Source organism: Takifugu rubripes, chromosome 11, assembly GCF_901000725.2.
Source record: "Takifugu rubripes chromosome 11, fTakRub1.2, whole genome shotgun sequence".
Classification (NCBI taxonomy): domain Eukaryota; kingdom Metazoa; phylum Chordata; class Actinopteri; order Tetraodontiformes; family Tetraodontidae; genus Takifugu; species Takifugu rubripes.
This window is the reverse complement of record NC_042295.1, coordinates 3,416,179-3,524,026: the sequence shown is the minus strand read 5'-3', so window position 1 is coordinate 3,524,026 and position 107,848 is coordinate 3,416,179. Positions and strand designations below refer to the sequence as shown.

At 42.5% G+C, this 107,848-nt stretch overlaps 10 protein-coding genes and 2 long non-coding RNA genes across 15 annotated transcripts; 5 read left to right on the top strand and 7 right to left on the bottom strand.

The window, feature by feature from the left end:
* Nucleotides 1–4,323: 4,323 nt before the first annotated feature.
* Nucleotides 4,324–5,938, bottom strand: LOC115251533 (eukaryotic translation initiation factor 4 gamma 3-like). The gene is made up of 5 exons (XM_029844130.1): nucleotides 5,645–5,938; nucleotides 5,431–5,559; nucleotides 4,975–5,211; nucleotides 4,737–4,841; nucleotides 4,324–4,653 (listed from the first exon to the last, which is right to left on the bottom strand). Exons 1-5 carry the CDS (start codon nucleotides 5,936–5,938, stop codon nucleotides 4,324–4,326), a joined length of 1,095 nt encoding a protein of 364 aa, XP_029699990.1.
* A 2,280-nt stretch (nucleotides 5,939–8,218) lies between these two features.
* On the bottom strand, nucleotides 8,219–10,884 carry LOC115251532 (eukaryotic translation initiation factor 4 gamma 3-like). The gene is made up of 9 exons (XM_029844129.1): nucleotides 10,591–10,884; nucleotides 10,377–10,505; nucleotides 9,921–10,157; nucleotides 9,683–9,787; nucleotides 9,278–9,599; nucleotides 9,024–9,190; nucleotides 8,843–8,927; nucleotides 8,500–8,637; nucleotides 8,219–8,358 (listed from the first exon to the last, which is right to left on the bottom strand). Exons 1-9 carry the CDS (start codon nucleotides 10,882–10,884, stop codon nucleotides 8,219–8,221), a joined length of 1,617 nt encoding a protein of 538 aa, XP_029699989.1.
* A 22,584-nt stretch (nucleotides 10,885–33,468) lies between these two features.
* On the bottom strand, nucleotides 33,469–39,738 carry tbrg1 (transforming growth factor beta regulator 1). The gene is made up of 15 exons (XM_003968263.3): nucleotides 39,542–39,738; nucleotides 39,272–39,396; nucleotides 39,112–39,157; nucleotides 38,936–39,018; nucleotides 38,771–38,807; nucleotides 38,390–38,452; nucleotides 36,507–36,740; nucleotides 36,355–36,425; nucleotides 35,998–36,239; nucleotides 35,596–35,732; nucleotides 35,366–35,512; nucleotides 35,185–35,282; nucleotides 34,996–35,106; nucleotides 34,727–34,872; nucleotides 33,469–33,947 (listed from the first exon to the last, which is right to left on the bottom strand). The coding sequence occupies exons 2-15, from the start codon at nucleotides 39,388–39,390 to the stop codon at nucleotides 33,907–33,909; spliced, it is 1,575 nt and encodes a 524-aa protein (XP_003968312.1). The 5' UTR covers nucleotides 39,391–39,396; nucleotides 39,542–39,738; the 3' UTR covers nucleotides 33,469–33,906.
* A 538-nt stretch (nucleotides 39,739–40,276) lies between these two features.
* Nucleotides 40,277–47,026, bottom strand: mmp30 (matrix metallopeptidase 30). Its single transcript, XM_029843840.1, has 11 exons — nucleotides 46,825–47,026; nucleotides 46,607–46,723; nucleotides 46,404–46,531; nucleotides 44,477–44,625; nucleotides 44,014–44,139; nucleotides 42,703–42,864; nucleotides 42,412–42,595; nucleotides 42,198–42,328; nucleotides 41,463–41,628; nucleotides 41,284–41,387; nucleotides 40,277–40,857 (listed from the first exon to the last, which is right to left on the bottom strand). Exons 1-11 carry the CDS (start codon nucleotides 46,930–46,932, stop codon nucleotides 40,754–40,756), a joined length of 1,479 nt encoding a protein of 492 aa, XP_029699700.1. The 5' UTR covers nucleotides 46,933–47,026; the 3' UTR covers nucleotides 40,277–40,753.
* Nucleotides 47,027–47,701: 675 nt separating this feature from the next.
* Nucleotides 47,702–51,079, bottom strand: mmp20a (matrix metallopeptidase 20a (enamelysin)). Of its 2 annotated transcripts, XM_029843842.1 has the most exons (11): nucleotides 50,861–51,079; nucleotides 50,231–50,484; nucleotides 49,996–50,144; nucleotides 49,475–49,600; nucleotides 48,904–49,065; nucleotides 48,712–48,823; nucleotides 48,511–48,629; nucleotides 48,285–48,441; nucleotides 48,107–48,210; nucleotides 47,944–48,005; nucleotides 47,702–47,868 (listed from the first exon to the last, which is right to left on the bottom strand). In XM_029843842.1, exons 1-11 carry the CDS (start codon nucleotides 50,978–50,980, stop codon nucleotides 47,851–47,853), a joined length of 1,383 nt encoding a protein of 460 aa, XP_029699702.1. In that variant the 5' UTR covers nucleotides 50,981–51,079; the 3' UTR covers nucleotides 47,702–47,850. The 2 variants fall into 2 exon arrangements, with proteins under 2 accessions (XP_029699702.1, XP_029699701.1); XM_029843841.1 differs by having other exon boundaries at nucleotides 47,702–48,005.
* Nucleotides 51,080–55,513: 4,434 nt separating this feature from the next.
* On the top strand, nucleotides 55,514–58,637 carry mmp13 (matrix metallopeptidase 13). Its single transcript, NM_001280035.1, is given in 11 exon segments — nucleotides 55,514–55,603; nucleotides 55,937–56,047; nucleotides 56,365–56,492; nucleotides 56,591–56,739; nucleotides 56,826–56,951; nucleotides 57,037–57,192; nucleotides 57,272–57,392; nucleotides 57,516–57,649; nucleotides 57,730–57,889; nucleotides 58,007–58,110; nucleotides 58,197–58,637. Coding segments are annotated over 11 exon segments (1,380 nt in total). The 3' UTR covers nucleotides 58,298–58,637.
* A 1,585-nt stretch (nucleotides 58,638–60,222) lies between these two features.
* Nucleotides 60,223–61,847, top strand: LOC115251468 (uncharacterized). The gene is made up of 3 exons (XR_003890022.1): nucleotides 60,223–60,399; nucleotides 60,962–61,064; nucleotides 61,514–61,847. It is a non-coding gene; the product is annotated as an uncharacterized lncRNA (long non-coding RNA).
* A 3,978-nt stretch (nucleotides 61,848–65,825) lies between these two features.
* LOC115246417 (collagenase 3-like) lies at nucleotides 65,826–68,986 on the top strand. The gene is made up of 11 exons (XM_029844382.1): nucleotides 65,826–65,936; nucleotides 66,267–66,377; nucleotides 66,695–66,822; nucleotides 66,921–67,069; nucleotides 67,156–67,281; nucleotides 67,367–67,522; nucleotides 67,602–67,722; nucleotides 67,846–67,979; nucleotides 68,059–68,218; nucleotides 68,336–68,439; nucleotides 68,526–68,986. Exons 1-11 carry the CDS (start codon nucleotides 65,847–65,849, stop codon nucleotides 68,624–68,626), a joined length of 1,380 nt encoding a protein of 459 aa, XP_029700242.1. The 5' UTR covers nucleotides 65,826–65,846; the 3' UTR covers nucleotides 68,627–68,986.
* Nucleotides 68,987–73,045: 4,059 nt separating this feature from the next.
* tsku (tsukushi small leucine rich proteoglycan homolog (Xenopus laevis)) lies at nucleotides 73,046–81,247 on the bottom strand. 2 transcript variants are annotated; one of them, XM_003968261.3, is made up of 3 exons: nucleotides 81,108–81,247; nucleotides 76,209–76,520; nucleotides 73,046–75,921 (listed from the first exon to the last, which is right to left on the bottom strand). In XM_003968261.3, exons 2-3 carry the CDS (start codon nucleotides 76,512–76,514, stop codon nucleotides 75,181–75,183), a joined length of 1,047 nt encoding a protein of 348 aa, XP_003968310.1. In that variant the 5' UTR covers nucleotides 76,515–76,520; nucleotides 81,108–81,247; the 3' UTR covers nucleotides 73,046–75,180. The 2 variants fall into 2 exon arrangements, with proteins under 2 accessions (XP_003968310.1, XP_011606542.1); XM_011608240.2 differs by lacking the exon at nucleotides 81,108–81,247 and adding an exon at nucleotides 77,110–77,213.
* Nucleotides 80,802–81,390, top strand: LOC115251422 (uncharacterized). Its single transcript, XR_003889984.1, has 2 exons — nucleotides 80,802–80,970; nucleotides 81,133–81,390. It is a non-coding gene; the product is annotated as an uncharacterized lncRNA (long non-coding RNA).
* Nucleotides 81,391–85,106: 3,716 nt separating this feature from the next.
* On the top strand, nucleotides 85,107–94,651 carry gucy2f (guanylate cyclase 2F, retinal). Of its 2 annotated transcripts, XM_029844424.1 has the most exons (20): nucleotides 85,107–85,402; nucleotides 85,485–86,258; nucleotides 87,267–87,568; nucleotides 87,666–88,020; nucleotides 88,093–88,177; nucleotides 88,510–88,606; nucleotides 88,706–88,831; nucleotides 89,802–89,882; nucleotides 90,046–90,222; nucleotides 90,321–90,477; nucleotides 90,593–90,742; nucleotides 90,826–90,974; nucleotides 91,131–91,294; nucleotides 91,374–91,566; nucleotides 92,108–92,282; nucleotides 92,969–93,067; nucleotides 93,143–93,237; nucleotides 93,322–93,407; nucleotides 93,512–93,593; nucleotides 93,915–94,651. In XM_029844424.1, the coding sequence occupies exons 2-20, from the start codon at nucleotides 85,517–85,519 to the stop codon at nucleotides 93,918–93,920; spliced, it is 3,321 nt and encodes a 1,106-aa protein (XP_029700284.1). In that variant the 5' UTR covers nucleotides 85,107–85,402; nucleotides 85,485–85,516; the 3' UTR covers nucleotides 93,921–94,651. The 2 variants fall into 2 exon arrangements, with proteins under 2 accessions (XP_029700284.1, XP_029700283.1); XM_029844423.1 differs by having other exon boundaries at nucleotides 85,398–86,258; nucleotides 93,512–94,651.
* A 1,322-nt stretch (nucleotides 94,652–95,973) lies between these two features.
* On the bottom strand, nucleotides 95,974–99,497 carry serpinh1b (serpin peptidase inhibitor, clade H (heat shock protein 47), member 1b). Its single transcript, XM_003968252.3, has 7 exons — nucleotides 99,372–99,497; nucleotides 98,296–98,445; nucleotides 97,925–98,117; nucleotides 97,566–97,836; nucleotides 97,380–97,478; nucleotides 96,975–97,207; nucleotides 95,974–96,894 (listed from the first exon to the last, which is right to left on the bottom strand). Exons 2-7 carry the CDS (start codon nucleotides 98,412–98,414, stop codon nucleotides 96,592–96,594), a joined length of 1,218 nt encoding a protein of 405 aa, XP_003968301.2. The 5' UTR covers nucleotides 98,415–98,445; nucleotides 99,372–99,497; the 3' UTR covers nucleotides 95,974–96,591.
* Between the last annotated feature and the right edge of the window lie 8,351 nt (nucleotides 99,498–107,848).

Sequence of the window (107,848 nt, the reverse complement as noted above, 5' to 3'; positions counted from 1 at the left end):
GGAAAAGGCTTGAATCATTCTTAAATGGAAGAGACGGACAGCTGTTCGGGCCGGGGGCTTACTGGCTGCATTTACTTTTAATTAGGCCACCAGTTGGACCAGCTTCTCAGCTTACAAGTGCCTCAGATCAGCCAACAGCCATCCGACGTGATTAGACAGCTACAAATCTCACAACAACTTCCTGAAAGCCTTCACTCTTATACCAGGTTTCTGGTTGGCGTATGGTTCGGGCTGGTCACGTCCTTCACATCAACAGCGAACAGCAGATGTAAGTGACTCGGTGCAACACGGTGCAACTTTTTTTTTGGTTCTGTGAATAAATTACAGCCCTGTTCGCTGTCTTCGTCTTTGTGTTACCTTTGATTTGATTTGGACATTCAGGAAAAAGTAGAACATTTTTCCCAGAGAGATCCATCATTTGGATGTCAGTCTCTTCGGTGTATCAACATGTTTGCTGCCAGAGGTCAGATCAGAGGTGCAACACACACATACACACACACATGTATGTAGATGAGGAAAGATTTAAACCGGTATGGTATACAATGTTTTGTTTTATGTCGTATTTGAAGCAGGAGAATGTACTTTTTTTAAAATTGTTTTCAGTTGTTTGTTTAAGAGCGATGTTCATATGTTACAGTTGAATAAGGTTTGTAATGGAGCCACATGATTTGTGGCTTTTAAATGAGCAAATTGACTGTGCCTGTTTTTGTTCAGTTGATAAAAGAGAATCAGGTGCATCAAATGCAGCCTGTTTTTTTTTGGTTTTCATCAAGACAACAACGCTAATCTAATTTCAGAATTTTAATAAGCGTTGCAAAAGCACAGTGGGCATAGGAGGAATTATGTGAGCCTTTCCAGGCCTGATTACAGCCTGAACATCTCCACATCTCATCCAAAATCTCAACTCTAATCTGCTTCCGTCCCAAAACACTTTGGGATTTATGCTGTAATATTTCATAATGAAAGGCAGACCTACTTCCAGAGCAGCTCAGAGTCCGTCTGTGGGGTATTCAGTGTGAACTCCAGCCGTCTTTCTGCAACTCTGCTGCTAATCACCAGCAGAACCTTCAGCTGGGTGGAATCTGACACGCCACAAGTGCTGTGGTTATCGAAATTCTAACTCCATCATGGAGTTTCCTTGCATCATAAAGGGGTGCTGTGATCGGTGGAAGCGCGATTGAAGCTCCGTCTTTGTGTTTGCGTCTGAGGGTTCCGATGAAACGTTTTACTGGAACACGCTCCGACCATTAACTCCTCCGCTGTGTTTTCTAATGTTGTGCTTTTGGCACGAACAGGTGCACATTTGCATTTCAATTAAAGAAGTTTTCTTTTCTTTTCTTTTTTAGTCACTGAACTCTTTTTTTCAAAAGGAAAGCTCCGAAATCGAATTCCGCAAAAAGGCAACGTTCATTTCAACATACAGAAACATCAATATAATCACATTTTCCCAATTTCACATTTGTCTAAAAAGATTTATTCCCGAACTTTGTTTGATTCCATATCAGCAGATTAGAGGGCTTATCAGCACTTTAAATCAGAGGACGTCAGGATTAGCTATCAGCACATATGATTAAATGTCTAACCTATGACATTTCTGAGGGTAATTTGTACATGAACATTTCTGCTGTATGGATCAAACACTAGAATATTTCATATCACATCCATGGCAGCCATGAAATATCCATTTCTTTTTAAAATCCCCCTTTTCCATTTTACCAAAGTCACATATCGGGTGTTGGTCCTGCTTCACCATCTCGGTGTTACATGTATTCAACGCACCGCCTGTGAGGCCTTCACTTAATCCAGAGGGTAGTATTTTCAAATCCTCTGGGTGTTCCTAAATAAGGAAAATAAAGCTGACAACAGAGACAAACACATACAGTGGGCATATATGTATTCACTATATATTGTAGCATATACGTTAATGTTTCACCGCTCAGGTGCTTCAGGCAGGAGCAGGTGGTCCTTTGATGGCATCATATCACTAATTTAAAATGATATTGCTGTGCATCCTCTGTTCAGGTTTAGGATCAAGTACTGCTTGCGAGGTTAATTTCAGCCTCACAAATAAATCAATATCGTCTTTGAGGTGAATTGTAATGATTCCTATGTGTCAGTTTCAAAGGTATCTTGGTTTCTGTCCTGTTTTTCAAACAGTTACTGGGTGTTGTTCTAGTAAGCTTCCCACTCCAGATCATTTCAACAATTTTTCGTCTGAAACTTTGAGAGCCCATTTGGGGTTTTAGTAAATAGACTCAATATACTGAAAAGTGATCTTTCCCTTGGGTCTGTGTTTATTGTCCAGTTATCTCTGCATTCTGGGGAAGAATGTTGAATCTGTGGTTATGGACACTGTGCAGCCAGTTTTAAGACAATAATTCCTTGGTATTAAGACAGTTTTATCACACCAACCTGTTATTGCGGAGGAACAAGCGGTACAAAGTGAGTGAGTGAGTGAGTGAAAGTTATTGCGCATTAATTGTGCTTTTAAATGATTTTTCATCATCTCATCTTTGCATTCCTGTGTTCTCATCCAAAGGGGGCAGCTGTACGAGGTGAAAGCACACAGGAAACTGTAGAAGCAGAATCAGACCAAAATATCAGCTCCTTCAGTCAAATCTGGGTTGAAGGACAGCTTACTGAACCAGAACCCACCATCAGAGCACAGAAAAGGAAAAGTCCCGCCAATTATAGTTTCACTGTTTGCTGTTTAATGCACGTCAGCTCATCCTGTCCTCTCTCTGTCACAGACACACACACTCACGCACACAGACTTGCACACACACTTGTAATTGTATGGATTACTATACACAAACACAATTTTTACATTTATAATATTATGTATGATCAAAGTGAAGAAATTGAATTCCCCCACTTCCATCCCATTACATCAAGCTTGAGTGTAATGTTTTAGTATCACTAGAAGAACAAATATATGCTCAAAATATCAGAATCTATTTTACTTTATTTAGCACTTTATTTTATCATTAACCATTATAAATGATTAATACTTGTTAGAGACTGTGCTCTTTAGGCAGTTTTAGTGTAAATGTTTATAACTCTCTTGAACATTTAACCAAAACTCCTTTAGAAAGTAAAACATGATTATCAAATCAGGATAAATGGTGCCAGTTGGGACTATATTACCCAACTTCACTAAAACATAAATGATATTCAAGGACTTGTATTTGGACATAGATTGAATTTTATTCAGACAGATGATATTAATGACAATGAAATAATGCAGATTTTCTTTTAAAAGATTTTTTTTCCTCCCCAACGTCAGTTGTTCGCCTCTTGGAGCATGGTGAAAAAGTTGCTTACGGATATCAAATTAACTGTTGATGACTTGAATTTAAAGAAGGCCTCATCCTCGATGACTTCTTCATCCCACAATACATCAAAAAACATCCGAAGCAGACCTACACAGACACACACCAGCAAAAATCACAGGAATAAGTAAATAGAAAAACACCACTGGCTTCCGAATTTATAGTTCAAATTTAAAATGAACAAATCCATGACCGTCAAGGTGGATAGATGGGACACTCACCATCAGGTTGGTCTATGCGGACCACCAGCTGCTTCAGAACATTGAGGGCCACCAGCTGCTTCTGGTCATCAGTGATGTACCTCTTGAGGAGGCTCACTCTCTCGAGCAGCTCATAGGTATTGAGCGTATAAACCCCACCTGACAACACAAACACTCTCTTCACACCACTGTAAAGAAACTGAACACAGCTAATCATGGGCCATAAAGGTGTCACAGGCTGGTTTTGTGTATGTGCTCACATAATGTAAAACAAACATCTTTGTGGATTAAAACTAATTAATCATGTTTTTGGACAGAAACAGGCTGAGATTTCTGCCTCTATATGACATTATAGAACACTTACAGTCAACAATGACTGACTGGCACACTGCTCTCATCAATGCCCTCACAAAAGCATCTGACGACCTCTGCCTGTCATTGAGAGTGTTCTGGGAGGGGGGAGAGGAACCTTTGTTAGTTTCATGCCTACAGTCACAATCTCTATTGAAAAATCCAGTTTAAAGGTAACTCTCATCGGGAGTTACCTGGATCCACTCTTCTATTTTATCATTTACAGAGTTCTGCAGGAGTCTTTTTAGCGCTTGGTGTACTTCTTCTTCATTGCATTCCTGCGCTTGTGCCTCCTCCTTTGTGATCAACGCTGATAATGGCTTTGATAATGATCCACCTTTTGGGGTGGTCTTGTGTTCAACTGCAAAGAGCAACAAGTAGTGAAAAACCCCATCCAGATGTCTGCTTTAAAAATGCACCAAATCTTTTGGCTTTTTCAGTTATTTACCAGGAATTTTGCTGACAGATTTAATCTGTGTTCCTCTGTTTTGCTCATTCGGGAACGTGACAGGTTCTCTCTCTTCCGGCTGCCCGTTCATCTCAAAAGTTGAGCTGCTGCCCAAATGGTTGTTCTGCTTCCTGTCTCCATCACAGACCTTCGCATTAAAGGATTGGCCGCGATCTGCCGACCTGCCACCACCTCTTTGTTGGATGGTGTTTTGCCCTTTCTTGAACTGGGACTGCTCCCTCTCTTCAGCCTGCTTCACCTCTTGGTGAAGCTGCTGAAGGGTTTTTGGTCCGTCATCTTTCTTGCGGGGCACCCAATTGTTCTGAAGGCCACACATGAGATGTGATGAGAATTCAACCCTGACTTGCAGACTATATTCATGATTTAACCATCAAAGAGTCTCACCTTTCTTAGGGCCACAACATCCTGCAACATGAATTTTATTCTTGTGGACATCTTCCACTCCTTCAGCAGGTAGCAAATGTAGTCATAGTAGCTATTGAGTTTTGGCTAAAAGGAAGAAAATAAAAGGAAGAAAATAAGAGTCCCACTCATTCAGTTTATGCGTGGACAGTGTGTTAGTGTGTTTATCTGTGTATGTGTGAGTGTTTTGTGTGTGTGTGTTGCACACAGTTCTCCTTACCCTCTCCGCCTCAGTGTCCATGTCTTTCCCCACTATGGACAGGAGCTTGCACAAACACTCCATAGACTCCTCGCACACGTCCTGGAGGAGTTTAACTGCGCACGTGTGTAGTATTGCCTCCGTGATCATTCTCAGCTTAAAAAGCTCACCGATAAACCTCATGTTTGCCACTGAACGCACGCGCGTCTTGAGTTTGGTCTGCTCCAGGTCCACCTTTAACTGTTGCTCCTCACCTTCCTTTGAGGGCAGATTTACATGTATTTAATTTAGGTGAAACACTGTAAAGCTTACATTTAAGTTTGAGTTCAAAATCTAACTATTCCACTGTTCGTCGAGCAAACACAATTTTGTAGGAAAAATAAAAAGTTCTCATGAAAGGTGCATTTATAAGGCTGAGCTTCAGTCCTATAATTGCACTTGTATATTTCCTTCCGCTGTAGGTGTGCCGGTACTCACCTCTTGAGCAACAGACACATTGTTTTCCTTTTCCTTCAGAAGTCCGTTCTCGAACTCCATCTGGCATCTTTGGAGCAGAAGTTTATGAAAGTAAATGAATCCATCGCTGCTCCGGGACGACACCATCAGCTGATGTGGGAAAGGTTTGGCATATAATTAGCAATAATCTGGTCCAAATTCAACCAATCTTACAGACAAAGAATGCAGAGTTTACCCCCTTCAGGTGGTGACACATTTTCGCATAGGTTGCACTGTAGCTCTGCTCAGTCAAAGCTTTGTTAACGATGAGCTCAATGACTGCGTTCAGTGTCTCCTCATTGTTGATGTTGAGCTCATCCACCTGTTTCATGAGGCTTTCAAACCTCTCAGGGGTGAGCTTGTTAAGGATGCCCCGAAAAGTTCTGATCAGATTTTCAGTCATCCCTTCTGTCCGTCCATCTCCCTCGCCACCACACTGGGAGCTTCTGATGGAGGGAACCTGTCCTGCGCGGTAACTGTTAGTGCTCATTGTTGGAGTCTAAAACCACAAGAAAAATCAAAAAACAAACATTTGCTATAATTTAGAATGACAAGTAAATTCATAGTGTCACATACAAATACGCCATTTTCTTTGAAGTGTTAAATGTTTTCGACTGAGGGAAAATTTCACCCTAAAGTTTCCATAATGTCCATAATGGCCTGTTTTTTGTTTGGTGCTTTGAATTAATTGAAGAATAGGTGGGTGGCGGTAGCTGTTGGGGACTGGGCTGAGGAGCGGAGGGTTCTTAGCTCAGGCTTCAGTGCAGACAAAGCAAGGAAGGTAGTAGGGGAAGGTGGAAGAAGCACCGCCTAGTCAGAACACTGCCTTGAGCAAGATACCAAATCCACAACAGCTCACATAGGGCCCTGTGATGAACTCAACCAGGGGTATACCCTGCCTTTGTCTATATGTGTGCCCTCCCCATGACCCCGAAAAGGATAAAGGGGTCATGAAGATATGAGAATATGAATACATTTAGTAAAAATGTTTAAGAAAAGAAAAATGTTCATAGTTTCAAGATGACTAAGAGTGCAGCCTTGTAAAAGCTGAGTGGTAGTTATCTTAAAACTATCAGAAAGGGGAGAGTTCACTCACTTGCAGTAGAAAGTTAGTATTCGGACTGGAGTTTTGCTGGTTGTTCCTTTTTAAATGTTACAATTAGCATTAACTGTTAATATTTAAGCAGGTGCTTTGGTTAGGATCAAGCTTTACTAACCTTCAGCCGGATTTAACTGTCGAATTTAGGTCTTTTATGTGAGGTCTTTCATGTTTACTTCAATGAAAAAAACCCTGTCTTTCATTTTGAGTCCTTGATCCTTTGACCTTTGATGCGCTCTGTGACTCCGCCTCTCCAAGTAGATCCCCACCATCTGCAGGTTATAATTATTATTGGTCGTTTTCGTTTTGGTTTGAGAAATAAAGGGTTAAACTGGTCAGCGTGTCTTCCTCTTTCATTGTGGACCTCATGAGTGGGCCATAACAGCGACAAAAACTACGGCTTGGATAGCTGCATTTTCACTATTTCTGGTATCTTTAATTAAAATGGAATGAGTTTTATCTGTTTTTATTTAATTTTCTAGTATTTTTTATGAAATAATGCTAGTTTTCACTGATTTATCTAAAAAAATTTAATCTTTTTTTTCAAAGGGGAAACATGTGTATGTACAGTATATACATATGTGTCAGGGTGTTAACCTATTTAAAAATCACCCATATCTGCCCAACACTGACTCAGGTTGCTGCAAATGTATTATATTTATTTTAGTCATCTGGGAATAACTCATGTTATATTCCAGCACCTATAACCATTCCTAAGCACAATCTTGGGCTGAAAGGTGAACAAGAGGTGTGCAGGCCAGAGCAGAAAGGATCTTCTTTCTGTGGATTCCACTCTCACCCAGACAGACTTGTACTGTAAATGCTAATTGCGATGAATTGCCAAACCGTGTGCAGAGCACCAGGCGTGTCTGAAACTTTGAGAGCCCATTTGGGGTTTTAGTAAATAGACTCAATATACTGAAAAGTGATCTTTCCCTTGGGTCTGTGTTTATTGTCCAGTTATCTCTGTATTCTGGGGAAAACGTTGAATCTGTGGTTACGGACACTGTGCAGCCGGTTTAAAGACAATAATTCCTTGGTATCTAGACAATTTTAATGCACGTCAACTTATCCTGTCCTCTCTCTCCGTCACACACACACACACACACACACACACACACACACACACCCACGCACACGCACACACTTGTAATTGTATGGATTACTTTACATAAATGCTATTTTTTCATGTTTTGAGTTTACATTTCTAATATTATGTATGATCAATGTGACAAAATTGAATCTCCACCACTTCCATTCCATTACATCAAGTTTGATTGTAATGTTTTAGTATCACTAGAAAAACAAATATAAGAAATACGCTCAAAATATCACAATCTATTTTACTTTATTTATCACTTTATTTTATCATTAACTATTATAAATGATTAATACTTGTTAGAGACTGTGCACTTCAGGTAGTTTTAGTGTAAATGTTTATAACTGTCTTGAACATTTAACCAAAACTCCTTTAGAAATTAAAACATGATGATCACTTCAGGATAAATGGTGCCAGTCGGGACCATATTACCCAACTTCACTAAAACATAAATGATATTCAAGGACTTGTATTTGGACATAGATTGAATTTTATTCAGACAGATGATATTAATGACAATGAAATAATGCAGATTTAAAAAATATATATATTTTTTTTTTTCCTCCCCAACGTCAGTTGTTCGCCTCTTGGAGCATGGTGAAAAAGTTGCTTACGGATATCAAATTAACTGTGGATGACTTGAATTTAAAGAAGGTCTCATCCTCGATGACTTCTTCATCCCACAATACATCAAAAAACATCCGCAGCAGACCTACACAGACACACACCAGCAAAAATCACAGGAATAAGTAAATAGAGAAACACCACTGGCTTCCGAATTTGTAGTTCAGTTAAAGTTAAAGTTAAAATGAACAAAGCCATGACCGTCAAGGTGGATAGATGGGACACTCACCATCAGGTTGGTCTATGTGGACCACCAGCTGCTTCAGAACATTGAGGGCCACCAGCTGCTTCTGGTCATCAGTGATGTACCTCTTGAGGAGGCTCACTCTCTCGAGCAGCTCATAGGTATTGAGCGTATAAACCCCACCTGACAACACAAACACTCTCTTCACACCACTGTAAAGAAACTGAACACAGCTAATCATGGGCCATAAAGGTGTCACAGGCTGGTTTTGTGTATGTGCTCACATAATGTAAAACAAACATATTTGTGGGTTAAAACTAATGAATCATGTTTTTGGACAGAAACAGGCTGAGTTTTCTGCCTCTATATGACATTATAGAACACTTACAGTCAACAATGACTGACTGGCACACTGCTCTCATCAATGCCCTCACAAAAGCATCTGACGACCTCTGCCTGTCATTGAGAGTGTTCTGGGAGGGGGGAGAGGAACCTTTGTTAGTTTCATGCCTACAGTCACAATCTCTATTGAAAAATCCAGTTTAAAGGTCATTCTCATCGGGAGTTACCTGGATCCACTCTTCTATTTTATCATTTACAGAGTTCTGCAGGAGTCTTTTTAGCGCTTGGTGTATTTCTTCTTCATTGCATTCCTGCGCTTGTGCCTCCTCCTTTGTGATCAACGCTGATAATGGCTTTGATAATGATCCACCTTTTGGGGTGGTCTTGTGTTCAACTGCAAAGAGCAACAAGTAGTGAAAATCCCCATCCAGATGTCTGCTTTAAAAATGCACCAAATCTTTAGGCTTTTTCAGTTATTTACCAGGAATTTTGCTGACAGATTTAATCTGTGTTCCCCTGTTTTGCTCATTCGGGAACGTGACAGGTTCTCTCTCTTCCGGCTGCCCGTTCATCTCAAAAGTTGAGCTGCTGCCCAAATGGTTGTTCTGCTTCCTGTCTCCATCACAGACCTTCACATTAAAGGATTGGCCGCGATCTGCCAACCTGCCACCACCTCTTTGTTGGATGGTGTTTTGCCCTTTCTTGAACTGGGACTGCTCCCTCTCTTCAGCCTGCTTCACCTCTTGGTGAAGCTGCTGAAGGGTTTTTGGTCCGTCATCTTTCTTGCGGGGCACCCAATTGTTCTGAAGTCCACACATGAGATGTGATGAGAATTCAACCGTGACTTGCAGACTATATTCATGATTTAACCATCAAAGAGTCTCACCTTTCTTAGGGCCACAACATCCTGCAACATGAATTTTATCCTTGTGGACATCTTCCACTCCTTCAGCAGGTAGCAAATGTAGTCATAGTAGCTATTGAGTTTTGGCTAAAAGGAAGGAAATAAAAGGAAGAAAATAAGAGTCCCACTCATTCAGTTTATGCGTGGACAGTGTGTTAGTGTGTCTATCTGTGTATGTGTGTGTGTTTTGTGTGTGTGTGTTGCAAACAGCTCTCCTTACCCTCTCAGCCTCAGTGTCCATGTCTTTCCCCACTATGGACAGGAGCTTGCACAAACACTCCATAGACTCCTCGCACACGTCCTGGAGGAGTTTAACTGCGCACGTGTGTAGTATTGCCTCCGTGATCATTCTCAGCTTAAAAAGCTCACCGATAAACCTCATGTTTGCCACTGAACGCACACGCGTCTTGAGTTTGGTCTGCTCCAGGTCCACCTTTAACTGTTGCTCCTCACCTTCCTTTGAGGGCAGATTTACATGTATTTAATTTAGGTGAAACACTGTAAAGCTTACATTTAAGTTTGAGTTCAAAATCTAACTATTCCACTGTTCGTCGAGCAAACACAATTTTGTAGGAAAAATAAAAAGTTCTCATGAAAGGTGCATTTATAAGGCTGAGCTTCAGTCCTATAATTGCACTTGTATATTTCCTTCCGCTGTAGGTGTGCCGGTACTCACCTCTTGAGCAACAGACACATTGTTTTCCTTTTCCTTCAGAAGTCCGTTCTCGAACTCCATCTGGCATCTTTGGAGCAGAAGTTTATGAAAGTAAATGAATCCATCGCTGCTCCGGGACGGGACCGTCACCTGATGTGGGAAAGGTTTGGGATATCATTAGCAATAATCTGGTCCAAATTCAACCAATCGTACAGTCAAAGAATGCAGAGTTTACCCCCTTCAGGTGGTGACACATTTTCGCATAGGTTGCACTGTAGCTCTGCTCAGTCAAAGCTTTGTTAACGATGAGCTCAATGACTGCGTTCAGTGTCTCCTCATTGTTGATGTTGAGCTCATCCACCTGTTTCATGAGGCTTTCAAACCTCTCAGGGGTGAGCTTGTTAAGGATGCCCCGAAAAGTTCTGATCAGATTTTCAGTCATCCCTTCTGTCCGTGCATCTCCCTCGCCACCACACTGGGAGCTTCTGATGGAGGGAACCTGTCCTGCGCGGTAACTGTTAGTGCTCATTGTTGGAGTCTAAAACCACAAGAAAAAACAAAAAACAAACATTTGCTATAATTTAGAATGACAAGTAAATTCATAGTGTCACATACAAATACGCCATTTTCTTTGAAGTGTTAAATGTTTTCGACTGAGGGAAAATTTCACCCTAAAGTTTCCATAATGTCCATAATGGCCTGTTTTTTGTTTGGTGCTTTGAATTAATTGAAGAATAGGTGGGTGGCGGTAGCTGTTGGGGACTGGGCTGAGGAGCGGAGGGTTCTTAGCTCAGGCTTCAGTGCAGACAAAGCAAGGAAGGTAGCAGGGGAGGGTGGAAGAAGCACCGCCTAGTCAGAACACTGCCTTGAGCAAGGTACCAAACCCACAATAGCTAACATAGGGCCCTGTGATGAACTCAACCAGGGGTATACCCTGCCTTCGTCTATATGTGTGCTCTCCCCATGACCCCCAAAAGGATAAAGGGGTCATTAAGATATGAGAATATGAATATATTTAGTAAAAATGCTTAAGAAAAGAAAAACATTCATAGTTTCAAGATGACAAAACGTGCTCCCTTGTAAAATCTCAGTGGCAGTTATCTTAAAACTATCAGAAAGGGGAGAGTTCACTCACTTGCAGTAGAAACTTAGTATTCGGACTGGAGTTTTGCTGGTTGTTCCTTTTTAAATGTTACAATTAGCATTAACTGTTAATATTTAAGCAGGTGCTTTGGTTTGGATCAAGCTTTACTAACCTTCAGCCGGATTTAACTGTCGAATTTAGGTCTTTTATGTGAGGTCTTTCATGTTTACTTCAATGAAAAAACCCCTGTCTTTCATGTTGAGTCCTTGATCCTTTGACCTTTGATGCGCTCTGTGACTCCGCCTCTCCAAGTAGATCCCCACCATCTGCAGGTTATAATTATTATTGGTCGTTTTCGTTTTGGTTTAAGAAATAAAGGGTTAAACTGGTCAGTGTGTCTTCCTCTTTCATTGTGGACCTCACGAGTGGGCCATAACAGCGACAAAAACTACGGCTTGGATAGCTGCATTTTCACTATTTCCGGTATCTTTAATTAAAATGGAATGAGTTTTATCTGTTTTTATTTAATTTTCTAGTATTTTTTATGAAATAATGCTAGTTTTCACTGATTTATTTAAAAAATTGTAATCTTTTTTTTCAAAGGGGAAACATGTGTATGTACAGTATATACATATGTGTCAGGGTATTAACCTATTTAAAAATCACCCATATCTGCCCAACACTGACTCAGGTTGCTGCAAATGTATTATATTTATTTTAGTCATTTGGGAAAAATGTTATATTCCAGCACCTATAACCATTCCTAAGCACAATCTTGAGCTGAAAGGTGACCAAGAGGCGTGCAGGCAGAGTAGAAAGAATCCTCTTTCTGTGCATTTCACTCTGACCCAGACAGCTTAAACGTACTGTAAATGCTAATTGCGATTAATTGCCAAACCATGTACAGAGCACCAGGAGTGTGCATCCCTCACAGGTCACATGTTAAGGTCAAAATTTCCCTTTTCTCAGCTTCTGTGCTATGCAGCCTCCCCGTTTTCATATATGTTGTTAAAGACCCCTTTACAAGATAAAATGAGTTGCAATTCACTACACATTTTGGAAAGCCAGTTAGCTTTGCCCCCGATTGGAGGCTAAATCGGGCCTCTGTGTCGCCCTTTAAAAAGTTGCCTGATTCAAATACAGAAAACAGTGTAAAAATACATATATTTTAATTTGCAGCACAAACTACAGCCTGGATAGGTACATTTTCACTATCTATTTTCAGTATCTGACTTCATTGAGACCTCCTCAAATAGCATCCTGACATTTCTTAACTGTAAATATACAGTTAAGGGAGTAGTCAAGCACAAAGAGGGCTGTGCAGCCATAGGTCAGTCTACAAAATATCCTGTTTTGCTTCATTTGTCCCCAGATACTTTTAAGATGAAACTTCAAATTCTATAACTTGTTAGTGCCTGAGAGATGTGCTGAGCCCCAGCTGTACACAGTTAGACATTGACATAACACATTCCCCAAATCCTTATTCCTGAACCAATCAACCTCTAACAAGACTGTAACCTGACCTAAACTTTAAAAACAAGTCTTAAGCCTTAAGCAGTTTTAAGGACCAGTCTCAGTCTCTCTCTCTCTCTCTCTCCCTCTCTCTCTCTCTCTCTCACACACACACACACACATACACAGACTCGCTCATCAATCTAATGACTTTAATTACCCTCACAGCATCAATGTCAGCTGACAGGCATACTTCAGCTCTGCAGCCACTCCCCTCTATGTGATCGGAATCTCTGAATCTTCAATTTCAGGGTGAAAAACACAGATAAAAAGCATCCTCTTGTGAGAGAATTCAATAAAAAGAAGCTAATTACCATGCCAGTTTCGCTGTGCTACTAAATGCCCTTTGAATCTATGACTTCTTCTGGTGGTGTGATTAGCCAAAGCTAATTTTACACTTTAATTTTTTGCTTCTGCACTTTCAAGGACATTGGAGGGCACCAGGGTTGGATCAGTTGACAATTGCTTGTTTCAATCAAATTCCATATTATGTCTGGGTTACGGTTCACTAATTAGATGGAATTAAAAAGCTTGTGACACACAAATCAGTATCAATAAGACTGTGACTGTAAATCCCTGAAATCACAGTTTAGAATGCTGCATCATCTACTCATCAACTATCACTAATTTCCAGCAGAAAGCGTGTTTATACACTTGGTATTTACTAATAGAGGGTGTTTATCAGATTATGTGAGCCTGTGCAGTTTAATTTGCATGTTTCTGAAGGGCTGGTGTGATGACTCCAAAGCAAGCAAAGATTCTTCCTGGTGGTTTGTTTCAACATCCCATCAGATATGCACTCCTGCAAATTTGATTAATAGAGCACAACACTTGTATTATTTATACAATTCCCCAGCTCATCTGCTGCCTGTACAGCAAAATGGGGGGAAAAAAACAACCAAGTAGTAAAAAAAGACAAGAAAAATCAAGTTGGCTATGTCAGCCTGAAAGATGGAAAGTGGAATATATTGTTTGGATGTGTGTCATTCAAGAAAAAGGAGCGGATTTAAAAAAAGATTTGCTGACTTTTGTACAGTCTCCTAAAAGCCAACGGAGATAAAAGCATAAGCGCTCCCTTTATTATTCTTTGAATCAGTTATGCTTAGCGGATTACGCATCCACATCTCCAGTATGTGTGAATAATCCCCCCACATACTCGCCCACAGTGTGCAACTTCTGACCCTTAAAGCAAAGTCACTGTCAACTCTGTTGTCTATTCATTTTGCCTCAAAAACAGAAATGTCCTCCGTTGCTCTGCGGACAGATGGCGGGTTCGCTTCTGTGGATCATAATCTCGCTGCAAAGCTGAGATAAAGCAGCTTTAATACTGTAAAATCCTGAGATCTTATCCCCCCTCTGATGATAATACACATATGGCTCAACATCTGGGGGAGGGGGGTAAACAGGGACTGCTCACTAATTCTGATACCCTCCCCCAAACTAATGCCACATAAGTCATTTGAGCAACACTCATTTTGCTCAAGTGCAGCGGATCCACCACAAATGGGCCCTGCAAAAAATAAAAAAAAAGAAACCCTGCATATTTGAAAATGCTCTCATTCATGTGAGAGCGTTGACTCTCTCACACTCATACTGTAGTGTCCTGGGGGGCAGCGTTGGCGCTGGGCCCTCTAATCATAACAACTGTCAACAAATGGGTCTTCAGGAGCGACTTCAAAGTGTTGGGGGTCTGAACAGCCCTGAGAAGGGGGACTGCTGCTCAATGTAGCAACAGCAACTCCTGCATGGAGGAATTAGTAAGAGAGGTCTGTTTTTTCATGAGTTTGACATGTCCTCTGATATTTACATTTTTAAATATAAATGTCTACCTGTTAGATCCATTATATTAAAGTTATCTCTTATTTGCTTTTACCTTGTTATATTCTTTATTCTTGTTATATTGTATCTCATTACTTAATGTTTCTTATTATTTGCTAATGCTTCATCCAAGGTAGTTTTCTCTGTCAACTGGACTGGGTTTCTTCTCTTGAAGACGTTTCGCCTTCTATCCAGAAGGCTTCTTCAGTTCTGAAATCGCTGGGGAGAGAGCTTGAAAATATATAGCCCCTGTGGACCATTTGCATGCTAATGATGCTAATGCTTAATGTTCATGATGCTTGATATGTCAACTCAAACTTCTCTGGTCAAGGGCGACAGAAATGCAGCTGCTGTGGGGAAGTGACATTGACTGGAGATAGAGCTACAGAGCATGACACAGGAGATGTGCTTTTAATCTGTCTGATATGGAAGAATGTGCTGTGTGCGAGCTAAGCTAATCAAATCAGTGAAGACCTACGTATAATCTCACCATTATGATTTACAGTCTTTTGCTTTGTTTGGGACCTGCTATCTTGTGTTTCCCCCTCCCTTGGACACATTTGAATTCTGTGTAACTAGGGACCTCCTAATTTCAATAAAAGAAGGATGGCGGGGGGTGTGCGACAGAACGTGTTGGAGATCTGTAACTGAGCACATCTCTCCGTTCTCCTTGCAAGTAAAATTCAAAACTGTTGTCTTTGCCTCATTTGTTTCTCTCATGTTTCAGGTCGTTTGAACCTAACACTACCTGAAGTCAATTTGCAGCCATGTCCCCACGTGAATGAATCTTGTTCACTGGAGTTGTAGATAAAAATCCTGGGATTGATGAGAACTGTTATTATCAAGAGCTCCAAAGCATTTTCATCCAAAATGTCCTCGTCTGCGTGTCCAACACGTAAGGAGCCACGCCACATCTTCAGGATGGAGCCTTCAGAGGTCGACCGAGGGCGCAGGGAGACACTGAGCAGGATGCAAACAGTAGAAACAGGTGCTCAAAATAATCCAATATTAACAACATTAACAATATTTCGGAACTGTGCTGTCATGCCTTCAAGTGTCTGAAGAGATAAAATAATGGGATGTCTATTGACGTTTCTCTCACCTTCTACCTACATTTTGCTGCAGGAAAACTGGCGAGGACAACAGCGCTGAGGATAGTGGAAGACGTGCTCTGCAGTGCAATAAAACCATAAAATACATTACTCAGACAAGGTGAAAACAGACCTAATGAAAGTCAACCACTTCTGATGGACACACTGGCTGTTGAAAAGCAGAAAGCAAACTCTGTGTGTCACTGATAGGATGGACAATCACTAATGTATCACTGCACCTTATGGGAGGAAGGTTATGGATCCGGTACAGGTGCAGCTGGGACTAAAGACTCCCGTACTCCTGCAACCACAATTAGGAGTGGACAATAGTTGTGAGAATATGATTGAATGTATGAATTCAGGATTCACAAGTTATTTTGATGGAAAGAGGTGAAAAAGTTGACGACAATGTAGCGGAGGATTGGCCACGCTAAAGACAGAACCAAGTGCGCATTTCAGGCGAAGGTCATTTTTGACTTATTTAAAATAGTATTTGCATTCTAGTTAGTGCTTCTTCAAAGCTATGGGGACTTCAGTGTTTGAGTGAATCATTCTACGGTTTTTGAATGTTAAAAAGTGTTATAAGCTGGAAAAAACTGGAATGAAAGTATCGGGGGATGGGTGAGGATTCGGGTTCATTAGCCAATACAAGCTAACTCTGGAGCCTTAATAAATTATTTAACATTGCTCTGGAATGGCTGCGCCTTATTCTGCTTTGACAAGACTTTATTTCATTTGGTAAGACACAAGAGTGGACAAGACAGTGGAAGTAAAAGCACTTACCTGCTACCTAACAATTTATGAAGACTTAAATCTATCAAAGTAGACATTTTCTACAATGGAAAAAATGAAGATGTTCCTATGTTGATACATATTTAATATGCTGCACTTCTGAAAGGTAGATTTACAAGCAGTGTAGTCGGTCCACTGAACTTCTCATTCCTGAAGACGAGTTTCAATGTGGCCCAATGAACATCACTACAAGGAACATTTTTCCTTCATTTGGAGCTGGATGGGAAAGTAGATGGTGTGCTCAATTTTCAGAAATGGACCAATATGTTAGAACAGAGTCAGCTGGTGACTAAGTCACACACAATGAAGAAATGCTAATAATATATAGAGAAAACAAAGATGACTGGATGAGACGATACAGCCAAATATAATCCAGCTCTGCTCCCTCTGCCGGATAATCTGACCTCCTTATAAAATTAACCACAACTGGTGACCTAGGTAACATCTGGGAGGCCCTCAAAATTAAAACTGGGCCAATGCAAAAAGCAACAGAACGGACCAAGAATGGAAAGAACACCAGAACATCATCCTCCAGATGATAGCATAATTGCACCACAGCAAGATGTTCTTTCCCAAGTGTTTGTAGAAGCAGACAGCTTGCATCTGTGTTTAATTTTATACACCTGTGGACAGGGATGTGATGGGAACACCTGAGTTCAATTATTTAGAGGGACATCCCAATATTTGTGGCAGTATAGTGTGTAAATTCAATCCAGCTGACAGCAAAACACCTATGAGCTGTTAATGTTCTGCAAAATAACTTTTAAAAATATTATTATTATTATAAATATATATATATAAAAATAATAAAAATAATAATCTTAATGTTAAAACACCAATACTGGATTTTCAAACTTCCAAAATCAAATATAGCACTTGTTATGTTAATAATATATCATCACATCATTTATTTTGCTTCAATACATTTGAAACAGAATATTTTACGCAGATAATTATGTGTTGCTTGTGAGTCTGTCAAGCATGAAAAAGCAATATGTTAAACCATTTAATCTTCATGTCATCACTGATCAGTTCAGCAGGAAATGCTCCTGGGAAATAAAGTTGTATTAGTTTTTAATTCCACCAAAATGAGAGCAATAAGCTGCATTAACTCTTCTTAAAGCATTCAACGCACAGCTCTTATAAAAGTATCAACTCAATGTTCCTAAATGGAATCTCGATTTAAAAGGGGGAAGCGTGGCCGGTATTGTATATATGTGGTATATATATATATGGTATATGTACTCCACCACTGCGGTTATATTTTCAGTTAAATGTGCTGCTTCTCGAGGAATCACAACATTTCTGCAGTAAAAAAAATTGTGCTTAGTGGAAACACTTCTCAATGATGTAAGGTGCCAGGTGATTCCCATCGACAGACTGATGATGTCCACTCTGGGACGCAGCTGGTGTCTTCTGAATGTGGTGAGTTGCTTTTGACTAAAGTTTGCTTTCTTTATTAACCCCAAAAAATAGACCAATTCAACTCAGGTCCACGGCATCTGTTAGCTCTGCTAATGTCCACCCTATGGATGGTACTGGCATGTCAAACACTAGGATCCTTGTAAAAGCACCATATTGTAAATTAAAGGGATTTGCCAGCCAGTCAGCAGTTTACAAATATGCTATCAGTGCACATTAAATTGATCCAAACAAGCACTTAATACATTACTTTCAGGACGGAGGCACACTGAGGGATGCAGATGATGTGGAGACGAAGAGCTCAATCGATCGGAGACCAGAGTGGGGATGGAGAGGGCCAATCTAATCAGAGCAGATGATGATGGTGGCCAGCGCAGTAATCAGGTTTTGTTGTGAGTTTTCGTTCACATGTGAAGAATAAAATAAATCTGGTCAGTTTAACAATGCACAAATTAATCCATAGAGTAGAGAGATGACAGAGAAGCGACAACCCTATGTTCTACTCATGTTTAACTGGCAATGGCAGTAAACTTTAAGCATTGCCATGGTTTATTATGGTTCTGTAGTCACTATCTAGAAAGTCAATATGACAGATGGATCAGTAAAAAAACAGTTTCTCTAATTAGCTGATGCTACAGGACATCAACATTTAATTTGTTACTCTTGTTATTCCCCTGCTGTATAAAATTGCATTAAGGAGACATTTCATTATTATATGTGATGAAAAACCACCAGTACAATTAAATGGTTGCATTCCACTGGCCTTTATAGAGCTCTTTTTTATTCACATGCAGCAAAGACCAGCCTCTAAATCTTAAAAAGACTTAAAGAGGATTATTTTTGTAATGTTAGAACCTAATAAAACCAGCACAGAATTCAATTTTGTGATTGTTGTACAGTAAAATTGAGCATAATTTGAAAACGCTTTGGACGTCTTTTCAGTCTTGACTTTCTGTTGAAACCATAAACATGATAGAACTCTTCTCAATCTTAAGGTACAGTTCTGCGACCCAAACTAGATATTCTCATCAAAGTATTTTCCTTGGGAAAACATGGATGAATTCCTTACAAGATCTCATTCAATTGATTCATTTATAGGAAAACAAATAAACGGGAAAAAAAACATCATATAAATAATAATGTTTGCAATTTCTCTGCATGTTTGCTGGTTTCCCAGTGTTCAGTTGAGTTAGAGGGAGGGAATATACCATCAATTAGACTGACCAGCCGACTGTAAAATCACCCATCTGGAGAAACACATCTAGCTGTACATCTTTGTCAGTATTAATTCATTCTCCTTTGTCTTTTGCCCCACAATATACCAAAGTTAAGCTTTTCAAAGAAATGCAATATCCGCTTATAATAAACTTTATTCACTTTTTATTAAAAAATTGTGGCATTAGAATTGAGGCATTAAAAGACACACTTCAAGAGCATCCATACTATTTAAAGGCATGCAGCATAAAATAAGGAATTATTTTAAAGTCTTTTGAAATGCAAATAAAAGACGACAATCTAACTGGAGTTAATCAATCAATCAATCAATCAATCAATCAATCAATCAATCCTCGTTTATATAGCGTCTGTTACAATCAAAGTTGTTTCTAGGTGCATACAGAATCCCAGGGCCTGACCCCCAACAAGCAACAGTGGCAAGGAAAAACTCCCCTTTAACAGGAAGAAACCTTGAGCAGGACCAGGCTCATGTAGGGGGACCCTCCTGCTGATGGCCGGCTGGGTAGAGAGAGGAGAAGGGGGAGGACAGGTAGAGGAGAGAATAGGCTCAACATTGAAATACATTATATTCATTAAAATAAACTGCTGGTAGAGTTGAGTTGAGTCGGTCAGCGAGGTCGGAGGTCAGTAGGTCAGCATACAACCATGACTGATCTACTTGGTAGGGAGGAGAGGAGAGGAGAGGAGAGGAGAGGAGAGGAGAGGAGAGGAGAGGAGAGGAGAGGAGAGGAGACAATGACCCAGTGGGGTGACAGAGGCCTGTCAGGTGATCATGTTTCTGGACCCCGGCAGCCTCGGCCTATAGCAGCATAACTAAGATGTTAACCTAATAATTAGACGGCCCTAATTTGTGTGTCTAGGATAATAACTAGAACTAGTCTAATCTTAAAAGTAGAGATGGACTCAGCTTCCTGTACCTGATCTTTGTTCTGGTTCAAACTGGAGCTATAGTTGCTTACAATAAGATGCAGCTGAGCTTTTTGCTCTTTGGGGGGGACTTAAGATGTTTAGCATCATTCAAGAGGGCAGTGCTGAGGTTTCACTCCCAGAGCTGCTTGAAGGAACATTGAAGGTCACGATCAGGTCTGGAAGACCAAGGAAAATACCAGAGATGACTGCTGATAGGACTGCTAGAATAATGGCCCTGAAAGTCTCCTGACCTTGACAAAATTGGAAATATACTATATGTTTAGGGCTGCAAAGACCATGTGCACACAAGACGGCTCAAGAATCGAATGGGCGGCTATCACTCAGCAGCAAAGAAATGTTTCATTGAAAATGAAAGGGATGGCAATATAGAGTGATGATGAACCAGTTGTCCTAGAGATGCTGTTGTATAGCATCTTTCCAATTCCGTCGTGCACATTCACGAACACATCAGTTCTCTCGTGGGGCTCTCGTCTGCCCAACATCTCTGCTTCCCTTACAGAGAAACCAGATTGTGACATCCCCTCTTGAACCTTTATCGATGCGTGGATATCAATTCTGCCTTGAACAGTACTTCATGCCTCCAAGATGAATCCTGCCCTGCATCGTATGCAGTGGGACATCAAGATGTAAATCAATTCTTTTACGACATGGCCAAGCTTCCCTTTAAAGAGCACCTACCATAATGTCTCACAACTGACACATACCTCACTTAAATCACATTGGAACCCATGGCAATATAGAGTGTGTACAGTATGTGAGGAAGTACTGGTTAATATAACATCACCTATATTCCTCTAGGATACTTTTCACATTTTAGAGGGGCACTTTCAGCCTGCCATAAAGTTATAAATAGCAAATTGCTTCTAAAAATAGAGTAGCAAAAGAAAAACAATACTATTTCTAAGATTTCAAAACAAGTATTTTGAATCTACCAATCAAATAAAACTAATATACAACTATGGCTAAAATATCTACTAAATACTCACTTTCATAACAAACATGCCACAGTTGTTTGAACACCGTTACTTGTTCTAGCTCCTGGGGTGTGAACTGGGGGTTTTAAGAAAACAAGAGCCAGCAAATAGTAAATGTTAAAAGACGCAAAGTAGAATCGAAGCAGAACATCATTACTGCCAAGCGTCCTCCAGAGTCCAGTAAGGAGGATGTGTGCAATGCGTTTGAACGAGAGAGAAGAAGTGAAATAAAAGAATAAAGACTTTGCATCCCATTGTGTTGAACCATCCTTGCAACTATAACAGCTTTCATTCATCTGGGAAGGCTTTCAAAAAGGGTTAGAAGTGTCTTTCTGGGAATTCTTGACCTCTCTTTCAGAAACAACGATGTTGGACGAGATCTTGTTTGCAGTCTCCTCCCAAAGGTGTTCTATCAGGTTGATGTCCAGATTCTGTGACGGTCACTCAAGTTTTTCTACATCAAACTCCCTCACCCATGTCTTCATGGACCTTGATTCGTGCAATGTTGCACAGTCCTGGTAGAACAGGAAGGGGTCATCAGCAAACACTGCCCTCAAATTGGGACCATGACATTGTCCAAATCGGTGTGCTGAAGCATTGAGAGTTCCTTTCACTGGGAGTAAGGGGTCGAACCCAACCCAGATGCCAACAGATTGCCAGAAAGTGTGATTCATAATGTCTAGCAGTGGCGTGCTTTACACCACTGCATCCCTCGTTTTGCAACGAACTTGGATGCAGCTGCTTGGCCATGGAAATCCATTCCCTGAAGCTCTCTACACACTGCTCTTGAGCTAATCTTGAGTTGCCATCGTTCCCAATCGCTTCCACTAACAGTCGACTGTAGAATATTTAGTAGCCAGGAAATTTCATGACTGGAAAGGTAGCATCCTACCATGGTACCAATTCACTGAGCTCCTGAGAGCAGAAAGTGAAACTATTCAATGTGAACTAACACCTGTAAAAATCAATCTGTTTATAGCTTTTGTTGCGGTAAAGTGTTCCATAAATAGGCAGATTTTAAGGGCAATTTATGGAATGCATGTAATAAACAATCTTTAAAAACACACATTTCTTATATGATAATAAGGCCAGCCCTCTTAACACAGCCAATAAGTTGGTTTCTGAAGCCTCAAGCCAGAATTTCTTGAGGAAATTAAGAAATTTTAAAGGTTTAAATACTGATCTGCATTAAAGTATAATCACCTGCATGAATATGCTGTGCTCCAAGAAATCTGTAAACAGAAAAGCAATAAACAAAACAGGAATCGTTGTACTGTACTCTGATCCCACTAGAACACTGTGAGGGACATGGATCTGCTGAATAGGTAACCTTAGCTCTGCTGTGGAAGAGACAGATCACATCACAAATCCAAATGTCTCTGCTGCCTGTCTTCCAATCAAACATCTTCTACTCCATTATTCAGCACCTTAACTGTTCCTTTGTCTATTATTTGTCATTCCTTACATAACACATATGCATATACAGTATATATTTCTTGTGTGCATTTATATCCTTTTAATGACTCCAGTGCATACATTAGAAGTGTAGTCAGATCTGATCTCTGTTAATGAGGGGGGAAGGGCTCATGATCATAAACAAAATGTGTGTTGCAAAGGGCCGTTCATTACATGCATTCTATAAAATGCCCATAAAATCTGCCACTATTGTGCCCATTTGTCACGGCAAAAACTGCAAACTGCCCGGGTTTTAGGGGCGCTGTTAAGATAATTTAAAAAGTTGCAAATTGCAAACTTTTGGCATTCTATTGCAGAAGGAGTGTGCATGCTTTATATATAACTATAGGATGTTACATGTTACTTAAGTGTAAAGGGCACTCTGTAAAGGGCACATATATTATGAAAGACAGTGTTGTGGTCAAAAAAGTAACAACAGTAACATTGTGGTAAGTCAATTAAGGATGGGCGAGTGGTTTCTGGGAAATATCAGCCTTATTTTAAATACTTGTACTTGTAATGACTGTCAAATGTCAAATGTAATGACTGATACTCAAGCAAAATAAACATATGTATACGTGACACTATGTGACACGTATACATATGACATTATGTATATGTATATGTGACACTATGGACATTCAACGTGCTGCAAAACCTTCGCAAGCATTCTGGACATATCCTACCTAGATATGGAGAAAGAACTCCAAAAACCTTTAACAGTCTGGAGTATTTTTCTACCAGAGCAGACTTGTTGACAGCTAATTATAAGGACATCGTGGGAGTGACAGTGCCCTGGATACACCCCTCCACCTTGAAGTGGGAGAAAGCTGCAATCACATGTAGGCGGGTGAGAGAACGACAAACATATGACATGATTACCGGGTAGACCGGACAAATATATGTGTCATATGGGAAAGTGGGAAAGTGACAACCAGCGCCACTGACTATGGTTGTAATTTTCCAGGTATTTCATAAAACAGCCTCAGACTCAGAAGCAGAGGAGGAGGAAGATTTGAGTGAAAGTGTGTCTTTTCAGGATGTAAACAATGTGCTGCCTAGCTGTGATGGGGGTGATCTTTCTCATTCACCACAGATGCACATTACACATGCTGAACCTCATGTCCACCACAGACATAGACAAATGGTTCCAGATTTCACTAGTACAGGAACACCATCCCTAAACCATCCGCACTCTGGACCAAAGCAAGCAGATCAGAAACTGTGGCAAAAATCAGCAAGAGGAAGCTGCTGGTTCCCATGACGACAGGATGGAACTCTTTTTAGGATTAATGGAATGTATTTTTTTCCTACAGATATGAGCCTATTTTTCCAAAACAGCAGATACAGCATCCACACAGTTTCCAGCCTCCCTCCCCTGCTTCTTTCTCTACACCTCGTGTCCAGTGTGTGCAAGTTTATGTCCTTTTTGCAATAGGGGACTTCAGGTATGGAAAGGGAGGGCAAAGGAAAGGACAAGCTAACGATAGAGAAGGGAGGAGATGGATGGTGGAGAAGAGACACCCTGTCTGCTGTACAGATTAAGATCATCAGGAAAAAGGTCCCTCTCAGCATTTGAGATAGGGGCAGAATGCAACCCAGAGGTCTTTCAGATGTCCTGGGATGAACGTCACATGATTTAACAGCATGGCACCATCCTGTGGCCAATATTGTGGATAAAGCACATTAAAATCCTCAATTAACCTGTTCTATTTTTGGTATTTTCTCCATAAAAAAAACATGCATATATCCAGGTTTCTTGCCAGGCTCCCAAAAATCGAGCATCCTGATCTGTCAACATACAACATTATGATATTGCTTTTGGATCTCAAAAGACAGCTTTGAAAAGTATTAACTGGTTTTAAGTCGAGTTGCTCCCTTTCTCTTTAGACGATGAGTGTTTTGGAGAGGACGATCTCGTCTGAGTTGACACCCAGCAGATTTCAGACAATGTTCCACGGGATCAAAGAATATGTCCTTGGGCGATTCCTTCCCTGAATGAGCACTTTTTATTTAAGCCGGTGGCCTCATCCAGCATGAGAGTGGTGACAAGTCTCTGTGGGGTTTTTTTATGTCAGTTGCAATGCTGTTGTGTATGAGACCTGTGATGTTGGCCTGTGACGTTTTTATTCCCGCTCACGTGACCCAAAAAGCACAACTCCTCAAAGGTTTAGATCCATAACTGGTTTTAATAAGCCGACCGGTTGGAACACGGAAGGTCAGCAGGTAATGACAGGTCAAATTGACGGGCAGAAATGTGGAAACAATCAGGGGGGAGACTAATGGAGACAAAGGAGGGAATCCAGGACAAGAAGGGACTGACAAGACATGAACATGAACAGACCGAACTAGGATCACATGGAAACAACATTGGCTTGACACGTTTTACCCGGTGGGTTTACATATTTATTACTGCAATCTTTGCTTTTTCTTTAAATCAGGTGCCGATGATGTCACTGCAGTTTTTTTTCCAAACCAAGTGATCCCATTTGTTTTACAAATAGCACGTCCCAGTCCAGCCATGTCCTTTGTTAGTCAGGAACAACCTTCTTTTTGGGTCTGTATAAACCAGGGTTGGCACTTTCGACCATAATCCCAAAGAGGATGTTAGGTATAAAACCAAAGCGTGCATCACTCAAAGAAGACCACCCCCACAGAGAAGCATGGTGGGGCAGCATTGTTCTTTGGTGGGGGGGGGGGGGGGGGGGGGGGCTTTCCAAAGCTCAAAATATATACTTAGAACAAACAACATCAGTTTTGGCAGAAAACCTTCAGGATTCCATTAGAAAGCTGGAGATGAAAAGGAATGACCTAGCGTGTCCATCCAAATCAACAACAACAGCAGGAGAAGATTAAAGTTTTAGAATGGCCCGGCCAGAGCGCAGACCTGAATCCATTTATATGTCTGCGGGATGATGAGGAGGGATGTGTGCAGGAGATCCGCCACTCTTTTGCAAAGAACAGGGGCAAATGTTCCAGACATCATGCCTAACAACTGCGCAGTGATGAAATCCAACAAAGAAATCCACCAAAGAAAGAAAACTGACCATGCTGCCTTGTCTTTCTATCTTCACTGGCACTGTCCTCTAGCGACCCACCCTGGACGGGTCACCAGTCTGTCACAGACAGCATACATGTGGATTATTTCAATATTTGATGGTTGTGCTACAGAGAGAAAACCACAGGAAGGATTATTATCAGGTCCATCCCGGGGTCATGTTGACAGCCATTATAGCTATTGGGCTGGGTACCCTTCATCCTTTACACACATTACTTCTATTAGACCCATCTGTGTAAGCCATTTAAAAGGATTTAACTCGATTAGTTTCATCCTTTGGAAGAGAGTTGGTGATGGCGAGGGGAGGGAGAAGTGGGTTTTTACATGTAGATGGGGGCAAAAAATCTATTTTTTCTCTCCAACCTGGAGGCTTATCTGCAGAGATGTGAGAGCGAGGCTGCCTTTTGAGATTACATTCAACTGGTCTCCTCTTTACAGCACATTAGTTCTCTTTTTTACACTTAAGCAGAAGCTGTCAATGCCACAGAAATAAAAGAATCCTTTTTATAAGTACGGTAGGTGGGCTGACTCACTGATGCATATACAGATTTATCTACTAATCCTGTGCGTGAGATAATCACCTTGATGATGGTTAGTTTGTCGATTAGACATTCAGCAACACATTTGCTTGAGTGGTTGTCTGGCTTTCCAGCCCTGTCTGTGCTTTTATTTGGTCTGTGAGAGGGATTTTAATAAAACACTGATACCCAAAACTTCCATCAGGCCATTACATGAAATAATATGTATCATAGACCATCATCAGAACCTAAAGAAAACCAATTATGACAATTTAGCTACAGCAGTAATATAGGATCTTAAACATTGCTTCCCACAATTGGATAAATTTAATTTCAAAGACAGAAAAAAAAAATGTTGCTGGATTAATTTCAGGGTAATTATCATACTTGTAAACTAATCAGTGTTGGATGAATCAAGTTCTAAAAGAAAGTGTCTAAAGAGAGTAATAAATTTCATTTAGCAGGACAGCTGTAATACAGGAAGGATTTCATATTATCGCCTTCATGTTTGGATAACATATTACAAGACAAGAGGCTTTCATTCACTATCAATCATCTGTCTGGACTATATGGATGAATTAAAGCTTTCTTCTAATGGAGTACAGAAAAGTTGGAAAAGATAAGGAGTTCAAACTTAAAATGAAGGCAGCCATTACAAGAATTGATCAGTACTGCAGGGATGGTGATGGGGGGGCTGTTCCTGACAAATGGGCCTGTCTTGGTCACACAATAGAAACAAATACTTGCGGCTTCAGGCGCTGCAAATGTGGAAAAAATGACATTCTGCACAGTGAGTGAAGACGCGACAAACGCACTAACATAGATGTGCTGCTGCATGGAAGAGAGAACCTAAAGATTCTGACAGAAGTCGTGCTAAAAATTGGCTGTTTGTTGGTACGAGCCCGTTTTCACTGGTCAGGGAGATAAACTAAGTCGGTTCTCAGACAGCCTAAAAAGGTAATAATGTAAAGACAGTTCTAAAGCTGCTTAGATTATCCAGATGAACATGACCGGACTCATCTTTGTAATTATCGTTGTACATTTCTGGTTACAAAACATGTAAACCTCTGTTTTCTATTCAACTTCCAATAGAGCAGCAAACGCACTTGGATAACTGACCCATGTCAGTAATTAAGCTGACTAAACGTAATGAGTCACCTTTCGTTCTGGAGTTAGCTACAGTAGCTACAGGTTAAAATTAGCACATGGACATTCGGCGTTGTTGCCCTCAGAGGTCTTACCAGCCTAATGATCTACCAACCCTGACATTTACGAACAGGCTTTATTGCTTTTTTTTTTCTGTCTCTGTGCAGATTGTAATGATGTAGTTGGAACTTTGATCCTGTTTCCAGTTGCTACTGCTTAAAAATGAGTTCCTTTGTAATTATGTTTGGATTGTTAGTTATGAAAGCCAACCACAGCCACATTACTGGTCAAACTAATCCCCATGGCCTTCTTAGACATCAATACATAATCAATGACATGTTAAAACATTTAATGCCTCTATTTTTGTCTCTTAAGCATCTATGACTTAGACCCAGAAGGCCTTCAAACACCTCCAATGGTCTTACAGCTTTCTCTCATAATGGACTTTTAATGGCGCTATAATAGCTTGTACAGAGTAATGAATTTACTCTAATTGCTGTCTTGAGTAGGAAAAACACAGCAACACATGACAAAAAACCACTGTGGTTTGTTTCTAATCACACCTCCGTGTATATTTCATCATTTATGTGGTTCAGGTAGAACTTTGGATGTACAGAGTCTCCACTACACCATTTCATTGGACGATTGTCCCAAAAATAGCGGCGCGGGAAAGGTGCCTCCCACATTGATGTGATCACTGGTCAAAGGCCTCCTTTCAGCTCGTTAGTGGAGGAGCTGGAAACAGCTCAGTGGATGGTAAAGCTCTCGTTCCTCAGTCGAAACCGCACAGGTCAAAGTTACAGCGTTCACTGTCTTGCTTGCTCGACTTCTGTATGACTGGAAGTGTTTCCTTTCTCGTGGCAACAAATCTGGACCTGGTGGAATATTGGCGTTTGGATTTGAACTTGGTCATCAGGAGACGGCGCATCAGAACAGCTGCACACGGCCGCCATCTGCTCCAGCGTTGATTTTAAGGCTCTCGTATTGGTTTTTAAATATCTTAACAGTCTTGGCCCTTCCTACTTATCTGTCCTTCTTTTACCCACAACCTTTTATTTTGGTTTTCTATACACATGATCTACTTCAAGTCTGCATGTCACTCACTTCCAGTACATGTTATGCTGGACTAAGAAAAGTCTTAAATGAACCTAAATGCCACATTAGGGCTGAGAAGGTCCCAGATGTTCAGGTGTTACACAGGTCTTGGATTCGGTCCCTTACTTAAAGGTACCTCGGAAGTGCTCTGAAGGTGTTCTGGCAGTATCCCCTAATTCCAAAACACCTTCCATGTTTTGTCTGCACCTGGGTTTGTACCCTCCGCTTGTCAGCCCAATCCCCCACATTCTGAGCTACCGCCACCCAATATGACCTCATATATGACCTCACTTGAAGACCGCAAGTCCCGTTCCCTCATCTCTATCAACTCGTTCCCTGACTCTACTACCGTTAGTTAGCTAACGTACCGACTATTTGAAAGGTTTCTCTCAAAGGCCTTGATTGTAGCTTCACAGCACAAGCCAGCGGATGTTGCACCAGGCTGACTGGTTATTGTAATGAAATGCGCAACATTACCTCCAACCACTAGGTGGCCACACTCACAGTTGTGTGCCTTGTTAATCGGCAATACAAGAAGGTGTTTTCATATTTCTATATTTGGTTCTTTGTCTGCTCAACGCCCACCGACTTTTGCAGATGCCCAGTAGAGGCGGCAGGAGGTCGGCACCTGCATTTTAATGTGTCTGATCTCTGCGTGTTTCAAAAGCTGATGCCGGGGTTGGATTACACAGTAGTTTCACCTCTTGTCTTTTCACAGCTCTCTCCAAAAAATTCTCCAATTTGGTCAGGAACCTTTTCGACAGCGGCTATTATTCCTTCTAAGCCTCGAAGGTTGACAGTGCAAAGGGATGTTGGCAAATTTTCTCAATAAGTATCCGCAGCCAACATCTCCAAAACTGCTTCCGCTATAATCTTCTTATCGGCCGCTGATAGCGTGGACTTAAATGAACACCATTAAAGGCAGCTACTCAAATCATGGTCTTTTCACAATAATAGGCATTGAAGTGCTTTGCTAAATGGAGCAGCCGAACGTACCTTAATCCTTACACTCGATGAAATGATGCTTACAAATGAATCCCATCCCTCTCATTTAATTTCCTTTGTTGTCGCAGTGTTATTATGGTGTCATCGATGTATGTGTCATAAATTGGACTTTTATGATGGCTGAATCACATGACTAGAACATCACTTATAAAGATAATCAAATCTCACAGTGATCAGTCTGCCTGGAGGCTGGTCATTAATGATTTCTGGAGTTTTATTCAAGAGATCGTCATAGCACGATGCTCTTTATCAGTTTACAGCAGTTAGCTGATTATGACACGCCTGGATTTCTCCCTAAAACGCCAATCTCATGACACATTCTACTTTCACATCAGCTCGTGTGTAAAAACTGCAGAAGTGACGCCATTATGAAGACTCAATCGCACCCAGACCAAAGGCGGATGTTTGCTGAATAAAGCCGACCACTATTTACTCCTCATGGAGTATACAAGTAGCAGCTTTTAGCCTGTTTTGCAGATCCATTAAGGAAGAAACACATCGGATCCCATTAATGACTCGATTACGCCCACCTATCGTATTTTTACCGGTAATGAATGAGGGGCATTTCATTCAAATGTGTCGCTGGCATTTCTGTTCAGGCTTGTCAGGAACAGATTAAGTCCAGCTCAGTGCTAGCTTTTTTGCTAACATGAGCATCTTGTCATTACACCCCCATCTTCTCACTTTCCATAAAAGACCTGCAGGTCTTACATCATATCATGTGTGACCATTTCAGAGTTGAGCTGTAGAACAATATTCTTGAAGTTATTTTGACTGCAGGTGAGCTTTTTAGAACTGGGTTGACGTTTTAGCTGCTCTTGGTGAGCGATATAAAGACTGTGATTAGATCAGTCAAGGTTTTTCTTTTGTGTTTCAGACCCTGATGAGGCTGCAGACCTTTAAAGGAGCACAGGCTGCAGCTTCCCCTACTGGAACTAACAAAAAGCACTCACAATGTTAAGCAGAGGTAATCTAAAAACTGATACATGGGAGAGATTTAGAGCCGTGCAGCGCTAATTTTGCTGATTTTTTTCCCCCATTTCAGCAGAGAAAGAAAGTGGATGTCGTGTGAATCAGAGCGCTACATCGTCATGTTTACTTTCTTTATTAAACTGCAGTCATGCTGCAAAGATCCACGACAGTGTGATTTTAATATAAGCGGCACAAAGGTCCCCGCAAATACGTTAAAGTCTGATTGAATAATAAATCCCTCTGGTCAACATCTTGTCACTTCACTAGAAATTAACTCGGGCTTAGATGTGTCGCTCTGGGGTCGATGAATCCGGTGCCTTCCTCAGGGAATTCTTGGGATTAAAGTTCCTGAAAATCTATCTTGCCCATTTTTCTGTAAAGTGATCCATCCAGTTCTGTCCACATCTGTGCTGCATCCAGGTTCCATCCAACCCGCCCCACTGGCCCCGTGAATCTTTCTGATTGATTGTATGGGGGGAGTAAGGCTCTGGGGGTTACTCCCACTTAAGAATATTAGGACGGAGTGTGTTTTTCATATAAATCAGCAGACTCATGCTGAATCCTGCTCTATTTTTTTGTATATTTAGCTAATTAAATCCTTAAGCACATAAATACCACCAGCGATTTGTGCATTCAAGCAAGTGGATCATTAGTTACATTTGAAAACCAAATGTTATGTTGTACAAATGCGATCACTGTTGGTCACTGTGATATATCTATGAACGTATGTCAGTGCTATGAGATCATGTATTGACATTTATAGATAGTTGCTCTTCATTGTTATTCCAAATTAGGGGAGGAAGGAAAGAAACTGACATTTTAAGTCCTTTTTTGTCCCTCGACCTTGTGGGGAACAATTCATATAGGTAAAATATATATTTACCTACGTAAGTGGTAATCTGTTTAGTCTTGTCTCTGCAGCATGTGTCCTCTTAATCATTATGAAGCCCTCTTTCCCCTCCTGTCCTGCTCTTCTTGCAGTTCTCAGAGAAGGGGTACACACGTTTGTGGGTGGAAATGTGTGTGTGTGTGCGTGCATGTGGGGCGGCCTTTCACTTTGTAAATGAAAGGAGACAGGCTTTCAGTGGACTTGTAAACGTGCACATTGCTCCATCCAGCATGGTATTAAATTTGAATTTGTATTCCTTCACATGCCTCTTTCACGTTGTCCACTTAATAGAACATTAGCTAGTGTGTGTGTGTGTGTGTGTGTGTGTGTGTGTGTGTGTGTGTACGTGTACTGATCATAACTCACCTCTTTCTACATTTTTACGGCTCAGCACCAATAAATGGATAGAAAATATTGCATCGCTGGGACAGAAGCGTCAAAATCATCATTTTAAAAATGTTACATCAACATGTCGGCTGGATTCTGGGCTCTTATTTATTTATTTATTTATTTATCAAGTCTTCCTCGTGTAAACCAAAATCAGCTAAATGAACTGATTGTTGCAAGAATATGGAAACACCAAAAGAGTGACTGAGAAGTGCCTAAAGTCAGAGATTTCACTGCCACAATAACAACCGTTCTTTTCAACCTGCCCGGGTCACCATGGCAACGTGAACTCATAATCTGGTTGGGAGGTTGTATTCTGCTGCACGGCTTCAAGGTGAGCGAGGGCTCGACCAGCAGCAAGTACGTGGAACTGATCTGTGCGCAGGCTGCAGCCAGAGAAGATTAAAGCTGTTCTTTCTTTAGGCAGAATCCCTGTTTTCAACACCGCTGCTCATTCAAAGTTCAATGTTTGTACACTTCAACACATGTCAACAGCTCTGTTTATCTAAAAAGAAATAAAATTACATAAGGTGACAGTTTCATATGAGATAATTTTGAATATTAATTCAACGGAGCTGAGTTTTTGGGGAAATCAACGTGACCCTAAATTCACTAGTTTGTGTAGAGGTGCGATATAAGAGCGACACCTGCTGGTGGGAAGACTGTCCAGCATCTATCTGACGCCCAAAAAACGTCCGAAAATGTGCAAAAAGTGGGGTTGAAAATGCGGCTATAATGTATAAAAAACACGTCATAGTAATACTGGTTATAGTGGGATGGAGAGGATATATATGCTGGTTATAGTGGGATGGAGAGGATATATATGCTGGTTATAGTGGGGTGGAGAGGATGCATAGACTGGTTATAGTGGGATGGAGAGGATATATATGCTGGTTATAGTGGGGTGGAGAGGATGCATAGACTGGTTATAGTGGGATGGAGAGGATATATATGCTGGTTATAGTGGGGTGGAGAGGATGCATAGACTGGTAATAGTGGGATGGAGAGGATATATATGCTGGTTATAGTGGGGTGGAGAGGATATATATGCTGGTTATAGTGGGATGGAGAGGATATATATGCTGGTTATAGTGGGGTGGAGAGGATGCATAGACTGGTTATAGTGGGATGGAGAGGATACATAAACTGGTTATAGTGGGATGGGGAGGATGCATAGACTGGTTATAGTGGGATGGAGAGGATACATAGACTGGTTCTCGAGGGACAGAGGAGGAATAGATTGACTCTTGTCCATCATGTGAGCTGGGTTTTCTGGGATGTATCAATTCCATTCATTCAAGCTTTGAAGAAACGTGCACATTTCTGTTATGTTTGATTAACAGGATCATTTTTACACATGCTTGTATTTCTTTACCTGCTAAAAAACCTAAATGGTGCTGCTTATTTCAGAGATTCTACACCTGATAAAGGAAGCTGGCATCTCCCGAGACACAGCATCAGTCGTGACGATCCGATCATGACTCACATCACACGTATCACACGTATTTGCATATAACAAGCTGTCGATGATGGGACAGAGCAGAGACAGCCGCATTAAATGGACTTCTTTATTTTGGCAGATGTCCCTATCATTAAGCTTTCATCCACTTGGGTCCCAGAGTGCAGAGACAGCAGACAGAACCAGTTTTGAGTTTGACCTTCATGTTGCAGAGGTCACCTCACAGGTTCCCTCATCCTAAGGAATCAAATAAAGACCCGAGACAAAAGCAGCAGTCAGGGAGACAAGTTAATCTTCCTTTCAGTTTGTATTGAAAAAGAAAAGGAGCAATTTCTTAACACAAATATAAACTGGACCTTTGTCATTTTCAGGACATAAAACAGTTTTGTAAGAGCAATAACAAAGATACTACTTTAATCATAAATAACGGTGATTGAATATATGTAGGTGTTACAGACAATGAGGCCAATTTTTGATCAAAATCTATTTCAGCTGAATAAAAAGTACCAAATACAAACATGTATAGATGAAATCATAATAGTTCTGATGTGGTTTGTGGCTACTTCCCTGCACATCTGCAGTGAGGCAGTGACCATGAAAAGCATATTATATCAAGCTAGAAATTCATGATGCTTGGCTTTGATTTGACCGTTACGAGCGAGTATCACGGTGGGAGAGGTCGTCCGCTGCCGTCTGTGCTAAAAACAGTCACTGACAGTGCAGCGTCATCATCACGTCAGCATCACAGCCTGCAAAGAAAAATCAGATGTCAAGTCCTCAGCGGGGTTACACTGTTCATATGTGTGGATGAACAGATTTGCATGTTCAATTCGTGACATTATTTAACTGAATACATTAACTGGAGGAGCAACAAGGAGCGCATCAGTTGTATTAGTCTGCTCATCATAGACAAATCAATTCTTTCCTATGAATTTGCTACTTGTGGTCTACTATTTACATTTGTTATTTGCACTATTTACATCTGTTATTTGCACTATTTACATCTGTTATTTGCACTACCCACATCCGGTTATTTGCACTGCTTTCCATACTTTGCACATTCTTACCATATTTTATCATTATTGTATAGTTAAAACATTGATCCTGTAGGAAATTCAGCACCATAGTTACAGCCTGTATATATATTTATCTTGGTTGCAATGACTTTTATATACCCTTTACATATCTGTGAACTCTGTAAATACAAACATATAGATTGATATCATAAACATATTCATTGTGTGTATATATTGTATATACCCATCACAGTTTTATTCGCTACTTAAGCACTTCTGGTTAGATGCTAACTGCATTTCGTTGCCTTGTACTTGTGACATGTGTAATGACAATAAAGTTGAATCTAATCTAATCTAATCTAATATGAAAGAGAAAAAGGCCAAAAACTGAATGGATGCAACTAAAGACATTAGAAATGTTGGATGTATCTGTGCTGAGGTAGCACCACTAACATGCTTGCATGATAATAATACTAGAAACAGAAATCCCAGCTGTAGATAAATGAAGTAACCTGTCACGTGTTCCATCTTAACGGTCTCATTAAAGACCTGGTGCCTTTGGTAGGCCTCAAAGCTGACACTGCTGTCGTCCTCAGGTAGGCTGTGAGGGAGCTGAACGTCACCAGGTCGACACACCTCGAATCGAATCCACCTGTAGCTAAAAAAATGGCAAAGGTGATCAGTAAACACTTAAAACTTAACCAAAGTAACTTTATCAACATATGTTTGAAAAGTTAAGTTGCAAAACTATGTAATGACTTATATTTGGGGGGGTATTTACTTGCTGCATTTGCGCGCTCCAGGACAACTCTGGATCAGGTTCTGGATCGTCGGGTGTGAAAAGCCAAAGAAGTCCGCTCCGGATGGTACAATGGGTGTAGCAGACTTGGAGCTAAAGCATGAAGATACAGATGAATGAACTTCCTGTTAAATGCCTTCAAGGCTGAGAAAAGTGGTGGTGGTTCGGTACCTGGAGGAAGCGGTGACCTTCAGGAGGCTGGCGTAGCACGTTAGAGCAGAGGAGGCCACGAGGGCATTCTGAGGATCATCTTCAGGAACAATCTCAAACTGGACATGGCAGTCAAGGGTTAAGTCCACCAAAGAGCAAATACGGTGTCATTGTACAGCAGATTGTGTGATTGTGTGTGTACCTGAGGACCTGCTCCACCATCCTTGATCTGGCAGGTGTAGAGACACTGTTGATCAGGGTTCTTCATGCTGGTAAACACCCGTGTGCTACAGAAGCCCACTGGATAGATGGCGCTCTCATCATGGAACGACATTCTATCCGTGATGATCTGAACAAAGTGCACAATTTAAAGCACGTTGCTTTGTTCTGGATTCATTAAAACAGGTGATTGAAGTGCAACCAGACACGCACCTCTCCCAGGCTGTAGACCGTTAAACCTCCCAGTACAATGGGGAAGACTGGACGTCCCGATGAGTCCAGAGGGATGGGTTGCACCATCTTCCGAGAACAGTCGCTGGGCTTCCTCTTCTTAGATAGCTTCTTTGGGACTAGACCAGTCATAAACAAAGCCATCATCAGGTTCCATTAATTGGAAAAGAATGTGTTCCACACCCTCATCGGGTCCAGTAAAAATATCAACCAATTAGAGACAAAAACACTGACAAATCAGTACTAATAAAGGTGCAATAATATGTAGCTAACGGCTTCTGAATAAGTTATATGAGGATTTTTAGAGCAGAAGCTTGAACCTTAAGGCTCTGAGTGACTTTCTTCCATTGGTTCCTGACCTCTTTCACAAATGTTAGTACTCACAGTCCTCCTTTCCATTTTCCCTGCCTCGCTCTTTTCTTTCCTTCTTGGGCTTTTTAAGAGCTCCATCTTCCCCAGACGTAACTACAGATAGGAGGTTGGATCCTCCAGAGAGGCCCGAAGGCCCTGCAGGACCTGGAGTTAATGCCAGAGGAGGCACGGATGGATGAGCGCTTGAGTTCGGCGTGGGTGGTATCTCCCCCTCTGTCAGGGTCTGGTACTGCAAAAGTGACTTCAACAAAAACCTGAAAATTCAAATGACCCCAGAGAGCGAGATGAACAAGATGGTATAGGCTGAACGCAGGAAGATGACAAAAGCTGTTGACACAACATTCCATGTTCCTATTCCAGTCTCCTTACCTCCGCTCCTCCTTTGCTTTCAAGAACTTTTCCTCCAAATGGGCGACTTCATCGCAGAGCGCTGCGTTCTCCTGTGCACACAAACACTGAGACGTGAAACGCCGAAGGTGATGTGAGCAGACTGGCTCTCCAAGAATTAAGGGCTCACTCACGAATACGAATGCTCGGGCAGCTTTACGGAGCCTCAGGTATTTAAGTCGGTACTTCTCGTTCTGGGTTTTTCGTGGAACTCTCTTCATTTTGCTCTTGTGCTCCAAAGCACCGATGGGCGAGGAGAAGACGTGCACGGAAGAGCCAGAGCCTGAACTGGAAGCGGTGTGCTGCGCCGCACCGAGAAAAGACTGTGCTGCGAAGGCCTGCAGTGCTTGTTGCCGCTCCTCGTCAGTCTGAGAGGACACGGATGCGAGTCGTTTGAACGAAATCTGGTCATTTGAAGGCAGCAGGCGTGCCCGAGGACACGCCTGCTGGCTTCAGGAGGACGGTTGAAGATAAGATGAAGACGATACATGGATGCTGATGAGTTTACCCAGACAGTGCAAATGACTGTAAACAAACACGGAATATCACACAATCTGAAATAACCCTTATTAGTACGAATGAAATTATCACAATTTTGGCCTTTTTACGCCGCCTCACACGTTAAGTCTAGAAAAAGTGGCGTCACGCCTTTTCTCAAAGAAAAACTGTGTCCACACTGAAACATACAGCAACACAGGTGATATTTTTACATTTTTATGCACTGAGAAAATTAAAATTTATTCTAGATTTGTCTTCACTGACTCAAACAATCAATCAATCTTTTTTTTATATAGCGTCTGTTACAATTAAAATTGTTTCTAGGCGCTTTACAGAATCCCAGGGCCTGACCTCAACAAGCAATAGTGGCAAGGAAAAACTCCCCTTTAACAGGAAGAAACCTTGAGCAGGACCAGACTCATGTAGGAGGACTGTAGAGTAAAGAGTAGAGTGCTGATGAGTCATCATAATACACCGCCCAACTAAAATAAAGGGAACAGAAATCCCAGATCCCCTTGAATGAAATATTCCAGATGACAATCTGTATCAATGAAATTGGGTAGAGAACAAAATAACCAACCAGCTCTGGGAACCCAAATCAATAACCTGCCAACGACCGTACCCCACAATATCATAATTTCTGGTGACCCTAAAGCCCCTTTCACACTGCATGAAAATCCCGCGCTGTTCCGGATTGATGATCTTTTCGTCAATGTGAACAGGTTTTCCCAGGTGAAATGACTGCAAGTGACCTGGGGGGAAATTAGTGGCTCACGGGGTTCCGGCACATTTATACGTGTCTTGATGACATCATCATCATCGCAACAACGTTAAAAACAGACATACAGCCCGATTCATCTATACTCAATGTTCTTGTTGCAGTACTGGAGGACCCACAGTCTATCTGACCAGGGAGACTGTCTCACTGTAGGAGCTGCCCTTCGTGCTCCCACTGATGGTAAAAGGTCCGAAACTAATGTGAAACAGCTGAGGCCCAAAGGGAAGTACGGTGAGCACAGAGCAGGGGGAACAGCGATAAAGTGACTGCAATTTAGATTGTCAACGAGTCCAAACCTCCTGATATGACGCGAGTCCAGACCTCCTGATATGACGCCTGTGTATTTTGGGCCGATTTTTTCAGAAGAAACAGGAAGTGCCCAAAGTCTTTTCCACTTAAATCCCAGTATGTCTCCTGTCTTGTGTCCCCCAACTCACCAAATTGCGACAGTAAACACTCCATTTTCTTTTTTCTGTAGATCTTGGCTTCTCTCCTATTGCATGTGCACATGTAACGTAACAGCGCACGCAAGAATGCTCACAAGGGGCATGAAATCAACCTCCGCGGTGCACTCCGCTCAGCAAAACCACATATACAATAAATGGGCTTCTGTTGGCACAACTGCCCTTTGCACGCTGGGTGTGAAAACAGGTTCACAATAATTGTGTGGTCCTTTTATTTTTATGGAGCGGTATATCCTCAGGTTTGGGTGATTTTGCCGTTCGATTCCTTATAACTCACCAGTAGTGCAAAGACTCCATTTCTGTTCTCAATCCTCTTGAATCTCCTGCTGCCTTTTTGTGTCTGAAACATAATGTGAAACTGAGGCCAGTGGACTGGAATGGGGGCTGGAAAAGACAAATTTGTTCACCAAAATCTGGGAGAGGGTCAATTTAGCTTCATCTGCCCATGACAGTAGATTCAAGACCTCCCTCGTTCATTTAGATCACAGTCGAGAAGAAATATTGCCTTCTTTTATAGCAGTGAAATACAGTCAAGGAAGCATGATTTTACATGTAGAATGGATAAATATTAACATAAATACAGACAGTCACAACTGAGGACATACATGTGTTTCATGAAGTTGAAGGTTAATGTACTGGAGGCTGATTCTGTCCTTACCTCTCGATACATGACAGCTTCCAGACTTGATTTTGCACTGCCAGAGAGACAATTGACTGAGGTTAAATAACTGAAGAACCAACCTGCAAATACCTTCACTGTTTTGTAATTATGTTTGGTCAGACGGTAGATGTTACGTGTGGTAAAGAAAGAAGTTAAGTGTACTTTGACTGAACAAGTCCTCTGTCAATGATTCTTTGCTTGATCTCCTTGATGTGCATAGGCCGTCCGGCTTCTTCCAGCACAATCTATGTAAGGAATAATAAAACCACATGTTAAAAACACTACATTACAAATCACCATCATCATCATTTTTTTTTTTTTTACTTAAGGAGAAATACCTGTGCAGCATCTAGCCATGTGAGGTTTGGCTTCTCTGTAATTTCACTGGGCAAGTCATGGGAAAAGCAAATGTTAGATGTCATCGTGCTCAACAAGATTACACAGACAAATATTCACGTTGCAATCGTGTGTGTTTATTACGGTATAAAATCCTTCAACCTGTCAAGAGTTTCAGGTGTTCCGGACAGATTTGCGATGCTGTCCAGAGCAGGAAATAGAGAGTAGTTTCCCTGTCCATCAGCCTCCATCTCAGATTCAAACGCATCAAGAGACTCCATAGGAGCCTGTAAAGATAAACATTAACTCCTTAACATCAAACATTAACATTGACAAAGATCCCTTACTTGAATGATGTGTATACGTATACATTTCTTGTTGGCTAGCACTTGCAGACAAAACGTACGAATTGTAGCCAAATCATATTCATACCTCTATAAATCTCCTATAGTTCTTCTTCTTTCGTTGTTTTCGAGTATTAACCTAAATCCCTAATTCATCTAATGTTTTTGCTTGTAAAAGAGCTAAATGCTAATGTTAGCGGGATACTAGCCAAGATGTAAATAAGTATTTAACGTTGACGGATCGCACAGGCGACTTCTTTTGTGGTGGAATAGAAACGTTAAAAACAACTCGTCGGTGCTCTTCTGCCCCCATGTGGAATAAAACGGTAATACAAAGACTTGTCAACTAAATAAAGAAAAGAAGCTGTCTTTTCAGCACTGGTATTTCCGTGGTGCCTCAGAATTTAATAAGTCAGCTATTTATGAGCCAAAACATAACAAAGTCTGCCCAATTTAAATCCAAATCAACTTAGTTTTAAATGTCCTTACGTTATCTCTGCCCTACCTTACATTAATTTAAAGCCTGTGCATATTTTTTGTTTCCCCTTTTAGTCATATTAAGGTGGTTTCTGAAAGATGTTACATCGCAGCGTTCTCACAACGCCCCCATTGTGCATCAATGTGGCCAAAAACACCCCATGGTTCAAATGATCATTTTTATAATGTTATAGTCTAGAAATCAGCAACATAGGCAGTTGGGAAGAGATGATGAAATTGCAGAGAGGCTTGATCAATATTTATTTGTACTCTGGTTATGTTCAGAGGACAACGTCTAACATATATTGAACTGTTTACAGTGTTCAATGACAAATGACAATTTATCTTTCTTGGAAATTCCTCTTTATTAAGAATTATTCCAGACAAAATTGCTGATGCAGAATTATTTACCAGTTACTATTAAGAGAAATGGCAAATTATGACATAGATAATGTCATATTTCAAGCATTAATCTTTATCGTAAACATCATTAACAGCTCAAAACACGTAAAAGCTTGTTCTCTTTAATTATATTAAGGTGGTTTCTGGAAGATGACAGATCAACCTTCAGCATCTTCATTGTGGGTTAATGTGAGCAAAAACATTCCATGGTTGTAATTATAATTTCATAATGGTGTAGTCTAGACAACAACAGCAGAAATATGCAGCCGGGAAAAGAAGCATAAATTGTAAAGGCTTGATAAATATTTATTTGTACTCTGGGTTGTGTTCAGACTACAAACAGTTGTTCCCCTTTATTAGCAGTGCAGGATCAAAGGTTAGCTATGATTGATTTCTCTTTGATTTATTTGTAGTCACGCTTTCAGTAACAGTTGAGCCAGCCGTAGTTAAGCAGCACCCGCCTCACATGCTTGTAAGGGAGGTTGTATTCAGTCTGCCGGGGCCCAGATGAGAAATACAGATAACCTGTTGGAGCAAAGATTCAGTTCATGTGCATGAAGTCAGGAGGTGAAATCAGAAGGAAATATTTAAACTGAACATATATATATATATAATGTCCCTCTGAAGTGTTAACCCTCTTGACTGCCAATGCATTCCAATGAGGAAAAATTCTTTAAGAAGGTCCATTAGGAATATCTGACTCAGTCTACAAACATTTGTAGGGGAATTTTTTTTTCCATTAAGACAACAACCTAATGCAGGTGTCAAAGCTGCTAGACAGGACAGTTCCTAAATATATATATGAACAGCAATGATTTATTACCTATGCTCTATTTTCTGTTAAGATGGAGCCCGAGCAAAGCTGCTGTAACCCAGCCATGAACCTCAGCGGTCGTGATAATTTACAAAGCAGCATTTATGAGTTTCATGACTCAAAGAACTGGGTCTCACCGTAATTCTCAAAGGCTGCGTCTACTTTGGAGCCAATGCCAGGAAAATCCCAATTAATATTTCGTGGATATCCAGAGTCCATCCGGTTTCTTCTCTCATCATAACTGCAACGCAGAACAAGTGGCCAATAAATGCATAGTCAGTTTTTGGCCCCTCATGAAGAATCACCAGCTACTCACCTCCAGTATTTCCTGTTCACAAAAAATAGTGTTTTTCCAGTAGATTGCACATAGACAGCTGCATCCACCTTATTGACATAAGTGGGAAGTCCAAGGTTGGTGAGTGGCTTAGGATAGCCAGAAAGAATGGTTCTTGACGTTGCCCTTAGGCCCCAGTATTGGTTGCCTGTGTTGGAACAACAGAACCACAAACCAGGATAACCAGTGTAATTGTTATGAGTTTAAAGTATTACTCAATGTGAGTATGAGAAATATGCATACGCAAACACACAGAAATTAATGACTAATGTTATTGTTGTGAGGTATTGTAAGTATACAATATATTATATACTGGTGATTAATGTAATCATGGATGGTTACTGGGAAGACTGCAGTCTTGATAGTCATTGGCAGGGACTGAGGGCAGGTAGTGAGGAGAGCACTCTAAGGAGCTCTGAGGAGTCTGAATATTCTTGCACATGAATGGCTGAAAGCATCCACCGTGGGGGGCATTCACTTTTGCAGTGTTGTGGAGACGTGACAGACACAGCGCAATAAGCAGCAGATTCTGGCAATTTGCTGCTATTTACTAAAAATTTAGTGCTTTGGAAAACACATGAGTCTTGAATGAGGCCACAAATCAGAACTGTGCTTGCAAGCTCAGTGGCCGGGGATTAAAGACATCCAGAAAGCTTTACAGTACTGATTTTAATTATATTTTTACAGTGCTGAACATAAGAAATTGCTCAACTTTACCTTGAAGAAGATACACTTTGTTGTCCTGTGGCACCTCAAAGGCAGCATCAACACTCCGGATTGGTGGCCACTTTGTGCTCACTTTGGTGAATGGGATGGTGGCTAACTTCACAGATTTCCTCCAGTAATATCTGGTGAGGATTTAACTTGAAAATTGAAAGAATATCCTGAAGTATTATCTACATAAAGCAAGCATCACTTGCAGAAATTGTACCCGTTTTTGAAAAAGTAGAGGTCTCCCCTGATGGATGTCGCTGCATCAAAGACAAGATCCCTGCTGCACTGCTCTCCTCTGGGGTTCGGTAGATTTGAGTCCTCTGTTGGTTCCTCTGGTTCTGGTTCTGGTTCAGGTGGAGGTGTAGGCCTTGGCGCTGGTGTGGGCCTTGCTGTACGGCTGCCTAGAAGATTTGAACATTGACTGTATTTAATCATTTGATGTGGTTTGAGTTTATGGCTGGAGTTTAAATGCATGGTTAATAAATAAAAAGGTTAATATTTAGTTTACCATAAAGGGCTTGAACTCCTTGTCTGTCATCATCTGGCAGTTTGTATCCATTGGTGTTGACATACTGATAAGTGGGGAACATGAGTGCTCGTCTGTCTCTGGAGTGATCCAGGCCAAGAGCGTGACCAAACTCATGGGCAGCCACCAGCAGCAGATTCACACCTTAAAGCCATAATGTGAAATCAGAAGCATCATAATTAGATAACTTTTTTGGCAAAAACCAGCCAACCGTTACTTCTGCATTGGAGGATATGGTTTGTGTTAAAGCTTTTGAGGGTTCCTGCTGATCGCCATCTCCAGCAGGTCTCAAAAACAGAAACCAGCTGTCTGAAATTCCGTTGTTTTCTTCTGAGATTGTATGGCTGAGCTCAATATATGAGCTTGTTATTCTGAGGTCAACAGAAATAAGATTGAGTTCCTCTTTATGCCGAAGACCCATTTCTCTATTTGAATCTTAATTATTATACACATTATCATTATTTAGCAGGTAGGCTTAGTATTAGTAGAAACAAGAGCCTTCTATCTTTTCTTCCACATAGCTGACATAATATAAAACTAATAGTTTACTCTTAATCTGCCTTAAAAACATGTTGATGTTGTTAAATAAGTGATCTCTGCTTTTTGTTTTGCAAGTAAATGATGAAAAGCTAAGTCATTGTTGTACGTTTGGTTTGTTGTTTGGTGTCACGCCTGAAACATTTTTATTTCTAGTTATTTTCAGACTTATTTAATCTGTGGGGAAATGTATTGCATCATTATTAGCCTGTCTTTATTTAGAAAATAATGAAATAATCCAGCTATGAAATTGGACATGTAGGAACACAACAGTTTTTCTATTTGATTCAGAGCACAAACGTCCAAGGTGCAGGGTAAATGCCTTAATGTTCTGTCAAATATTCAGGTTCCGCTTTAGTTTAATTTTGACAAAAAATTCTTTTTGATACTGCAAATTAGATTTTTCAAGGACTAGCCCAATCAAAAAAATTGCAATAGCCATGATTTCAGAGAGCATCCGCAAATCCTTGGTACTTTTGTGTCATTTTCCAGAAACCCAGGGCCTGACCTCCAAACTCACAAAAGTGGCAGGAAAACACTTTCTTTTAACAGGAAGAAACCCTGAGCGGAACCAGCCCTTAAATCTATTTGTTGTCCTGAGTTTATCATCAAAAACATATTTAAAATGTAAAATATTTGTTCTTCCAATTTTGTCAGTTTTTGACTAACCAGGAATTATTCTACCACCGACCAGTGTATAGAATCTTAATGGTTATAGTGATGTTTAACTGGATTTGGCACCTATACAGTATTTACCTCTCTGGCTAAGAGTCCAGGTTTCATCGTCATCAAAGTGTGTGTCCCCTCCCTGTTGTTGTCCAGGAGAGTTCGCATGAGCCAAAACTCCACCTCTCCCATCAAATGGATAAAAATCCCCATGATCTGCAATTCAACACAATATACTTGTAATAAAAATTACAAAGAAGCTGGCATTATTATTGGGCCAGAAAAGTGTTTCAAAATGGATTTGGTGTCAACCCAATACAATTCCAGGGATTAAAAGCTTTGTTGCTAAATCCAGTTTTTAAAAATAGTGATTACTCTCATCCTTAAAAAACAGCAACCATTTTTGAGGTCGTGTAATGAAAAAATATAATTTCTGGTAGTTTAATTCCACCAGGCAGGGCAGCACTGGGCCCTACTGCATGGCTGTGCTCATGTCTTTACTGTAGAGGTTTGTGAGGTTTTTAAAGTTCTCATGTGGTAAAATCAGACTCACAGCCACCCTGGAAAAGAATCTCGATGTCAGAGACAGTTCCGTAGATCTGCTTAAAATCAAGCGGGATGACATCACTGTAGAGCTGGAAGGCCTTGGCAATGGTTTGATCCACCTGTTTCTGGGGCAGATCTGGAGTGTACCGGGTAATCCTGAACAAATCATAGAATACATCATCATCACTTGGTATGTTTCAACATTTTACCCACAGAAAGTAAGCTACCAAAGGAACATGACCTCTAAAAACAACATCATGCTAGTCTTGGCAACTCTGTAAGCACTTGATCTTAAACATGTGCCCCTATGTACTGGTGACCTAAGCAAAGTTTATTCCTTACTGACCAATTTTTGGTCAAGATGTCCATGCAGCCCATTTTCTTGACAGCGATCTCCTCCAGCTCCTCTGGGATTAAATTTGGGTGATCGATGCTCGATAGGAAACATGGTTCCTCATGTCATTGGACATGCACCAGAGGCATCCTAAAGTAACCAACCCCCCCTCACGGAGATTGATTGCCATCACTATTGTGTAAGAGCGCACTCCCATTAGTGCCTATTGTTCCACATCATGCTGAAGAACATATGCCCCCCCTACCCTGCTCCTTGGTGACTCGCACTCCCAGTACCCTAAGCCCAAATGTACTCAGTGGGTCACACACTAGCAATCATGCTATCTCGGCCACTATTGAGGAACTCAGAGGAACGACCAACCCAGTGTGGCTCTCTAGAGACACTAGCCCAGATGTCCACACAGTCTTACAGGAAGTGTCAGTAAGGTCAGTTCTGCATACCCTACCTACAATAAGGTCAACTCCGCATACCCTGCCTACAATAAGGTCAACTCTGCATACCTTACCTACAATAAGGTCAATTCTGCATACCCTACCTACAATAAGGTCAACTCTGCATACCCTACCTACAATAAGGTCAACTCTGCATACCCTACCAACAATAAGGTCAACTTGCATACCCTACCTACAATAAGGTCAACTCTGCATACCGTACCTACAATAAGGTCAACTCTGCATACCCTACCTACAATAAGGTCAACTCTGCATACCCTACCAACAATAAGGTCAACTTGCATACCCTACCTACAAAGCCTCTCATCCACCCATGGTTCCCTACTACTGTGCAGTTACTTTAGCAATATTACTTCTATTGGAACACAGATTTTCACCCCTGGCCTATTGGGACTTGTTGTAGTGTACTGGGACTTCTCGATGGTCAGAACGATTAGTGATCTCGGCGTATGTAGTGGCGAGATGATTTGTGCTTCTTTGACACCTGTAATCAACAGAATCATTGAGGTAACTGACAAGAGAAGTCCAGCCAGAATATTCTCATTCCAAAAGAGAGGTGCCAGTCAATAAATAATGTTTACCTTTTGTCTTTTGGATCTCCCAATCCTGAAGTCAGCAACATTTCAGGAGGTTGCAAGTTGCCAGTTACCACTGAGTTGCAATGTTTCAGATGTCTGAATGATCCCTTTTAGGGTCATGGGGAGGTTAATGGAATTTGATTGCGGTACAAGTTCTGGCCACAAAGGTACATATATCCCTTTTATATTTCTTTGTGGTTTAAACTGGTAATTCATTCCAGTTGAAAATACTGTAGTGCATGGTATCCCCACCCCCACAACGGGTCACTGCAAGTTGATTGTCTGTTGATGATGTTTATGCCTACATTAAGTAGAATAAAGTTAGCAAAATGGAGCTGAATCTCACCAAAGACAACGTCAACATTATTTACACTTTGCTTTGAGATGAGATTATTCCGGCTCAACTTCTGTTGTCAGCAATACAACTATTTCAAATTAACATGATTCCTTAATGTCTGTTGCGATTTTATCATCTCTTTAAATACATTTTTTACACATAGTTTCTTTAAATATAGCTAATGACTGCTGGATTATATTTTTTTTCAGTACCTGTATGTGATAAGCCCTTTTCTCCATCTGGGTTTTCCCTGGAAATGTCCGTAACGGCTCACATCAGACACGCCACACCTTGGTTTCTTCATCATTTCAATAGTTTCATTATTTAAGGTGCCAGTCACCTGATGGTCAGTGATGGGTTTAGAACATGTTTCATAGGGTTAGGGTTACGTTGTTGTATTCATTATCGTTCGTACCTCCAGTCCAAAGTACGCCTGCATCGCCTCCAGGGTGTCATTAAAGGAGTTTATTGTGATTCTTCGCATTGTGGAATTTGTAACCCCAACATGATTGAAGAAGCGTGCAAGGTACTCCTGGAATCATTAGATGAATGGTAACTAGACTGAAGTGACACGCAGTTGCTAATCAAATTCTAATGTTCTTATATTTATATATACGAGTTTTCAAGTGTTACCTCAGCGAAGTCTTGCTCCTCAGTCTCGACTGAAGGAGCAATAGTGGGAGCTGCATCAGTTAAGAAGACACAGCTTAGCAGCACCAGCCATAAGCTAACCAGGAGCATCTTGGTTCTTCCAAATTCTCTCTTCTCGCTTAAAGACAATGTCGAATGAGGATATACAGAAGATCCATTACACAGTCCAACCCTTGACTATTGACTAGCCCTTCTGACCCTGGGGGAATAAACAGGGGCCGCTCCGATAACACTTGGACAAATAATCACAGCCATCCATCAATCATTTCACCTCACTGATAAACCCACTGTGGACTATTTTCATTTTTATTGTTTCTACTTACTGATTTCATGACAGTTTACTCACAAATTATTGTTGTTATGTGGAAGAATTTAAGCTTGAATAGATTACATCAACTATACATTTTTAGACTTTATGTTTGGGGTTTTCCAGCTAAAAGAAACAACTATCCAAATGCATTATTAAAGCATTTCATGTGAGGTGACGTTGCGCACATGAGCTGGTTATAGTTTTCCACTCCAGGAGGTTGCTCCTTCAGAGTTACTGTAGTTGAACATATTATTACATCAACCTGGCTGAGTGATGAAGCTCAGGTTTTATACAAGTGACACCTCTCTTGTGTCAATAGTGCTTATGGGCATCAAAAATACTAATCCTGGCTATGAAAAGGCCCCAGTGTATATGGACTTTATAGAATTCATTTTTGTGCCATCAAACAAGCAGAACTGGGTTTGATGTTCCTGTACGAAAATGACCTTTGATCATTGTTTAGCACTTTTGATAAGCCTCAGATGCAGTAACCACAGTCCAGTTGGGTAACACAAGTCTGACAATGGTTATTAAACAGCAGAGACTGAAAAGGAAAACAAATGTGATTTTATTGGGACATATTTCCATGTACATTATTAAACTGACGTTTTGACTTCAAAGATTTCATTTTTCTGCAAAGATTTCATTTTTCTGCAATGTGAACTTGTGTGACCTCAAATCATCTTTGTCATCCCTTTTCATTTTTTAGAGGTTTCCTAAGGATAGATCCCACAGCAATTCATTTAACCGCACTAACATCTTTGCCAAGCTTTTGCTGGAATCATGCTCACCACACGATTCTGTCTGATGTTGTACTGGTAGGTTTTGGCCCCACTGAAGATATAAATGTTCCCTGTGAGAAGAGGAGTGTGCGAAAATTGTTACAACTTCTCTTGAGAACATTGCTCTTCTAAAGATAAAAGATGAAGTGATCATTTCTTGCTTCCACTTTACCTTGTAGCTTGAAGGCAGCATTGACCTTTCTGGGGATTCCAGGCCAGTCTGCCTGGATGAGTCTGGGAAAACCTGGATCCATCCTTCTCCTGCGTTCATCATACCTGAGAGTGTAGCACTCAAATTAAATAAAAAGCTAAACATCCCCATATACTTTACCTGTGAAAGTACACAGTACCTGTAATAAGAGGCACCAACGAAGAAGACTGTTTTCCCATATTCGCTGATATGAACAGCAGCATCTACTTGTTTGAGGCTTGAGGGGAAACCATAATCACGGATGGAGCCAGCATAAGTGTGCATCTTAATCTGCTGGACCACAAAGTATCTGTCCCCTGGTAAAAGAGAGAAGTTGAACCCCAGTGAAGCCATACAAGGCTGTAACGAACTCAGCTGTCCTTTACCTGAGAATATGTACAGCGTGCCTGCATAAGCATAAGCAGCATCAACATGAGAATTAATGTTCTGCAAGTGTGCGCCCACGCTTTGACCAAGAGTTGCTCCTGTTGTCCTCCACACCTGCCTTTGGGTTGACACACCGAAGGGGTTCAACTGCAGCCCAGATGGAATAGTTCTGTGACCGTGGCATCGTAAAAAGGCTTTACCTGTTCGCAAAGAATACGATGTCGCCTCCAATCATGACGGCTGCATTTAAACCAACCCTTGGGTCACACTTATCAGGGACTGGTTGTATTTCTACTTCTCTTCTGGGGATTCCTGGCAAAAGGGAAATTAATTCCACCTTCATTTGGGCATTTTTTTAATTTACTTCCACAGATGTGTAACTTGTTCCTCACCATAGAGCTTTTGGATACCAAGTGTGTCATCTCTAGATAAAGAGGACTGTGTTCGACTGTGGGACCTGTAACTGGGGTACATGACAGCAGAAGGATCTTTGGAGTGTGACAATCCCAGCGAGTGTCCCAGTTCATGAGCTGCCACAGCAAACAGACTATAACCTGAAACCCAATAACAGAAGCATTGATCCATCAAACGAGCAGGACACCAGCTATTCTCTTGATTCTTTGAGCATCAAACATCTCACAAAACAATGTTGGCGAATGCATGTTCAAGAATCACCTGAGTGACTTTACCCCTGGAAACTAATTAGCCTCTATCCCTTCCAGATTTAGGATGTTTGAAGCCCATTAATTATTGAATATAGGTTAGGGCTTAGGATGGGGTGCTCGTTAGCTTTCTTACTATTTATAGCCTACTGGGCTGTAGTAGCTTTAACTAAATTACAATTGGGAGTCATCCTGTATGTATGTAGCTTGGATGCAAATGGGAACAAACTCAGGCGATGAGGAACTACTGGTAAATGATCAACAATCGACCAGCGCATGTCAAAGGTCAGCATGGACCAACCTCGGCTCCCTGCAGTCCATGTTTCATCCTCATCAAAGTGCACGTCTCCTCCGATCCCTTTTCCTGGGTGAAAGGCATGAGCCAGCACGCCCCGAGGGCCATCAAAGGGAAAGAAATCCCCATGAGCTGCAGGAAATTTGAATGTTGTCATTGAAATTCAAATGCAAACATCGACACATAAATGTTTCAAGTGAACGTCTGATGCTGATTTCTTTCTCACTTCCCACTTCAAATCTTCAAATTGAAAGACTTGTACATACATTTGCAAATCTGTGTTCAGATTCCAAGCGTGTGCACAGCTGGTAATGTGCGGGGAGCCCTTGAAAACCTCACAAGTACACGTAATTATTGGACTACATCGCCCTCCAGTGGCTGGAATTTGTACCGCATTCGTACATCGATGTACGTGGTTTTAACACTTCTGTGCATCACCTTGGATTCTAAATACATGTTGGCAAGTTTGTGGCCCACTGTCTTACTCCAAGATTTTGATACAAATTTACAGTTGTGTTCAGATTTACTTCTCCTGGCAAAGGACAGAACAATATCAGCTGGGTTGTGGTAGACTCTAATGAAGTTCAGCGGTGCTGCGTCACTCCACATCTTCATAGCCGATGTAAACGACTTGTCCACATCCTCTCTCCTCATATCAGTGGTGTATCTGTCAATCCTGCATGACATTTCCGAACATTAGACTCCTGTGTGTTCCAGCATTTAGACAATCCTTAAATTCTTCTTAAATCTTAAAGTCCTTACATGAACGTGATGGTGTGGTTCTCCCATTTTGGATTTTTAGCATAGAAACTATAGTTTTCTACATCTGGAACACCACACCTGGGCTTCCTCATCACTTCTAGGGTTTGATGGTCCAGCTGACCTGTCTCCTTCAGACCAAAGAAGTTCTGCATCTCCCTGATCTTCTCCTCCATGGCCGGTGTGGACCGTGCCTTTCTGCCTGACACTTCTTTGCCTCTGCTTGGCTGCAGGTTGTAAAACCTCCGGAGGTATTCCTGTGACATGAATTCATTATTTTCTAGGTCAGATAAGTGGAGTTGACATCAAAGAGGTTGAGTGGGGTGAGAAGGATTGATGGCCGTGTGTCATGAAGACACTGGATTCATTTGTTTCTAATAATAGAATTTCATAAAACTCGATTCTTCTTCTTGATTCTAACATCCCTAAAAATATGCAAACATAACACTGCAGAGGACATTTAACATCTTCATAGCTAGACTATAGATTGAAACTCTGAAAAACTAGATTTTATACTTTAAAAACACCCCAAATGACTTGTTCAGTTCTTTGTTACAGAGTCTCCCATAAAAAAAGGGATTTTATTAAGGTAAAGAGTACAGACTATATAAGAGGAGGAGTGTGAAGGCAAACCTCGGCCAGTTTCTCATCCTCAGGGTTCAGCATCACATCCTGACGGATGGGTCGAGCCCTCACGAGTTCTGCCATCGCCAGAGAGCCCAAGAGAGGAATCCAGATCCAGAGCAAGTCCATGGTTCAAGCACACATCTGCAGAACTCTTCTCACATTTATAAGGGAGTATTGTGTGTGGGGCAATAAGCAAAACACACCATCTATCTGGGGTAACCTCACCTCTCCCATCTTACCCCACAAAGACATAATAATTGGTGAAAAACACCGTCTGGATTCCCTGTGTGTGTGTGTGTGTATGTGTGTGTGTGTGTGCGCGTGTGTGTGTGTGTGGGTGGGTGTGGGTGTGTGTGTGTCTACGCCACAACAGGGAGTTCCTGCAAAGCTGATCATCGTCCTGTAAACGACATGTGCCAAATGCTTTAAATGTGTGTTAATCCGAACAAGAACAGACACAATGGACTTTTCATTTTGGGTTTCTGTGATTTGTCTGCTTTGTTTTGGTTTTTCTGTTAGTTTTTAGGTCATTTTCTCTTCATGTTGCACGCTGATGGATTTAGATGACGTCATATTTACATCCGAGCTTTTGCTACGTCCACTCTGACATTGTTTTTTTGGACCGGCGTGGTCTGAGAAAGGTGCAGATGAAAGCTGAGATAAAGAAAAATGCATTGCTAGAATGACTGGTGGTTGTGTGAATTAAAATGTTGGATTTGATCTGGTGTCCATAATTTTTATAACAATGTTAATAATACTAATACTAATGCTAATACTATACTATTACTACTACTACTACTACTACTACTACTACTACTACTACTAATAATAATAATAATAATAATAATAATAATAATAATCATCATCATCATCATCATAATCATAATAATACCAATATTAATGCTACTACTACTTCAACTAAAAATAATAATCATCATCCTACATATTTGTCCCAATGCATTCATCTCCCAGTAACATGGAGGTCAAAATGGGGCTCATGTTCCTTTTAGGAAGTAACTAAAGTAACTTTTATCAAGATTCACTAGGTTTTAAGTTGAACTTTTTAGAAAAACAATTGAACCAACAAAGCCACAAGCTAATAGCCATTTCTTTAAATTGCAGCTTTACGAATGAAATAAAAGCATCTTTTTTGCCATGAGGTTCTGGATTCCACGTAAATGACTCAAATTTTGCAATTTGATAAATATTGCAAGTTAAAATTGAACTCAAATGGAGTCATTCCTCCACAGCAAAGGCTCAACTTGGAATCCAACCCACAACCTTACTGCTATGATGTAATTGTGAAAAGAAGGGCAGGTTTCACAGCAGGATGTTGAATCATAATGAATTCATGCTTCCAAATTAGCTCAAATGTTAACTCTAAGCCAGTTAACATGGGGGTGGCGCCCAACATATGTGCTGCTGTTATTGGCCCCTGGACCAAGGCCAGGACCCCACGCTGTCATTGTGGGACAGTCTTAATCCACACTCTGCTGGGGTGCAAACCGCCTGGTTCTGGATGCAGAGAGAGGTCATGTTTCATGTTGTATCATTGTTTACCACGTTGGGTTTTTATTTTTGATGCACAATGTTCTCATATGAACCTGAACGCAGCACACAAACAGCAGAGGTTCGATAAAAGAAGGGTCTTTATTTAAGACAAAACAATTCCTCTCAAGATGGATTGACAGACCAACTCAGAAGAAAGTAAATCCACAGGAATATTCCCACGGGAAAATAAGCCTCAGGTCAGTCAGAAAACAAGATAATTACCAGGACAAAGCCCAGAGAGACCAGGAACAGGCAGGGTTGATCACAGGAAGGTCAGGCATGGAGCACTAAACACTCTGAACTGGCCTGTGTGTCCCTCTGGGTCCTAAATACCACAGAAAACAGGTGTGCAGAGTTGGACTGATGACTGGGACAATGCTTTGGCTGTTCCTGATTGTAATGGAGGAGCCCGACAGTCAGAATCCCATCTGAATGAAACTGCTGAGACAGCTAAAATTCTCTTTCACCTTGTGTTGAACCCGTGGTGACTTAACCACGCTCTGGAGTAGCCACAGGGCAAACACACATATCCAGCACACCCCTGGTGTTACGCAATTACCCAGTGTTGACATGTTAGCTAAATGCTAAAGGATCAGATGTTTGGATTATATCGTTATTAACAACTGAATTGTGTTTCATTTGTTGAACGTTATAGAAACTAAAAAGCAGCAAATGCAAGTCGTTCACGTTAGAGAGTGAAATGTGTCAACGTAGGCTGTAGTTGCAGTTACATGCACACTATGGTAAAGGAAATACAATGTTCCAGACCGAGGCCACTTGGTTCCACTTTGGACGGGCTGGAGGACGGGCTCGGGGACAGGCTGGGGGACAGGCCTCTTTTTCTTGTTCTCTCCATATTACTCTCTTTTCTTGTTGATGTCCAAACACTGACATTTGTGCTCCCTGGTTCTATACACACCAGTGTGTTCATTGAAGGTTAATTATTAAGTATTGCTGAGCACTTAAGAGTAAGTTTATAATCAACCTTACCTCTACAGCAATGTAAACACACACACACACATATGGATTTTTACATATATCTAATATATCCTCTGTCAGTGTATTGAGTTACAAATGGAACTATAGTGAGGCGATTGTTCTTTAAGCATGGTGTTTATGTTAAGGGAATAAATCCAAACAGCAGTTTCTAAAGATCTCTTTGTGTGCGTGCGTGTGTGTGTCTGTGTGTATGTGTGTGTGTGTGCAAAAATACCAGCAGAAATCCCCTGCAAGCTACAAACTTCCTCTATATGACTCAGGACTTTGTTGAGCAACGCTGGTGCTGCTCCGACCAGCCCGTATTTGTCCCTACGTGAGGTGTTTGGAGTCTGACACCAACGTTACCAACAGCATGCAGATGAACATTAGCCTATTAGTCAGTGATGTCACAATGATGTCATGATTTTGCTTTAATGCACAATAAATAAAAGATTATTGGTGAATTAATATGAGCTAACTAATGAGAAACAGGTGGTAAAGCCACCATGGTTAAACCTGCAGCTGTTTCTGTTGCAATTTTTGTCCCCCTGATCGCTCCACTTGAGATTCCAACTTACCAAAGCATCATCATTACGGCAATAGTCTAATAATGACTGTGACTGACACACTTTTTGAATCCTTGAATGAAACAGTTCATATCAGATAGAACTTTTAACGCTCTACTGCATCGAAATCAACCAGTAAATTCACTGGAGAACATGAACAATTGAACCAGTTACATGGGGAAGTGGTGACTCGCTAATGACTCATGTTAGATAGGTGCTAAAAAAACAAGTTTGACATTCATCTTCCTTTTAAGTGCAAGCCAAGGAATCCCGTTGTTGTTGTGGGAGCAGTTAATTATACTCTTGATGTCTCCCCCAGACGTTAAGACAGCGGTAATAACCAGCATGTTTCTGCCTGCCTTGTCTCCAGCAAACTACATACAGCAGCACATTTAGACGCTGCCAAATATTTGATGCTCCTCCGGGATCAACGTCCAGCGGTTGCATCGCAGAGTGGCCTCGTGCAAATCAGCCAACGGCGAATGACCATCATTTATCTGGAGCAATGCGCTCTCCCACCAGGGCCACCATAACTACAACTCTCAGCCTAATATGTCAAAAAATAGTTTAACATAACTATAAATAAATCAGGTTTGCTGGGACCAAGTCCACAAGGCCTGTAATCCAGGTCCACGTTTTCTGACCTACCACGTAGAGAGGCTTTCATCTGGTCTCCCGCTCACCTTGGTGAAAGCCATTTTCTGCCCAGAAGGGTTAGACAACACATTAAACAATCTGTGGATGGAACGCGCTATCACATGTTAGCAATAACCTGTGCTGTAGCGGGCTGTGCTGGGTCCCGGCTGACATGGCTGGGATGCACATTCGAGGCCTTGAGTCAAACTGGGACTAACAAGGAACCTGATCAGGATTAAAGGGAAACATGATTTTATGATGTGCTTGTTTGGTTTGGTCTTAATCAGCTCAATGTTGTTGTGGCGTCACGACTGATTCATGTTGCTGCTTGACTCACCCACATGGGCGTGATGCAACTGTGCATATTTCTGATTACGTTCCCACCAAACACCCCCCCCCGACTGCTATTTTGAAATGTATATTTCAGGGTGTAACTAAAGATCATGATTCCTTTTTTGTCCTTTCCTTTGAAGCGACAGGTAAAACAAAGGGAGAGCGTCTTTTACTAATTTTTACAAACTCTTCTGTTATGTGAATAACTTATTAATATCTGCCGACATCGCGTGGACGTCAGTGTCATCACTGTGGCATAAGTCAAGTCAAAGTGTCTTTAACTGAATGGTTTATAATTTATTCATGTCGGGAAGTGGAAGAGCACTGCGTTCATCCCTTTTCCATCAAAAATAAAAATGCATTTCATCATGAAGTGCATCATTTTTGCTTCCAATGCAGGATTGGGAAATGTTTACGAAGGGCAAGTACAATCACCCACAGTCACTGGGGGAAGTGGCTGGGTGCTTTTACATGAATCACCTTAGATCCTGAAAAAAGGAGGGGAAAAAATGCAGCTGTCAAACCCCAAAGCAGTATAAATACAAGGTAGGGCTTGTTGTGACCAATAAGTGGTTCGGACAACAAAGGTGCAACAATGAGAGCGTTCCTCCTGCTGCTGCTGGCGGCTCACGCCGCCGCCCTGCCGCTGCCGGCCGATGACACAGACACCTGGCTTTTAGCAGAGGTAAGATTTCACCCAGAATGGGTGAAAACAATCAAACAATGTTTTTTTTTCCATGATGGTGCAGTTTAATCTATGATTATTGTCAACTTTAAACTTTTTTTAACTTTATTTCATTTAGTATATTTACAATTTTCATTCAATTTCACCAAGTTGCTGTAAAAGCCGATATTTTCTCTGGAGAACCAGACTGGAAAAAAAACAGATAATCTCTTATCCTCAAGTCAAAGTCTGAACCTCGCCTAAGAGCCACTGTCGGGCGTCACGCACCGAATAACTCGGTCAAGTTGTCAAGCAACTTGCACGTCGTCATACCGTTGTGCCTCTGTTCCACAGAAGTACCTCCGTCGGTTCTATGGGCTTCCCGTCGGTCTCCAAGGGTCACAGAAGGCGGCTGGAGATTTCCAGAAAACGATCAAGCAAATGCAGCGATTCTTCAAACTCAAGGTAATCAGATCTGCGAGTATTCATTGCTCAGGTGGCAAATGGAAACAGGCTGTTTGGGTGTTGACCAGAGCTCTGACCCAGGATCAGGGTATGGCAACAGAGGTGTGTTCAGGGTACTTCACATTTCAATGTACAGCTGTACAAGTGATGCGATCCAGTGAATAAATTATCGGTAGTCTTATTTTCTCTTATTTTTAAACTCACAAACTATCTCCAAGAAAAGGGGGAAAAATCCTCATAACAGGAAGTTATGATTCTGAGTTTCCACCCTTTGGGGGAGTTTTAACAAGCATGTGACCAGTGTGCTGTCCTCTAAGGTGACAGGAAGTCTGAATGAAGAAACTGTGGAGGTGATGAAGCAGGCCAGATGTGGAGTTCCAGACGTTGGAGAGTACACTCACTTCCCCCGGAAGCTTAAGTGGAACACTAATAAACTAACCTTCAGGTATATACAGCGTGTGAAGGGTGCTGTTGCCCTCTTCAGAGGGAGATCTTCAGTGTCACAAGTGAGTCTCATCTCCCTCCGTCCCTCTGATCTCTCAGGATTTTAGATTATACCCCCGATCTGCAGAAGTCTGACGTGGACAAAGCCGTCCGCAAGGCCCTGAATCTTTGGGCTGCTGTCACCCCTCTGACCTTTAAGAAATTGCACACAGGCACCGCTGACATCATGATCAGCTTTGGCTCTGGAGGTACGCTAAACGTTGATTCAGTAGGAGAGGTTCCTGCAGCGTAGTGGTCACTCACGCTCATTCTGCTCCTTGTCTTCTGTCTGCAGAACACGGAGACTACAACCCTTTTGACGGGCCGAATAGCCTGCTGGCCCACGCGTACCCGCCCGGCCAAGGCATCGGAGGAGATGTTCACTTCGATGAGGATGAAAATTGGACTAAAGATTCCACAGGTGATATTCTACTCCTGCCTCGATGCCTTACTGTGATAACCAAAGGAATCTCCTGAACAACCTTTTGAATGTGCTTTTTCTTTAGCTTACAACCTGTTCATAGTAGCAGCTCATGAGCTGGGACACGCTCTGGGTATGGGTCACTCCACAGATGCCGGAGCCCTCATGTACCCCACATACTCATACAGAACAGGCTTCCTGCTCTCTGTAGATGACGTCAAAGGCATTCAAGAGCTCTATGGTAGGAACTTGCAGGGTCATCATTAATATTTTGAAAAAGTTCTCGATGGCCAGGGCTTTAACGTTGGGTTGAATTTCAGGCCCAAACCCAAACCCCACTGAAGTCACGCCTAGCCCAGAAGCCCCAAAACAATGTGACCGCATGCTGAGCATTGACGCTGTTACAGGACTTAGAGGAGAAACAATGGTCTTTAAAGACAGGTATGGACAGGTGTCTGATGAAAGACAAGGACTTATGGAGTATTATTCATTCTGTTTATAGTATAATGACTTACTATTATATATATTATAAAATAATAGCTATATGTCACCTGTTTGTTGCAGATTCTATTGGCGTCTCCATCCTCAGATGCCTGAACCTGATCAGATTCTGATCAAATCGACATGGCCCTCCCTCCGAAACAAAGTGGATGCAGCCTATGAGAACCCAGAAAAAGATCAAGTCATCATTTTCAGCGGTGAGTTGTCTGGAGGAACATCACCAGGGAGACATTTTTTTTTCAACATTGTTTCTGAAGAAGCCACTTTGTTTCACCAGGGATCCGGATGTGGGCTTTAAATGGATATGACATCGTGGAGGGCTACCCGAAGTACATCCACAAATTTGGGCTTCCAAAGAAAATCAGAAAGGTGGACGCAGCTGTGCACATCAGTGACACCGGGAAAACGTTGCTCTTTACTGATGAGGAATACTGGAGGTTTGTCTCAATACCTCAACATAATATTGCTAGTATACTGTGATGTTTTTCTCCAGCAGAAAAGCAGAGCTCTGCGGTCTTTGAATTTTAAATTTCTGTCTTTTTTGTCACTCACAGCTACGATGAAGCGACAGGCCGCATGGACAGCGGATACCCACGATCCATTGAGAAAGACTTCCCTGGGATCGGGGATAAAATCGATGCTGCTGTTTATCAGTATGGTAGGGAACTTTACATTACAGTCATTTTATTAAATCTTCCTCCATTTTCTAGTCTCTAATTGTGTTCCCACTCTGGCTCCTCTCAGGTTTCTTGTATTTCTTCCGTGATAACCTGCGATACGAGTACAGTTACACCCACAGGAAGGTCTGGCGCATCCTGCCGACCAACTCCATCTTCAACTGCTGATGTCCCACAGTACATGTGACAGAACCACGTCTGGACTGAATATAGCCGCAACAGTGTTGATAGAGTTGAGCTCTTATATAAATGAATGGGTTTTTGATGAGGAAAAACTTTATTATCTTTAGTGCTGGACACATACAAAATGCCTAGATATTAATCTATCTTCTTCTTTAAATTATTGAATATTTATGTTTCCTATCATGTCGATACTCTGAGTTGATGGATCTTTTGAGGGTTAAATCCCTTGTCAGTTACAAATGAGCACATTTTTTTAAAACTTCAGTACTTCGTTATAACAAAGAATATACACACTGTGTGTTTCATAAAAATCAACGTGAATAAAAGTGAAATAATTACCATGTATGAAATTCAGTTGATCATTTTGCGCTTAAAAATGCTTTGTCGATCAGATCGCAACTGCAACATGAAAACATTTTTTGTTTTGAGCATGAGTTTGGCGTCAACAAGTTTTACTGCTATCTACACACCCAAAATGTAGCATTGATCATCTTAAACTTAACCGGATGCATTTAAACTGAGACACATGGACGAGTCCATTTGACCGTAAAATAGTGCCTCGGAATAACACCTCCACCTCCACTTTGAGCGACACTCCCGTGTACCTCTAAATCTCCTCCACTAGATGTCGCTCTCACCCATAAGGTCGGTAAAGTAATCTGATATGACCAGAGAGAAAGAAAGTTTCCGACGTTATAATTTATTTGATTTTGATGCAAACTTTTACACACAGATGAGCCAGCATCTAATTTATGGGGAATACACTATATGCATAAGTGTGTATACAGTCCACATTATTGTCCATCCATCCATCCATCCTCTACTGCTTATCTGGAGTCGGGTCGTGGGGGCAGCAGACTAAGAAGAGAAGCCCAGACTTCCCTGTCCCCATCTACTTCTTCCAGCTCAACCAGGGGGATCCCCAGGCGATCCCCACATTATTGTGTTTTGCAAAATATATTTATGAATTTTACCAAGTTACATTGTATGATTTCAGTGGTTTTAGGGTTTGGTTGATTTAAAAGATCGTACATTGTCAGCAAAATGACATCCCTTAAAATACTGATGGTAAAATTGACCTTCAAGAGGAGAATTAAAAGTGTTTGAGGACCTATCCAGCTATCGCCTCAGGCAGGCTGTTCCAAAGCTGAGGGCCCCTGACAGCAGACTGGCCATCTTTAGGCTTCAACCTGGGCCACAAATACCCCACATGGGCCCTCAGGCTGCAAGCTGGTTCACGCAGGGTCAACAATTCACAATTCATGAGTGGGTGCAGGTTCTTTAATAGTGATGAGTGAAGTGTAAAATTGAAAAGCAGTCAGTGGAGGGTGGGGGGCAGTATGAGGAGGACGTCTGTTAGAACCTGTGAGAAGCTTCACGGCTGCATTTTGGATGGTTGTAGGTGAGGAAAGGACTTTGGAAGATCCTGGATAAAATGGATGCAAAGAGGTACGTGATGATATAAGTTAATGTAACGTGAAATCCTTTCTCAAACATAACAGCACCCAATAATTGAAGTTTTTTAAAAAAGGAAATCATCCAAAAAATGCTTTAATTAATGCAATGTTTTCCTCTGATAGTGAACATTAGGAATTACAATGGAGAAGCATGCGGGCAAAAGAGATCTTTGGTGGAAGGGAAAGGAAAAACGTTGCATCCTAGGAGAAAACACTGGCAGTCCAGGCCAGCAAGCTCCTGATGGAAACCAGATGGAGGATGACAAAGGGGCAAACTCCTTCTTTGAAACCCCCAGCAGCCCCCGCCTCCCCTGCTGCTCCTGCTGCACTGAGCTGATAGTAACGCTCAGCACTGAAACACATGTGGCTTTAGAACAGTGAAAGTTTACACTCTATTATATCAGGATGTTTAGTTTTATTGAAATCATACATTTCAAACAAACTGACCTTTGCCCCTTGTAACATGTTTACCCTTGCACGCTTTCCGTGCACTTTTGGCTTGTTTAGCCGTCCTGTTGATGTTTTTTCTTTTCCTTCAATTGAAACAGGAAATCGCTGAAGCCACCATGTTTCTGAAGACCCCCCCATTTCAGGAAGCAGAAGAAAAAACACCTCTATCACCATTTCAAGGTTTCTTTTTGGTCTTTTAATAGCCGCAGTTGTAACTGATACTCATTTAAATCAATATTTGTCTCCATGCAAGTGGAAGCCGCTGCTGTTCTGGGAAAATCATTACATTTGATAAACGCTCTCTATAGTCATATTGTATTTCAGCAACATAAAAATATAAATCTTGAACGACCTGGTGCGATGAATGGAGCCCTAAACACAATATTGCAAGGGCGTAACTATGGAGACGGAAGTGCAAAAGCAAGTTTTGCAATGTCCTACATACTGTAGTCAGGTGTGAGATTATAGTGTTTATAGACATTTAGGTGATTTGCACAGCTCATAAAGGCCTTCGTGGAAAAGGGTAGAAATTCTGAGAGGAATGTGGGTCGAGGTTAAGCACAAGGTCAAAGGCACAACGGTCATGTTAGAGACTGCATGTGGTGCCCAGTTCAAACGGTTTGTGGTTCCTGGGATCATGACAGGACAACACGTGGGTGAGGGTTAACAATGCGGCAGTGGCAACAGCAGCAACATTCATTCAGCGCTTCCTCTTTTTGATTCTGTCATCTCCCTCCTACAGACACGCTTCCTTGACTCGATGGCTTTCATCACCTCTAAACACCAACTTCAACTCCTTTATTCCAGCGATCCCATTGGCCTTCCCATGTAGTAAAGGTATACGTGTAAGTATAAGTATAATTAGTGCCACTGCCGCTCACTACCACTTATAACCAGGGCTGCTAACTCACAGTACACCACTTTCTATGTACAGTACACTGTTGAAACACTACTAGTGTTACATTTTTATCCTGTCCTCCTATTTTAGTACCAGTTAAAAAACATAGGCCTTAAGCTAGTTATACTTTAGTACTACCTCAGTTTAGGATATGTTCTTGTTGTGCCTGAAATCTGCTTGTTGTGCCTGAAATCTGCTTGTCTACGCATGGGATAGTGAGAAACGCAATTTCAATTCCTTTGTATGTCAATTATATGTGTAGAAATTGACAAATAAAGAAATCAATTCAATTCAATGTACTGATTCTTACAGGAGTTACTATGAAAGTCAGCGGCAAGAGGTTTTCATTTTGGGTTAGTTAACATTTCATTCTTAAATAACGTCTTTTTTCCTCAGACATAACATGGGAGGTTAGCAGTTACCGGTTATAAGCCCTTTCTCGGTTGGCGTAGAGATGGGCGCCAGGGGCTACCTCCGTCGGTGGGAGAGATGTATTACCGCCTCAAGCTGGGCAGCCCCCAGCCAATAAGGTGCTGTCCCGCCACAGCCTGCCTGCTTCATTGGGTGCATGTAGCTCAGGGATTCATCCCGACAAGTGGGCTGTAAACTGCGCACCAAGCAAAAAACAAAACAAAACAAAAAAGCAAAGACACCAACACTACATCTGGGATGCTGGAATGTCAGGACCATGACGCCCGGACAAACTGACAACCTGCTTGCCATAGAAGATGCCCGCAAGACTGCAGTCATTAACAACGAACTCTTGAAGCGACAAACTGACATCTGTACCCTTCAGGAAACCCGACTCCTCTCTTCAGGTTCACTGAGAGAAAGGGACTACACCTTCTTCTGGCAAGGGAAGCCCCCTGGTGAAACCAGGGAATATGGGGTTGGCTTTGCAGTCAAGAACATGCTACTGGGAGCATTAATGCCACCCACTGGTGGATCAGAGAGAATCTTAACCCTCTGCCTGAACACCACCACCTGGTGAGTGTGTACGCGCCAACATTAAGCGCCCCCCAAGAAGTGAAGGACAAATTCTATGACGAGCTGGAGGTGACAGTAAAAAACATCCCAAATCAACCAATCAAGATCAGCTTTACCTGCTTGGAGACTTTAATGCAAGAGTTGGTGCAGACCACGACGCTTGGCCATCCTGCCTAGGTTCCCATGGCATTGGCAGAATGAATGAAAACGGGCAGCGTCTCCTCGTGATGGGACGAGCGACACTGGTGCGTCAGCACTGTGCCGAGAGCTCAAGAGTGAAACCCCGTATCGGTGCCTGTATTGCTTTAAGAAAGAATCACGTGACCGATACAGGAATTGTATCGTTTGGATGTGCCGCGCCAAAGTGTGTTTATAAGGAAACAAACTGTATTGACATGTCGTGGGTTTGTTGGATGGAGTTTTGCAGTTGCGCAATTATGGATCGTTCTAAGAAGTTTTCCCCAGTGTGGAATAATTTTGATCTTGTGACTCCAAACAAGGGAAATATTTTTCTCCTTTGAGCATTGTTTACTGTTCTCTACAATTTTTAACGGTGGCGCATTGCCCTCACTTTATCAAGTGAATGACCTGTGATACATATGATAGTCAGTTAAAAAGCCTTACAGTTGCTTTTTTCATTTTATCTCGTAATTACCAGATCCTGATCTCGAAATCATGAGATAGGGTGTCTAGTTTTTTAACAAGTGAATGCAATGCACCACCTTAGTTTTTACTCTGTTCTGGAAAGAGGTTTGAATTGTTTGTAACTTTTTATGTTATTGTAGGTGAAGTGTCGGCTCTGCTCCACAGAGCTATCTTACATCAATAAGAGCACTTCATCAATGCTGAGGCATTATAGAGCTCGGCATGGCAATGAAGAATTGGCAGATACTCGTGAGAGAACCAGAAAACATATCCACATCTGCATCAACTTGCACTTAAAACTCTCTGCTCACCATCGTCATCTGCACCGGGTGAAAGAGTATTTTCTAAGGCTGGGGAGCTGGTGTTTAAGAGGAGAAATCGCCTTGGAGCAAAGACACTCCAAAAACTTTTGTTCCTCAATAAAAATTCATAAACTAATCACTTTTTTGTATTATTTCATATGATTTAACAGTTAAGTTAACAAAGAATGTGTGTACATAAGTAAAAAATTGTAACTCTGAATTGTAACTCAAATTTGCTATATTTTACATACCAACTCAGTTTAGAAAACAAGGAATTCCTTTACCTGCAATCATTTTATAACTACTGCAGGGGTCACTATCGGGTGACCAACACAGTATCAATACAGTGCCGACACAGTTTGTGTAGTGTGTCAATACACTCCTTGAGGTATCATCGTCCCATCACTACTTCACCTACCTCGGGTCCACCATCACTGACAATCTGTCCCTTGATGTTGAGCTCAGTAGACGCATTGGAAAAGCTGCCTCAACTTTCAGGAAGCTGACAGAGAGGGCATGGGACAATGGAAAGCTCACTACACATACAAAGGTGCAGGTGTACAGAGCCTGTGTCATTAGTACACTCCTCTATGGTAGCGAAACCTGGACCCTATATTCCCACCAAGAACGGAGGCTTAACAGTTTTTACCTTCGCTGCCTTAGGCGTATACTGGGCGTCACCTGGAAAGACATGGTCACCCACACGGCAGTCTTAGAGAGAGCACAGTTTCCAAGCATGTACTCCCTACTGAGGCAAAGACGTCTACATTGGCTGGGCCAGGTCTGCCGGATGGATGATGGACATATTCCAAAGGACACCCTGTTTGCCGAACTGTCTGGTAAGAGACAGAAAGGACGCCCCCATTTACGCTATAAGGACGTCTGCAAGCAAGACCTCAAGAGCTTCAACATCAGCCTTGACATCTGGGAAGTCACTGCCCAGGATCGCCTCAAGTGGCAGAAGGCGCTCCGCACCAGGCTGCTCAATTATGAAAACAATCTGGCAAAACACCACGAAACAAAGAGGATATAGAGAAAGCAACAAGAGGCCTCCTCCTCACCGTTTCCATCCTCGGGTGTGGCCCACACTTGCGACATCTACGGCCATGTCTGCCCCTCACGCATTGGCCTTCTCAGCCACAGAAGACGCTGTGTTAAAACCTAACTCCCAGGCACAAGAAATCTATTGTCTTCCGAGACTGCGATGCCGAGAGAGACATCGAAAAGAAGCAAAATGGTTAAAAAGTAAACACCGTGCGTCTTTCATGAAGACAGCAAAGTGCGTGGAAGCGCAGCGACTTAACTATCAGAGCTTCAATTAAATTTGTTTGGGAGCCATTGAAGCGAGACCTGAGCACCTATTAAAGACAAGCTGGGTTCTGCATGCATGAATGAAACACAGCAGCTCACAGCTTCACTCTGTAACTCTGCAAACCCATCAGATTTAATCCCACTTACACAGTCTAACCAACCATCCTAGAGTCTTTGGCTCATAGTTACATTGTGTTCCAAATGTTGTACTGCAGTAACCTGAAAATAAAGAAATGAAAACCAATGGAGACATCTGGCCTCACAGGATACACGGTCCCGGCTGAACAAAGCATCACAAAAACTTGCATTTTTCATTTCAACTCTGTTTTACTGAATAGTCCAAACCCCGTCGGTGCGACTGGTGATGTCTCTGTCACTTCCCGCCCCAGTAAATATAAGTAAAGATACCATAACTATAAATAAATCAGGTCCACAAGTCCACAAGGCCTGTAATCCAGGTCCACGTTTTCTGACCTACCACATTGAGAGGCGTTCATCTGGGCTCCCACTCACCTTGGTGAAAGCCATTTTCTGCCTGAAGACAGAAAACCCGGCTGAACTGCAGTCTTGGAGGACTGGGTTCCGACATTGCTGATTTAGATCAACTTCTCTAGCACTGATCCGCAACAACACATTAAACAATCTGTGGATGGAACGCGCTATCACATGTTAGCAATAAACTGTGCTGTAGCGGGCTGTGCTGGGTCCCGGCTGACATGGCTGGGATGCACGTTCGAGGCCTTGAGTCAAATTGGGACTAACAAGGAACCTGATCAGGATTTAAGGGAAACATTATTTTTTGACGAGCTTGTTTGGTTTGGTCTTAATCAGCTCAATGTTGTTGTGGCGTCACGACTGATTCATGTTGCTGCTTGACTCACCCACATGGGCGTGCTGCAACTGTGCATATTTCTGATTATGTTCCCACCAAACACCCCCCCACGGGGGGATTCCGACTGCTATTTTGAAATGTATATTTCAGGGTGTAACTAAAGATCATGATTCCTTTTTTTGTCCTTTCCTTTGAAGCGACAGGTAAAACAAAGGGAGAGCGTCTTTTACCAATTTTTACAAACTCTTCTGTTATGTGAATAACTTATTAATATCCGCCTACATCGCGTGGACGTCAGTGTCATCACTGTGGCATAAGTCAAGTCAAAGTGTCTTTAACTGGATGGTTTATCATTTATTGATGTCGGGAACTGGAAAAGCACTGCGTTCATCCCTTTTCCATCAAAAATAAAAATGCATTTCATCATGAAGTGCATCATTTTTGCTTCCAATGCAGGATTGGAAAATGTTTACGAAGGGCAAGTACAGTCACCCACAGTCACTGGGGGAAGTGGCTGGGTGCTTTTACATGAATCACCTTAGATTCTGAAAAAAGGAGGGGAAAAAATGCAGCTGTCAAACCCCAAAGCAGTATAAATACAAGGTAGGGCTTGTTGTGACCAATAAGTGGTTCGGACAACAAAGGTGCAACAATGAGAGCGTTCCTCCTGCTGCTGCTGGCAGCTCACGCCGCCGCCCTGCCGCTGCCGGCCGATGACACAGACACCTGGCTTTTAGCAGAGGTAAGATTTCACCCAGAATGGGTGAAAACAATCAAACAATGTTTTTTTTCCATGATGGTGCAGTTTAATCTATGATTATTGTCAACTATCAACTTTTTTTACTTTATTTCATTTAGTATATTTACAATTTTCATTCAATTTCACCAAGTTGCTGTAAAAGCCGATATTTTCTCTGGAAAACCAGAATGGAAAAAAACAGATAATCTCTTATCCTCAAGTCAAAGTCTGAACCTCGCCTAAGTGCCACTGTCGGGCGTCACGCACCGAACAACTTGGTCAAGTTGTCAAGCAACTTGCACGTCGTCATACCGTTGTGCCTCTGTTCCACAGAAGTACCTCCGTCGGTTCTATGGGCTTCCCGTCGGTCTCCAAGGGTCACAGAAGGCGGCTGGAGATTTCCAGAAAACGATCAAGCAAATGCAGCGATTCTTCAAACTCAAGGTAATCAGATCTGCGAGTATTCATTGCTCAGGTGGCAAATGGAAACAGGCTGTTTGGGTGTTGACCAGAGCTCTGACCCAGGATCAGGGCATGGCGACAGAGGTGTGTTCAGGGTACTTCACATTTCAATGTACAGCTGTACAAGTGATGCGATCCAGTGAATAAATTATCGGTAGTCTTATTTTCTCTTATTTTTAAACTCACAAACTATCTCCAAGAGAAGGGGGAAAAATCCTCATAACAGGAAGTTATGATTCTGAGTTTCCACCCTTTGGGGGAGTTTTAACAAGCATGTGACCAGTGTGCTGTCCTCTAAGGTGACAGGAAGTCTGAATGAAGAAACTGTGGAGGTGATGAAGCAGGCCAGATGTGGAGTTCCAGACGTTGGAGAGTACACTCACTTCCCCCGGAAGCTTAAGTGGAACACTAATAAACTAACCTTCAGGTATATACAGCGTGTGAAGGGTGCTGTTGCCCTCTTCAGAGGGAGATCTTCAGTGTCACAAGTGAGTCTCATCTCCCTCCGTCCCTCTGATCTCTCAGGATTTTAGATTATACCCCCGATCTGCAGAAGTCTGACGTGGACAAAGCCGTCCGCAAGGCCCTGAATCTTTGGGCTGCTGTCACCCCTCTGACCTTTAAGAAATTGCACACAGGCACCGCTGACATCATGATCAGCTTTGGCTCTGGAGGTACGCTAAACGTTGATTCAGTAGGAGAGGTTCCTGCAGCGTAGTGGTCACTCACGCTCATTCTGATCCTTGTCTTCTGTCTGCAGAACACGGAGACTACAACCCTTTTGACGGGCCGAATAGCCTGCTGGCCCACGCGTACCCGCCCGGCCAAGGCATCGGAGGAGATGTTCACTTCGATGAGGATGAAAATTGGACTAAAGATTCCACAGGTGATATTCTACTCCTGCCTCGATGCCTTACTGTGATAACCAAAGGAAACTCCTGAACAACCTTTTGAATGTGCTTTTTCTTTAGCTTACAACCTGTTCATAGTAGCAGCTCATGAGCTGGGACACGCTCTGGGTATGGGTCACTCCACAGATGCCGGAGCCCTCATGTACCCCACATACTCATACAGAACAGGCTTCCTGCTCTCTGTAGATGACGTCAAAGGCATTCAAGAGCTCTATGGTAGGAACTTGCAGGGTCATCATTAATATTTTGAAAAAGTTCTCGATGGCCAGGGCTTTAACGTTGGGTTGAATTTCAGGCCCAAACCCAAACCCCACTGAAGTCACGCCTAGCCCAGAAGCCCCAAAACAATGTGACCGCATGCTGAGCATTGACGCTGTTACAGGACTTAGAGGAGAAACAATGGTCTTTAAAGACAGGTATGGACAGGTGTCTGATGAAAGACAAGGACTTATGGAGTATTATTCATTCTGTTTATAGTATAATGACTTACTATTATATATATTATAAAATAATAGCTATATGTCACCTGTTTGTTGCAGATTCTATTGGCGTCTCCATCCTCAGATGCCTGAACCTGATCAGATTCTGATCAAATCGACATGGCCCTCCCTCCGAAACAAAGTGGATGCAGCCTATGAGAACCCAGAAAAAGATCAAGTCATCATTTTCAGCGGTGAGTTGTCTGGAGGAACATCACCAGGGAGACATTTTTTTTCAACATTGTTTCTGAAGAAGCCACTTTGTTTCACCAGGGATCCGGATGTGGGCTTTAAATGGATATGACATCGTGGAGGGCTACCCGAAGTACATCCACAAATTTGGGCTTCCAAAGAAAATCAGAAAGGTGGACGCAGCTGTGCACATCAGTGACACCGGGAAAACGTTGCTCTTTACTGATGAGGAATACTGGAGGTTTGTCTCAATACCTCAACATAATATTGCTAGTATACTGTGATGTTTTTCTCCAGCAGAAAAGCAGAGCTCTGCGGTCTTTGAATTTTAAATTTCTGTCTTTTTTGTCACTCACAGCTACGATGAAGCGACAGGCCGCATGGACAGCAGATACCCACGATCCATTGAGAAAGACTTCCCTGGGATCGGGGATAAAATCGATGCTGCTGTTTATCAGTATGGTAGGGAACTTTACATTACAGTCATTTCATTTAATCTTCCTCCATTTTCTAGTCTCTAATTGTGTTCCCACTCTGGCTCCTCTCAGGTTTCTTGTATTTCTTCCGTGATAACCTGCGATACGAGTACAGTTACACCCACAGGAAGGTCTGGCGCATCCTGCCGACCAACTCCATCTTCAACTGCTGATGTCCCACAGTACATGTGACAGAACCACGTCTGGACTGAATATAGCCGCAACAGTGTTGATAGAGTTGAGCTCTTATATAAATGAATGGGTTTTTGATGAGGAAAAACTTTATTATCTTTAGTGCTGGACACATACAAAATGCCTAGATATTAATCTATCTTCTTCTTTAAATTATTGAATATTTATGTTTCCTATCATGTCGATACTCTGAGTTGATGGATCTTTTGAGGGTTAAATCCCTTGTCAGTTACAAATGAGCACATTTTTTTAAAACTTCAGTATTTCTTTATAACAAAGAATATACACACTGTGTGTTTCATAAAAATCAACGTGAATAAAAGTGAAATAATTACCATGTATGAAATTCAGTTGATCATTTTGCGCTTAAAAATGCTTTGTCGATCAGATCGCAACTGCAACATGAAAACATTTTTGGTTTTGAGCATGAGTTTGGCGTCAACAAGTTTTACTGCTATCTACACACCCAAAATGTAGCATTGATCATCTTAAACTTAACCGGATGCATTTAAACTGAGACACATGGACGAGTCCATTTGACCGTAAAATAGTGCCTCGGAATAACACCTCCACCTCCACTTTGAGCGACACTCCCGTGTACCTCTAAATCTCCTCCACTAGATGTCGCTCTCACCCATAAGGTCGGTAAAGTAATCTGATATGACCAGAGAGAAAGAAAGTTTCCGACGTTATAATTTATTTGATTTTGATGCAAACTTTTACACACAGATGAGCCAACATCTAATATATGGGGAATACACTATATGCATAAGTGTGTATACAGTCCACATTATTGTCCATCCATCCATCCATCCTCTACTGCTTATCTGGAGTCGGGTCGTGGGGGCAGCAGACTAAGAAGAGAAGCCCAGACTTCCCTGTCCCCATCTACTTCTTCCAGCTCAACCAGGGGGATCCCCAGGCGATCCCCACATTATTGTGTTTTGCAAAATATATTTATGAATTTTACCAAGTTACATTGTATGATTTCAGTGGTTTTAGGGTTTGGTTGATTTAAAAGATCGTACATTGTCAGCAAAATGACATCCCTTAAAATACTGATGGTAAAATTGACCTTCAAGAGGAGAATTAAAAGTGTTTGAGGACCTATCCAGCTATCGCCTCAGGCAGGCTGTTCCAAAGCTGAGGGCCCCTGACAGCAGACTGGCCATCTTTAGGCTTCAACCTGGGCCACAAATACCCCACATGGGCCCTCAGGCTGCAAGCTGGTTCACGCAGGGTCAACAATTCACAATTCATGAGTGGGTGCAGGTTCTTTAATAGTGATGAGTGAAGTGTAAAATTGAAAAGCAGTCAGTGGAGGGTGGGGGGCAGTATGAGGAGGACGTCTGTTAGAACCTGTGAGAAGCTTCACGGCTGCATTTTGGATGGTTGTAGGTGAGGAAAGGACTTTGGAAGATCCTGGATAAAATGGATGCAAAGAGGTACGTGATGATATAAGTTAATGTAACGTGAAATCCTTTCTCAAACATAACAGCACCCAATAATTGAAGTTTTTTAAAAAAGGAAATCATCCAAAAAAATGCTTTAATTAATGCAATGTTTTCCTCTGATAGTGAACATTAGGAATTACAATGGAGAAGCATGCGGGCAAAAGAGATCTTTGGTGGAAGGGAAAGGAAAAACGTTGCATCCTAGGAGAAAACACTGGCAGTCCAGGCCAGCAAGCTCCTGATGGAAACCAGATGGAGGATGACAGAAGGGGCAAACTCCTTCTTTGAAACCCCCAGCAGCCCCCGCCTCCCCTGCTGCTCCTGCTGCACTGAGCTGATAGTAACGCTCAGCACTGAAACACATGTGGCTTTAGAACAGTGAAAGTTTATACTCTATTATATCAAGATGTTTAGTTTTATTGAAATCATACATTTCAAACAAACTGACCTTTGCCCCTTGTTACATGTTTACCCCTGCACGCTTTCCGTGCACTTTTGGCTTGTTTAGCCGTCCTGTTGATGTTTTTTCTTTTCCTTCAATTGAAACAGGAAATCGCTGAAGTCACCAACCCTAACCCCCCCATTTCAGGAAGCAGAAGAAAAAACACCTCTATCACCATTTCAAGGTTTCCTTTTGGTCTTTTAATAGCCACAGTTGTAACTGATACTCATTGAAATCAATATTTGTCTACATGCAAGTGGAAGCCGCTGCTGTTCTGGGAAAATCATTACATTTGATAAAAGCTCTCTATAGTCATATTGTATTTCAGCAACATAAAAATATAAATCTTGAGCGACCTGGTGCGATGAATGGAGCCCTAAACACAATATTGCAAGGGCGTAACTATGGAGACCGAAGTGCAAAAGCAAGTTTTGCAATGTCCTACATACTGTAGTCAGGTGTGAGATTATAGTGTTTATAGGCATTTAGGTGATTTGCACAGCTCATAAAGGCCTTCGTGGAAAAGGGTAGAAATGCTGAGAGGAATGTGGGTCGAGGTTAAGCACAAGGTCAAAGGCACAACGGTCATGTTAGAGACTGCATGTGGTGCCCAGTTCAAAGCGACCCCTCATTAGCAGACCTCCCCGTCAGTCTTGATTGGGTCAAACGGTTTGTGGTTCCTGGGATCATGACAGGACAACACGTGGGTGAGGGTTAACAATGCGGCAGTGGCAACAGCAGCAACATTCATTCAGCTCTTCCTCTTTTTGATTCTGTCATCTCCCTCCTACAGACACGCTTCATTGACTCGATGGCTTTCATCACCTCTAAACACCAACTTCAACTCCTTTATTCCAGTGATCCCATTGGCCTTCCCATGTAGTAAAGGTATACGTGTAAGTATAAGTATAATTAGTGCCACTGCCACTCACTACCACTTATAACCAGGGCTGCTAACTCACAGTACACCACTTTCTATGTATACTGTTGAAACTCTACTAGTGTTACATTTTTATCCTGTCCTCCTATTTTAGTACCAGTTAAAAAACATAGGCCTTAAGCTAGTTATACTTTAGTACTACCTCAGTTTAGGATATGTTCTTGTGCCTGAAATCTGCTGGTCTACGCATGGGATAGTGAGAAACGCAATTTCAATTCCTTTGTAAGTCAATTATATGTGAAGAAATTGACAAATAAAGAAATCAATTCAATTCAATGTACTGATTCTTACAGGAGTTACTATGAAAGTCAGCAGCAAGAGGTTTTCATTTTGGGTTAGTTAACATTTCATTCTTAAATAATGTCTTTTTTCTTCTTTAAAAAGTGCAACATGCATAAAACATTTATGAGCAATCTCACTGTGGCCTCTATCACCGTCCTGTGTTTATCTGGAAACTAAAAAGTTCAATGACACAACACATCGAAAAGAAGCAAAATGGTTAAAAAGTAAACATCATGCGTCTTTCATGAAGACAGCAAAGTGCGTGGAAGCGAGGCGACTTAACTATCAGAGCTTCAATTAAATTTGTTTGGGAGCCATTGAAGCGAGACCTGAGCACCTATTAAAGACAAGCTGGGTTCTGCATGCATGAATGAAACACAGCAGCTCACCGCTTCAGTCTGTAACTCTGTAAACCCATCAGATTTAATCCCACTTACACAGTCTAACCAACCATCCTAGAGTCTTTGGCTCATAGTTACATTGTGTTCCAAATTTTGTACTGCAGTAACCTGAAAATAAAGAAATGAAAACCAATGGAGACATATTGCCTCACAGGATACACGGTCCCGGCTGAATAAAGCATCACAAACACTTGCATTTTCCATTTCAACTCTGTTTTACTGAATATTCCAAACCCCGTCGGTGCGACTGGTGATGTCTCGGTCACTTCCCGCCCCAGTAAATATAAGCAAAGATACCTCTCTCACAGGGTGCTGTGTGACGGGCACGAACAACGACCACAGAAGAAGGAGAAGGCACACAAACATCTGGAAGTGTTTTACTATTCTGTCAGAACTCCACTGAGCACAGAGCTCGCCCTCTCACGAGCACAAACACACGGAATAAACCATTACCGGTACTTTACATGCTCATCACTGGTTTAGTCACTAATACCTAAAGGACGCGTCCCACAAAGGTGGATGTTTAGTGGCCAGACACCACACAGCTGCCATGACTCAAATCCAACTTCCTGCCTCTGGTTCTGTCTCCTTCCCTGTTCTCCTGCCTTATTCTGGCCTCACTGTCAAGTTTTTTTCAGGACCCTTAAAAGAGTCTTGGGTAATTTCATACTTTTAATTATGAGATGACCATATTTGGGGTTTCGATGGAGCCTAATAGGTTGAAGAAATCACGTTGTGATGTGGAGACACACCCGGTTGTGACTCAGCACGGCCTTGAAAATAGGGAGCATAGCAAAATGGAAAAAAAAGACAGCAGACACTGACATGTTCATCATTGGATTTGTTTCATAGTTCACATTTAGAGAGCAGATTCAGCACACTTCAGGTTTTACAAAGACAATTTATTATATATTTACTGTATAAAGGTACATACAATATAATTCTAGACATAGAACATTTAAGGGAATCATGTGACTTTCTGCTGACAGACGTGATTTTGAAAGAGCCGCTAAAGATTGCTCGTTCTAAACCTTGAATATGCAGTCTTGAGGCTGATCCTTGTCTTGGTCCACAGAGATACCACAGGAATGCACACGGAAGGTTAGACAGTACAAGACCCATAATACCAAAATGGTTTCAAATTAATTACCAGTGAATGCTGGTGGTTAACCTTTGTTTGCCTCCAGGAGACCTTTTCTGTATCTTTTCAAGTGACAGTTTTACAAGCTCTTGCTTTATTTGCTTTGAGGCTTTTACGGAGAGTATGTGAATGCACGTTCAAGAGCAAATTGGTTCCCTTACGTAAGCAGTAGCTTTGCTTAAACTACTTGCTTGACCAGAATTATTATTCCTTTGAGCGGTCCTTCCTTTGAATATTTGTCCTGACTGTTAAACACCCTTCTGAAGCCAGGCACTTTTGGTGGTTGTCAGAAAACGGCCAAGGCACATTTACATGTACAACACAAGTATAAACCAGGGGATTAGAGTAGATCTACACACAGTAGGTCCAATACATGTCTTCATACAGGATTCACTGTCCAATTTCCTTGGTTTACACCTCCGATTTTACAATCAATACTAGCCGGGCAGTAACAAAGATGGAGAACATCTGTCCCACTGTGGTCTCCTACCTAAAATTCATATCAAGAAGGCAACTGATGTGGTAATATCTTCTTTGTGAGCCAGCGGCAACTTGTCCCCTTTGATTCAACTTAATCAGCTGGAAAGCAGTTGATGAGAAGATAAAAACAGAAACTGCTTGGCTGGTGTGGGTTGACCAGATACGATTAACATCAAAGTATCTGAACCTGAACTTCTGCCCTAATTATGAAGTGGGAGAGAAGCGAGAGCAGAACAGAAAGCTAATAGGAGCGACCTTGAAGCTTCTCCTCTTTAAATCTTCATTTGTGTCCTCAGTCTTGTTGAGTGCAGCTATTTATTGTAAAATATTGGGACTGATTCTGGTCTTCAGTTTCTCCAACCTCTCTTTCTGCTGAGCTCAGGTAGGCTGGAGAGAAACTCATCAAAAAGCTAAGACACATTTTTCCCTCAAAATGTTAACGGGTCCCTTAAATCATTCCCATAATGCATCACATTCAAAGTCATATTAAGGTCTTAGTGGTCTACGCAGTCTAACGCTCTTGTTTTGAGTTAAAAGTGTGAATAATGGGAGGTTTTTTTTGCCTGGCTGACATTCTGGGAAAGTGCATGTGTATAAAAAATGATATACAGCTTCTGAACAAGTGCAAATGACTTAATCTGGCCCAAATTTACAAGACGTACACCAGGCATCGCAGATTATCTGGGCAGATGAAAGGTTTCTATCATTTCAGACCACAAGTAAAAGTAAAAAGAAATCTGTTATGTGGTTTTATGAAAAAGTTACAGCATTTGTAGGAGTTTGTAAAGGTTCCTTTAAAAGCTTAAGACAATTTCCAGTTAATTTTGGAACAAGGATATTTAAAAGACAGTAGCAAACAACAGCGTGTTGTATATTAAAGCAGATAAGGCACAGCTCTCATATCAGGAAGATAAGGGGAAATAAAAGGTCATTTTAACCCTTTAGTGTCCACTTAAAACTTTGAACTTAGATGATTGTTTACGTCCATCCATCCATCCATCCATCCATCCATCCATCCATCCATCCATCCATCCATCCATCCATCCATCCATCCATCCATCCATCCATCCATCCATCCATCCATCCATCCATCCATCCATCCATCCATCTCCACCTATTTTTCCCTCATTGGGGTCTTGGGGGTGACAACCGCACACTCACATTTGCATCTAAGGTCAGTTTCGAGTCAGCGTGTCTCCTAAAGAATGTCAGCTGACTGTGCCCAGAGAGAACCCACGCAGAACATGCAACCTTGAGGCAACGTCACGCCACCATGCCGCCCTTTTCCTTTTTTTGAGTGGGAAACGGTGACTTACAGCCTGCCGCAATGCTGGAAACCTTGAGCGTGTTCACAGAGCATACTGGCCAATTAAGAAGGATTCAGCTCCCACAGTGTCACAGCATGACGCCCTTCACATTACAGCTGAGCACATCATCGTGCTGGAGCTGACCCAGCTGCCGGTGGAACTGCGCCTGTTTCTGGCTTCTCCAGCACCGGACACCTTTTCCCAGCGAGATCCTCTTAATACTGGGCAAGTGGCTCAGCATGTTATTTGGTAACGACGACACGCCTGAGCCAGATAAATTCAGCTCCTCCAGAGAGTCCAGTCCACTAAAGATGGCAGGACTTAGAGTCTCCAGCTTAGGGTTGTTTACGAGATCCAAAACCTGCAGGCTCTGAAGACCCTTAAAGCCGCGGGGCTCAATTTCCCGAAGATCATTTAGGCCACTGATGGATAAATAGATCAAATCCTTCAAATGAGCGAAAGATCCTTCGGTGATGCGTGCTATGGGGTTACCGTCCAGGCTGAGCAACCTGAGTGAAAGTCCAGTCAGATCAGGCACGCTGGACAGCTGATTGGCTGACAGATTTAAGCTCTGACTCTGCAAAACTCTCCCGTGCAAGGTGGCGAAGACGGACACGAGCTTGTTGTGAGTCAGATCGATACTGACAGGCTCACCGTTGGCTTTATTCGTGAACACATCCATGTCGAACTCCCGGAAATTGTTGTGGCTGAGGTCGACCTCGGCCAACGGGAGGCCGGAGAAACAGCTGGGGGAGAGCTGCTCCAGCTCGTTGTGGCTCAGATCCAGACTCTCCAGGTAACGCAACTTGGACAGCGCGTTGGGGCTTATCTGTGAAAGGAAAGGCAAAGTGAATAGTAATTACTCGTGTGGTAATTAACTTTGCCAGCTGACATGACAGTTATCTTCAATGACATTACACACATAACTCTGTGGAATAACTTTTGATCCTTGACGGAGTTGGAGCCGTGATAACAATGCTTGCGCTGTCTGGGATTTTATCTTTCCACGCCATTACATAAGCATGATTTTCTCTTTAGGTATGCTCCAAATAGAATGTTCACAGTAAGTTCTGAGACATACTGTCTAAAATAGGGAGGGAGGGGGGCACCACTGACCTTTGTTATATGATTGTTGCTTAGATCCAAGCTGACCAGGGTGGTGTAGCCGGGACCAGCTAACATTGTGTTGGTCAGGGGTCCCATGGCGTTGAAGGAGAGGTCCAGGTGGGTCGTGTCCAGCGGGATGGCGACAGGCATGGTGATGCCAGGCCCCACCCCCTGGCAGTCCACCCTGGTCAGGCTGAAGCTGTCGAACAGGCCGAAGCTCTCCACGTCGCAATGGCATCCAGGGTGGCAGTTGTTGACGGCGCCGGACGAGGCCGGGGCCAGCAGCCATAGAAGGAGCCACGCGCAGAGTGCCATTATATTCTGAAAGACAGAAAGAAAGAGATCGTGCCGCTGGTTTCAAAGTTTGTGTTAAGTTGTGTTTTTCTCTGCAACATCCACATTGTTCAACACAGACTGAAGTCACCCAGAACACATCTGGGAAGAGTTCAGCTCTCTCTCACGCACACACAGATAGATCCAGTTCAGACACGTCACCGTGAGTCCACAAAGACCAATGTGTCAACAGAAACAAAGCCCTCTCTTGTTACCTTTCAGATTATATCATTTTGTTCTCAAAGTCATCACCGTTTTTCCACAGAAATTCAGTTGGGAGTTTAAATTTAAGGTAAAACTCTTTTTGCTAACACTACATGAGTTTTACCTTTGGGTACCTTTTTCTTTTAAATTTACTGAAGACTTCATAATGGTTTAATGAACATGCAACTGCGTTATCACTGATCACTTAAGTTTTTACTCCCTGTGGTCTATGAGTGAGTGCACAACAAAAAGAGAAAGGAAAGCTTGAAACAACAAAAACCTCAGTAAACAAAGAAAGACAGCAGCTGTAGATGTATAAATGTATAAAATATCAAGACAACAGAGAGATGTGATTAAAATCAGCCTTTCATACCTTTCTTTCAACTGCTGCTGCAACTGTCTGTGTGTCCTGCCACTGCACCAATGAGTCTGTGTGTGCTGTTTGTACACACTCTCACCCAATTCAATAAATGTGGACAGGGGTTAAAAGTTGTGTAACAGGTAGAAAAGAACAGTCAGTGCGGCCTGATGATGACACAGCGCTCTTGTACATTGATAGACGGGACAGAACCCTTCAGGTGATAAAGAAAGTGAATTAATCTTCAAATGCAGGATGGGAAAAGGCCAAAATGAAGGATTCCTGCAGCCGTCGCAACTGCAGCTGTCGCATTAAACAGGACAAAAGGCTGTTTTACTTAACTTCTGTAACAGTGTTTACAGTTTGCAGAATACTAGTGGGTCAGGACAGGGGTGTGACCCCCAGGGGGGCTGGAGGTGGCACCAGCTACCCCTGGAATCTGGTTGGATGCCCCACCAGAGCTGCCAATTAGTTTGTTTGATTTTAGTTGCAAAACTTGAACCCTAAAGAACAATTGGAAGAACAACTAATTAGGCTACTAGAGAGAAAAATAGGGTAAGTAAACAATCAATTTCTAGTGTTTAATTATTTACAAAATGTTATGAAAATATGCTTATCAGATAGCTGCATGCTGTTAGCATAGCATGCTAACATACTCTTCAGTACAGTGTAATGTGCATTGTTTAATAAATGATAACTGCCCAAGTTTTGGTTTACAGGGAATGTCCAGCCACTAATTTTCAACTGTGGTTGCTGGGCAGGTGAGAAAAAGAGGGATATTTTATTCTTGGATTAACACTGATATGACTTTTCCAGGGATGTTGATCATAATGGATCAGCAAGAAATAGGCAACGCAATGATCTGTGTGTGAGTGTGTTTTGATAACTTTGTGATGCACTAATTGACCAGAAGCTTCCCCAGTGGTCAGTCAGATCATGTCAAAAAATGTGTGAATATGGATGTTTATCCCAACACTACAGCTGTAAGCTGCTCTCTTAACACTTAATATACACAAACCATCTGTTATCTCAAATTAATGTCAAATTAAGGGCACTTTAATGGTGTACAATGACACTGGTTCATTCAAAGCTGGCTCTGGTCTGGTGGCCATAACATGGATCAACATGGACCCGATTATAAAAGTTCAAAGTCTAACTGTGTGGAACTCTGCACCCCATGTGCTGTTTTTCTTTAGTTTCCACTTCACTGAACACTGAACATGTGACTGATGTTAACCTCCTTTAAAGCTCCACAAAATCAAGGTTTGGTTTTATTTTGAAATTTTATTGAGATAATAGATAAAGTGACAGAGACATACAGTATGTTTCTGCACGGGGTTTTAATTTCAAAGTGTATTCTTCTGATTGGTGATTAATTACCCAAACATGAAATGGCAAGTCTTATTATTATTATTACAAGTCTCATCTTAGCCATGATTTCAACATGATTGTCATATCACTGTGGAGGAAAATCAGCTGCTGTCTTAAATGTTGCCATCGTTTTGCTGCTGTTTATCTGTTTGTTGCTCTCTTAATATCCAACCACAGTGTTTCAATCAGGCAGACACGCCTTTATTTCATTCTGAGTTTAACAAGTTAAATAGAATGTGACACGTGCAAATGGCTCATGTTTGATGCACGTCTGAGGTTGTGACTACCATGTGTTCTTGTACCTAATACATTTTGAGTAACAAAATCCACATTCTACAACCAAAGCGAGGACTTTTTGGGGAAGTGAGGATGTTTTAGCTGGTCCTCACAACTTCAAAGGATTTTTTGAGGGTTAATATGATTGTCAGGGTCAGGGTCAGGGTGAGGGGCAAGGTTAGGCATTCGGTTGTAATGGCCATGGCTGGGAACGCATTATGGCCTATGGAAGAATAATATAGTGTGTGTGTGTGTGTATATAAGATGGAGAGCAGGAGAGAGAGCGAGAATGTGTGAATCCACAGCTGGAACCAACTGTTTTTCATTTTTATCCACACATTTTCATCCCTCCATCCAACTTTCTTTTCGCACATCCTTTGTTCCACCTCTTGTGTCAGCCGGGACCGCGACCTTCCTGCAACAGCTGTTCCTCTCCCGGTCATAAATCACGGTAATAAATCCTAAACAAGCTGCTCTGCCTTCAAGTGCCGCAGTTACCTGAAGGCCACAGCAGTCAGAGGTGAGTGGACAATTGGCACGTACGTGTAAAATCAAGCGTCGGCACATTCTCACTTTCAGAGAGGCCTGTTCACGCCGTTGCCGTCGGAACACGGAGCCAAGGGTCCCAGCTGCCCTCTGAGCAGCAGCACCTTTGTCTCCAATCTATCCAAAGACGAATATTTAGCTCTCATCACATCTATCAAACCCATCGGCATGCAAAAATGCCGCTCACGCATGAACACGGAACGTTGCTGGACTGCCTTAATACGGAAGGAATTCCTCCTCACTCCTCCATGTGACCCAGATTTTTTTGGTTAAATCTTTATTTTAAACATGCATATATATAAAGAAAAAAGCAACAAGAAACAAATGCCGGTGTGCAGCTGCATTTGTCTTGGCTTTGATGTTCGTAAAGCTTTGGATTTTGTGGTTTGGGAGGTAAAAATGTCACATTTACAGCCAAATGATGCCGGGGGCAGGGAGTAAAACCGAAAGAAAGCAAGTGTCGTAAAACAATTAGGGAACTTGAAGCACCTCCAGTGGCACATTCAGACAGGACAGGGAACAAAGTTCGCTCTATAGGAAGGTTGACTGGAGGAGCAGATAAGCGCTCTGAATTCACCAATGAAACCCGCTTATGTAACAGGTTTTTCCTCGCAGTGTGACAGAGGTCGCCGCTTCAGCTTTCACCGCGCGCTTACAATAGGCCCCAATCAAAACATCCAACTCTTCCTGCGTTCACTGCGTAATACTGTCTATAATAGGGGGCGCAGCACATGTTTAAATGACAGGGAAAAGGGAATGAAAAGGGAATTCTGTTCATCATGAAACGCTCCGTTTCCCCTTCTTAACATTGATCTGAGACATTTTACAAATTATTTCACATTTCCACTTATTTGCCCAAGTCAAAGACTTTATTTTTCTTTTTTAAAAAAAGGGCATTTTATTATTAATAGATTGAATACTGCACTGATGTGTTTGTCGACAATATAAAGGTGGGGATTTTTCATATTTAAAATAAAACAAAATCCCTTTATTTGTGGACGTGTATTGCGCTGTTTTGTTGATCACAAGAGAATATTGGATATCGCTTCCAAAAAAATGTCATTATGATATAGTGCCTACAACTAGACAGTGATAGGAAGTAATCATAACCTAATTTGATGCCAGAAACACGTTTATTATCACTCACTTGTGTATTTAAATTAATTTTTTTCAAGAAAAATAATAACACTTTAGTCTTTAAAAGGTTTTATCTAGTTAAATTGTTTTTGAAATAGGGAATTTCACCGTAAATTCTATCAGAGTGTCTTATACTACTGGTCTTTCCGCCCATGTGCACGCCCAGCAGGGACAGTGTTCCCAGCTGTTTTCCCCATTTTCCCTATTCCTGAAAGTATCCAGATGATCTCAGAAAAGTTCTGTCATGGCCAGTGAAGTGAGCACTGGAGGCGGGTGTACTGCTCGGGCACTTGAGCAGATCGGATTTCCTGCCGGGAGACGGTGAAGATTGTGCAGCAATTCTCCCCAACGGTCACATGCGTAAAGGTTCCCCCAACCCGCCCCCTTTCCGTTAGCGGCTGCTCGCGTCGCCCCTGCGCGCATCCCTCGCAGGACTTTGCCTAAAGTAAAGTTTATCCCTACTGGTGGACATGGAGCAAGAACACATTGCGGCTGACCCGTCCAGCCAGAAGGACAACTGGGCGGATTCCTGCGCGCTGAAAAATGGTGAAATCTGATCTGATCGAGCTCCGCTAATCTGCTTTCTGTCTAAATCGCCTCAACGCGTCCCGAAACACTGGGACTAAAAGAGTCATTAAACTGTTATTTACTTCTGTGGACTTCGTGCGTTCCAAGAAACTTACTTGGGTTTTGTTTTCGCGTCGACAGTCCGCTTCTTGGGGCCGTTTTTCACTTCACCGCCCTCATTTCGCCACTGCAGCCGCCCCCGTTGCGCTGCTGTGCGCGTCCGCTTCCAGCTGCTCCGCATGAGCTCCGCAGCGTCTCGGTGAAACCAGCCCACACTGCTGTGTCCAGAGTTGGGAACGCACATCAGGTCCCGCACCAAGTTACGCTCCTTCATCAAGAGTCTGTGGTCACTGTGCCAAGCACTTCCTGTGATTCTCCAAAATAAATGTGTTACCTCACGGCGGCATTCAACCACGACTATTATTATTAGAATTTGGTGATTACAGGCTGCATCAGAGCATCAAAGAAGTCAAATTACAGACAGACAGACATCCAGGGACTTTCAGCGGACGTCTGCCTGATTTCCAAAAATTACATAGAGAAAAAATAACGATATTAAAATCGATTCCTTATAAGAATATTATATGATAACAGTGTGCCTTTAGAAAGGAAAGATTTATCTCAGTATGTTTAATGTCGGCCACTTTCATTGATTTAAACAGCTCATTTTCCCCGGCAAAGTAATATTTCCGAATACACACACATATATATCTACGTTATAAACACTTGGAAAGACTATACATACAACCTTTTGGGTTTATTACATTACTTGGTGATCAGGATGTGAACTGAAAATGGCACAATGAAACTACTTTATCCATTCCTATTAATGTATTTTGTTTTCTCCAAATGGTGCACAACATTTATTTTTTGCGCTGCTGTGTCTAAATATTTTTTGGTTTTCAGTCCACTTACATTAAATTTGATTTAATGGCCAGAAATGCCCACTGGGCTTTTATTTTGGAAGACGAGCACAGCGTCTGATCTCGCTGTCGCTGCGCCCTCTAGCGGCGCTAGAATAAATGAGATAAGATCAAGAGCACGACTGCACCATAAACAGGCGGAGCTTTGTTTGATTTGTTTTTCAGGAAACCGAAAGAAGAAGCATATAAACAGGAAATGAGAATTGATATGACTGCAGTTCTCACCACTTAAATTATCTTGACTGTTTTGGCCTTTTTGAGATTATGGGGAGGTGTGCTGGAGCCTATCTCAGCTGCATATGGCAGGTCCACCCCCTGGAGGAGTTGCCAGCTCATCGCAGAGCCCCATGTGAGCAACTGTGGGTTTGCTACCTTGCTCAAGGAAACCTTGGCATTGCTCTGAAGGTGTTCTGGCACCTCCCCTACTACCAGAGCACCTTCTATATTCTGTCTGCACTGGGTCTTGAACCAAGAACCCTCCACTTCTTAGCTCAGGCCTCAACAGGCTGAGCTACCAGCACCCAAGGAGAACTTTCCCCTTCTTCTCTTGCTAAAATTGCACTGGCAAAGGATAAATTAGTGCATTGACATGAAGTAGTTTAAACTTTATAAACGTTATAATACTATAACTTCTTGGATTACAATGTTGGCTTTGCTCTTGTTGAAGACGGTTTAACACGACCACACCGAGTTTTTGATGAAATGCAGACTTAAGTTTCATTTGAGGAAAAAAAGCAACTTTTACTCTTCAGGAGTGTCGGTGATCATTTGAAGCCACCAGTACAACTATGAACGTTCAGGTCCTGATCTTTGAGTAGATTTACTGGTCTTGAGGTAAAAAGGAAGCGACTTGGTGGTGTTGTTTTTCTGGATGAAATGAATGGAATCATACCCCCACAACCAGTGTCCATATAAACCTGACCTATGATGCCAACCCTGCTGTCCTCACACATTTGGACACAAAGGAGTCGTAAAATGCTCTAAATTGACTTCAGCTCAGCATGCAACACAATCACAACCCCCCACCAACATCTCATCTAATCTCAAATTGAATCTCAACTGGCAGCCCAAGATGGCGGGGGGTTAGGACATGGGGAATGTGTGCTGAGCCCCCTCTTGGCTCTGCTGACTCGTGAGTGCATGCCGACACCCGGCTCCAACCTCTTCTTCACGTGGATGGATGACACAACTGTAATCTGTCTCATCAGCAGCAACCATGAGACAGATTAGAGCGGCGAGCTGAGCCGCCTGCTGGTGCAGCAACAACTACCCCTCCCTGAATGTTGGCAGTTGGGTGGCCCAGAGCACCAAGCAGTGCTTCCACTTCCTCTGCAAACCGAGAGGAACTAGAGCCCCAGACCCCCAACATTCACACCTTTTACAGAGGCGCCACCGAGCGCATCCTGAGCAACAGCGCCACCGCGTGGAATGGCTTGAAAAACTTCTGCATCTGAATAATGATACTCGAACTGCACAAGCACACTCATTAAGCCTATTGGTACATTTTCCACTGTCATAATGTGTCTCTGCCACTGTAGTATTTCATCGAGTTTCCACTCTTACTCACCTGCATTCCTGTTATTGGTTTATTTTGCTATATGGGATGATCCACCACATTTTGTACATTTACACTGGTTGGTTTATGTCTACCGATGCAGTTGAATGCATACACGCTGTAGATTTGACAGTAGATTTGACATTTTGAAGCCACTCTGAAGGCGTGTAGATGATGCGTGTAGATGATGCGTGTAGAAAAAAAAAGACAAGATCAGATTCATACACTTACACATTTTAAGTGAGTTAAACGTGTTGAAAATGGTCCTGGAGTATTTTAATGTACACAACTGTCCCTAAAACATCCACTAAATGGCGTCATCAGTCCGCTCTGGCAGGCTGGATCGCCACCGTGTTGATGATCTTCCAGACACATTTTGTTTTGGCTGCATTTACTCAGACTTGCCTTGAAAAAGAGGCTCATTTCACCTCCCGGTCTTTCTGCCCCAGCAGCTGAATATGAAACCTGTCTGTATTTGTCACTCTGCTTTTCCCTTTTCCTCTATGTGGAGCCAGTTGTGCTTCCTCTCAACAGGTGCTGGTTCGAGTCCCGGCGGTGTGCCGGAGTCTTTGCGCTGAGTCTTCACTTCTTTTCTCTTTTCCTGGATGCAGGACAACACGTCAAGGTGGTGCGTTTAAGAGGCTCATCGGCTTACAGTAAGAAATGGGTCACCGCAGGAAGCTTTCCACCTCCAACGACGCACAGTGTCGTGTAACCACTGCAGCATTGGTGCCTCATTGATGCCCTCATGATAAAAACAGGAAATATGGCCTTTCTATGCCCCACACTTCTTCATTACAGCACTGATGAATAAAGTAAAAACAAAGTAGAAGCACAGAAATGCAGAATGACCACAAAAACCTTTATCTACAATAAGAAGTTCTAGATTTGTCTCCACCGAAGAAGTCCAGCTGAATTCTCCGAAACCAAGTGCTTCCCCTTCCCCCCTGATGTAATATATGTTGTCATGGCAATGGTTCAAATATTCAAGCTACAACAGGCCTATTGACTTGCTATGATGATTAAACAACTTTATCTCAAGGAGGTCTTGTTTTGTGCAGCTTGTCTGTGCCGTTTGTGTGGACTCAGCAGTCCTGCCCATGTTCTCCCTCCTGCGCTGTCATGCACACTTCATGTTGTGGCAACCGGCTGTTCCTTGATTCCTCGCTCTGCCAGTCGGACAGCTTCGGGTGGAGTCTGGCCTGACGCAGGCAAAACGTAGAGCCCAGGGGACACACAGGGAGAGCCCTTCGTTAGCCATAATTACTTGCATTCTAATTCATTTAATCTGCGCTGCCTGCTGCACTCTGGTCATATTGCAGCAATTAAAGCAAAGTTTGTGAGTCTCTGTCGCCAAGATGAGAGAGAAAAACACACCAGTCCGTATGAGGGACCTTAACTCTCCAGCTTGCATGATAACCAGGCTGTCAAACTAAGGCCTGTCGTCAATCCTCTTATATTGTGCCTGACTGAAAATGGATTAGTGAGTTAACACCCATGGACCCAGGTCACTTTGGAGAGATTTGATTGAATGGAGCTGGATGCTCCATGTGAAGAACCTTTTTTAAATTGGCCATTGATCAACAACCTGTTTTTGGATTAAGCCAGTTTTTAAACATGAATTGAAGAAACCCTGAGGAGCAGAGGTGATTTACGCTCCCCCCCGCTGTGATGCCGCCTGCGCAGGGCTGTTGCTGGATGCAGAGGCGCTGACTGGGAGGTGTAAGCAGCTCTCCAGGGTGCGAAAAGTGTCTCCAAACGCGACAGACAGCCAAAGCGCCGTCATTCTCTGCAAGCGTTCGTCGTGCCATGGCTGGGTCGACAGCGGGGAATCTCGGGGTTACGGGGGTGATACGCAGCCTATTTGGATACATGGAAGCGGATTGGAGAGGACACCTGTGACTCTGACTCTTCGGACCCTGCAGATAATCGCGTGCGTTTTGTTGAAATTGGATCAGTTTGTGATATAAAGAACATTTAAAATGGTCAAATAGCAGTAACTTCCATTATTGCAGGTTACGCACGCCTCGGACGCCGTGGAAGGACAATGCAACATTTTCTCCCAGCTGTCAGAGGGACATTATGGGAGTCCAACCATCCATGTGCTCCTATCATAAAAAACAGATCTGCTTTAATGGCATTTCCTTTTTATAACCTCCTCTTTTGGGTCCTTCTTGGTGTGTTCACATTCCCATGTTGTGTTCGCTGTTTGATATTCAGAGTGGGAGTCCTGGGGCCCTGGAACTGCGACCCCGTTTATCACCGAGCACTTCCTGCCGTTGCAGCCAAGCTCGCTGGAAGCAGGATAAATAAAGACATGAGTCTGGATCTGGGCCTGGATTTAGAACTTGTCATCCTGCAAGAGCCCTGTGAAACATCCAAAGCCCTCACTGCCTTCATCTACTATGAGGAGAGGGTGGATGCCTTCGTGGGGCCCTCTAACCCAGGATACTGCGTGGCAGCTTCCCTGCTGGCCAAGAACTGGAACAAGGCCATCTTCTCATTTTGCTGCCTGAGCTACGAGCTGGACCGCGCCGTTGGATACCCTACTTTTGCCAGGACCGCGCCCTTTTCCATCGACGTGTTGTTTAACGTGTTGAAGCACTTCAGGTGGGCTAATGTAGCGGTAGTCTCATCCAACGAGGATCTTTGGAGGGACACTGCCATTAGGGTCTCCACTGCTTTGAGGAATAAAGGCCTTCCAGTTAGTCTGGTTATGTCTATGGGAATGAATGAGACAGAGGTGGAGAACTCTCTGAAGAAGATCCAGAATGCCGGAGAGGTTCGAGGTAACTGCTTTCAATATCAAGTCTTGTTTTTCCTTGCAATTGACTTATCACATTCATTTATTTATGTGTTTTTAAGACACTGGCAATTGTTCCACGCTCATGATGATTCTTCAGGGGTGATTTCTAATTCAGTCATGTTTCATTATCAACTTTAAGGAGGATAAATGGGGTGATTGTACAGATTCTTAGACCTGTCATGGTGGGACACAGAGGGTAGACGTACATATTCATAATTCAGTCATATGTTGTATAGCATGTTTCATTCAGGGGTGCATTTTAAACAAATCTATTATTTACTGGCATAAATCCACTTAAATAAGCCATTAGTTGCATATAAATTGCATCTAGCTGTGGCTAGTATTTGTCTCTGGGTAATAAAACCAGCTTACACAGCACAGCAGTGAGAGAGACCTCAGTCTAGGGGTCACATACTGGCCTCTCTCCCCCAGCATTAACCAACATTAACACTCAGGGCCTCTGGGATATTAACCATCAGGCTAATGCACTTTCTGACACATGCTAATAAAGAATTCAAAGACAATATTTTTGCAGTAGCACTGAGAGGCTTGAAAGAACAGAGAAATGTAACGTTCACTTGCACCACACACTGATCGCCACTAAGGGGCGCAAGTGAGCTTAAAACTGCCTGCGTTGACCGTGTGGACAGAAAACAACTTAGTGACCAATTTATTTTAACCAAGCAGTTCCAAAACTAGGTGACCAGGTGTTGAAAAGGCATGTTTTATTGGGTTTACAATTCTATCCAGAATATAGTTCTTAAATCCCATGAGAAACATTGCTAAATTCAATCTATTAATTGAGTAATTATTCTGAGCAAGTTACTACTTCTAAACACAAGAATAATGCTGTATTATCGTGGGTAATAAAGCATTATTGACATCTCTTAAAGAACCCACTCGCTATTTTTACATATACTGGATTAGACAAATTGTCATTTTCTATACAGTTCTGCATATAAGACAACGTCTTTCTTGTGTTGTCTTCCAGTCATCATCATGTGTATGCACTCTGTGTTGGTTGGTGGGGAACATCAGGCCACGTTCCTTCTGAAAGCCAAGGAGATGGGCTTGACGGGTGGGAAGTACGTGTTTGTGCCCTACGACACCCTCCACTACAGCGTTCCCTACAACAATGTGTCTCACAAGCCCCTCCAAAACAGCAGCCAGCTGAGGGAGGCTTACAATGCCGTGCTCACCATCACCGTCGCCTCTGAGCCACTGTCCTTCAATGAGGCGTTCGCCGCTGCCAAGAAGAACCAGGAAGTGATGCTGGATGTTCAGCCCGAGCAGGTGCCATGAGGAATAAACCATTCATACCTCACTGCCACCAACACGTGAGTGTGTGTGTCTAAGAATGCTTTAAATTCTTCTGTCTGGGCTGTTTTAGGTTCACCCACTATTTGGCACCATCTATAACAGCATCTACATACTAGCAAAGTCCATCCACAACACCAGGAATGGGGGTATGCCGCTGTCAGGTCCTAACCTGGCCTACTTTGCCAAGAACATCAACTTCAGTGGCTTCAGCCATAAAGTAAGAGTGGACAATCAAGGGGAAGTTAGGACCTCATATGTCATCCTGGACTCTGACGGCACTGGGAGTCAGCTTTACCAGACGTACACGGTGGACCTAACGACCGGACAACTTCGGTTTGCTGGAAGGTCCATCAGTTTTCCCGGAGGAGCCCCTCCATCTTCAGACTCTGTCTGCTGGTTTGAAAAAAGTGCCATCTGTACAGGAGGTCAGCCAGTTCCCTTTCTTTTCCCGTTTTCGTCCTTTACCAAATCATCATGTCATCTGTTATTGTCTTCAGGTGTGGAGATCACTTACATCATAGTGATATTTGCTGTCATATTCAGTCTGGCTATAGGAGGACTCATTATAAGTCTTTTCATCAGGTACGACCAGAAATTAGAGACTTACTGCTCACTTAGACCTGAGATGAGTTATATGATTGTAAAGAAAAAAAGAGGTCAGTTATTTTATCTATCTGGATGGAGGTGCCCATAGCCCTGTAGGACTGAGCCCGGTTTTAAAACTCAAACATAATATACCTCTGCGGTATTAAATGAGAGATTTGAAAGGGCCCAGACTTCATTAAGCACATCTCATTTCTACAATTCCCTTGCTAAGCTCTAAACCCAGAATAAATGTAGGTCTGTAACAAACATGAGCACTAAGGCAGTTTTGGGGTGACCATATCTATGTTTCTCTGCATTTCCCTGGTCAGGAGGCGACTCCAACAGATCCAGCTGGTCAAAGGCCCCAACCGGATCCTCTTGACCTTTGAAGATCTTACATTCATCAATCCCCAGCTTAGCAAGAAGGTGACCACCATCCCAGAAATGCTTCCACCAATAAGTAGTGATGGCAATCGTGCACGTTTACTGACTCCATCATGGTGTTTCTCTGGTCATGGCCCACAGAAAATCACGTTGGAGGATTTGAGCGAGTCCAAGAGTGGTCTGGAGGAGAAATCTGCTGACCGCTCACACTCCGTCAACAGCATGCAGACGACTTCTCACGACACCACCAATGTGGCCGTGTACGAGGTGGGTCAGGCTTCATGTCACAGAACAATCATCACGTACGCGTGTTTGGGAGTTGAGGTTGTTTTAGCACATTTTGATTCGGTTTTAATCTTTTGGCTAAAATGTGATCAAGTTTCATTCAAAATATTGCATTCAAATTGTTGCTAGGTGCTCTACAGAAACCCAGAGCCTGACCCCCCCACAGGCAACAGTGAAAAAAAACCCTTCCCTTTAACAGGGAGAAACCTTGAGCAGGACCAGTCACCAGGCTAAAATAAAAGAATATATCATGAGGGAAACTTTTAAGTTAGAGATTATTGTTCAAATTGTCAAATAGTTGATCAAATCATCAACTAATCTGTGAAGGAAGCAGGTTTGAACATGAATATCATATTTACAATGTCAGTGATGTTCCTGATTCCAGAAGAGGTTTGACCTTTGATCTACCAAGAATCGAAGCCAAGTGTTCAGGCGTATGCCAGACAGGACACTGAACCCACAACGCAGACCAAACCCTGGAAGGTCTTCACTAAAAATGGTTTTAAAAATGAAAAAAAGAGCTGGTGAAGTCTAGATGAGGGCAGTCAAAAAACAGAAATCTGGGAAAACCATTCAACAAGTCTTGCAGAAGACCAATGCAGGAGCCAGAACGTGAACGATGAACTGATGAACTGGCAGAGGCAGTACCAGATATAAATATTGCAGGTCTTTAAGAGGTGATGGGAAGCAGGTGAGGAACCCCAGAGCAGAGGCTGGAGAACATGGCCAGCCACCCCCAACGTGCACCAACAAGACAAAGAACACAAAGGGCAGGAAAACACCAGGAAAACAAACCACCACATCTTAGCACCATCGGGCATTTGATCATAAATCCCCCTACTAACTTATGTATAAAAATAAACAAATCCTTTTTTAGAACTTAAAAAAAAATAAAGCTAAATAAAACCCATAATGGACAAATACTTGTGTAACGCCCTTTTGTCTCTTCCAGGGGGACTGGGTTTGGCTGAAGAAATTTCAAGAGGGTCATTTCAAAGAAGTGAAGCAGAGCACCACCAAGATATTCACAAAGGTGCAGAAACATGTCTTCAGTTGTCAGAAGCACGTAAAGGAAACCACAAAAGATACTGGTGGAACCGAATAAACCGGGAAAGAAAAAAAACATCATCTCGAACAACATAACAGGATAATATTCTGCAGGACGTTTTCTAACACTTGTGAGTCTGTGTTGGCAGATGAAGGACCTGAGAAACGAGAACGTGAATCCCTTCCTGGGCTTCTTCTCGGACTGCTCCATGTTCGCAGTGGTGACGGAACATTGTTCACGGGGAAGTCTGCAGGACTTGCTGAAGAATGAAGATGTAAAGTTAGACTGGATGTTCAAATCTTCACTCCTGCTTGACCTTATTAAGGTAAATTAAAATGAGGATGACAGAATATATCATCCCACCCTTTTGGACTGCTATTTTAGCATAACTTTATACCTCTATGATGAATCTTGTGCTTGCAGGGGATGAAATACCTCCACCACAGAGATTTTGCTCATGGCAGGTTAAAGTCCCGGAATTGTGTGGTTGATGGACGATTTGTCCTCAAAATTACCGACTATGGCTTTAATGAGCTCCTGGAGTCTCAGAAGGCTCCTCTAGAAGAGTTTCCACCAGAAGGTAAACAACTGTCTTTTCTCCATGACAGAAATCTTGTAATGGGCCCAAAGTACTACTTCAGATTTAGACCAATTTACAGAAGGTCAAGGATCGATTGACCTCTTTTTCCACCCAGATCTGTTATGGACGGCTCCAGAGTTCTTACGAGATGTCACAAGCTCACGGAAAGGCACTTCTAAAGGAGACGTGTACAGTTTTTCCATCATCCTTCAGGAGGTGGTGGTCAGAGGGCCTCCATATTGCATGCTGGGACTCCCTGCCAATGGTGAGGGTCGGAGGGATCATTAGCAGCTTAAAAGACAAACCTGATGAAGGAACCTCGCTAAGAAAGGTAGCTGTTTTCCTCAGAGATCATCCGTAAGGTGAAGAAGCCTCCTCCGATGTGCCGGCCCACCGTGGCCCCAGACCAGGCTCCTTTAGAGTGTATCCAGCTGATGAAGCAGTGCTGGAGCGAAGTGCCCGAGCGCAGGCCCACGTTTGATGAGATCTTTGACACGGTACTTGCCTTTGAGAAGCTGCATTAAGTAAAGAGCATTTATCAGTTTGGGGGTAATTTAGGAAGTTTGATATGTAGCTCTAATTCCCTAATGCAGAACCAAGATAATGCAGTTTGGGATTTTTCACTAGTTTAAGTTACATGTTTGTGTGGGCAGTTCAAATTGATCAATAAGGGAAAGAAGACCAACATCATCGACTCCATGCTGAGGATGTTGGAGCAGTACAGCTCTAACCTGGAAGACCTGATTAGAGAGAGAACCGAAGAGTTGGAGGTGGAGAAGCAGAGAACAGAGAAGCTGCTGTCAGAGATGCTTCCACCGTGAGTTCCGCCCCAACCAGTAACCAATAATCAGCGGATCACTGGCATGACCCCCCCCTCCCATACTTTTCTGCTCCAGATCTGTGGCAGAAGCTCTCAAGACCGGTGGCACAGTGGAGCCAGAGTATTTTGACCAGGTGACCATCTACTTCAGTGACATCGTGGGTTTCACCACCATCTCCTCCCTCAGTGACCCCATCGAGGTGGTCGACCTGCTCAACGACCTCTACTCTCTGTTTGACGCTGTGCTCAGTAACCATGACGTCTACAAGGTGAGCTGTTTTCCTAAACTGTTCTCCCAGCATCTTCAGTTCAAACATTGACAGACAGAATCAGGAAAAAGGAACACAACTCATCCTGATTGATAATTCAAGGTGTTGGTCTAGTTTCTAAAGATTTTCATGAAAATTTCCTTCTTCCTCAAGTTCAAGTTGCGCCTTATGGCCTTCGATTTATCTAGAATTATATGCAATATACTTGGTTTTAGATTTAGATTTTAAAAATTACTGTATTGCTACTTTTATTACCATTTTTTTTCTTTGTTAGTCAGAATTTCTATCAGAATTCACTCTTGACTTTATAGCTTAGTACATACATGTAAAATACTTATACTTACATTTGTGTTTTGGGCATGTAAAATGCTTATTTATATTATAACAGAGTATTAAAAGTAATTTTCTGGTTCATAAATATACTGAATGGACTGTTGCTAACTGATTATTGTATCATCCTACAATTTTCTGAGCTGGACTAAAAGCAGAATTAAAGCCTAAAAATGCTGAAATAATAGTCATAATGGCTGTGAACTTTAAGGTGGAGACTATTGGAGATGCCTACATGGTAGCTTCAGGCCTGCCTAAGAGAAACGGCAACAAGCACGCTGCCGAGATCGCCAACATGTCCCTGAACATCCTCAGCTCAGTGGGAACCTTCCACATGCGACACATGCCGGACGTTCCCGTCAGAATACGTATCGGAATCCATTCAGGTGAGCCGTAGCAGAGAAATGAGCTCTCAGAGTGATGGGAAGACATTTGAGGTGGAAGAACGTGACAGTAACAGCAGCGCCTCCACATCGTCTCCACCATTCCTGAAGATCGTTTTTCTTCTCCTTTGGTCCTGTTACCTGTCTTCTGTCAGTGTCCCCCTGAGAAAACAGCAGCGGTCCCATCAGATTTCCCTGCTGTGCATGATTGCTCGTGCATGCAGCTGCTCATTCAGGGCCTTGAATACACCAAACAGCATCTCAGAGAGGTGAAATAAGCTGGACTTCCCATTTACCCCCTGCTGCTTACACACAGAACAGTGAGGAGCAGCACACTTACCGGTAACTGTATGTAAGGTTCAAGGTCATTTTTCCATCTGCCAGACAGCACTTATTCCAGAGTGGAAATACATTTTAGCCAGCTTTTTGCACCAGAAGGCTTTTTTTTAGAGCCGTGTTGCCTGCAGAAATGGGCTGTTTGGCTCTCCCACAGAGACTGATGACCTGACACTAATTAACATACGTAGGATTTAAGTTGGTACATTAAAGCGTCGCCGTCGTGTGGTTTCGTATCCCGGAGAAGCTACTCGATGTATTGATGAAATATAATGGTGAAATGGAAATCAGAGGGAAAACACGGCCAACTCTCACATGGTGAATTTATAAATGTTGTTACTTTGTGTTTCCAGGGCCGTGCGTCGCTGGAGTGGTGGGTCTGACGATGCCACGGTACTGCCTTTTTGGAGACACAGTCAACACTGCCTCCCGTATGGAATCCACTGGGCTGCGTGAGTTTCCCGCTCCCGCTACCAGCTGCACCCTGTCTTTGTTCTTCTAACCTGTTCTCCTCTTCTGTCTGGTAGCTTATAGAATTCATGTAAATATGAGCACAGTCAAGATCCTCCATTCTCTTAATGAGGGTTATAAAATACAAGTAAGAGGCAAGACAGAGCTCAAGGTAAATGTGCCCTCCCCACCCCCCCCCCTTTTGGAGGATTAAGACAAAAGTTTGGGGCTTTTTTAATGTTTGACCTTATTCCAGGGTAAAGGTATTGAAGAAACATATTGGCTTGTGGGGAAAACAGACTTTGCAAAGCCTTTGCCAACACCACCGGACATCAAACCAGGGTAAGACTTCCGACGTCGTGGCGTCGAGGTCGTTTCTCGGTGCCCAGATTACCGGCGGGCGCAGCTGATGCACATAATTACAAATATCTCGAATGTCGATTCAGGGAAGACAATCACGGTCTGAAGCCTGAGGAAATAGCTGCATACAGGAGAAAGAAAGCAGCCTCTCTAGTCCGAGCGCAGGAGGTAGAGCCCGTTGTGTTGTCTGGTGGAAGTATCTGTGCCTGTCAGTTGGGTGTAATGATGAATGCAGGCGCACACTTTTGCCTCGCCATGCTGCTCAATCTCTTGACCTTATCACTTTCTACATCCTCCTAAGCAGATTTGGGGAGAGCGCTGGGTTTGCTTTGCTCGTTCGCTTTCAGCCCAGCCTGGCATCTTAATCAGTTTGTTCTGTGGGCTCCTGGCAGCTTGTGTTGTGTTTGGTGACATAGGCTGCTGAAGTCTACCAGATTGACCTTCAGTAACCTTAATAGTTGTCCTCACTTCAACCTTTGCATTTTCCAGGGATAACTGGCAGGAAATGGTGACAGAGGAGATCAAGACCCTTTTCCGGAAGGCTAACAGGAAGGTGGACAAAATACTCTGAATGAGACTTGAAGGAAGAGAAAGCAGAATCGAGGCTTCAGTCCAAATTAGACAAAGTGCTGGGAGAGGAAGACCCAGAACCAAGCAGCCTATGGATGTGGTTTAAAGCAGACTTATTTAAGAGGATTGTCTCTCCACTGGCTAATCTGCCTGCAGCCAGCGAAGCAGAACATGACGGTGCTAATGTAATGAGAGTTGTCCAATTAGCTGCCTACATGCTGGACCTGCTGTGAGTAGCAGAGAGAAGATAATGAAGGATGCACTCATTTACTCTTCACAACGGTCACTGACCACTGAGTGGTCTTCTACTTCAGGGCACGCAGAGACTCACCCTCCAGATGCTTGGATGCCCAGAATGCCTATTTCAAAATGAAATGTTTTCATTTTGGTGTCTTTTAGTTTACCTTGAAAGGTCAGTATAGAGTCAAGGAGGATGCAGCTGCTATGTAGTCACTGTTATTATGTCATTGAACTCAAAAAGGCAAACAGATAATGCATGTAAAAATGAATGAAATAGACACATTAGCCACTTTTTACATGTACTGTATATTTGTGAAGAAATAGTCTGGGCAGATATATATATAAATAAATATATACATGACAAAAGAAAAACTCAAATCATTGCATTGAAACATCTTTATAATAATAAATTATTACAACACAATAAAGATTATGCTGTATACTTTACTGTCTTAATATTTGTAGCATATTATAAAACAAAGGAGTACAATGTTTGTACCATTTATCCTTTATATGTGGTTGCGGCATTTGTTTTTTTAATAAGATACTTGGTATTCTGATATTAAACAGCTCAGTATCGTCCATAAACATGTAAGATGTGAAATAATTGATATCTTGTCTCTACCTGGAAAATGTTTGGTGCTCGACTTCACTGTATTTGAAAAGTTAGATTTTCCCAGATTTTATTTTTGACACCAATAGACCCATGGATGGATGGATGGATGGATGGATTGATGGATTGATGGATGGATGGATGCTGCGTGCAGATACACCTCAAAAAACCAACAACACTCATGCACGGCTTTTTAGGTCACTAATTACCGTAACTTATTTTTTTAATCATTCCAAAATTGATTATTCTTTAATTAAAAAAAACTAAATATGATTACAGTTTAAAGTAAGGAAAATCCTGCTTTTTTTTGTCGACTGCATGTTTGCTCTGACACCAGACGGGGGCGCTAAAGCGCTGTGGAAAATGACAAGTCAGCGAAACTTCTGAATAAGCTTTGACAAAATGGTGGCGTAAGAAAACAAGTATCCTTTAATTCGTTGTGATGACTTTTCCCCCAAATCTGCAGTTTTTCAGAACGTACAATTTTCTAAAGGATTCCAAACTAGCCAATGCGGAAGAGTCTCAGTCTCTAAATTCTCGTGATCTGCATTTGATTGGGCCTTTCTCTGTGGCCTGGACACGTCCCCACTGAACCTGTGTAGAACCTGTGCATTTCAAAGGCCTGCAGTCCTCCATGTATCAGTGAAGGGTTTCGAGGGACTGCTAACCTGTCCACCATGTGTGTCCTGCTCTCACCTGGTGACTCCTGGGACAGACTCCATCACCCCTCTCAACCTTGTCAGGCTCTGAGCATTTTACCTTATCAAGATGTATATTTTACATATTTTTATTTTTGTGCTACAAAAAAGAAAGAGATAAATACACCAACTAAATTTTAACATTAATGGTGTGAAGGGAAGTAAGCTTGACTGAAGCGTAGTCCTCGCTGTCCAATAGTCACATTCCAGACCTGCAGGAGCTTTGACCTGCAGCCAACTGGAAATAAATGTTATCTTTATACATTTCGTTGTTTGTAGTGAGCTCACATTCCACCGGTACGAACGCACCAGAGTGTGTTTGGATGTTGGGACCCGTTATCTGTTAACAGATTTTAGTCTAGACTGGTGCCCTGTAGCTCAAGTGACAATATCGCTCTGAACAAATCAAATAGTCTTCACTCAAATGTGTTTGGTTTTAATTTTATTTGAAAAAAAGGCACATATGAAAACTCCAACAGCTTCTCTGTGGAAAATACCTGCAGACACAAACATGACACAGTATGGCTGAACATAAACCACGTTTGTTGCCTTTCCTCTGCAAGTTCAGCGTGTGCAGAAGAAGAATTCAGTGCAGACTGGAGGCAAAATAATAATCATAAAAACATGTGTGAGTGTGATGGGAGGAGTGTGAGTGAACTGTTGAAAGAGCTTGTGCATTGGTCTTTTGTCTTTAAACATTAAAGATAAGGCAAGAAGTCACACGTGGATCATGGTCAAACCAATATTGACGAGGGAGGAAAGAGGTCACACTTAATATAAGCATGGTGTCAGCGTCGCCACCTGCTGTTTGCCTGTAGTAATCTCACAGATATACTGCACTTTGGAAAGAGATCGTGATTTTAGATGACTTAGCGAATTATACAAAACGGTTCCCTGGGAGGTTTTTGGTGGGTCTAAGCGCTCAAAGACTCACACTTGGATCTCTAGATGGAATGTGCTCATGAGGTAACAAAAATTATGGAAACACTTATTTTTTCTACCATTCTATCACACATAATAAAGCTACCTCTAAGTTATTGAAACATTAAAGCTCATCGCGCATTTTATCTCCTTTGGGTTTAACCACCCTGCCGATGTACATGATGGAATTGGTCTTGTTGTCTTTCACCAGGAAAATGAAGGGGTGATCCACATAGAAGAGTTTGGGATTCTTCAGCTTCTCTGTACCGAAGATGCTGGTGTCGTAAGGGTTTCCGTCCACATCCAGCTCTACGGCCGAGGCGTGGAAGACGTTGGAGAGGTAGAGGTCCTTCTTCCCAGAGATGTTGGACAAATCAGCCTTAGCTTTGTCTACAGCCTCCGTCAGGCCGAGCTCAGCCAGGTATTTCTGGAAAATATATAAAATGGCTCCGTTTTACCTTGCTCATGCCAAGAATGCTAGCTCAGGCTATTGGTAGACCCATTTACCTGGATGTTGTGGCTGACATCAACACTGATTTTGGGCAGGGAAATGGCCACTGCCTTGTTCGTCATCTTGCTGATCCAGGTGTCCACTTGCTTCTTGGACAGGAGTTTCTCCAGTCGTTCCAGAGGCTCCAGGTGGTAAGGCATGATCAGGATCATGGAGGCTTGCTTCTGGCCCAGGGGCATGTTCAGCACATAGATGCGATTCACCTCATCATCATAGAAGTCATACAGCCCTGAAAAAAGTTTAAAAAGAGGGATATCTTACTAAAGTTCAGTGGTCAAACCATTTGTGTCAGAAGGGTATCAGGGGTCCTTCACTTGTCAGTTAATCCTCAATCAATCAATAAGATAAAAGCTCTTAAGCACCAGTCTATTCAAATATTGAGGAAAGATTGAGAAACTGACCTGTACGATGCATCATTGAAATTCCAATGGTGTGTGAGCGAGTAACCAGGAAACCACGGGTGTCCACCATTTTATCGTGGAATCTCTCGTCCCAGTGAGCTGTGGAGAGCAGAAGAAGAGACGGTAAAATCTGGGCAAAGTCCTCCAGCACAGGTTCACATCTGCAGGACTGTAAGTGACACTCACGCTTGAAGAACATAGCATTGACGATCATGGCTCCATCCGCGTTCTGCACATCCTTGGTGATCTCAGGGAGCTTGCCGTCCGTCGCCTTGGCGGCCCACTCGTTGATGGAGTTCACGGCGCTCCTCTTGTCCCTGAAGTTGATCTTTGAATGGTCGTATTTGTAGTGCTTCTTACTGCTTTTCACAAAGTCATCAGAGAAGGAGACAGAGCTGGGACCGTACAGGCGGTTGTTGATCTTCCAGGTGGTGTTGCGTTTATCAGCGTCGCTCAACTGGGGAGCATAAAATTCAGGACACATTTAGCACCATATAGACGAGAACCCTGTCCTTAAGATTTGGACTTTATAGATAGTACGTTACCTCAGTCAGTAGCTCAGAGAGGCCTGCATGGAGATGTTCATCCTTCAGTTTGTCAGCACTGAGGACAGTTTTGACCTGAGATGCCGTTGAGGCCTTTCCTCCAAGAGCCACCATCCCCAAAGATGAAGCCAGCACCACAGGAGAAATCAGGATGTTCTCTACATTTTTGTCCTTGGCCATGTTGTGGTAGAGGCTGCATCGATAGTGTATATTATTTTATTATGAGTGCACTATTTCTCTTCATATGTAGTGGAACACTAATGTAGCAGGCAACTGAAATAAGTGGAAAGTATTTGGCTGAACTAAAAGCTGCAGTTAGGTAGGCGTCTTCTAGTTGTATAGTGAGGTGGTATAATAGCTTTTGGAGGTACCTGAAGGCCAGATTCGCACTGTTATCAGCCAACGTGGTGGCATGGTTGCTCAGCTTCTTATCCTCTGCAGAGGCCAAAAGGGCCAATAGAGAAAGAACTACAATGTTAGCCGCTCTCATCGTTTCTGTCTTCCACAGCAGCCACAGCAGCCTGAGAAAGATTCAAAAAAAGTGTTGATGTTAACTTCAGTTTGGAGTCTAACATGATTCTTGCATGCATGTTGGTTTGGGGACTCTTTAAAAGTTTGGATTTCTAAAGAAAACCTTTCAGTCAGACGGAAATTAAACTGGCAGTTGCAGAATGAGACGGGATGATGAGTGGGGTTTAAGGGTCTGAGTGGCGGGGCCAAGATTGGCTCAGCCCACTCAGAATCCTCCTCATCCTCCGGCGGCCATGTTGCTCGCCACGTCAGCACTAACTCAAGCTGAGCTGCACAGCTGGAGGAGCTTTTCGCTTTGCCTGAGCTGACGTATGAGGCCTCCGACTGACATCCAGGCAAACTGTTGCACGTCTGGGTTTTTGCAGTACACTTCCATACATTTTTTTCCCCATACGTTCCCCCCAGGGTGGTGCACAGATCCAGTGTCAGAGAGAACGGGTGGGAAGCTGCACATTGTTTCTTATATCCTGTTATTTGTGCAGACAAAGGACGCGTCTGTGAGCTGTGATGCACCAGATTTTCCGATCTCTGTCCCCCTAATATGTAGCTGTTTTTTTTCATTTACATTTAATTTGCGTCACCAATCTGCGTCACAATCAGACACAGAACTTTGCCTCAATAACTGGGTCAGATCAGGAATGACCTTTGTGGCACACTTGAACATTCTTCTTTTGTAGAGGTGGAACTTCTCGTGATTATCAAGCAAAATAAACAGCATTCAAAGGTTTAATTCCTCGTCGGTCCACTGTGAAAAGATCTCTACAGATCCCAAACAGGATTTTTCTCCAGCCAACAGAGAAAGAGCAGAGATTTAATGGCGACACCACTAAAATGCCGCACTGTGACTTTAAGCCCGAAGCAGCCAGCTCCCCACTGGCATTCCTGCAAACAAAGCCTGTTACTCTTTAATCCTTACCTGACGCAGAATCGCTGGAGTCTCCTCTGAGATGTGAAAAACTGCAAATGCCAACTTCCCTTTATATCCTGTGACGGAAGCTTCTAGAAGTGGGAATGGAGAATATTCAAATGTGGGTGTCTCCCTTTCCTTGGGAAGTTGAGAACTGGATCCCCCCCCTGTTAACGCCCCAGTGCTGGTCTGTGTTCAGCTGTGGAACTTTCCTAGCCGTGCCTGCCAGAGCAGAAAATCTGATTTCAGGTCAGCTGATGTGCATAAAAACTCAAAAACGTATGCGCTGACTCAATCCGTAAAACTGTTTCATCACTTTTACATCCTCAGGATCAAGCTTCAAGCATCTGTGACTGAATGATGCATATGATCGATCCAGATGTGTTGCATGTTGCCTGTCAGTTGTGGACTATTTGAACAGGACAGCTCAGAATGAGATGGAGCTTCTTCTTCCTCCTCAGCTTATAACACCCGTGTGCATGAACAGTGTTATTGAACATAAAGGACCATCAGTCCCTGCATGTTTTTACCAGAGATCTAACATGAAAGGGAGATTTACGGAAGTTAAAGAGCCTCAGTCTGTTTCCCACAGAAGTTGTCCCCACCCCCACATGCCACGTCGCTCCAGCTCAGCTGCTGATTACACTGGTAGATGGAGGATGGGGAAAGGGGGGGGGGGGGGGGGGGGGGGGGGGATGGTGTCCTCACTTGATCCTTATGATGCCTGAAAACTATCAACAGGGCAACGGCATAAAAGTTTTGATTTATTAACCTGTTTAGATGGCAAAACTTGACAAGTTCTTTTGGACCAGTGGCAGAGTGAGCCCCCACAAGTCTCAGCATGGAATTTAGAAATGACAGTGGTGAAACAGGAAGTGAAGTTTGAAGTTATCCACTTTCTCAATAGAGGGTCCCAAATACCAACATAGCAAAGCTGGCAGACAAAGCTGGGAGGAAGAACCGACATGTCAATCTTATGTAATCTCTGCTGCGCTCACGTGGGCCAGGAGCCTGGAGCAGTGTGAGAGCAGGCCACCAGGGGGATGGGGGGGGAAGGGGAGGAGCCAAACTTAGTCAGCCCAGTACGTGGCAACTGGGCCCAATCTGCCCAATCTCTGCTCCCACTTTAACTCATTTTTGATTTAAAGGAGAAATCTAACTCCTCAGTTTATTATAAACAGCTCAAGCTTTACCAAACTTCAGAACTCTTCACTTCACTTTTGTGAAAATAGTTCAGCTTTGTTTTAAAAGGGCCCACAGGAGAGATTGGGAATTATATATTTACTCCTACTTACGACCCATTATACTATACATTATTCTGTCTATAGTGCAACTATGTGGATGTAAATGACTTTGAAGAGAGCTCTAAAAATCCATTATTGGCCATTCAATAATAAAACAATGAAAAGACAACAAAGATGCACAAAACACAAAATTAATGAAACATTTTAGCACACATCACTTCAGGTCACTTCATGCTATAAATATTTGCCAAAAGCTTTTCAGAGCCAGCAAAAACATCACTCGATTAAGCAGAAATGATATTATTCCAATAAATGGAATTCTATTAATCTCTCCATCTGCATTCCTTCCTATAGGGTGGGGGGGGGGAGGGGGGTTCTCTGTGAATTACACTGAAATACTAGCTGATTAACAGCATGTGTAAAAGCCGTTATTATTAGCTGGTGTCTATTTCCTAATGCCACATCCTTTCATTGTAATCATCTCATATTGGGGGGTAGTTCACAGGTCTGACATGAGCAGGCTTGTCTTCTCCCCCCTGGGTTCGCTTTTGCAAACAAAAAAGGCACCAATGTGGTAAAATTCCTCAGCTTACATGAAATGGGGGCAACTTCTGGGTCAAACAAGTCTGGTCAAATCTCTTTCAAACAGTCTGTTTCAGAGAAACCTTGTGATTGTCTGCTGATAACCTCTTTAGACATCAACAGCTCCATTTTATTTCACGCCACATAAAGAACATATTCACCCAAAAATGATTTAACATCATTTAGGAAAGGACTGGCACAAGTTGTGTTAAACCTGAGACGTGTGTGTGTGTATGTGTGTGTGTGTGCGTGTTCTTGTCCTTGCTCCATACTGAGTACCAATGTCCTCAATGTACAAGCAAAATGGGGACATTTTTGGGAAGTGAGGACATTTCGGTCTCTGGACAGCTTAAGGTGGTTTTAAGGTTGATCTGAGAATTGAGTTGAGGTTGATTTCAGGGGGGTTAGATGGAATGGCAACGGTTAGGTTAAGGGTTTTGGTAATGCATCGTGCTGATGAAAGTCCTCACAAAGACAGAAGAACAAGGTTGTGTGTGTAAGGTTGATAATGCTGGTTAATCAGTATTCCTCTCATGGCTTCTGTGAAGGAGTTACTGTAAAAACATCAGCAGATGATCTCTGAATATATCTGCGAATGCAGGAAAATGCAGCTTTAAGAGAGTTGTGAGGCTCAGTGAACACAGGCAGATTGTGGGTTTAATTCCAGCACTTTCTGAGGAGACTGGGTTTCTGTGGTTTCCTCCCACAGGCCAGCAACATGCACATTTGGTTGATTTGAGACTCTAAACTGAGCAACACACATTTCCCCAAATATTGCACATCTTTGACAGACTTTGCAACTTTACATGGTCCCTGGATAACGGTCATGTATTTTTAGTCATCATAGTGTAATATCTGTTGCTATTTCCTGTAGGAATGCGACGAGAAAGAGCCAAGCGTTTCGGGAGTTTCAGCTGTGGGGGCTGAAAACAGTCCCCTCTACCATCTGTCTTAGTTTGTCCAAATAAAGGACACAGGACAGATTCTAAAAGCCAGTTCCTGAACCATCTCCTGTTCTTGCTGCTGCCTCAAGGGAGGGGTAATGTCTTTTGGCTCTCCAACGAGGCTTCTGCGGCTCCTTACTTCAGCTCTTTTTTCTCTGATGTACCAAACAGGCCGGAGGCTGAACTGCGAGAGCAAACAGGTCGACTCGCGTTCTATTTTTAATTTTCCTTTGTTCTGTGATACTATAATTAATGTGCGTACGTCCTCCATGTAGCGAAGCTGCTCGTTTCCTCTGACTTATTCATGTTTCATGTTTGGGACCAAAGGAAATGGAGGAGCTCCGGGAGGTCTGCAAGATCTGCTAATAACCTCATTTTACTCTGATATACATCTTTGATGGAAGCTGATTAGGGTCATCGTGCCTTCGTCAGTCTTCACTTTTACAACATTGGATGGCAATTACCTGTGACTACTGTCACCTCTACAGGAGGTCCACCCCCAGCCCCATTTTACAGGACCTTCTTTGCCGAAGAAGTCAAAAATTCAAAGCTTTATTTTATTTTTAGAGAAACTGCATTTCATGCATTGTGACTGCACAGCCAGAAGAGGGCGCGCTAAAGCAACAAAACGAATTAGATTTGATTTTCAATTAGACCAGGCTCAAATCCACAGGTGACGCACTGTACACCCCCACCCCCACCCCCACCCACCCCCCAGGTTTCGTGAGTAGATTAATGAGCCCTTTCTCTCCTACTGCCAAACATGATTTAAACCGTAATCATGTTTCCTCAGTGGCAGGTCCCAACAAATATCCCTGGTGTTAAAATCTCATAGAAAATAAATGAATAAATGTAATATATTGAGAGTAAAACGAGCAACACAGACTCCATGATATTTTCATTTCAATTATTTTCCTCCAAGAATTCAGAAGTTCCTCTAAGAGTTTATTGAATTATTAAACAGCAGTACGGAGGGACAAAAGTCTGACGTCAGCAGGGTTGGGGGTGAGTGGGCGACAGAACTTGGATGAGAGATTGGCACCCATCCATCCCATCCTTCCTTTCCTTTGTGATGGACCTCAGAAATCATCAGGAGTTAGAGATCCCCAGCCAGAGAGGATGCCACCAAGATGGTGGCCCTCCAACCACAGTCTAAGAGTATCGATCTGATCTCCATCATCTCTCTCTCTCTCGTTCGGGATCCTCGTGCTCTTTTATGACGCTGTCACTCTCAGTCATTTCCTGCGACTGAAGGCTGACTCCCAGACACTCTCCCCGCCTTCCTGTGTTTGACTGACAGGAGGATCAACTGTTCAACACCAGCTGCATCAAGTTACCGTGTGCCTGAAGAGGTTAGAAAAATTTCATCTCCAGCTCGCAGCTTCTGATTCCACTGGAATACAAAATGATTTCATAAAATCTCAATGGCCATAGAAAACGAGTCCATTAGAAGAATGTATTTGCTCGGCCCCTCAACAAGCAACAGCAACAGAAAAAATGCCCTTTTAACAGGATGAACCCTTGAGTAGGACCAGGCTCGTATGATGGGACCCTCCTGCTGATGACAAAGTACAGCTCAGGTGCTGTTCAAGAGCCAAAGTGGTTGATTTTTGAACATACTCTGCATATTAATAATAGGATAAACACACATGGAGATTAGACTGGGGTACTTCTTTTTTTTTTTTAAATGCTGTTGCTTTAGATTTTTATGCTGATTAAAACTAAAATTGGCATGCTGATTCCAAAATTGCAGTTGGGTTTTATTTTCTAGCACGTCAAGTTTTTTCTCCACAGCTTCCCCTCCAGATAAGCAAAATTCCACTGATTAGCTGCAGCCAGACTTGCCACCTGATTAGGATTGGACTCATCTACAGCTACGTGGCAACTTGTGCAGTCACAGTTCAGCCAATGCAGTGAGACGTGTGTGCAGCTCCCAATAGGTCAGTACTATCAATATCCCATAGGGGTCCTCTAGTTCAAAAACTTGGTGTAATAGAGAAAAACTGAGGTCAGTTTTGGATTCTGCACCCAAACATTAGTTAAAAATAGCTGTCAGATCTAACTCAACAAAAAATGTGTTCCCCAGATTTATTAACTACAGTTGGACTTAGCCAAGGCTTCACATATGAATCAGATGCCACTTCCTGTTTCCTGTTTGACTAGCAGACAGTTTATTGAGGTTCATAACTGGGTCTGATGTTCTACTTTTAATTGGTGCCAAAAACACAGAAAACTTTTATTGTTTTTGAATCAATATTACTACACTTTACTCCAAGCATCTCTCGCTCCAGCTTAAAACAGATTAAAAAGTAGCAATAGCAGATTTCTACATGCCATAAAAGCTGAAATATTCTGTTGAACATTTTTTTTCCCTGTGTTTAATTTCAGTGTGGGCACCTCTCTAGTGAGGCGCTAAGAGAGCAACAGCAACCAAAAACCTTGGTCTGGAGGATGTTTACATGCATATTACAGCTGAATCCATAAAAACGCTTTGCCCATTTCAGCATTTTCTAGTAAATAACTGGAAAGATCTCAGTGTAAATCATAACATCTCTCAATTTTTTTTCCAATTGGTGCTATTGATGTATTAAGTGCAAGCATGCTTTTACATTTGAGGTCTGTGTGAAAACCCTCTGAGGTGGCTCTCGAGGAGCACCCACTCAGAAAGAGAGGGAGAAGGTCAAACAGTTAGACTACAACAACCTAGCTGTGTCAGCCTGTTCTCCATGGTGCATTTGGGGTCACGGCGAAACTCCGCCAATGAGATAAAATGTCCATTAGTGCCGAGGCGGTGTGGGAGTGGTTCTACACGGTGGAAACTATAGCAACGTCAGTAGTCATTAGTTTTAGGTTGTGGAGGCCAGGGGCTTGAGTTTGAGGAGCCCCCTGTGTGTTTGCTACACTTTAGGTTTATTTCAAACAAATCAATCTGCAAATATGAGATTTTTATGATTTCTATCAATGAGATGAGGTTTTCGACCCGCAGTAATCTGTAAGTCACTGAGAACAGTCACTAAAGAACAGGTGGAGTGACTTGTGTATATGTTTATTCTTTTACTATTACCGAGGTAAGAATCCGTGCGGAACCCTCACAGCAGCAAAAAATCCAGCTGTAGCTCCTTCAATCTTGTTTTGTGTTTCTGGACAAGGTCGACTTGGCTTATTAAACCCTCTGATAAGAACATTAGACACAGGAACGCTGAAGTCTGAAGGCTGATGCAGAAATGGAGCGAGAGCAGAGAAAATATGCCATTAATGTGAATCAGTCAGTGAAATATAGAAGGATTAAAAGCACTTTTTGAATATTTACTAGTCTCATTTGTTTCATGAAAATAAAGGAAAAAATTTCAGGTCCTCCTACATGTTTACGCCCAGAAACCAGAAGTCGGAGAACCTCTCCAGATCTGTTGGTAAAGGAGAACAGAACATGCTGTGGCCTACTTATTTAATGATAGAGTTGTGAGGGTGAGCGTGGTGTGGAGCGAGGGGCACAGCACACAGGCCCGAGGGCCGAGGAGACGTGGGGGCATCTGGGAGTCAGTTTAATCCAAAAGCAAGTGGAACACTGTTTGGAATATAGTTTTCACGTTTCTGAACAGCTGCTGCAGAATTCCACTCTTTAAAAGGAGCGAATCGTGGAGAGAATGATCAAACGTGGCTGTGACTCAGTGGAGGAGACAAGCTGAGACGCGGGAGGTCGAAGGGTCACGTCCAGGGTCACCTCCTCCATCCTGCCCTAGGTTACGTCGGGCCCGACCCAGCCTCGTCACTGGAACAGAAAAGCGCCAGTGTGGGAAGATCCATCAAATACTTATCACATCCTCTTTGTGTGATGGATCCAGATCGCTGATAACAGCTTTCCTGATGAAAGCAGCGACTGTGGCTAATCAGATAAGTGTTCTAATCAAAAGCTTTATAAAGGCTGACCACCTAATTACACGCCGGCTTATGCCTTCATTATTGTCTATTAACAGATATTATATGGTGCAAGCTGAGGCTGTGGTTCCAGTCCCGCGGTGGTTCAGGAGACGACAGAGCAGCCCGACTGTTCTACATGGAGGCGTGATGATTGCACCGTAAACAAGACTTTGGGCAGCATCCACCTGATCAAATAAATCAGCGCTGGAAGTTGCAACAGCAGCCTGTTATATTCACATTTAAAAGCCGCAACGTCCTGTCGTGTCCTGTTTGTGCAGCGCAGCAGAGAATCACCAGGACCGAAGGTTTGAAAAGTCACAGGCAGTCAAGAGGAAGAATTCTAATGGCTGCCATGACGATAAAGCTTCAAACAACTGTTAGATGGCGTACTTTTGGATCCCAAACAATTACTGTGCGAAAATCCCCCCATCTGATATAAATTCCATTAATTCTCATTATAAATTCTACCCATGTAGATAGAAGGGTGGGGTCAGGAGTGGGTCTTTTTGGTCAGTCCTTCCTTATGCTTGTGTTGGTTTTGACAGCTGAGAGACTTCCCATGATGCACTGAGGCTTCCTCTGCCCGAAATGGATCCTGATCCTGTTACATAAACATTTAATTGGTGGAGACGATGGCACAGTTTAAATCAAAAAAACATCAACTGGACTATCTGAAGCTCGAATCCAACATTATAAAATGTGTCGCAGTCTTTTTATATCTATTTTTCACATTCGCCAACTCTAAAAAACCTGGAGGATATTTTTAATTTCATGATGTTTTTCTTGCCCTGCTGCTGACCGCCGGCTCCTCGGGGAAGTTTAATGCCGCCGCGCAGAATCCACAAACAAAGCACTTCCTGCCCCCCTCTCGTCGGTTACACGATCGGCTCTGAACATGGCGCCCGGCTCCGGTCTGACGGCCCTGCGGCGCCGCTGAAGCCGCCGACTCGTGAGCTGGTCGTGTTTGTGCAGCGGGTGTGAGAAGCGTGTGATGCGTTCGCCGCGCCGCTCTCGTGTGCATGTGAAGACAGAAGCAGGCCGATGTCAGGTGGAGGGCAGCACGACCACCTCTCTGGGCTGTTTGAAGCTGAGCGCACTGATGGATTATTGATGAAGACGAGGGCAGACCACCTTCATCCCTCACCTCTGGACAGATCCACACGTTTATTATGTGTCAGAGTGCTGCAGGATCCTCCACCAACCATCTGTCCTCAACATTAGGCTCCTGTTTTCTTCTCTCTGCATTTGTATTGATTAGATAAACCGATGTGACGCTTCGGGGATGCTGCTGTTGTTGAGATGAATAAAGTGGCATCGGCATGTTTATGGTTATTTTCTCTCTTTGGCGGAATATTTTCGTGTCTCTGCAGCGGTGGACTCAGCGGGTGATGATAAGTGAGCTGTAATCATGTTGGAGAGCGATTGTTCCAATTGATGGATCTTTTTTTTCATCACAGCACATTAAAAAAAAAAAAAAGATCCAGCGGAAAGTGTTCGGACTCGTTCCTCCACAGTGCGGCACTCCAAAGAGTCAGGTGATGCCGGCGCGTCGTCTCGCAGCGACAATCAGTCAAAATCACTTTGCTTGTCTTCTCTGGGAAAATGACGGACTCGTGCCAACTCGAACAACTAATCCGAGCGAAACTGACAGCATCGGCCAGGAATCCGGCGAGGGGTTCACAATTTCACCCGCTGTTTATCACAAAAGGTTTGAGTGACAGCTCAGCAACAGAGAAAAAAAAGCCCTTCATCCTGTAAAGCTTTTAAAGTGTGGTGGAGCGAGACTAATCATAAAATT

Bases quoted from the DNA above. Each gene is read 5' to 3' on its own strand.
- LOC115251533 (XM_029844130.1), bottom strand. From the start codon at position 5,938: ATGAGCACTAACAGTTACCGCGCAGGACAGGTTCCCTCCATCAGAAGC. The intron at 5,560-5,644 runs GTAAACTCTGCA...TTCCCACATCAG, and splicing joins TGTGTCACCACCTGAAGGGG to CTGATGGTGTCGTCCCGGAG. The intron at 4,842-4,974 runs GTAAGGAGAACT...TCTTCCTTTTAG, and splicing joins TGGACACTGAGGCGGAGAGG to CCAAAACTCAATAGCTACTA.
- LOC115251532 (XM_029844129.1), bottom strand. From the start codon at position 10,884: ATGAGCACTAACAGTTACCGCGCAGGACAGGTTCCCTCCATCAGAAGC. The intron at 10,506-10,590 runs GTAAACTCTGCA...TTCCCACATCAG, and splicing joins TGTGTCACCACCTGAAGGGG to GTGACGGTCCCGTCCCGGAG. The intron at 8,928-9,023 runs GTAACTCCCGAT...CCCCCCTCCCAG, and splicing joins AAATAGAAGAGTGGATCCAG to AACACTCTCAATGACAGGCA.
- tbrg1 (XM_003968263.3), bottom strand. From the start codon at position 39,390: ATGGAGTCTCTTGATGCGTTTGAATCTGAGATGGAGGCTGATGGACAG. The intron at 39,158-39,271 runs GTTGAAGGATTT...TGACTTGCCCAG, and splicing joins ACACCTGAAACTCTTGACAG to TGAAATTACAGAGAAGCCAA. The intron at 36,426-36,506 runs GTGAGTGAGCCC...TTGTGTGCACAG, and splicing joins CTGCCCGAGCATTCGTATTC to GAGAACGCAGCGCTCTGCGA.
- mmp30 (XM_029843840.1), bottom strand. From the start codon at position 46,932: ATGCTCCTGGTTAGCTTATGGCTGGTGCTGCTAAGCTGTGTCTTCTTA. The intron at 42,865-44,013 runs GTAAATACTGTA...TATGGCTTTAAG, and splicing joins CTGGACTCTTAGCCAGAGAG to GTGTGAATCTGCTGCTGGTG. The intron at 40,858-41,283 runs GTGAGACCCAGT...TTGCTCCAACAG, and splicing joins CGCAGCCTTTGAGAATTACG to GTTATCTGTATTTCTCATCT.
- mmp20a (XM_029843841.1), bottom strand. From the start codon at position 50,980: ATGGACTTGCTCTGGATCTGGATTCCTCTCTTGGGCTCTCTGGCGATG. The intron at 49,066-49,474 runs GTTGGTCCATGC...ATTGGGTTTCAG, and splicing joins ATGGACTGCAGGGAGCCGAG to GTTATAGTCTGTTTGCTGTG. The intron at 48,630-48,711 runs GTAAAGCCTTTT...GTCAACCCAAAG, and splicing joins ATCGTATTCTTTGCGAACAG to GCAGGTGTGGAGGACAACAG.
- LOC115246417 (XM_029844382.1), top strand. From the start codon at position 65,847: ATGAGAGCGTTCCTCCTGCTGCTGCTGGCAGCTCACGCCGCCGCCCTG. The intron at 67,282-67,366 runs GTGATATTCTAC...CTTTTTCTTTAG, and splicing joins TTGGACTAAAGATTCCACAG to CTTACAACCTGTTCATAGTA. The intron at 67,980-68,058 runs GTGAGTTGTCTG...TTGTTTCACCAG, and splicing joins TCAAGTCATCATTTTCAGCG to GGATCCGGATGTGGGCTTTA.
- tsku (XM_003968261.3), bottom strand. From the start codon at position 76,514: ATGGCACTCTGCGCGTGGCTCCTTCTATGGCTGCTGGCCCCGGCCTCG. The intron at 75,922-76,208 runs GTCAGTGGTGCC...TTCCTTTCACAG, and splicing joins GCAACAATCATATAACAAAG to ATAAGCCCCAACGCGCTGTC.
- gucy2f (XM_029844423.1), top strand. From the start codon at position 85,517: ATGCAACATTTTCTCCCAGCTGTCAGAGGGACATTATGGGAGTCCAAC. The intron at 88,607-88,705 runs GTGACCACCATC...CATGGCCCACAG, and splicing joins ATCCCCAGCTTAGCAAGAAG to AAAATCACGTTGGAGGATTT. The intron at 93,068-93,142 runs GTGAGTTTCCCG...TCTGTCTGGTAG, and splicing joins TATGGAATCCACTGGGCTGC to CTTATAGAATTCATGTAAAT.
- serpinh1b (XM_003968252.3), bottom strand. From the start codon at position 98,414: ATGAGAGCGGCTAACATTGTAGTTCTTTCTCTATTGGCCCTTTTGGCC. The intron at 98,118-98,295 runs GTACCTCCAAAA...CTATCGATGCAG, and splicing joins AGTGCGAATCTGGCCTTCAG to CCTCTACCACAACATGGCCA. The intron at 96,895-96,974 runs GTAAATGGGTCT...TATATTTTCCAG, and splicing joins ATGTCAGCCACAACATCCAG to AAATACCTGGCTGAGCTCGG.